Source organism: Sapajus apella, unplaced genomic scaffold (assembly GCF_009761245.1).
Source record: "Sapajus apella isolate SASKATOON/1434 unplaced genomic scaffold, GSC_monkey_1.0 scaffold29, whole genome shotgun sequence".
Lineage (NCBI taxonomy): Eukaryota > Metazoa > Chordata > Mammalia > Primates > Cebidae > Sapajus > Sapajus apella.
The window spans coordinates 24,469,424-24,612,609 of NW_022436969.1; the positions used below are offsets into that span (position 1 = coordinate 24,469,424).

At 39.7% G+C, this 143,186-nt stretch overlaps 2 protein-coding genes and 1 long non-coding RNA gene across 16 annotated transcripts; 2 read left to right on the top strand and 1 right to left on the bottom strand.

Moving 5' to 3' along the window:
- Positions 1 to 11,446: 11,446 nt before the first annotated feature.
- On the bottom strand, positions 11,447 to 63,345 carry FAM210A (family with sequence similarity 210 member A). 8 transcript variants are annotated; one of them, XM_032293533.1, is made up of 6 exons: positions 63,091 to 63,325; positions 56,657 to 56,788; positions 41,551 to 41,679; positions 21,875 to 22,372; positions 16,316 to 16,427; positions 11,447 to 11,878 (listed from the first exon to the last, which is right to left on the bottom strand). In XM_032293533.1, the coding sequence occupies exons 4-6, from the start codon at positions 22,345 to 22,347 to the stop codon at positions 11,645 to 11,647; spliced, it is 819 nt and encodes a 272-aa protein (XP_032149424.1). In that variant the 5' UTR covers positions 22,348 to 22,372; positions 41,551 to 41,679; positions 56,657 to 56,788; positions 63,091 to 63,325; the 3' UTR covers positions 11,447 to 11,644. The 8 variants fall into 8 exon arrangements, with proteins under 8 accessions (XP_032149424.1, XP_032149423.1, XP_032149425.1 ...); XM_032293532.1 differs by lacking the exon at positions 41,551 to 41,679 and adding an exon at positions 57,639 to 57,712; XM_032293534.1 differs by lacking the exon at positions 41,551 to 41,679 and having other exon boundaries at positions 56,657 to 56,740.
- A 51-nt stretch (positions 63,346 to 63,396) lies between these two features.
- RNMT (RNA guanine-7 methyltransferase) lies at positions 63,397 to 106,959 on the top strand. 7 transcript variants are annotated; one of them, XM_032293527.1, is made up of 12 exons: positions 63,397 to 63,493; positions 74,012 to 74,141; positions 74,579 to 75,037; positions 77,904 to 78,039; positions 80,818 to 80,943; positions 83,985 to 84,097; positions 85,350 to 85,531; positions 86,288 to 86,452; positions 89,824 to 89,941; positions 94,559 to 94,660; positions 95,672 to 95,705; positions 102,375 to 106,959. In XM_032293527.1, exons 3-12 carry the CDS (start codon positions 74,621 to 74,623, stop codon positions 102,410 to 102,412), a joined length of 1,431 nt encoding a protein of 476 aa, XP_032149418.1. In that variant the 5' UTR covers positions 63,397 to 63,493; positions 74,012 to 74,141; positions 74,579 to 74,620; the 3' UTR covers positions 102,413 to 106,959. The 7 variants fall into 7 exon arrangements, with proteins under 7 accessions (XP_032149418.1, XP_032149413.1, XP_032149419.1 ...); XM_032293522.1 differs by lacking the exon at positions 102,375 to 106,959 and adding an exon at positions 96,987 to 98,452; XM_032293523.1 differs by lacking the exon at positions 102,375 to 106,959 and adding an exon at positions 96,987 to 98,452 and having other exon boundaries at positions 63,414 to 63,493; positions 73,992 to 74,141.
- On the top strand, positions 86,459 to 89,377 carry LOC116561599. Its single transcript, XR_004273505.1, has 2 exons — positions 86,459 to 88,893; positions 89,207 to 89,377. It is a non-coding gene; the product is annotated as an uncharacterized LOC116561599 (long non-coding RNA).
- Positions 106,960 to 143,186: the final 36,227 nt, after the last annotated feature.

Genomic DNA, 143,186 nt, shown 5'->3' on the forward strand with positions numbered 1-143,186 from the left:
CCCCACACAACCTACCAAACTACTAAAGTGGATTTAGCATGGTGGCAGCATATACAATTTGTTTTTTGCATTTGTATGTACTTGTGATGAACAAATGGAAACTGAAATTTTGAAAACACCATTCAAAACGATATGGGCCCCAAATTCTAATGGTACACCCATTTTAGATTCTGAATTAAATTCTTGATTATTTTTAAAGGGGGATTCGAAGAGAGCTATAAGAAGGAAGAGAGCAATAAGAAACTTTCTTTCCTGGAAAATGGCAAGTAGTCACTAATAAACCACACCATACTCTGGAATCAATTCTGTCATCTCTTAATTTAGCAGACAATTATAGAAATATTAAAGATAACCCCCAAACTTGCTAACACTAGTGCAAACTTAGTTCTTGGAGACAGCTCTGCACAGAAGGAATGAGGGGAATCCAGGCGTGGGATCCCGTTTTGCAGACCATAAGCAGCAAATCCAGTAAACCTTGGGGCTTTTTCGTCACAACGGAGACACAGGACTCCTCTCTGCCCCACTGTCCCTGTGAGGCTGTACCAGCTGTCACTTTGGAAGCTGTCTCAGAGCCAAGGATGTGAGAGCTGTTAGCCGAGGAAACAGGCAAATGAGAACGGAGAGAAGACAACAAAAGGTGCACGCTGAGCTGGTTCCCTCTACTGGCGAAGGGGCTCAGCCACACGGAGAAACCACGCAGGCTGCGCCTCTGGACAGGAGGCTGGGACACCACCTATCTGCGGAAAACAGTCCCCACGGTTGAGGAGTGCTCTTACGGGATCGTCTTCCCAGACACCCTGGCTGCAGACTGAGCAAGCTCAGATGGCTTCTGCGAAAGACCTGAGACAGAAAAACAAAGGCTTGGAAGTGCTTGGAAGCTACTGGTGCACAAAGGAACCGCCCTCTCTGGCTGGAGTTGAAGTGTGGGAGCCAAGAAGCACCGTGCTCAGATATGTCTGGGACAGCGCGGACCAAGCGACAGAGAGAACGGGCGAGGGTGGAGGGGATGACGGCAGGGAGAGAGGGCAAGTGCACATGTCCAGTGCCCACGCCATTGCTGTCTGAACCCCTCCTTCACAATCCCCCCGGGCATGGGGGAGAGGAATACACCTGGCCGCCCTCTCTCCTATGCCCGGTGTGGGGGGCGGGGGGAACACCACCATGCCCTGGGCCTCGTTAATGCTCAAAGGTGGCGAATTTGGGGAGTTCTCCGTTGTACTTCAGTGCCACCTGACTGTTCCCAAACCCCTCCAATTTCTGAAGTTAAGCAATCCTGGCTTTCTTTCACCCACTTATTTTAGATACTCGTTTTGAAAACAGAACTGTCGACATCTGGGTAGAATCCACCTGGCCTCTCTCTCCCCCATCCCCCGGGGGGACAGTCAGACAGGCATGCTCGAAAGAATCCCTTGGAACCTTCCAGAGGCCCACCCAGCCTGGGCCATGGCATAACAGCCCCTATTCTGCTCTCTGTGATGACGCATGCACGGCATGAGTCTGTTGCTGAGAACATTCGAATTAGATTCCTTCACTACACTGCCCTGTTTTGTTTGAATGGATTCTAATGCAAAGACACATTTTAAAATAGCTTCCAAAAAGTTAAACCTTTGCATCTGTGAAATTTTGTCTTACTGTCATGTTTCTGTCAAGAATCTGGCTTTTGCCTTAATAATGCAAACCTCATTCACCTTACTTTACATTTTCATGTTAAAAATATCAGAAGTGCAAAAGATCAGTTTTTGAACATAGAGTGGTAACTAAAAATACATTTTCAAAAGGACTTAACTTGTAAGCACATACATTTTTGTGTCTTAAAAAAACTGCAGCTGTATACAGCGACTCTTACGTAACTTCCTCGGTTTACAAAAGCATTTTCATTTACAGAGTTGTATTTGTCTCTACTGTTACCAGTCACCTGTAAGCACAAAATGTTCTAGCAACCTACACTAGCACCTAGAGCAAGCCTGTAGACCAACGGGCAGCTCCACACAGGCCCGGGTGCCAGTGCTTCCAGCAGTAGGTGAGGTGCTGTCTTTGGCGTGGGATTCCCAGGTGATCTGGCTCCTTGAATATTTCCTGCTTACAGTTAAAGGACAGCACAGGCTTTGAAGCTCAATAGACCTGGGTGGTCTGAATATTAGCCTCACCTCAAGTTAATTGATGTCCCTGACAGGCTTTCAAATCTCGTCTATAGAACGGCAACAGGCAATCTCACCTACTACTTGCCGGACAGTTGTGAAGATCCAAGAATTCACACGCCATAGAGCCTGAGATTTGGGGCTCCAATTGTGAACAATGGCTGTTAGCGCTCAAACTTTGATGTTCTAATTAAAACATTTTTTGCCCGAATACAACAGATTTGTAAATGCCCTTTGCCTTTGAAATGCCCTCCACATTAAATGACAGGAGCTTAAAGTCCCAGTGAAATAATCCGAGCACTCTCGGAGGCCGAGGCGGGTGGATCACCTGAGGTCATGAGTTCAAGGCCAGCCTGGCTATGATGGTGAAACCTCATGTCTACAAAAATACAAAAATTAGCTAGGCATGATGGCAGGTGCTTGTAATACCAACTACTCGGGAGGCTGAGGCAGGAGAATCACTTGAACTCGGGAGGTGGAGGTTGCAGTGAACTGAGATCATGCAATTGACCTCCAGCCTGGATGACAGAGGTGGCTCTGTCCCAAAAAGAAAGAAAAAAAATCCCAGTGAAATAAACAGGTGCTGATTTTATGCCCTGGAATGAGTACCACAGGGGGTTAGACCACCCCGTGATAAGGTAAAGATCAAGTCACTGGGCCAGAACTTCCTTTCCATGAGTTCAAGACGAGCCTGGCCAACATAGTGAAACCCTGTCTCTACTAAAAATACAAAAATTAGCCAGGCATGGTGGAGGGTGCCTGTAATCCCAGCTACTCAAGAGGCTGAAGCAGGAGAATCGCTTGAACCTGGAAGGCAGAGATTGCAATGAGCTGAGATCATGCCACTGCACTCCAGCCTGGGCAACAAGAGTGAAATGCCGTCTCAAAAAATAAATAAATACACATAAAAATAAATAAATAAATTACATCTGTTTCTTCTACTCCATTACTTTAGCTATACAGTTGTTTTAATGAAGCGCACTGCAGTGGGGGCAGGGTTTATTACAGCCTTTGTAACAAAATGTGAAACCCAGAAGGACTTAGGGACAACATATGGTTCAAAATCTTTTGGCTTCTTGCCTTGCTTTCCCCACACCCTCTCCTTCCCTTCCCACTTTCCTCTGGCCTTCCTTGTCTGAAGGATTCGGGGAGAGCCCACATGGATCTGGGCACTGTAACTCACCATTCTCTCCATTCGCCTAGCTCAGTCCTGAAGCAGCCCTGGATGCACCCAGGCCCTTAGGCAGCCTCTCCTGCTGATGGGCCTTCTCATTCTGCATTCCCTCTGCTGACACTGGCCCACCCACCTCCTTTGGGAATATATGCAAGCACTTAGCCTTGTGTGTTACTGACAATTCCACTCTAAACCCCAGAACACATTCTTCCTGTCTGTCACTCTGACACTTCTTTCACCATCTGCTGGTCTCCCTCTGCGAGGGTTCCAGCCAAGGATAGCTGGAGATGGGAGTAGCAGGGCGCCTCCACCTGCTGGGTCCTCAGCAGCCTGATGGAGGGGCAAGGCACTTGCTGTTTAACCACCATGAGTACCAAAGGCAAATGCCACACAGCAATTCTAAGTCCATCAGGTGCATGAGACACCGAACTCAGCACACAGACACTACGAGGGAACAGCCCGGCTGTGCAGCAGGCACTGCAGTGCAGAGCTGCCCACACAGTGTATGAAGGGCCAGGGGTTTTGTTTGCTTTGCATTTTATTGTGGTAAAAATACTTATAAGAGCTACCATTTTAGTACAATTTTTTTTTTTTTTTTTTTTTTTGAGACGGAGTTTTACTCATGTTATCCAGGCTGGAGTGCAATGGCGCGATCTCGGCTCACCGCAACCTCCGCCTCCTGGGTTCAGGCAATTCTCCTGCCTCAGCCTCCTGAGTAGCTGGGATTACAGGCACGCACCACCATGCCCAGCTAATTTTTTGTATTTTTAGTAGAGACGGGGTTTCACCATGTTGACCAGGATGGTCTTGATCTCTTGACCTCATGATCCACCCGCCTCGGCCTCTCAAAGTGCTGGGATTACAGGCTTGAGCCACCGTGCCCGGCCATTTTAGCACATTTCAACGTGTATAATACAGTAGAGGTTCTAAGGTTGGTAATTTTCATGGAATTCAGAGGCCAACCTCTATATTTTGGTGAAAACTAAAGTTATTAATCTGAACTACTCAGCACTAAAATTTTCCACAAATGCCAGCTTCTGATCACTTCAGATCTTTCAGTGATTGGCAGCAATTAAATGGAAAATTCCAATCTGAGCCGGCCTCAAGTATGCCACAAGTACAGGGTCAGATGCTATGACCACTGTCAGATCCTCCTCACAGCAGAAAAGCAGGAAATGGCAAACTCATTTTGTACCAAGGGGGCAATGGGGAATTTCCTGAGGTCAAATTCTCCTGGGATGTGTGAAATACTTAAGGTTAGATGTAAAGAAACTAGATTTAATAACTGTTTCTATTACTTGCCCTCTAGTATGGATTTGGATGTTTCAAAATAGTGGCCAGGCACAGTGGCTCACACATGCAATCTTTGGGATGCCAAGGTGGGGGGATTGCTTGAGGCCAGGAGTTAAAGACCACCCTGGGCAACATAGTGAGATCCTCGTCTCTACAAAAAGCAAGCGAACAAAAAACAAAACCGAAATAAGCTGAGCTTGCTGGTGTGCACCTGTAATCCTAGTTACTGGGGAGGCCAGGGTGGGAGGATTGTTTGACCCCAGGAATTTTGAGTTATGCGGTGAGTTATGATCCTGCCACTGTGCTCTAGCCTAGGCAACAGCCAGACCTTGCCGCTAAAAAAAAAGGAAGTAGCTACCTAACAGCTTTGCCAACACCAAGCTCACCCAAACAGTGACAGACATCACTGAACTTGCTCACATAAGTTTCCCATCTCACGATCCATCCCAGGTGAAGGGGAAAATGAAGCTGGAGCATGAGAAATTTTAATGAATACGTTTCCTTTCTACAGTCAGAAACTGAGTTCACAGAATAGCGACTATCTTCCCATCCCATCACTTTAAAGACAAAAAGATGAAAACAGTTCTAAAAGAAGATGAAAGCACCAGCAGAGAAGGAAGGTAAGGAATATTTATAATAAATTGGCTTGAGTGGGCTGGGCGTGGTTGCTCACTCCTGTAATCCCAGCACTTTCGGAGGCCGAGGCTGGCGGATCACGAGGTCAAGATCACCATCCTGGCCAACATGGTGAAACCCCATCTTTACTAAAAATATAAAAATTAGCTGGGCATGGTGGCACATGCCTGTAGTCTTAGCTACTCGGCAGCCTGAGGCAGGAGAATCGCTTGAACCTGGGAGGCAGAGGTTGCAGTAAGACGAGATCATGCCACTGCACTTCAGCCTGGTGACAGAGTGAGACTCCATCTCAAAAAAGAAAAAAAAAATATTGGCTTGAGCTTCTGTTTCCAAAAATACAAGGGATTTCAGAAGTCCCAAAGCCTGGGCTTTTATCTACATAACTGGCACCAAAGGAAAGCACTAAACTGGAAGTTGAGGCCCCAATTTTAAATCCAGTTCTCTTGTGCTTCTTTCTTCAACTAAAAGTATTGGTTCTAATGTGACCCATGAAATGTCAAATTCATTGGTTCTATAAGCCTAGGGTTTGATTTAGGATGCAAAAAACTATTAATCTAAAGTGTGTTTGAAATACAATTAATGAATATTTCTCAACAAAAGTTGCATTAGGCTTTGTGGATATGTTTGTTCAATAATATTCTCAACTTTTTGTTGGAATGTGAGACTTTTATTTCGGGACCAAAGGAAGTGAGAAATGCAAACTGTGACCCACCGTATCATGCATCTTCTTGAATAATGAGAGCATAAGAAGTGCATGTTGATGCAGCACTATGGCAACAAAGCCCTGTAATTCCAGCTCCAGGCTGCAGCTGAGATCAGCCAGGCTGGTATGTGAGGACTTTTGGCACCCTTATCATAAGAAAGAGAACCAGAGTCACCACTATTCTCAGAGAAGTAAAGCAACTGCACTAATTAAGTCACCATATTGAGTATCCAAAGAAAATATTGACTCAAAAGGAATAAAATACACATTAGTCAAACTCTGCTTCAGCCATTATAAAGTCACCAATCTTGTATATAGAGGAGCACAGACGGTAAGGCCGAAATACACATGTATGCGAAAATGCCATGTGTTCATTAAAAAAATAACACAGGTTTTTGTGTTAAACATCTAATTGGTGTAAGAGAAGATACAGAATTGCCAGTATTTCTTATTACATGCTTAGAATAGCCTTTATGGAACTATCAGAGGATAAGGCTGACTTTTGCCATGTTATTTGATAAAAAAATGAGGGGAAGTTCATTTTATCAAAATAAAAAGGATGAAGTTTAGGTTTTAATGTTGTTGCCCTAAGTATTAAAAATGTTCTAGTACCAATCAAATGCAGCTCTGAGTTCACTGTCCTCCTCTTTCTGGAGACAGTGTGCCTATCCTCCCCTAGGGACCACAACAGGGAGGCCCACACAGAAACGTCAAGCAGAATGTGTACCTGGCATGCTCAGGGCACATTTGTCTTTTTCTTTCTCACTTCAAAGTTTTTCTAACATTTAAATTATTTAAAATATAAAACAGAAGCAGCTGGACAGAGGGAAGGAGAGAGAAAGAAAAGAAGAGAGGTTATGTTCAATCCTCACTTTCAAGGAGAGTGACAATCGGCTTTGGCAGCAGGCAGGACATGTCTAACTGTACTCAACTATTCCTATGGAGCATGTTGTCCCAGAGAAAACACACTGAAACGTGCTTCTCCGTAAGCACCCTTCCTCTGTAGAGACATGATACTCTTGAGAATGCCTCTGGCTGCCTGTGCATCTCTCCACTACGATGTCCAATCAAGTCAGCAGAGTAAACAACAGGCTTCACGTTATACTCTGCCCTGGTTTCTGAAATCAGGATGCTTTCTTTCTACTAAGAAAATAATTCTTATCATAATTGCCACGGGATAATTATGATCTATAATTATTGTTGGTGACTGTCAATGATGCATAAAGAAGAATACAGCTTGATTTTCAAAGCCTAACCCTGAAGAAGCAAGACAATTAAAAGCTTGTTTTGACTAAAGTGAACAAACTTGACACAAAAGTCACAAAGAAAAAATCTAGAGGGAAAATATTATCAATTGGCCTCACTCAGCATTTCTTAAACACAAGTTACAAGCTCCAAGGGCAGGAGAAAGATCTTTCAAGAACCAGGCCAGGCCAAAATCATGACTGCAGATGAATTCTGGGAAGGAGTGTGGTCCGTCTCCCAGACCATTCAAGCCCAGAAGGGAAGAATGAGGTCTTGACTCCTATTGTCCTCAGGGAACACAATGCAGTCCCTTCTGCAATCTCGTTTAATACTAACTTATTTCTACGTAACACACAAATGATCCAAAAGAGAACATTAACATCTGCAGAATGAGTAAATAAAATTCCCCACCTCTGGCTCTACAGATTTCTGGCTTAGGTGCTTGAATTCCAAGGCAGGCAGCGAAGAGGCTTCCACTTCCTGAGTGTGCAGGTGCCACTCAGGCATGTGGGCCAGTATGATCTGATGCACTGAGACCTTCATGCTCGTAAGGATAATGGAGTGGTGAGCTTTCAGTACCAAAAAATATAAGTGGCTCACAAAAAAGACATTTAAACAGGTGCAAACAACTTTGATAACATTTCATCTATTTTATTTTAGGCCTTATGGAGACTCAGTTTTGAAAATCTGAAAAAAATGAAGGCCCCCATTTCAAAAAATGAACTGTGGGCAACAGAAAAAAATGTGTCCACATTACCTAACAAGTTATATTTTCAGAAGGAATCCTTTAATTCAGAAATGCATATCTCACAAAAACATCTTCTCAACATAGTATCATTTTAGAAAAAGCAGGAAAGATGACTTTGTTGCCTTATTTGCTAAAAATCATCTTCTGCCCATTTCATCACCATTACTATCTTCTACAGTAGCCTGGTTCACGTCTGAATCGGTTAACAAATCCTGAATGACCCAAACCCAACACTAAGAACACAGAAAGCAGCTCAATATGTCGAATATACAATTTCCTTCTTTTCTTCAAACACTTTTTTTCTCAAACTATAAAGATCTTTAGAATTCCTGGAATTATTTTCTAAGATCACTGAAACAAGAGAGCCAGAATCTATCTCCATTTCATCCTGAGCATAAAGCACTTGTAAATAAGCGGAGGCAGTCTGTGACAAATAAACACAAGATTATTTGAAGGCATAATTTTATTTTCACTACTGGGAGGTAGGGAATCTCAATATAAGCATTCATTTTCTCCTTTCTTGAAATCTGTAAGCAGCATCCTGTTGTATGCACAAAAGGCTGTCTCAGTAAAATACTTTTTGATGTCGTTGGTTTTGCTCCTATTCCTGAATAAATTATGCTCTTACCTGATCCATCTGTCATTTCAAATATCAATTTGCTTAGCAAACCCTTTTTGTTCATTTTATACAGGCGAATCTCAGTCACAGCTCCCTCCTCACCCGGTCCACGCACCTCGCATAAATGCAGACATGAGTTTAGCCAGGTGTGGGGGTGTGCACTTGTAGTTCTAGCTACTCAGGAGGCTTAGGAGTATCATCTGAGTCAGGAGTTCAAGACTGCAAGTGAGCTATGATCGTGCCACCGCACTCTAGCCTGGGTGATGGAGTGAGACTCTGTCTCAAAAAAATAAATATAAATGTAAACATTCATGAAACATGGGGCTGCTTCTGCTTTACTCCCAGTTCACAGAGGTTACAGGTGAATTAATCCCAAGTATAAGATGTACTGTAAATGAAATGAGGTCTATTACATATAGCAAACTATATTTACTATATATATTCTCAATTATTTAACTTGACATATTGGTACTATATTGTTAGCCTGCTATTAATACTCTAAACTCAACAGATTACAGGGGTCCCCATTTAAACTATTTGAAGCTTGTTTAAGGACTAGGTTAGCAATATGCTAGCAACAGCATTTTTGTATCATTCCTGGTGCCAAGTAATACTACAGAACTTCCCATATCTTCAGAGAATTTTTTACTAGAGAATTTCAAATCACTGAAGCAGTACCTCATTGTCTATAATCAGATAAACACAACATGATTGTGAAACTGGATGGCAACAAAACTCAAATGGACTGAACAAAAGATATCTACGCAGAAAAAACAAATTTTAGTCTCAGGATTATTAGTAACTTCTAAGAACCTCCAATTTATCCCTATTAAGAAATATGCAACATGAAAAGTAAAAGGAAATTATTTTAGAAGAATTCCATGTAACACAAGATTTTAACATAGGCAGTCTCCAGTGGTTAAAAAAAGAAACAAGAAACGTGTTTAATATCTTAAAAAATAGCAATTGAATCTGCAAAAATGTGAATTATTTAATACTTAAAATATGTTAATCATGTCTAGATTTGAAAATGTGGCATCAATGTGAAGTAGTGCATTCAACCCTCTGTATCAAGAGACAACAGTGCTGCCTGCCTAAGACTGCAGAGAACAGAGACACAGCTGCTGCTCTCAGCACTCTCCCCGGCCCCCAGGAAGAAAGATTCCAATCACAGCATATTCATTTAAAAAGTATTCTAATAATAATTAGACTCATCAACTGCAAACTTTTTTTCCCCTTTAAACTATTCTCTAAATTTGGCCAAACTAAGTACTTGATACAAAAATCCTGGCAAAGAATAGGGGTCCCTGCAGAACTGTGTGGCAAACTCTCTGACATTCTCTTGCCTTGGCAGGTAAGTCAAAACAAGGACAATCTAAAAAGAGGTCATTCCCTCCTCCAATTAGCAATTCAAGGGTTAGAACTGAAATAATCGCAGTTAGGGCATAGGAAACAGATACATACATACTCAAACATACCCCCCCACCCCACCACGGCAATGCTCATAGCTGACAATGGCTGAATTTCATCACAAGCAAATGATCTGACATTTTTGTCATTAAAAAAAAAAAAAAATCAAGTAGAAGGCTGGGCACAGTGGCTCGTGCCTGGAATCTCAGCCCTTTGGGAGGCCAAGGTGGGTGGATGGATCATTTGAGGTCAGGAGTTCGAGACTTGCCTTCCCCCTACCCCCTCCAAAAAATCAAGTAGAATGCTCAAGTGAGGGTATTTCCCTTCAATGTAAGACAAAAATCAGCAGCCACAATTTAAAAATTTACTCCATAATGAAATCAGCATTAATTCTGAAACTAAGACACTGGGGAAACTACACTGGTTTGCTGCAGCAAGGACCGTGCCTACCCCAAGGAGTCAGCCAACTCCATGACAACCTGACTCCATTTTTAGTCTCCCAAACCTTTTTTTGTTTGAGAACCATGAGCTTGAGTTGCTGCTGAAAAATACTTGATTTTAACAATAAATTTAAGGTGTAAAGATTTTTTACTTTTCCTCTGAAAGATTAGTTGAAAAGGACACAAATGATTCACAATGAAGGTTTATGTTTGAGGTGATCACCACCAATACACATGGTTGAAAAGTACCATCATCATATATATATTTGCTTTAAAAAAAATTACGACAAGCTTCAGGTAAAAATAATTTTTAAAGGATCCATTTTTCATTTACATACAACCAATACATCTTATTTACACATAAATGACTAAATCTTTATTCTATTTTCTTCATATAAGGTATTTTAACTGGTAAGTAACTGTCCTATTCTGTTTTTATTTTTTAATTTTATTTATTTATTTATTTTTTTGAGACAGAGTTTCGCTCTTGACACCCAGGCTGGAGTGCAATGGCGCGATCTCGGCTCACCGCAACCTCCGCCTCCTGGGTTCAGGCAATTCTCCTGCCTCAGCCTCCTGAGTAGCTGGGATTACAGGCACGCGCCACCATGCCCAGCTAATTTTTTATAGTTTTAGTAGAGACGAGGTTTCACCATGTTGACCAGGATGGTCTCGATCTCTTGACCTCGTGATCCACCCGCCTCGGCCTCCCAAAGTCTATTCTGTTTTTTATAGAAAGACTAAATACCCTCTTATTCACAGGCAGTTTTGATGATGGTAGTTTGTCTCCAAATTACATATTGAATACAGTTAAAACCTTAATGAATAACATAAAAATTAAGATCCAGTATTAACAGCCTGTTTTATGGGTCACATTGGTTATTCAAGGAGTCAATTGCCTAGTATGCATAAATTACAGCTGCAACAAAACTGAAATCAAGTGTGCTTCTGAAGACCTTGAAAAAGAAGTCTGACTTCTATGACATTATCTACTGCTTAATACTGTTATTGATGGGAAATTCTTATATTGGGTTCATTTCTTTCCTTATAAAAACACTGATTTTTCTAGTGATATTTAACTTTAAAAAGGTATTTTACTTCTTTAACCCTCAGAGAACTAGTATATTTCTGTAACTAACCAAAAAAAGAAAAAAAAAAAAAAATCAGACATGTATCTTTGCCCATAGTTTCCAAAGGGTTAAAGTGCAGGAATTTTTCTATACTGTTATATAAGGCACTTATTCCACTTTTTTCTTAAAGGAAACTTTTTCTTTGGTTTCTTGTAACTTTTCAGTGAGTCTATCTTTTGTTTCTTCCATTTTCTCTGTGATAAGCTCCTTTGTCTCTTCCATCCTGTCCTGCAGATACTCCTTGACAGGTGGCGGTGTGGACATGTAGCCATGACTGCGCAGATACTTCACAGTGAAGGATGTTCCTCCCAAAGTCACGGTATACCGGGCAGGTGTTGCAATCTTAAGCAAAAAGCAAACAGAGGCAAATCAAAACCTGTTTATTACTGCCATCTTAAGCAAAGACAAGTTAAAATTAAAATTATTTGTAATAACCAATCAGCTAATCACAAAGCTAATGTAGTAACATCCTATATGGTTTTCCCTAACAAGAGACACTTCTGTAAACTCATTTTATGAACGTTTGTCCCCTACACAATCCTGACCCAGATAACAGAATCATAGCACTGATGTCCCTAATCAAAGGCTAGTAAACCTGTGGGGCAGATCAACCTGGAAATCAGAAAGAGGGCTCAGTATCATTAACAATAACAAAGAAGCACATGTTTCTATTCCTTAAAACCCCTGCCATCCTGCCAATGCTTTCTATCTGGAGCTGAACTAGAACTGAACATCTTCAAATGGGGAGAGGCAGAGCGTGAATCCACTCTCTGCTGGATTTAGGTTAGCTTCACTTCAAAATCCCGTCCTTTGACTTTTCCAGACTTATGCTACCTTCTCATCACAATCTACCCTGAGTCTCAGATCCTAGTTAGTCATTTACATGAGGCCAAAAGTGGTAAAATGGCACACCTGCCGCAGACATGCACAGGTTTAACGTTAATCAGAGCTTTGAGGACCAATACGAAATAGCAGATGACTAGTCAAAGAGAACCATGAAAGCAAAAAGACTGCATCACATTCTGAGTCAAAAATCAGGCAGGACACAGTGGCTCATGCCTGTAATCCCAGCACTTCGGGAGGCTGAGGTGGGTGGATCACCTGAGTTTAGGAATTCAAGACCAGCCTGGCCATGGTGAAATCCAGTCTCTACTAAAAATACAAAAATTAGCCAGCTGTGGTGATGGGCACCTGTAATCCCAGTTACTGTACTTGAGAGGCTGAAGCAGAAGAATCCCTTGAACCTGGGAGGCAAAGGCTGCAGTGAGCTGGATCGCGCCACTTGCTCCAGCCTGGGTGACGAGTGAAACTACACCTCAAAAAAAAAAAAAAAAAAAAATCATAGGCATTGGCAGGTACAATAGCTCACACCTATAATCCCAGCGCTTTGGGAGGCTGAGGCAGGAGGATTACTTGAGCTGAGACGTTCCAGACTAGTCTGGGCAATATAATGAGACCCTGCCATCTCTAATAAAAGAAAAGAAAAATTAGCTGGGAGTTGTGGCATGTGTCTGTAGTCCCAGCTACTTGGGGGCTGATGCAGGAAGACTGCTCAAGTCTGGGAGTTCAAGACTGCAGGGAGCCGTGATTGCACCATTGTACTCCAGCCTGGGAAACAGGGCAAGACCCATTCTCAAACAAAACCAAACCAAACCCATAGGTATGCTGTATAACAAAACTCTGAAAGAGCTGTCTGCTTTATCTCTAATTTCTCTCCTAAACTCACATTAAGCAAGCTTTTACTCCTACCTCTTCACCAAAACTGCTTTCAAAGTCACAGTGACCTCTACAAAACTAAATCCAGCTGTCAATTTGGAATCAGCTCCTGGACCAGTGGAACTGCCCGAGACAGCTTTCACTTGGCTCCAGGTCCTCAATTTGCTGGAGAGTTCCTTCTAGTTCATGGCAGCTTCTCATTTTTGCCAATTCCTCCCCATTCACCCACCTCTGAACATGGTGTGACAACAATGAATCCCCGGACCTCTTATTTTCTCCACCTATCTCACTCTCTTAGTTGTCTTTAGTGCCATCCACACATTGATGATTCTTAACTTTAATCTCCAGGCTGAACCTTTTCCCTGAATTCCAGTATCTACAACTACCTCCACTTGCGTGTCTAATAGGATCTCAAAACTTAATGCAGACATGAGTCACTTAATAGGGATACGTTCTGAGAAATGGGTCATTAGGTGATTTTGTTGTGTGAAACATCACAGAGCGTACTTGGACAAACCTAGATGGTGTAGTCTTCTGCACACTCAGGCTATAAGGTATAGCCTATTGCTCCTAGGCTACAAACCTGTACAGTACGCTACTGTGCCGGATACTGCAGGCAATTATAAGACTAGGGCATTTGTATACCTAACCTATCTAAAATATGGAAAAGGTATTGTAAAAATACGATATTTGTAAAACATGGGACCTATGGGACCATCACTGTCTATGCAGTCCATAGTCAGCCGAAATGTCAATGGGTGGCATGTTCAAAACTGACCCTCGATCTTCAACTGTCCTACTTCAAACCTGCTCCTCTCAAAGTCTTCCTCATCTCAGAAAATGGCAATTCAATTCCTCCAGTTGCTCAGGCCAAAAAATTACAAGAAAGCTTCAACTCCTCTTCCTTTTCCATAATTTACATCCAAATCATCAGAAAACCGCAGCAGCCATGACTTTAAAACATATCCAGAATCCAGCTACTTCCTGCTACCACTTGGGTTCTGGCCATTACTGCCTCTCACCTCAAATACTGTAAGTACCTCACACAAGGTCCCTTGGCTTTTCCCCTGGTCCTGCCATGGTCTGTTAATATAGCAGCCAAAGTAATTTTGATGGAACAGAGGCAGGATGCTTAAAATTGTCCAATGGCTTTCCATGTCCTCAGAGTGAAAGCTGAAGTCCTTGTAAGGGCCTATAAGACTGCCCTGATATGATGACAGGCCATTCTCTACCCTGTTCACCAACTCTAGCCACACCGGTTTCCCCACATCCCTGAAATTCTCCTGGAATCCTGAAGCCTCAGGACCTTGCCGTTGGAGTTTTCTGTTTGGAATGCTCCTCCCCCTTGAAGGAGCAACTCTCTCACCTTCTCAGCAAGGTATGCCATCTCCCATTGAAAAACAAATAAATACCACAAACACACCCCCGTCCCTGGCTTCCTTTCTTAGCACTTACCATCATCTACATACACATACTTTGTGTGCACACACGTTTTTAACTTTGTCTTGTCTCCCCACCCCACCACCATTCTCTATCAGCTACACAAGGCAGGTATTTTTCACTGTCTTCTTTGATTAGCTTATTCCCAGTACCTAGAATGGTACTTGGGCGTATTTCAAAGAGATTATGAGGTAGTGAGTGCATACATCCTGCAGCCAACTGCCACCAGACCATTCAGGCCATACTTCATTTTGGGGCTTTGTCTTGATGAAGCAGTAAGTCTGTGTTTGTTGTTCTATTTGAGAAACTGTGGGTTACAGATAATATACAGGAGAATCCCCTTCGTATCTCCTACACTACAGAGGAGTAGAGGGGGGAAAACACCACTGGCACTCATCTCCCTACCACGAAGCCTACAGCTTCATTTCCAACCCCAACTCTACAAACATTGTATTCACCTACAGAACACAATACCAGGCGCAGTGAAAAAACAAGAAAGAAGACATGATTCTGAATTCCTGGGAGCTCCTAATCAAATAAAGAAAACAAACAACACCTAGCACAGACTGTGCTATCAACTGTTATGCTATGGGAGTGGGATAAAAGCAATTAAATTAGGGGAGGTATACATTATCATGGTAGTTTGACTTATTTGAGTTAAAATTATACCTACCATAACTAGAAACTTGATAATTAATTTAATATACTTTAATGTAGAAAAACTCAACATTAACTGTTAGCCCTCTCATCAAAATTATAATAAAAGAGGAAATCTACCAAAATTTCAGAGGATGCTAATAAGGATGACAGAATAAAACAATGCTACTTTTGAGTAATGCAATAAAACTGTAATTCTTAGATATTCTTATAAAACAGAAGTAAAATAAAATAACATATAGTTTCTAAGCATTTTCAACTTTCTTAGGTAAAAGTTTCGTAGACCCTCATAAATATTGGTCAATTCAGAGAATGATATTAATATGGCTAAATTCCACAATTTACAGTGAAATCTTCCCTTCTAAAATAAAAACACACAGGCATAGAAGCTATCAAGATGATGTCTGAATCCAGAGAATATAAAGATTTCAACTTCTAAAATAAAACATATGTTGGGTTAAGATCTAACAAAAAACAGTTTATTATGTAAGACATAAGAAAATTTGGATTAAACCTATTTTACTTGCTAAGAAAAGATGAACTATTATAAACAGTAAAATAAATGCTAAATTTTGCTGACAAGTCAGGTGGCATGCAGATCACTGAATAAGGAAAAACAAATATAATTATGTCTTAAAATAATCCTATCGCCATTTATCAATAGGAGCAATGTCAAACAGATGACCCCTACCATGGAAAAACACAAAAGCCTACCAATTATCTGATCACAGCAAGTTATGAATGATCTACCAGTTTTTAAGACATTTCTTCCTAAAACCTAAAAAGTAAAACATTTTACTTCCACTTTAAAATTCTGTTATTTTACATTAGTCACCAGACACATCAGAGATGAAATACAATGTTTTAAGTTACAAAACAAGATTGGGAGCTAACATGGAGTCTCATAGGGAAGTGAGCAGGTCACTGGTGAGGTCTGAGGAGCAATGGGTTTATAAAAGTACCCACCTTAAACATGGCATATGCTGTCAGTGCATTTCCACTCTGGGAGTTTTTCAGGATGTTTACCACACTGTCAGGTAACCCAATGAATTCTAGAAAAGGAACGAGATTCACTCCTCTACGAAGAAAAAAAAAAGGTTATTTTCATATACATAAACTTAAAGCTATTTTCCAAACTTATCTGAAAATACCAAAACCACACTATAATTTTATTAATTACATTTTGCTTAAATGCTGATTGTGCATTATCAAGCCCTTTAGCTTCACCCTAAGAGAACATCTTACTTGATGTACAATATGCAACATGCACACACATATCACATCATGTGGTATCTTACTGCCTACTTCTATTTGCTTCTGCACGTGGGCAACCCAGTTAGTATGTTTAGAAAAATAGAAACATTTATTAGAGTAAAATTGACAGCTTTAAGTAAACTATGAGAAAGGATGAGAATCATTTGCCTGGTCTTAGTTTCCTCAACCTTAGATTGCTCCAACTCACATTTTAAGGCCTAAGATTTTTACCTTTAAAATTACATGTAATTTTGTGTAAAATTGCATTATAAACGTAAGAGGTATTTTAACATCACTTTTTATTATGAAAATGTGTTATTATGCAAAAAAATATATGACACTATGGGTTTGATGAAAGCTTCAATTACTCTTAAAGGATGCTTCCATTCTATTAACAGACAAGGCAGGTGAAGAAGCAATTACTATACATTATGACAAATTTCTGGAGGGAGGAGAGGCAGAGAAGTCTCCAACCTGAGCCACGACTTATTTCCAGTTTCCTGATTATCAACGTTCCCCATCCCTAGCTTCTTTATTTCCGGTTTCCTGATTATCAACGTTCCCCATCCCTGGCTTCTTTATTTCCAGTTTCCCGATTATCAACATTTCCCATCCCTGGCTTCTTTATTTTCAGTTTCCCGATTATCAACATTCCACATCCCTGGCTTCTTTATTTCCAGTTTTCGGATTATTGACATTCCTGAGTCACAACCTCTTTATTTCCAGTTTCCTATTATTAACATTTTGCCACAATGGCTGTTGCTCTCATGGACATTGTAACTCTTTACCCCTAAATCAGAAGGAGGACATTCACCTACATAAATGCAACATTTATAACATACATCTAGATTACAGTTTCCTAGATTGTCCCAGTGTTTCCCTTATGGCTATTTTTCCTGCCTCTCTAGTCTCCTTTTCTCTAGAAGTGCTTCTCAGCACTCTATGGTGGAGGAGGGCAGGTAGTCTTTCTTGACATTGAGATTTGTGAAGCATCCAGACCCGCTGCTTGGTAGAACATCTCTCAGCTTGAGTTTGTCTGATTGTTTCCTCAAGATGAGATTCAGGTTAAGTATTTTCCCACAGGAAAGTGACAGAGTGGATACTGTCCATCTAGCACATCACAACAGGGGGCACATAAGGCCAGTCTGTCCTATCCTTGGTATTACAGAGTTTGCCTCTTGGTGAAGGCAAGGATCCATAAGAGACCTTCACTGTAAAAGCAGCTTTTCTTATGTCATTAAGAAAGAGCATTGCCTGGATCCATTCTGTAAACTCTTTATTTTTAATATTAACTAGGGAAAAGATGTCCCAGTCTGTGACTTCACCATTATACTACACAGTCAGGGAGCAACCTTAACAGATATGGCTGATCATCCTCAATAAAGGACTATTAAAATTACTTATCATCAGAAGTCAGAGGAAACCAGAACAACTTAAGGAAACTTTAAAGAGATAAATTAAAAAATAAACTATGAGTCCAATCTCATTTCTATCTTCATTCTTTCTTCTATCTCCAGTTTCAATTATTTTTCAAATCTCTTTCTAGATAGCAACTAAATCTCATTAAAAAAAGGTTTAACAGCATAGCCATTACTCAATGAATTTAATCAAGCCACTAAAATAACTATGCATGGTAACATCCTGCCATAACATGCTAATTATGTCTTCTAGTACCAATCCAATTACGAAATTATTCCATTATTTCCTAATTCCAATTAAGCCCAGTATATTAAATCTATATATTTAGCAGCAATCATGAAGGAAAAAAAAAACATTTGGCCAAATATGAAAGTGAGTTATTAAAACCACCATCACCACCATTTATCACAAAGATCAGATAACAATGCTTTGGGAGGTGAAATGGGTATACCGCTTAAGCCCTGGAGTTCCAGACTAGCCTGGGCAACACAGCAAGACCTTGTCTCTATAAAAAATTAAAAATAAAAGGTCATACAACAATGGACTGAGACATCAAGCACAAGCTGTGTCATCGCTGGCATGCATCTTTTGTCAGATGAAGCAAGCATCTAGTTCCACTTATTTCTAAACTGTTGAATTGATGACTTTTCTTAAAAATAACTTCCATTTCCTCTGGAATTACTGAATGTGAAGTACTAATGAGGGTCTGATTCAAACAAACATCCACTGTTTGTCACGTTCTACTTTGAAGTGCCCACGGTCAGCCAAGAATCTGTGCTTCAAAAATTGCCAGCTTTACAACTGTTTCCACAGATGAAGAAACACACAAAGGAAAAGCATATTCACCGTCTGGATAAAGTACAGTAGAAATCAATCAGGGGTTTGCCTCAGAGTGAGTTTGTAATTTTAGGAACTTGAGGTCTCAAACACAAGGCATCTAAATGCATGGACCACACCATCATTGGTGAGTCACATTTGATCAAACAAAGCACTTCTAGACCGAAGACATCAGATCTCTGCAAGGCTTTGCCAGATAGGAACAGCAACGAAGCTTGGTTTAAAATAAAATCTATTAGCACGCACAATTTAGAACTCCCTGAAATAAAGTATTTCAAAAGCCCAAGAACTTCATCACTGTGTTAACTAAATATAGAATGACATTTTGCTCTAGGGTGTCTAGAAAGGTAGTAATGCGAGCTGTCAGAGTAACTAAGACAAACACTGGTCAGTAATGCAGCATGATGTCAAATGCTCATCTTTCCAGCTACAAACTATTTTTCTCCCTTTCTTTTAATAGTAAGTAGGCAACAAACAAATAACACAGAACTTTTTCCACCTAAAACAAACAACACTAAAATACAGACTCTTGTCAGGTGAATTGAAAATCTGTATTTAGTATAATCAACTTCCAGTTTTACAATACAATCATCCTACAGTGAAAATATTCTAATTCCTTTTTCCTTCATTCATGAGTTCGGCTTTCTTAAGCATTACTTGTGATTAAGACCTTCGTTTAGGAACAAATCAACTTTCAATTTTTGAAGGATCTAATGAAAACTTTAAGAAGGACTGTTCTGGAAAGCAACCCATCCTGCCCATTATAAATTCGCTATGTGATGCTATCACAGAATTGACCCAGTGGTTGTGGAGGGCAGTAGTGGTGCTCTGGCAACCAGATTCCCATGCCAACAGCCCCAAAGCAAGGTGTAATGAGGAAGGGTATAATTTTAAAGTTGATAGCTAGCTGTACCACGATGTTTACATATAAGCATTCTGAAAAAAAAAAAAAAAAAAAGAAGGGGGAAGATAAAACTAAGAAAGTTGCATTTCACAGGGGCTGACACAATATCACCCACAATTGCTTTAGCTACCACACAGCATTATTATGGGTCTACTTTTTTAGTTGCAGAACTTTTACCAAAGAGAATAAGAAAAAGTAAAAGGAACAAAAGTATTCTTCTTAATAGCCTAAATGAGAATCTCATATTCAATTAATTAAAAGCTTGAATTTCTCCCTTTAAGGCCAGCCAGGAGGCTGAATGCCTTGCCTTATGGGCAACCTGACAAGGGCAAAGGAAACAAGTATTTTTCATGTCATCTTTCACAGACTGAATCATAAGAATCCTCCATGGCTCAAAAAAGAAAATTTAATATGTGGAAATCTATTCATTACAAAGCAGAACTGAATGCCTACAATAACTTTTGATCAAAATGGTAACTTTATGTTCTGTTAAAAAACTAACAGCAGTTTTAAAGATTTCTATAAATATTAAATATGTCCAAAAATGTCATTAATAAACAAAGAAACAATTCCATAAAATATATACATAAGACTCTTCTGCAAGGAAAGATACAATTCTTAAAGAAAATGATATGCAATGAAGAAGGATATAATTGAATAACAGGAATGTAAATGTCAAGATATAAAGTGAAACAGAACAGCATCAATTACACAAGGTGAAAAAAAAATTCTTTTAGAAATTTTGTCTAGAAATCTACGTGATCCTGTTTCCCCAAAATAAGTAGTTTCTATCCCACCTTCTTGGAAGAGGTATAACTTAGTCTGCAACAGGGTGCTTCTAAGGAGTGAGCTTTATGTACAACACTAACCGTATTTTGTTAATGTCTCAATGTCAGGCTGTTAAATATAATCAAGCACTGAAAATCGCCCAACTCTGGAAACTATAAAATAATTCTCAATCCATCAGGCGAGTACTGAACTGTCTAAGTCCTTCATGCACACCGGGACACTGAGGAATGGGCACTTGGCCGACTAGTGGCAGAAATGGGAAATCAGCAGTCCTGCGCCTAAAGCAGTATGAAGCAAATAACTTACCTTAAGGGAAAGGCACAGTATTAACAAGGGAGATGCATTTAAATTTGTATGTTTCACTTCTGATAAGAACAAAAGACCTTCCTCTGACACTTACTGGACTTGCATAATATCAATGCAAACAGATTAGTAGCCAAGCTTTAGCACAATATTCTGAATCTCCCACCAAAACCATACAAATGCAAAATAGGTATCTTTTCACATTTATGAACATTCTAAGAAATATATAATTGTGGAGTCATGCTGCCGCCATTTCTGAAATTTGATCATTTTATGTCTGTGGTCTCCTGAATGCCAGGATGAAATCTGCATACAGGAGTGTGTGCTTTGAGATAACACACACCTAACTGCGTTTTTAGTCCAGGCACCACCTCTTACCCGCTGAGTTATTTTGGGAAAAGCTGAACTATTTTTACTTCTCCTTGTCTAATCTGTTTTCTCATTCATAAAATGGGTGTAATTGTGTAACTTGCTTTATATGGTTGCTGGGAAGATTAGACAACAGTTAAAAATTTCTCCAGATGCGTGCTCCAAACAGTAAGCAAATGTTAGCTATTATTATTAAAATGTGAAAAAAGCAATGAAAAGTAGTTATCCTCCATTGATGAAAAACATTAAAGCATTTAAAAATCTTTAAATCTAAGGCTATCTGGGCTGGGCACAGGGACTCATGCCTGTAATCCCAGCACTTTGGGAGGCAGAGGCAGGCTGATCACCTGAGGTCGGGAGTTCAAGACCAGCTTGACCAACATGGAGAAACCCCCTCTCTACTAAAAATACAAAAAATTAGCCAGGTATGGTGATGCATGCCTATAATCCCAGCAGCTCGGGAGGCTGAGGCAGGAGGATTGCTTGAACCTGGGAGGCGGTGGTTTTGGTGAGCCGAGATCATGCCATAGCACTCCAGCCTGGGCAACAAGAGCAAAACTCTGTCTAAAAAGAAAAAAAAAAAAAAACTAAAGCTATCATTAGTACAATTTAAAAGATAGGGAAAGGCATTCAACTAAGCAAAAACTTACTTCAAGGCTGCATAATAAAATGTTCCAAACCAAACACCAGAAGTTATTAGATGCACCGGAATCAAAACTTTTCCATACTGTCTAAATGTTTTCTTGAATCGTTGATAAAGACTAATAGATTTGTCTTGTAAAGGATCAGGCTCTTCCTTTTTTTCCGGAGTTCCATGCGCTGTGCCACGGGATGAAAAATCCCTCCTGGATGAAACACACTGCTTCCCTTGGTTATGGTGAAGGACTCGTGGTTGGGGTGGATGAGCATCCAATGGCCTCCTTTCCTTTGCAACACACTGGGCAGCAGATAAATGCAACCATTGTTTTTGAGGACCTTGCACCAAAACCACTTTGGATTCAGCATTGCACAAAAGTAAAGGTCTCTTTACATTTTGACAGAGTCCAAAAAGACCAGCTTTATGTAGTTCCAAGCATGTCCTGCGTGCCAGTTGAGATACAATCCGTGGCACATTCCATTGCATTTTGAAGAGTGTTGATAGGTTTCAGCTTCTACAAAGACAAATTTTTAAAAAAATTAGATAATACTTAGGTTTCCATTTTAAATCAATTCATTTGAAAATCAATCATTTTTAGGAAGTAAAAAGACAGACATTGCTACATAATCCACAGAAATTGATATTAGGGTATACAGTTTAAGCACAGTGTAATTTTAAAATCTCATAAAGGCCAGGCACGGTGGTTCACAACTGTAATCCCAGCCTTTTGGGAGGCCAAGGCGGTTGAATCATCTGAGGTCAGGAGTTCAAGACCAGCCTGGCTAACATGGCGAAACCCCATCTCCACTAAAAATACGAAAATTAGCCAGGCATGGTGGTGGGTGAGGTTGAGGCAGAAGAACTACTTGAACCCGGGAAGCAGAGGTTGCAGTGATCTGATATCGTGCCACTGTCCTCCAACCTGGGTAACAAAGCAAGACTTCATCTCAGAAAAATTAATGAAATAAATATGTCAGGTGCAGTGGCTCACACCTGTAGTCCCAGTACTTTGGGAGTCTGAGGCAGGCAGATCACTCGAGGTCAGGAGTTCGAGATCAGCCTGGCCAACATAGCAAAACCCTGTCTCTACTACAAATACAAAAATTGGCCAGGCACAGTGGCATGTGCCTGTACTCCCAGCTACTCAGGAGGCTGAGGCATGAGAATCGCTTGAACCCAGTAGGTGGAGGTTGCAGTGAGCTGAGATTGTGCCACTGCACTCCAGCCTGGGTGACAGAGTGAGATGCCATCAAGGGTGACAGAGAGAGATGCCATCAAGGAAAGGAAAGGAAAGGGGAACGGGGAACGAACAGGCGACAGAATGACGGAGCGACATGCCAGCAAGGGGAGGGAGAGGGGAAGAAAGGGGAGGAGAAAGGGAAAAGGAAGGAAAGGAAAAGATTGTTTCCTGTTATCTGTGTTAGAAAAAGGAAAAAATTAAAAAAAAGGACAGAAAAGAGAAAATAAAATCTCATGAAACACACCATCTAAATTTGATATGGTAAACTAGTCCAGCATGGGGAATGTTTTGAGGCCTCTTATTCTATAAAGAAGTAGTGTAGTATAGTGGGTGAAAAAATAAGATCTGGGATCTGATGCTTTGGGGACATAATTCCACATAATTCCCTTTCAGACTCCAAGCCCAGGTCCACTAGTAAAATGAAGATTACTTCACAGGATTGTTACCAGAAATTACACAAAATTTCTGATGTAAAGATGCTTCTGTAAACTAATGAGCATCGTGTTGGTTATGAAAATGTTAAGATCTGATGAATAGTTGATATTACTATTTATACTATAATGCCTTTGGACTAAGTTATCAAGTTATAAATCACTTATGTTATTGAATGGTGAGAAGAGAGAGTCTGGTACTTATCTTCTTTTTCCCTCCATATTAATAGTGGAGAGAAAAAAAAAAGTATACAGTGATGTCTCACTATCTGATCTGGCATCAGCATAGAACAAAGATTTACAAGACAGCCAGGCACAGTGGCTTGGGCTTGTGGCTTCAGCTACTCGGGACGCTCACATGGGAGGACACTTGAGGCTACAGTGCACCTGTGAACAGCTACTCCATTCCAGCCTGACCATACAGCAAAACTGTAAGTCTTTTTTTTTTTTTTTTAAAGAAAAAAAAGAACTATAGAGACTTTTCCAGATAATTACTTAGCCTCTCTAGACAAATGTTTTCCCAGTGGTAAATGTGATTATAGTAGCCATTCCCATATAGTCGATCAGTCCCCTTTTTTCAACATCGGGTGGTGCCACATGCCTCCCCACTCCCAGTGTCAGCTCTACCTTACTACTTCTAACATGTTGAGAATAGACAATCTTATTTAATTGTACACTAAATAAGGGTCAGTGAGATCTGAATTAGCGCCCCAATAAATTAGCACTCCAATAAATACAGATACTCCATCTTACATGAATATTCTTTATCTGGTACGCAAAGTTGACTGGTGAAACAAAAACTGCCATCATATAAAAACATTCATTAGTGAATTATTCACCTATAAAAATTAATCCCCTGACTCATCACCCTTCCTAATCAATAATTAACATCACTCCTAACAGACTCTCACAGATAATCCAACAACACGGTACAAATGAGTTGCTAAGTGAAACTGCAAATCTTGCAAAAAATAAATAGGCTCCCAAGATGTCTTTTAAAAAGTGATATTGGGGCCGTGTGTGGTGGCTCACACCTGTATCCCAGCACTTTGGGAGGCTAAGGTAGGCAAATCACGAGACAAGAGATTGAGACGAGGTGGCCAACATGGTGAAACCCCGTCTTTACTAAAAATACAAAAATTAGCCAGGCGTGGTGGCACATAATTATAATTCCAGCTACTTGGGAGGCTAAGGCAGGAAAATCTCTTGAACCTCAGAGGAAGAGGTTGCAGTGAGCTGAGATCGCACCACTGTTCTTCAGCCTGGGCGAAGGAGTAAGACTCGTCTCAAAAAAAAAAAAAAAAAAAGTGATATTGGAGATTAATTTCAGACAAAGCAGACTGCAGACTGCAAACATTCTTTTTTTTTTTTTTTTTTTGAGACGGAGTTTCACTCTTGTTACCCAGGCTGGAGTGCAATGGCCGCGATCTCGGCTCACCGCAACCTCCGCCTCCTGGGTTCAGGCAATTCTCCTGCCTCAGCCTCCTGAGTAGCTGGGATTACAGGCACGCGCCACCATGCCCAGCTAATTTTTTGTATTTTTAGTAGAGACGGGGTTTCACCGTGTTGACCAGGATGGTCTCGATCTCTTGACCTCGTGATCCACCCGCCTTGGCCTCCCAAAGTGCTGGGATTACAGGCTTGAGCCACCGCGCCCAGCCTGCAAACATTCTTTCATTGTTAAAGAGGGGCATTTTATAACAATGATAATGAAGACATAACAATCTTAAAAATGTATATACCTAACAAGAGAAGATCAAAATAAATGAGGTGAAAATTGACAGAACAGAAAGGAGAAAAGAAGTTCACTTAGAGACGTCAATACTCCAGTCAGCCACCTTGATAAGTCCAGCAGGCAGAATGTCAGTAAGGATATAGTTAAACTAAACAACAATGTTAACCAATTTGATCGAATTGACATTTACAGAATATTCCATTCAACATCAGCAGAATACACATTCCACTCAAGTTCACATGGAACATTCAACAAGCAGACCCCATGGTGGGCCATTAAATATACTATAACAAATTGCAAAAAATGAAAATTATGCAAGGTTATGTTCTCAAATTACTATAGAAGTAAACTAGAAATCATTAACATAAAGAGAGCTGGTAACTTCCACCCGCCCTCCAATTATGTGGAAATTAAACAGCACACTTCTCAAAAAAAAAAAAAAAAATCTTCAAATGTCTAAAAATAAATTTAAAAATATTTTGAAGTAATTGAAAAAAATACAGCTTAACAAAATCTGTGCAATGCGGCAAAGCAGTGCTTTGAGGACTAAACTTTGTCCTTTTTCCTTTTACCCAAATTCCCATCTAAGGTATCTGGGGAGTCACACCCTATAAACCATGAAATTTCATCAGAGGGGTTTTATTTAACCCTATATAAATGGCTACTTTCCAACTTGTCTCTGGCATAACATCACATTACAGATAAAGAAGGAAATCAAAATATTTTACCCCAAAATATGTTTGTCATATTTTGAAATGATCCGGCAAAGCCATTTTCTTGGTGGAGAAAAACTGAATTTTTAAAGACTCTATTAACATAACCAGATCCCTGCCTCCAGTTCCTCACAATCCTGAAGTGATTAACTGAGTCTAGCACCTTTTAAAAGGTCCAAATAGGAAACATTTGCAATCTAACATCTCTAAGGGCGGCCATCTTTGAGACTTGATCTATGTATTAAGAACCTTGGTATCCACAACCCTTTATCTTAATCCAGATGCTCTTTTCCATTGATTTCAGGTCTTTATATAGTAACTCTTCCAACCAATTGCCAACCAGAAAATCTTTTAATCCAGTTATGACCCATAAACCCCCACTTTGAATTGTCCTGGCTTTTCAGACCAAACCAATGTATACCCTTCATAATACCGACTGATGTCTTATGTCTCCCCAAAACGTTTAAAGCCAAGCTGTAACCCAACCACCTTAGGCATATGTTCTCAGAACTTCTTGAGACTGCCTTGCACCTTGGTCACTCATATCTGGTTCAAAATAAACCTCTTTAAACATTTCAGAGTTTTAATCTTTCATCAAAAGCTCACAGGAAGAATGCACATTATTAGAAAAGAAGATCTAAACTCAATAAGCTACCTCCTCAAGAAAATAGAGGAACGAAGCAAGCAGAAAGAAACAATAAAGATCAGAGCAGAACGCAAACAAGAGAAAAGGGAAACAAAAAATATCAACAAAACCAAAACCTAGCTCTTTTGGGGAAAAAAATCAGTAAAACTGATATATCTCTAGCCAGGATAACTGAGAGAGAAAACAAATGACCAATATTAGAAATAACTACTGATCCCACAGACGATAAAAAAAAAAAAGGAATATCATGAATAATTTTAACTCTAAGCTTGTGAGCAAAGAAATGATCTTATCTGAGGAATATGAGTTTTTATAATTATCAGGACCAAAGAGACATTAAAATGAGACTGAAATCACACCTTACTTACCTCTCCTCACCAGCCCACTTCCTCTCAACTGTGCATTCACCTCTTGAAACTGTTATTGCCATAAATAGCTATGAATTAACCTGATAATGCTATAATTCACAATCTATAGCTTAACAATGTATAGCCAATAACTAATCAATGCTACTTCTGTAAAACAGTGAGAATTCCTGGCAAACAACTCTATTAGTTCATTTCTCTTCCCCAATATTTTGTCTTTAAAAATCCACTTGTAACTGCTGCTAGTAAGTATGTATATTCAGGGCAACTTAAATCTATGCTCCTGGGTTGCAATCCTCAGGCTTTGCCCAAATAAACTCTACTTACAATCATTTTGCTTCAGTTTGTTTCAAGGTGACATACACAAATTTGATGACTTAGATGAAATGGACCACGTCCTTAAAAATACACAAACGGCCAAAACCCACACAAGGAGAAATAAAAGACTTCAATAACCCTGTATTTATTATTCAATAGAGAAATGGAATCAATAATTAATAACCTTTCAAAAAAAAAAAAAAAAAGAAACGAAATGAGGCTCAGATGATCTCACTAGTGAATTCTACCAAACATTTAAGGAAAAAATACAATTCAGAACACAAAGGCAGAGAAGACTTACTCATTCCATGAGGCCAAAAGTACCCTAATACCAAAACCAGCTACATATAATCCAAGAAAGGAAAACTACAGAATACCTCTTATAAACATAGAAAAGTAAAAATCCTCAATAAAATATTAGCAAGTCAAATCCAACAATGTCGAAAATCATACACCCTGACCAAGTGGGATTTAATCCAGATATGCAAAGATAGTTCAACATTTAAGAATCAACTGATATATAAAAATGAAATTGTCATCTCCCAACTGACTGAATGGACCTCCTCTTGGCCAATGGGACCCTGGGGAAACCTTGGAAGCTCAGCTTCAGGTCATACGCCTGTTACAGGGGGGCAGGAGGGGGCTCTCTCTCACCCACTAGGAATGTCAGGTGATGGTTCAGCAATGATCACATTGCCTTTCTAAAAGTGATAAATTGGCAACAGGTGCCAGAGAGAGGCCAGTTCCTGATGGTCCACACCTGTTGCACTAAAGTGTTAAATGAATGCAGGCACCAGGAAAGCAAAAAGGGCTTCCAATAAAATCTCAGGTATCGGACAAGTGAGCCCAGGCATACACATTAAGAGACAAAATGGCCGAGTATGACCTTCCAGGGACACTCCAGAGGAAAAGTGAAGAAAGCCTCAGATAGACATGCATACCACTTCCTAAACACACTGCATGTGCTTACTTCCCAAGTGTAAGGAGGGCACCGTACATGCAGGCAGCCCACCCTAAGGGAAGAATCATGGGAAAAGTGTGCAAGACACTGAAATGGGCCAGACTATAAAGTCCTAGGATCATGGTCAAACACCGCACTTGCCCTTCATGTGCCCACTTGGGTCTCTCCTAAGCAGACTTTCTTTCCTGTTCTAAAGCCTTTTTGAATAAATTTCCACTTCTTTTCTAAAATTTGCCTTGGTCTCTTTTTCTTCCTTATGCCCCTCAGTCAAATTCTTTCTTCTGAGGAGGTAAGAAATGAGACTGCTGCAGACCCCAACGAATTCACCACTGCTATCTTTTGGATACCTTTCACCAGTAACACGCCCTTCAATACAACCTCCCTCGCTTGCATCACACCCCTCTCACTAACTTCCAATAGGCTTTCTTCCCTAGGAGATAAATAGAAACCAGCCCTTTAAAAGACTCCACACTGATAATGCTGATTACTAGCTTATCCTCCCAGTTACAGAACAAAGACGAGAGTAATTATTCCCATACAATGATATGGTCAGGAGGCAGAGAAATTCTAGGCAGATAGAAGCAGCCTCCAAGAAATATGGGATTATGTGAAAAGACCTAATGTATGCTTGATCAGTGTACCTGAAAATGATGAGGAGAATGAATCCAAGCTGGAAAACTCGCTCAAGGATATTATCCAGGAGAGCTTCCCAAGCCTAGCAAGGCAGTCCAAATTTCGAATTCAAGAAATACAGAGAACTCCACAAAGATATTCCTCAAGAACAGTAACCCCAAGGCACATAATCGTCAGATTCACCAGGGTTGAAATGGAAGGGAAAAATGCTAAGGGCAGCCAGAGAGAAAGGCCAGGTCACCCACAGAGGGAAGCCAATCAGACTCACAGCAGATCTCTCGGCAGAAACCCTACATGCCAGAAGAGAGTGGGGGCCAATATTCAACATCCTCAAAGAAAAGAACTTTCAACCCAGAATCTTATATCCAGCCAAACTACGATTCATAAGTGAAGGAGAAATAAAATCCTTTGCGGACAAGCAATTATTGAGAGATTTTTGTCACCACCAGACCTGCCCTACAAGAGCTCCTGAAAGAAACACTAAGCACAGAAAGTAACAAGTTCCAGTCACTGCAAAAGCAAACCAGTTGGCAAAGACCAAAAATGCAATGAAGAAAATGAGTCAACCAATGGGAAAGAAAACCAGCCAGTAACAAAATGCCAGGATCAAATTCACACATAACAATATTAACATTGAATGTAAAAGGCCTAAAACGCCCCAATCAAAAGACACAGACTGGCAAACTGGATAAAAAGTCAGAACCCATCAGTGTGCTGTATTCAGGAAACCCATCTCACATACAAAGACACACACAGACTCAAAATAAAGGGATGGAAGACGATTTACCAAGCAAATGGAGAACAAAAAAAGTGGGGTTGCAATCCCAGTCTCTGATAAAATGGACTTCAAACCAACAAAGATCAAAAGAGACAAAGAAGGACGCTACATAATGGTAAAAGGATCAATCCAACAAGAAGAGCTAACTATCCTAAATAGATACGCCCCCAACACAGGAGCACCCAGATACATAAAGCAAGTTCTTAACGACCTGAAACAAGATTTACACTCCCACACAATAATAGTGGGAGACTTCAACACTCCACTGTCAATATTATATAGATCAACGAGACAGAAAATTAACAAGGATATCCAGGACTTGAATGCAGAGCTGGACCAAGCGGACCTAAGAGACATATACCAAACGCTCCACCCCAAATCCATAGAATATACATTTTTCTCTGCAACACATTGCACTTACTCTAAAATTGACCACATCATTGGAAGCAAATCACTCCTCAGAAAATGAAAAAGAACAGAAATCATAACAAACTATCAGACCACAGCGCAATCTGACTAGAACTCAGGATCAACAAACACACTCAAACCCATACAACCACTTGGAAACTGAACAACTTGTTCCTACGAGTGTCGACTGGGTAAACAATGAAATGAAGGCAGAAATAAAGATGTTCTTCAAAACCAACCAGAATGAAGACACAACTTACCAGATTCTCTGGGACACCTTTAAAGCAGTGTCCAGAGGGAAATTTATAGCAATAAATGCCCACCAGAGAAGAAAGGAAAGATCTAAAATCAACACCCTATTGTCAAAATTGAAAGAGCTAGAGGAGCAAGATCAAAAAAACTCAAAAGCTAGTAGAAGACAAGAAATAACTAAGATCAGAGCAGAACTGAAGGAGATAGAGACACAAAAAACCCTTCAAAAAAATCAATAAATCCAGGAGCTGGTTTTTTGAAAAGATCAACAAAATAGAAAGCTAGCCAGATTAATAAAAAAGAAAAGGGAGAAGAATCAAGTAGATGCAATAAAAAACAATAAAGGGGATATTACCACTGATTCCACAGAAATGCAAACTACCATCAGAGATTACTACAAACAGCTCTACTCACATAAACCAGTAAACCAGGAAGAAATGGATAAATTCCTAGACACTTGTACTCTACCAAGACTAAACCAGGAGAAAGTTGAAACCCTGAATAGACCAGTAACAAGGGCTGAAGTAGAGGCAGCAATCAATAGCCTACCAACCAAAAAACATACAGGTCCAGACGGGTTCACAGCCAAATTCTACCAGACATACAAAGAGGAGGGAATCCTCCCTAACTCATTTTACGAGACCAACATCATCCTGATACCAAAACCAGATAGAGACTCAACTAAAAAAGAAAACTTCAAGCCACTATCCATGATGAACATCGACACAAAAATCCTCAATAAAATACTGGCAAACAGACTGCAACAGCACATCAAGAAACTTATCCATCATGACCACATAGGCTTCATCCCGGGGATGCAAGGCTGGTTCAACAAACGCAAATCCATAAATGTAATCCATCACATAAACGGAACCAAAGACAAAAACCACGATTATCTCAACAGATGCATAGAAGGCCTTCGATAAAATTCAACAGCTCTTCATGCAAAAAACTCTCAATAAACTAGGTATTGACGGAATGTATCATAAAATGATAAAAGCTATATATGACAAACCTACAGCCAATATCATACTGAACAGGCAAAAGCTGGAAGAATTCCCTTTGAAATCAGGCACTAGAAAAGGGTGCCCTCTCTCACCACTGCTATTCAACATAGCATCAGAAGTTCTAGCCAGAGCAATCAGGCAAGAAAAAGAAATAAAGGGTATTCAATTAGGAAAGGAGGAAGTCAAACTGTCTCTATTTGCAGATGACATGATTGTATATCTAGAAGACCCCATCGTCTCAGCCCAAAATCTTCTCAAACTGATAACTTCAGCAAAGTCTCAGGATACAAAATCAATGTGCAGAGAGCACAAGCATTCCTATACACCAATAACAGACAAACCGCCAAATCAAGAGCAAATTCCCATTCACAATTGCTACAAAGAGAATAAAATACCTAGGAATACAACAAAGGATGTAAAGGACCTCTTCAAGGAGAACTACAAACCACTGCTCAATGAAATAAGAGAGGACACACACAGATGGAGAAGCAGTCCATGCTCATGGTTAGGAATCGTGAAAATGGCTATCCTGCCCAAAGTAATCTATAGATTAAACGCTATCCCCATCAAGCTACCAATGACCTTCTTCACAGAACTGGCAAAAACCACACAGAGACATAGACCAATGGAACAGAACAGAGACCCCAGAAGAAACACCACACATCTACAACCATCTGATCTTTGACAAACCCAGCAAAAACAAGCAATGGGGAAAGGATTCCATGTTTAATAAATGGTGTTGGGAAAACTGGCTAGCAATGCGCAGAAACCAGAAACTGGACCCCTACCTGTCACCTTACACTAAAATTAACTCCAGATGGATCCAAGATTTAAACACAAACCATAATACCATAAAAACACTAGAAGAAAACCTAGGCAAAACCATTCAGGACATAGGCATAGGCAAGGACTTCATGACTAAAATACCAAAAGCAATGGCAATAAAAGCCAAAATAGACAAATGGGATCTAATTAAACTCCAGAGCTTCTGTACAGCAAAGAAACCATCCTTAAGAGTGAATCGGCAACCAACAGAATGTGAAAAAATTTTTGCAATCTACCCATCTGACTAAGGGCTAATATCCAGAATCTACAGAGAACTAAAACAGATACACAAGAAAAAACCAAACCACCCCATTCAAAAATGGGCGAAGGATATGAGCAGACACTTTTCAAAAGAGGACATATATGAGGCCAACAAGCACATGAAAAAATGCTCATCATCACTGGTCATTAGAGAAATGCAAATCAAAACTACATTGAGATACCATCTCATGCCAGTTAGAATAGCGATCATTAAAAAATCTGGAGACAACAGATGATGGAGAGGATGTGGAGATATAGGAACACTTAAACAGTTGGTGGGAGTGTAAATTAGTTCAACCATTGTGGAAGACAGTGTGGCGATTTCTCAAGGATCTAGAAATAGAAATTCCATTTGACTCAGCAATCCCATTACTGGGTATATACTAGGTATATACCCAAAGAACTATAAATTGTTCTACTATAAAGACACATGCACACATATGTTCATTGCAGCCCTGTGTACAATAGCAAGGACCTGGAAGCAACCCAAATGCCCATCAATGATAGACTGGACAAAGAAAATGTGGTACATATACCCCATGGAATACTACACAGCCATAAAAAATGATGAGTTTGTGTCCTTTATAGGGACTTGGATGAATCTGGAAACCATCATTCTCAGCAAACTGACAGAAGAACAGAAAGCCACACACCGTATGTTCTCACTCATAGGTGGGTGTTGAACAACGAGAACACATGGACTCAGGGAGAGGAGCATCACACACTGGGGGCAGTTGGGGGGGTGTAAGGGAGAGAGAGCAGGGGGTGGGGAGGTAGGGGAGGTTGGGGAGGGATAACATGGGGAGAATTGCCAGATACAGTATGCACCTAAAGTAAAATAAATAAATTTTAAAAAAAGAAAAAGTAAAAAGGTTGTCCAAGTTTGTTGATAGTACTTTCTGGGTTCTTACTTTCCTACTTCCTAATGCACTGGCGGCTCCAATGTAATTTCTACTACATAATCCATCTCCTTCAGTCTATTCTGCTTTGGGTGACTTTCTAATTCCAGATTTGAACCACATAAACAAGCTGAATTAAGGATGCAGCCACTGCTAAATTCTTAATTTTCATAAAAGATTAAATTATGCCCCCTAGTGAATTCCCATGGAAGTTCATAATATTTCCTTAATTCCCAGAACAGTCTTAAAGGTCAAGTGTACCACTTAAAAAAAATCAATGATCTTTCCAAAATCACTAGATAAACCTATTCATTTACACATATTTATATCTTTGTATCTTTTCAGAGGATCCAAATTTAAGGCGAGCCATGGTTATTGTCTGTAATGGTGACATAAACTCAGAATCTACAGTTCCCTTCCATCCTTTCCTTTTCACTCTGGCAGGTTGCAATAAGAATGGAGACTTTGGCATCGGAAAGACCTGCGGGGTAACATTTTCTTAGCCTTCTCCTTATCAGTAAAATTGAATTATTCTTTTATCCTGTGTCATTTATGAGATAAATGAGATAGTTAACTGTCTAGCACTTACTATGCTATACCAATAATTATTTGTTCTAGCTCCCTTCTTCATCTTCTCATCCATGACCTTGTTAAACCAAGCTCATATTCTACTTTCATCTAAACTTTTGTAATTATTCAATTTGGGTGACCATGCAAAATCCTACTCTAAGGGTAAAAAAATTATTTTTCTCTCTCTAGTCTCACACTCAGTATAGGATACTTCTATGACTAGATGTGAAGGAGTTTTCCTCACACACAAGCAATTCTCCAGAGGACACCAACTGGGTGTCTTATAATTCCATTTAATTCTGACACTGTCTAACTTGAGTTATAGTCAGAATCCACAGGTCAAGGGCTCAGTCCCACAAGACGACTCCTGACTTCAGATGCAAATCACAAGCAGTAGGTTGTTACTCATACTTCTCAACATGCTACACATTCAGGTATCCACCTTGGGTTCAATTAATTTGATAAGCTTTCCATTGGAGAAACTACTCTGACAGAGTTAATAAGACTTACAAGCCAGGTTTTAAGCAGAATTATAGTTAGGCCCTGACCAAGATGCATGCACTGTTGCACTCTGGCCCACTTCCCTGTAGCTGCTGCGAGTCACATAGCATGCTGAACCACCCGTTCCTCGCTGTTCCTATAGACAGAATCTCTGACACTGGACCTTTTAACCTAAGAATTGCTTAAGGTGTTTTCCAGATCCTGAATTCCAGCAAAATGGCTGACACCAAACTGTCTGACAACCCCAACCAAGGAACCAACTCAGGACGGGAATGTAGGTTCTTCATTACCCTGTCAGACGACTGCATCTCTCAGTTCTCGATTAATAAGCAACCCCCATACTTTAGCCCATCACTTATTCAGATGGCTTAAAATCTCCATCCCCAAACCCCTCAGGGAGGCAGATTTTAGATTCTTAAAGCAAACTAAACATGGCCTGAGAAGGACTCCGTACTTCTGTATTTGAGTCCTTGAAGATGACCTGTAGCCTAGCTTAACAGGCAGACAAGATTGAACTTAGGAGTAGCTGAGTCTTAGTCCATCCCAGCAGCTGACAATGCTTAAACCACTCATAGACTACTAAGTGTTTGAATAAGGCAAATGCCAACCATAGGCAATCCAGCTGTTTCTATACCTCGTTCTGATTTCTGTACATCATATTCCTTTTTTTTGGTGCTGTGAGTCTGGGGCTGTCTGATTTGCAAATAATTCTTTGTTCAATTAAGCTCCTTTAAATTTAATTCAGCCTAAGTTTTTCTTTTAACAGATGGTGTCAATAGTGGGACCCAAAGTAGAGCTTCTAATGACCCCCAAGAGCGCTGAACGAACAAGCAAGGTACCTGCTAGACCCATTTGTGTCCTTTAATCTCTCAGAGCAACTGGGGATTATGGTAAGTTCTTGCTCAGATTTCAGAGCTCTCTGGATTCATGTTTTGAGGTTTCGAGTTTCTTTGAGCAAATTTCTGATCCAAACTGGGTCTGGAAGTGACAACAGAAATTGGACTGAGTTCAGGATTGGATTGGATCTGGTAATTAACTGGTTTGGATCCAGTTAGAGGTGTCTTACATCTGACTGGGTCAGAAAGAAAGTGGTAGTAAATAGTAATATTGCAGGGGGTGTAAAATTTGGCTTTTAAAAATTTGCAAGGATTTTTGTGTTCTACCCCTCTGTTTAATTTTTCTTGTGTGTTTAGGCAGGGGGAAAAAAAAATCATTGGCTAAGTTAATCAAAGGAAGCTGAGAGTAAAGCCAACATTTTAGGTAAAAATGGGATCCGGCCAGGCACAGTGGCTCACGCCTGTAATCCCAGCACTTTGGGAGGCCGAGACGGGCAGATCAGGAGGTCAAGAGATCGAGACCATCCTGGCCAACAGAGTGAAACCCTGTCTCTACTAAAAATACAAAAAAATTAGCTGGGCGTGGTGGCACACGCCTGTAGTCCCGGCTACTCAAGAGGCTGAGGCAGGAGAATGGCTTGAACGCAGGAGGCAGAGGTTGCAGTGAGCCAAAACTGTAACTAAGTTCCTTCCAGCTTATACATTAGGCAGAGAAATCAGCAAAGTTTTACAGAATGGCAAAATCTTACAGTGGAATGTTCTGAATAAACAATGAATTGAAGTGCATTTAAAAATGAGGGCTCCCAGAAATTAAATCCGTTAACTTTTTAGATTAGTTATTATCCTGATCGAAAGGAAACAGACTGCAGCACCAATTGGCTGACTTTGGATAAGTAATGGGGTACATTTTACCTGAGTAAAGGATGGGACTGGGTTGGAGGCTCTCCCTTCAGTAAAGCCTCTCTTGGTTAAAAATGGATTAAAGTTGATAGGGACCAACCGGGGGCAAATCTGAACCTTGCCAGTTCTGTATTTGGCACCCCCATGCAGCTGGTTGGGCAGCAACTTGCAAAATCAAGATACTTTTACCTGTGGTTCCACAAAACAAAAAACGATGATTTTCCTTTGTGTTGCAGCCTGGCTCCCAGGGCTGTGGTGCAGCCAGCCCTGTCATAGGGTCATTCTGGGACAAAAGAGTAAGAATTTCTTACCAGAGTTCCACCTCTCTCTCCCTGTGCAAACTGGCTGAATGAATGGTAAAAATCACTGTTTATCGCCTACGAAGTTTTGATTAATGGGGAAAAGGATTTATGAGGATAGTCTTAAGCTGCCGCCAATCTGGTATGCTTGCTTTATGTGTCTTCCTGTATCATTCTAATGCCGCCAATCTGGTATGCTTGCTTGATGTGTCTTCCTGTATCATTCTATCATAAAAACAGCTACCTTAGAGTAGAACACAAGCGTGAAACCCTATAAGCCCACTGCTCAAGACTGCCCAGCAAGCTGGTCAGTAACAAACTTTGCTGCAGGTCCCTGACACAAACAAAAAAACTGGATGAGGTCTCCATCTCGTTTTATGTTCTTGGGACCTTGATCTTGTGACCACATGGTTATACTTTCTCTTGGTCTCTGCCTTCCAGGGAACAGGAATTTTAAAGTGCACGTCATAGGTAGCTCTAAAAATCATCCTGAGTAGTTAAAAGCCTTTGCAAGCTCAAAACTAACTCCTCTAGACTCCTTTGGGAAAGGGCAATAGGGCAAAGGGCAGTGCTATAGCTCAGTTGCTAAGGTTTTGTCCTGAAGTGGCAACCTGGGTCCAATTCCCAGCTTAAGGAATGAGTCCTTTCTTGTGTGATATCTGCGTAACCGTTACCATTTGTTCATTCTCTCCCTCTCCGGGAACCGTCAAATTTTCATTTCTCAGAGTACCTGTGAGGTTGTTTTTGAGAAAGTTTAAAAGCCAGCAGTATCAGCCATTTGGCCTGGCCAAAGTTGGGTAACAGGAAACTTAAAAGGACCTTTAAAAAAAAGGGTGCTATGGTTAAAAGTCAGCTTAATTAAAAGTGGATATTCAAGCTCTAACAGCCTGGGACCCCTTGGGAAACACAGGAGACGCCAGAGAACCCATTTTGAGAAAAACCTGTTTTCCTCATGAAACCCCAGGAATTGGAAGTGGATAGATTCCTTTCAAAATCTAAAGCTCTGCTCTGTTTTGCATTGCATTATCTAACATTTTTTACTTTTGGGGGTATCAGCAATTACTTCACATTATGAAAGAGCTTTGGGATGTAGTAATTAGGTAGGAAATATACTTTTGTCTAGTGGCAGCTATGGGAAAATACTCAGCTCTGCATGTTTGGATCAGAGAAGCATGCTTTTGGCCACCTAGAAAGTATGGAGATGTCCCCAATCCCACTGAGAGATGAGACTCCCATAGGGGGTGGGCTAATTACAAAATGGGCTGATTGGTTTTGGGTTGCTGTACAATTAAATGCATGGTAAAAGCACTGCACTGTCTTCTCCAATACTACCTCCCTCTCTTTTGGGGGACTCATAAAAATGGGACCCTTAATTTTGGGGATCTGTTTTTGCCTTCCAGCTGTGCCTGCTTATTAGGACCTAGAAACTGCATGTTGCCCTAGCCAGTTTTTCCAAGGATTCCACCCTAAAGCCAGAAATACAATTAAGAAACTTAGAAACTAGTAAATAAAAAAATCTTACAACTAATTTTCTACCATCTGTCTGTGTAGTTATATATGTGTGTGTACAGTGTCTACATTAAAAAGCTCTAATTAATTGGCTTAAAGAAAAACAAGTGCTTAAATCAAATATTTTGAAAAAAATAAAAACGCTAGTATTTTTTAATTCACATAACTTTAGTGATCTTTGGGAAATAAAAACAACTTGGAAGATTATTGGTAAAATAAAAACATTTGGTCTAAATTATGCAGGTCAAATATTAGGTTTGCTAAATGCTTTAAGGTCATAAACTGCTTCTTTGACTTTTAAAATAGAGATTTTCCTAACAAAGCAAAAAAAAAAAAGAGAGAGGGAGAGAGATTTTATATAAGAAACAATCCTGTATGGTAAATTCTTCTCCCAAAGTAAAAGAACTGGTTGTTTAAAAAGAGGGCTGTTTAGGACAAGTCAAAGTCGAAGCATACACAGATGGTCTAAGTTGTGAAAGGAAATTTATGCACCAAAAGTAAAAGCTGCGAAGAGTTACCATTATAACTTGTAATTAAAAGTACTTAAAAAAAAACAGTTTTACATGCAAGGTGTGTGAGTAAAGTGAAACGTGTTGTTGATAAAAGATCATAAGAAGGCATGGGAGTGTACATTTGTGCCTGGTTTGGAGGGTTAAGGGGTTTTTAAAGTAGATAACATAACACCAAAGGTTTAAGTTGTGGAAGGTTTGTAAAAACTAATCTTGTAAAAGAAATTGTTTGTGAACAGATTGACTAAATGTAAAGGGGGTACTATTCAGTGTTTCCCATAAATTAAACATTGAAATAAAGCACTGATATATTCTTTCACAAAAATTGTAAAGGGTTATAAAAGGTTTATAAAAATCTCATTTCATGGTCAAACTGTTAAGCATAATATAAAGTGTTTTAAACCTTTAACATTTTTGATAGGTTTCCCAAAATCAAATTTCAGCTTCAAAATTGTCTTTTCTAAGTTCTAACTTTGGGATACTACAGAGGGCCAGTGAAGCGTCCAAGAGAGGTAAACACAGGATTATCTGACATGTTAAGTTACATGGGAAGAATTGCCAAAATAAAAAATATTATATTTAACTTTCTTCAAGTCACATTTTAGTGAATGATATTAACATATGCTCCAAAATTGTATGGGATTTCTAAAATTAATATGTCTGTGTATATGCTATCAATCATAACTACAATTATATTGTTATAGACCACAGAAATAACCAAATTTCCTTGTCAACTGTCTAACTATAGCTATTTAGAGTCGTTTTCACAGTTAATTTTTTTTTTTTTTTTTTTTTTTGAGACGGAGTTTCGCTCTTGTTACTCAGGCTGGAGTGCAATGGCGCGATCTCGGCTCACTGCAACCTCCGCCTCCCGGGTTCAGGCAATTCTCCTGCCTCAGCCTCCTGAGTAGCTGGGATTACAGGCACGCACCACCATGCCCAGCTAATTTTTTGTATTTTTAGTAGAGACGGGGTTTCACCATGTTGGCCAGGATGGTCTCGATCTCTTGACCTCGTGATCCACCCGCCTCGGCCTCCCAAAGTGCTAGGATTACAAGCGTGAGCCACCGCACCCGGCCTCACAGTTAATTTCTTAATGCTAGTGCAGTTTCTAAAAACTTCATGAGCATGAAAAATCCTAGAATATAGTATCTTTCAGGAGATTCATGAAAGGATGGAAAGGACCCTAAAAAGCACTCTTGAATACAGGTTTCTGTAATAACCTTAGAATCAAATCATTTAAACTGGGTAGGAATTCCTGGAAATTTAATAAAAAGACTTACTGGTTTATAAAACTGCTAACCCAAGTAGACAAAAATTAACTGAATACCAAGAAAATACTTTGCCAGATTTTCACATTAAATCAGCTGGTACTGAAATTGTCTAAATATACAATTTAAATGAACTCCATGGTCCAAATCACATTACATATGACAATTCATCAGTTATCAGTGCTATGCACCTAATTTGGAAAAACAACTGGTATTCAAGAGGACATAAGTCTAATGTTAATTAAGCATGGACACATGGAGAACAAGAAGGACAGCCACCTTGTCCTTCCTGAGTCCTTACAGCTTTTGTTACTAAAAGTTATGCATTCCACGACTCATCATGGAAAAGATAAAATAATTCAAATTAAATATATTGGTGTGATAACTTATAAACTGCTAAAACATTTTTTTTTTTCTTTTCCTTTTTCTTTTTAAGACAAAGTCTCACTCTGTCGCTCAAGCTGGAGTACAGTGGCACGATCTCGGCTCACTGCAACCTCTGCCTTCCAGGTTCAAGCGATTCTCCTGCCTCAGCCTCCTCAGTGGCTGGGACTACAGATGTGTGCCACCATGCCCAGCTAATTTTTATATTTTTAATAGAGATGGGGTTTCACCATGTTGGCCAGGATGGTCTCGAACTCCTGACCTCAGGCGATCCTCCTGCCTTAGCTTCTTGAAGTGCTGGGATTACAGGTGTGAGCCACTGTGCCCAGCCTACTAAAATAGTTTTATATCCAATGTTTAGTTTATCAAACATTCCTGAGAAGACAATCAAAGCTTCAGGTATATTTGGATACCTAATGGGTCATTTAAACATTGGTAAAGGGATTTCATTCAATCGTCATTTTCAATGCATGTTTTCTGGTTGTATAAAAGCTTTCCCATACAAAAGGACTGATGTTATAACACTAAGTTATTATGCCACAGTGTATTTTTATGGTTCACTGAGAAAAATCAACCCTTTCACAATCTAGAACCTGAAGACTGGATTTTCTGAGAATATCAGAGAAAGATTGTCCTTCTCATCCATACTGCAACAAAACTTTGGGACCTTGTACTTTGGCTTTGTAATCTCACAACAGAGATTACTTTGGCTTCGTAATCTCCCTCCACAATCTTGGAACTGTATACCCACTGGAATCCTCAAGGTAAAGGCTAACCAGGAAAATTTCTCCCCCACAAAAAATGGCATCCTTGATATGAACAGTTTTTCCCAAGATCACAGATCAAGAGTTCTACTATCATGAGACTGTTATTTTTAAATACTTTCCCCTTGTTTATGCCTCTATGAACAGAAAAGAAAAGGGGGGAGGTCTGTTGTGTGCACTTATGGGGTATACTTTTATTTGTATTTTGCAGTCAGCCTTATACACAGATAACCTATGCCTTCACATATAAAACATGAAGGCCCAATGTAGGTAAGAAACTTTAATGGTACATGCATTGCCTCATAATCAGTCAGAAACAGCACACTGATTCACTCTTCCTAACCATATCATGGGTTAAAGAGAACATTGTCAGGAAGTCTTCACTCTTCTAGAAGGACATCATTTGTTAGCTCCTTTTTTCCATGGTTTGGAATAAAAACGGCAATGATTAAAAATGTATCCCTCAAAAAAAAAATTAAAACAAACAAAAATGTATCCCTCATGATATTCTTTATGGCAGTTTCTACTGTAATGTAGATTATAAAAATTCAGTTGTAGGGGATTAGTGAAAAAAAACCACTTAGTTAAGTGAATAGACTCTTCATTTAGCTCATTCTCTGATCTATTTAATTTTAGGTGGTTTGTTTCACTGGGAACCTGGGTAAGAAGCTTACTCCAAACTCTTGGTATTTATCCTCCTGATAATCATGGTTACAGTCTCCCTGGTATGCTGCTGTATTCTCTTAAAGGTTTTAAATGTTTGCATTCAGCCATTACTAAAACGTCAAACGGTCTCTCTTCAACTGGAATGACAAGAGCGGAAAGGAATGTGCAGCCATGAGTATACCATAACCTATATATGATGTGCTGAAACTGGAAACCCAAAATAATAACAGAGTGGCACTAAGCCCCTAAGTTTTGGTCACACTCTCACCTAAGTGAGAACCAGAACAGAAGGGTGAATTTTTTAAATTATGAGAGGCCATTGTTTTGGACTGACCTCAGGCACTAGGCCCCAATGGACCAAACAAAAATGTAGCTCATGTTAAACGTAAAATAATCAAACATGCGTAGCTCATGTTAAACGTAAAATAATCAAACTAAGATTTTAAGAAAACACATAGATCCTAGACCAGAACAGACCAGGTTTTGTTTTTCTCCTATGAACAGGACACTCCAGCATAAGGAGGTACCCTTTACTCAGTCCTTGTTCCTGCCTTTGCAAAACTCACTGTCCTACTGTTTTCCAGTGGCTTTCAAAACCAAATAAGTATATTTCTGATGGTAATAGTGACATCAAAGACTAAAGTTTTGGTCAATCTCTGAAAATTAAAAAAAATGACCAAAAGTAGGGAACTGTTAAAGCAAACTAAACACGGCCTGAGACAGACTCTGTATTTCTATATTTGAGTTGTTGTGGATGAACTATAACCTGGTTTAATAGGCAGACCACACTGAAAACCTAATTGAGGAGTATGTGCCTGTAACAACAGCTAAGTCTTGGCCAATCCCAGTGGCCACACATACTTCAACCACTCACAGACTGCTAAGTGCTCAAATTGTGTTCAAATAAGGCAAACGCCAATCTGTAACCAATCCAGCTGTTTCTACACCTCACTTCCGACTTCTGTACGTCAATTCCTTTTTTTTTTTTTTTGGTCTATAAATCTTCCTCCACCACATGGCTGCCCAGGAGTCTCTCTGAATCTGCTGTGATTCTGAGGGCTGCCCAATTTGCAAATGGTTCACTGATCATTAAACTCCTTTAAATTTAATTCAGCTGAAGTTTTTAACAAGGTTTCATTTTCTCATTGGGCTGCCCTACAATTACTGAAGTCTTTCTCTGCTGCAATTCCCATTGTGTCTGCATATTGGTTGTTGCACCTGGTGGTCCTGTAACACTGGGTCTGATTAATTTGCTAAGGCGGCTCACAGAACTCAGGGAAACACTTGTGTTTACTGATTATAAAAAAAATACTGTAGAGGACACAGATGAACAGTCAGATGGAAGAGATGCAGAGGATAAGGTAGTGGGTGGGTGTCTGGAGCTTCCATGCCCTTTCTGGGTGTGCCACCCTTTCTGGGTGTGCCACCCTTTCAGTACCTCCATGTGCTTAGCAACACAGAAGCTCATCCAGTCTGTTGTTCAAGAGTTTTTGTAGAGATTAATCGCCAGTCCCAACCTTTACTGGAGGATGGGTCTCAAAGTTCTAGCACTCTAATCCTGTCTGTATTTCTAGTGAGCAGCCCCATCCTGAAGCTACAGAGGCCCTACCCTGTTAGCTCATTAGCATAACCTAACATGTTAAGGGACTCATTATTAATAGAAGGTACTCCTTTCACTCAGGAAATTCCCAAGGTTTTTAAGAGCTCCAAGACAAGTATGGGGGAAAAAGACAAAAGACCAAATATATTTCACATTATACTATACCTAGTTTCTTCACCAATTCAATTCACTGGTCAAGCCCTTGACCTTGAAATAATCTGATACTGCTCCATAACTGAAATTCTGAAAACTACGCTGTCTCATTCTCAGCTTCTAGCCTCCACTGTCTTCTTTTCTCTACAGCCTAGTTCTAGTGTCTTGCTCCACCCTGTCCTATCCTTTTCCTAGTTCAAATCTAACTTTCACACTGAAGTCTTTAAACCAGCCTAAATTCTATAGCACATTACTTGAATTACTACTTTCCTCTTCAGCAAAATACAACATTTAGCCAGTCCTGTTATCTGTTTTGTCCACAAACATATCTCAATAACTAAGTGCTGCTAACAAAAACAACACAACTGAGTAAAATAATGCCAGCATATACTGATAGTACATCATATCTCAGACAAGCTGTGTGCTCGACAGTCCATGACAATTTCTAATCAGATTCCTCTCCGAGACTATTCCATACCTTTCTGAATCTCTTCAAGCCTCATATGTAAGCTGACCATATATATGGAATCTAAGTCAGATCATGACTCTCCTCTTTTTAAAACTTTCCCATTTTTCGTGGAGTAAGAGCCAAAGTCCTTAAACTGTCAGACCAGGTCCTACTTAACCTCTATACCTCTCCAGAAACCCCTGACAACAATGGCATCTCTGTGATCCTGCTGCCTCTGCTCCAGCCACACTGGGCTTGCAGCTCTGCCCACAGGCTCAAAGGTGTCTGTTTTAAGACTTTTTGCACCAGCTCTTCCCTCTCCTTGAACAAGGCATTCTCCAGATAGCAACATGGCCAACTCCTTTGCCTCCTGTAAGTTTTTTTTTTTTTTTTTTTTCAAATGCCACATGCTCTGTAAAGCCTACCTGGATCATTCTATTTAAAACTACAGCACCACTCCTTTCTGGCCTCAATATCCCAATCTTCCTTACCTTGCTCGATTAGTCTCATTTTTCCCACACCACTTATCTTCTAATCTCTTATATAATTTACTATGTTTACTACTTACGGTCCCCCAAGAGTAGAGTTTTTTTCACTGTTTTTTTTTCTTCACCGTATCCCAGGTGCCTAAAACTAGGGCTTATTGGCACATAGAAGGGGCTCAATAAATGTTTCTTGAGGGAATAATTAGATGAAACTATTCCCTCCTTCCTTTGAGTCATTGACCCCATTTTCCTTGTATTATTCTACTGCCATTCTCTTTCCTGTACCCTCAACTGCTCACTCCATCAAAAGTACCTTTGCAAAGATTATGACAGTGAGAGAAATCTAGCATGGCTGATTCCATCTTCCTGTTAGCCTCACTGGCTGGCTGTCTTCGCTTGTTCCTGGGTATAGAGTAAGTTAACCATGGGAGGAATTTATAGTTTAATTTTGACACCAAGATAACAGTCCCTCCCTAAAACTGATGCTCTCCTTGTTTGGGGACTGAAATTACCTTTGTAAAACTAATGAAAGGCCACAAGATTAGGATTATGGGAAGGGCCTAAATTCTGATTAAATGTATGTATAGTTTCTTCTTTCTTTTCTTTTTGAGAAAAGGTCTCATTCTGTTGCCCAGACTGCAGTACAATGGTGCAATCTCAGCTCACTGCAACTTCCACCTCCCAGGCTCAAGCAACTCTACTGCCTCAGCCTCCTGAGTAGCTGGGAGGTGTGCACCACTGTGCCCAGCTAATTTTTGTATTTTTTTTGTAGAGACAAGGTTTCACCATGTTGCCCAGGCTGGTCTTGAACTCCTGAGCTCAGGTGATCTGCTCACCTTGGCCTCCCAGAGGGCTGCGATTACAGATGTGAGCCACTGCACCTGGCCTATATATGTAGGCATAGTTTCTGTAATCCCTTACTGTTCAGGAGTCATGGGGCCAGAGGTCACAAGATTTGTAACTTCCCTGATGGCTCCTATAGATAACATCATTATTGTAAAACCTAAGATTGGTCTTCTGAATTTTTTTTGTGTGTGCATGGGGGGCGGGGGAGGGAATGGAGTCTTGTTCTGTCGCCCAGGCTAAAGTGCAGTGGTGCGATCTTAGTTCACTGCAACCTCCACCTCCCAGGTTCAAGCGATTCTCCTGCCTTGGCTTCCCAAGTAGCTGAGATTACAGGTGCCTACCATTGTGTCTGATTAATTTTTGTATTTTTAGTAGAGACAGGGTTTCACCATCTTGGCCAGGCTGGTCTCGAACTCCTGACCTCGTGATCCACCCACCTCAGCCTCCCAAAGTGTTGGGATTACAGGCATGAGCCACTGCGCCTGGCCTGAAATATTTTTTATACTGACCCCACCTGGACTTGTGACCCATGACTCAGCCAGTCCTACTGCCCCCATCCAGAGACAGGCTGGGCACACACACACCATTTTCCACACCCCTATGATTTGATCCTCAAAGCAGTCAGCAGCACTCATCCCCTAGTTCTCTGCTCACCAAGCTATCTTTGAAAAACACTAACCTCTGAGCCTTCAGGGAGACTGATTTGAGTAATGAAGTAACTGTCTCCTGAGTGGGCAGCATCACATTAATAAAACTTTGTGTACTCCAACAGCACAGTCTCAGGGAACTGGTTTTGTCTGTGCAGCTGGCAGGAAGAACCTACTGGGCAATTACACCACTGGCTTCTTTCTTTCATTGTTGTACAGATATGCCATCAAGAAAGTAGGTCTTTATGTGATATCTGCCCAATTTCTCTTCTTCCTGCTATCAGCAAAATTTCTTAAAACAATAGCCTTGGCCTGGCATGGTGGCTCACACCTATAATCCCAGCACTTTGGGAGGCTGAGGCAGGCAGATCACCTGAGGTCAGGAGTCTGAGACCAGCCTGCCAACATGGCGAAATCCCATCTCTACTAAAAATACAAAAATCAGCTGGGCACGGTGATGGGTGCCAGTAATCCCAGTTTCTTGGGATGCTGAGGCAGGAGAATCCCTTGAATCCAGGAGGCAGAGGTTGCAGTGAGCAGGGATAGCACCACTGCACTCCAGGCTGGACGACAGAGAGAGACTCCATTTCAAAAAAAATCAAAAACAAAAACAAAAACAAAAACAAAACCCCCAAACCAGCCTCCTCTTTTTCCCTACCTCCCATACCAAAATGCTCCTATTACAACCAGCAATGAGCTTCTCTTCATACCTTCTAGGCCCTTCATTCTGTTACACATAATTACCCTCACTACTTGCATCCTACCTGTTCAAACTCTTTCAGACTTTCCTTTTATAACTCCAGCTTCTTTCTTCTGGTGTTCTTACCATGGAAGTTCCTTCTGGTCTTGATAATAGGCTCCCTTTTCTCTTAAATCTGAATGCAGGCTCTATACATTTTTATCTGGACAATGGCCTTTATGTCCATTAGGTGATGAACTCCCAATTTATGATTACTGTCTAGATCCTTTTCTGGCTCTCACCATCCACCTGAAAACTAGAATAGGACTTAGCCACCTGGATTGCTCAACATCTTTTGTATCTGGGACACAAAAGATCCCACATGATACTCAATGATTGCCTCTTCCTCCTACTCCCCAAATATGTGCTTCCTTTGGAGCCCAACTAGTTCAAGACAAAACGCTATACGAAAGTCAGCCAAGGATCTTCCTATTTCCTTGAATGCAGCAATTTATCAAATTTCATAAAATCAGCACTTTGGAGAGTACTGTGCAAACTAGAGAGGCTGTGTAAGAATGAAGAGAAATGGTCAAGAAGATGAAAATGACAAAAGTTCACAGATACACAAATTCAAGAGATCTTAGGTTCCTAAAACTGTAATTAAAAAAATAATGATAAAAAAAAAAAGACCCGAGACTGCAAAAACCAATAGGTTTAATATGTTTAAGGCAAAATAAAATTCCTTACATGAACTTGTTTAAATTATAAAAAAATATATCCTATTAGAACACAAGGAAAAACAGCCTGTCTTCCTAGACCTAACTATCATGCTGGTCTTAAACTTTTCGGTTTTATTAAGAACCAGAAAACCACAGAGGAATTAACTGCAGAATTTAAAGAGAAAGCATGTGATCTAAGAATTGTAAGAAAATTCAATTTGACAGACATGTTAAAGACATCTTCAAATATTTAAATGCCCCCAAATCCTGCACACATGCTATGATCTGAGTATTTGTGTCCCTCCACATAGGAAGTCCTAACCTCCAAGTTATGGCATTCTAAGGTGGGGCTTTTGGGGAGGTGATCAGGTCATGAGGGCAGAGCGCTCCTGAATGAGAACAACGACCTTATAAAAGAGACTCAAGAGAGCTCATGGACCCTCCAACATGTGAGGTTACAGTGAAAAGAGGTCTGTCTGTGAGCCAGGAAGTGGGCCTGCACCAAACACCTTATCTGTCAGTACCCTGCTTTAGACTTGCCTGTCTCCAGAACCATGAGAAAGAAATTGCCATTGTTTATGAACCACCCGTTTATAGTATTTTGTTATAGCAGCCTGAACGGACTAAGACACCACATATCCTTCCTGAGAAAATTATTTCCATTGATAGAAGGACTCAAAAACAAAGAAGTTCAAAACACAAAAGCTGTGGTACACAAAGGATCATAGCAGTGTGCTAACCTGAGAAAGGACAGACAGTGCTTGTGGACTTGGAACAGGCAGGTCACCTTCTGGGACAGCTCATTTGCCACCCTGGCTTTCTTCCCACCCAGCTCTATCTTTCGTCGTTACAAACCCCAGAGATGTTAACAGCTAAGATGCTCAGCTCCTGAAGGGATGACTTGGTGACATTCTCATCTCTACTTACATGTTCGAACTATACATCTATGAGAAAGCCTCTTTCCTTACAGCACAACTTTTTTTAACCAACAAAAAATTTAACTTTTTTGATGTTAAAACCATTAACTTTTCCTTAAAGCATAAATTAACTTTTGCTGTTCTTGCCTAAGTCTAGAATGTATGTTTGTATGTTAATGATAAATTAATTCAACATAACAATGTAACATAAAATATCCATACCTGAGATAAGATTTGATGTTCTGCCACTATCATCCTTTACGACCTTTTGTCCAAGTTAGCATGATGTATTTCTCCATCTTCCTTACTGCTGATTTAAAACCTCTCAACCTTCAAAGTACTTCTTAACTAGATAAAATCCACACCAATACTTAAATCACCCTATGTGTACATCTATGGATATAATCCTGAATAAATTTAAACATGTGAATTAACACAAATATATTTGCAGTTTCTGAAGGTAACACCTGGTGAGTGAGCACAGACTATCGATGTGTGAGGACAGAGGAGGCAGTTCTACCTCTTCCCTATCATCACAGTGAAAGGGCAACGATTCCTCTACAGTCATTTCATCTCCAACTGCCAGAGCCCCTCACTGCTTCGGTGGTTAGTAGCAGGAGGTACTTCACTATAAAACACACAAACACACACTATAAAACACACATGCACACATACACACATGCACATTTAGAGACGGGATCTTGCTCTGTCACTTAGGCTGGAGTGCAGTGGCACGATCGTAGCTCACCGTAACCACCAACTCCTGACTCAAGCAATCCTCCCTTCTTTACTTCTCGGGTAGCATACCACAGCACGTGGTCTGAAATGTTTACAAAGCATCTCCCAATTGTTCAACATTACTCCAGGAAATTTAACTCTTAGTTTTCTCAACTGAATTATAACTCCACTAGAGGTACAAACCAGGGGATTTCCTTCTATATCTTCAGAGTACCTAAAACCTATCAACGTAAAACAGTTATAAAAGAATTTAACAGTGGAACTTTTTACTGATCCCCCTACCAAAGGGTGGACATTACACAGAACTGTAACCCTTTTGGCACCTAGAACAAATGAGAATAATATATGTTTTCACTGCCCTTAAGTAGTTTACAATCTAGTTATAAATGGGTAATTAAATATTCCAAAATAGGAGACATGCCAAACATGAGTTATAAGTTTATAAACATATTGTGTATTGGGGGAAAAAAAGAAAAGGCTAACTGAACTACAGTGGTCAGTTGAAGGCTGCAGGATACCTTTGAAAGAAAAACTTAAGAGCACTGGAGAAGATAGAAAGTCATTCTAGGTTAAAGGGGAAATGCTACTTGAAAAGGCACAGAGTGTCAATATGTAAAGATGGGCCTTTTCAGGGTAATGAGAAATGAGGCTGGAATTGTAGGATTTTTTAATTCCTAAGGAGTAACTGAAGTTCTGAGCAGGAAAGTGATATGATAAAAGCAGGAGTAAGGAAAAGTTAATATACAGCAAGAAGGATAAAATGAACTTAGTTGCTTCTGAAACTATATTTTACTTTATAGAGAAATCTGCTCAAAACAATTAACTAACTGTTCAGTCTTCATTGACCTTGGAATTTGAACACAGGAGTCAGCTGAGAACTAAACTGCATCAACTTAATTTAGATCCTGGATTACTGCTTTCTGTATTACATGTAATTTTGCATTCTTTACCATTAGCTTATGCATACAACATTAAAGAGTCACCAAAAATATGAGTCTGAACATCTCGGGGGATATAACACCCCATAATTGATTTAGTCATTCTATTACTCTTAGAAATTTAGATTGTCCCCAGTTTTAATGCACTATAAAGAGTATCCTCATACACAACATTTTTGTCCGTATTTTAAGTTCTTCAAGAACTTAATTCTTAATTCTCAGTAGTATTACTAGGTTACTGGAGACATAATATATTGGTTATTAGAGATATGTGTATATATATGTATACATGTATATTGGAGATATAACATACCGGTTTTTGGTTATACACCCATACATGTATATATACGTGCATATTATATATATAGACATTATATATATACACACACACACCTCCAGTAACCAATATGTTATATCCTGTTTATATATGTATACATATACATGTATACATACATATACACACACATCTCTAATAACCAATATATTCTATCTCCAATAACCTAGTAATACTCCTCCTAGGAATTTCTTGTACATGTATATATGTATACATGTATATACACACACACATATCTCCAATAACCTAGTAACATATATATGAATTCTCATACATATACATTTTTTAATATTTATTTTTATTTTTTGAGACAGGGTCTTGCTATTTTGCCCAAGCTGGAGTACAGTGGCTATTCACAGGTGTGATCCCCCTACTGATCAGATGAAAGTTTTGACCTGCTCACTTTCTGGATTGGGCTAGTTCACCTCTCTTTAGGCACTCTAGTGGTCCTCTGCTCCACGGAGGTCATCATATTGATACCAAACTTCGTGCAGACACCTGATCAGCAGTGCATACTATAGCCCAGAACTCCTGGGCTCAAGCGATCCTCCCGCTTCCATACTAAACAGGGGTACATAACTATTTTTAAGGTACTTAATACAACAATTCTTTAGCCCTAATTCTGGTTGGATAGATACAGCCTCAGAATAGTGGAGACAGGTTATATCAAGCATATCTGCGGTTGCACTAATACAGTTGTCTATATTCCATGAAAAGTTTTGCATACTCTACTACAATGACAAACTGGGCAGTCACTTTCATTGTACGGTGAGAATCATTATCATGGGTATGTTACCTCCACATAAAGTTCACATTACAACATTTTCCATATTCTGGACTTCAAGGTGTCATCAAAGTTGAAAAAAGAATATTTTATAAAACAGCTCTGATATTTTTAAGTCCTCAGTAGTATCAAACATTATATTCAATCACCTCAATATAAATGAATTCCTATTTCCCATTTTGGCTAAATTTCAGATCCTATAATCCCCAACATAAGATGAAAACCTAGTAAAGTAGGTGCTATCCTTGTTTCTACTGTGGCTCAATGCTTACACAAAAACTACTTGAAACAATTTAGCACAGTTCTGTTCAAGAGATCTTTCTGAAACGATGAAAATGATCTATATCTGTGCTGTTCAATAAGGTAGCCACTACACACAGCTGACTACACAATACCCAAAATGTAACTAGTGTGACTTAAGTACTAATTTTTAGTTCCAATTTTAGTATATGTGCTGATGAAGCGAGCACGAGTACTAATTTTTCAACTTTATTTTAATTACTTTAAGTTACAATAGTAACAAGTGGCTGATGGCTACTGTATTGGACATGGCTTCACAGTATACAGAAAGACTTTCACTATAAGATTTTCTATAGCTACAAAAAAGAACTACAATAGATAAAACAGTTAACTAAATTACTGGTTAGACAAGGTAGGAGAAAGTGTTGGCTGCCTACTAAGCATCCACTCCCCTGTTCCCTCATCAGAGGTCCTGTTTTGCTCAGGTAGCTGTCTACCCACCCCTCAGCTTCAATGATGGATCCTGATAAAAAGATAGGGCTCACAGCATTGTGTGGCTGGCTGACTGTTGGTCCAGGGGTGGGCATGTGACTCAGGGGAGTCTAAGAATTTTGAGGAGAACTTCAATTTCATGGTTTGGGGACCTAATTCTCTCTCCTAAACTGGGGGTGAGAAAGGAACACAACATAAGGATTCTGGGGGTTCTAGCAGCCACTCTGTAACCTTGAATGAAGTGACATGATCTGGCTCTGTGTCCCCACTCAAATCTCATTGCAAATGGTAATCCCCACATGTTGAGCAAGGGACCTGGTGAGAGCAACTGGATCGGGGGGCGGTTTCCCTCTTGCTGATCTTGTGACAGGGAGTTCTCAACAAGATCTGATGGTTTTAAAAATGGCAGTTTCCCCTGTTCCCTCCCCCAGCCTCCTGCTGCCTTGTGAAGAAGGTGCCTGCTTCCCCTTTGCCTTCCACCATGATCGTAAGTTTCCTGAGGCCTCTGTAGCCATGCCAAACTGTGACTCATTAAATACCTTTTGTTTATAAATTACCCTGTCTCAGGTAGTATTTTTATAGCAGTGTGAGAATGAACTAACACAGGGAGCCAGCCTGTGTTAGACAAAGCTGATTTAAAAGTCTAATTGACTCACAGTTCAGCATGGCTAGAAGAGGACTCAGGAAACTTCAATCATGGCAGAAGGCAAAGGGAAAGCAAGGCACCTTCTTTACAAGGTAGCAGGGAATGCTGAGTGAAAGGGGAAAGAGTTTCTTATAAAACATCAGAGCTCATGAGAACTCACTACCACGAGATCAGCACAGGAGAAACTGCCCCCATAATTCAATTACCTCCACCTGGTCTCTCCCTTGACACATGGGGATTATAATTCAAGATGAGATTTGGATGGGGACACAAAGCCTAACCATATCACCTAATTACCCTCCAAAGGCTCCACATCCTAATACCATCACACTGGGGATTAGGGCTTCAAGACAGGAATTTTGGGAGGCACAAACATTCAGTCCACAAAATAAGTCTATCATTCATAATTACTCTCTGCATATACCTCCAAATCTGGGCTGCTCTGTCTTTATCACATTAGTTTGGCTGAACCTTAACTGTGTCAAATCCAATCTGACACCTGTGTGTAAGCTGGATAAGAAAATAAACCACGCTGACTGATCTCAACTTAAACTCATACCTACTAACTTCCCTACTCCATTTACTTCCAACTCTCTTATTGCACACCTTAACTCTTTTCAAAGGTCCAATGCCTTCTTCTTATAAGAACTAATATTTCTCAATCACATAAAATGTGTCTGTGTCAATGCACAACTGTAGTAAACTAAGCCAGACAATAATGAGGTCTTTCCAGCCCTTACTCCACTTTTATTCCCAACCCAACACCCAATTAGAATCCCACCGTATCAGTCCAAAGGGAAGAACACCACTCATGAGAACCAAAAGAAAAGGAACTAAAGGAAGGTTTATTCCCATGAAAGGCTTATGTATATTTCTAAGACTCTAGTCACTGGAAAACAAAACCATATATAGTCATGTGCCCCATAATGACATTTCCATCAATGACACACTGCATATATGGTGATAGTCCCATAACATTATAATATCATATTTTTTCTATACCTTTTCTATGTTTAGATACACAAGTACTTACCACTGTGCTACAACTGCTACACTATTCAGTACAATTACATGCCATATACGTTTGTAGCCTGGGACAACGGGCTATACCATATAGCCTAGGTGTGTAGGAGGCTCTACTATCTAGGTTTGTGTAAATACACTCTGTGATGTTCACACAATGACAACACTGCCTAATGATGCATTTCTCAGAATGCATCCCCATTGTTGAGCCACACATGACTATTACTGTCCTGGAGCCTGGCTTGTCAGATCAGCACTCTTCCTCCATTCCGGGTGCTCAAAAAAGCAGAAGGAGGTTTCAATGGAGATTTTCTTCTCCTGTTAAAGCTTGAAACCAAAAATCCCAAAGCAAATAAAAATTAAACTTGCATTTAGTTGAAATCTAGGCAATCAGAAAGTACCTTAATTTTGATAAGAGGGAGAAAAAAAAAGTAATGTCATAGATTTCTTTGCTAAATAAGCCCAATAATGTATAGGCATGCCACAATGTCAATACAGAAATAGTCTTTTGGGACACACCCCAAGGTGAACCCTAGTGAGCTACATCCTTGTAGAATCTTCTCCCCTTGAGTGTGGGTGGAACCTGTCACTTACTTCTAAGCACTAAACGGTAGAAAAGATAGAAAGGACTCCATCTTAGCAGATAGGAGAAAGAGTCTCCCTCCTGCTGGCCTCAAGGAAACAAAGTGCCATATGATGAACTGCCTACGGACAGCGCCGCATACACTGAACAGCCTCTGGTCCCTGAGGGAGGCCACCAGTCAACAGGAAGAAGATGGCACACTTACTCATGTAGGCCAAAAGATGAACTCTGCCTACAACCTGAATGAGTTTGCAAACAGATTCTTCCATAGTTGAGCCTCCAGATGAGAACATAGCCTGACTGACACTTTGAGATGCTAAGCAGCAAACCAGCTAAGATGTGCCATATTCCTGACCCAGAAAAACTGAGATAATAAACCTGTGTTAAGCTGCTAAATTTGGGGGTAATCTGTTACACAGCAATGGAAAACACAAGCCTACTCTCCTTTGGAAATTTTCCCAACCACTGCATGAGTCAGCATTATTTTCATCTTCTCAAAGTCTTTGTTACAGGGACTCCAAAAATGGCAGGCCATACAGACCCTGAGCACAACTGTATAAAAGGAGTAACCTTAGGTTTAGTCATAGTTGTCTGCATTAGAACCACAGAATATTAAGACTTGGAAGAAAACAGAGAGGCCCCTTAGTGCCATCCTTTATGTTTACAGATAAGGAATGCAAGGACATGTAATAGTTCATAACTTGTTCCTGGATTACTAGGGGGAAAAAAAGAGACGAGAGCGAGAGAGCGACAGAGCGCGAGCTGCTAGTCTAATGGATTTCCCACATCTCCACAAATTGCCCATGTGTATAAATTGTCTTTTCCCTGAAAATAAAGGATTGAGAGCCAAACTATAAATTTCATTTCTATCTCCTACATTGAAAATCAGGTTTAACACAAATTTATTGTTATTAACTAAAACATGCTCAGCAATAGGAATTTACTTGATAAAGAAAATAATGCCTATGTTTGTTAAACCAAAAAAGGACATATGAGATATTATACATATATTTTACACCAAGGAAATTGCAATAGCATCTGTTTCACCTTGGCTTTAGTGAAAAATACTCATAACCTTCTCTGTGGGGTTAAATAGTTTTGTCAGTGTTTATTGTATCAAATATATTTCAGAAAATGTGATTTGATCATCAGAGTACCAGAAGCCATGTTGTAATGAAGAGCACTTGTATTCTGGGTCCAATTTTAAAATATGTCTTTTTAAAATCTTGCATTTACAGTGATGAATATGGCAAGAAAAATAAAATAAAAACTTGCATTTAGAACTTGAAATAGGTCTGCTTTATTTTACATGGTGTGCCATACAAATAAAATTTTTCTTAACATTACAGATGACATTCGTTTGGCAAACACTACATTGCAAGCCCATCACTGTTTATCTAATTCTTCTAATTTTAACAAATGACTCAAATTACAATGCAGCCTAATTAGCAGCTCAAACTATAACAAGAATTTCAGTATTTCGAATAGCAAGGAAGAGTTACTATAATCCATGCTTAGGTTAAAAAATCAAGGACTCCAAATAAAATACTATGTTTAATTCAATTTATCAAGTCCAATAAGTTACAAAGGCAATGTAGAAGAAGTAGGTGAAAATGGGGAAGCCCTAATTTTTAAGTCTGCCTTGAAAATAATTTTTGGTTAACAATGAGACTTTCCAACAGGACTCATCTTGCCACTGGCATCACAAAATCTGAACCACCCACCTCCCCTTTCTCTGGGAGGACCCCTTCCTTCCTAATGTCTGATGCTTCTTCCCACACCTCCATTCTTTGCCCACTGCTGCACATGCTTAAAGCCCAGCTACCCTTTCACCCACAGAAGTCGTAGACCACTGCTACCATAGTTAATTCTCAGAAGTAATAAACTCAGAACTTGAAAGCACATAATGCCTACAAGACTGTTCACCATTTCAAACTTCTGCTCTGGTTCACATGAATTCAAAAAAATCACTCTATTTTTTCTGCTGTACCAAGACAAAAAAATTCTACAATCACACTTAAAGACATGGACTAATTACTTCTCATGACACTGTAATAGCAGTTTCAGTTGTATTAAGAGAAGCTAAAAATGAGCAGGTTCTGTGCTAAGCACTGTATCATCTCATTTATTCTACAAAATCACTCCGTGAGAAAATTAAAACACAAAGTTTGGTCACTTACTCAAGGATGACACAGTTAGCAAATATAATACTTGTATAACCAGGATTTGAACACATGCCATCAGCTTGTGCTCTTAACTGCTGAAATACTCTAGTCATTTTTTTAGTCAGCTGCATGACTTGGTGGCCCATGGTTAAGCATACAGTTTCTACTAAGCCCAGTAGCAAGCCCAAAAGCTCTCAATCCTTTTTCTTAATACAAGAGCGGTTACCTGCTAAGGATGGAAAGGCTTTGCTCCAAAATCCTAAGGATCTACACTGTAATTTTCTCCTATATGGCCTGCCAAAGGTTTCATACAGCATATTTCAATCTGCCTCTAACATTTCAAGCACCATAACCTCTGCTGGGTCATATGGCCTGAGTGGCAGCGCAGTTTGCACAACACCCTGGACCTGTTGCAGAGTTGCTTTTTGTTCTGGGATCCATTCAAAGCCAGCAGCATTTCAAGTCACTCAGTAAACAACCTGAAATAGCACACCCAAATGAGTAATTTGTCACTTCCAAAATCCAAAGAGGACCACTAGATCTTGCTTCTCTCTTTTTGTTGTAGGTGGTAACACGCCCTACACCACACTAGTGGACTCCTAGACATTTCACTGAGGTAGAAGGCCCTGAATATTTGTTGGAATTATTTCCCACTCTCTGACACCCAAATGTCTTACCAGTAAGTCTAGAGTAGTTGTTCCTTCTTGCCCACCAGGTCCAATCAGCATAATGTCATCAATGTGATGGGCCAGTATGATGTCCTGTGGAAGGGAAGGGCGATCAGGGTCTGTATTTGTTTGCTGCAGCTGCTGTAATAGAGAACCACAAACTGAAGAGCTTACACAACAGAAATGTACTGTCTCCAGCTCTGGGATTAAAAGTCCAAGATCAAGGTGTCAGCAAGGCTGGTTCCTTCAAGGGCAGTGAGGAAGAATTTCATGCCTCCCGGCTTGCTCCTGATGGTTTGCTGGAAATGTGTGACATTTCTTGGTGTTCCTTTACTTCAATGTCACATGGCATTCTCCCTGTGTGAATATCTGTGTTCAAATTTCTCCTTTTTTAAGAACACCAGTCGTGCTGGATTAGGGGCCCAGCCTACTCCAGTATGACCTCATCTTATCTAATTACATTTGTAACTACCCTATTCCCAAATAAGGTCATATCCTGAGGTACTGAGAGCTAGGATTCCAATATGTGAGTTTCTAGAAGACATAATTCAACTCATAACAAGATCCCTGTGATCTAAATTACAACACAGAGTTGGAGAGTTGATATCCCCAAGGTAGGACAGCGAAGGTGTATTTCTGGCTTTGTTAGTTGAAAGAAAACTGCCTGACCAGGCGCGGTGGCTCATGCCTGTAATCCCTGCACTGTGAGAGGCTGAGGCTGGCAGATCATGAGGCTAAGGGTTTAAGACCAGCCTGACCAACATGGTGAAACACCATCTCTACTAAAAATACAAAAATTAGCTGGGTGTAGTGGTGTACGCCTGTAATCCCAGCTACTCAGGAGGCTGAGGCAGGAGAATTGCTTGAACCCGAGAGGCGGAGGTTGCAGTGAGATCGCGCCACTGCACTCCAGCCTAGGTGACAGAGTGACACTCTGTCTCAAAAAAAGAAAAGAAAAGTGCTTTTGGTGATCTTACTAATAAATACTTACTAAGGAAAACATTTAGCCGATCAATAACTGCATGCCAGCTACTGGGGATAGGTTCTCAAGCAATGAAATGACATCTGGAACAACAGCTACAATTAATCACCACTCAGTTAAGTTTATGATAATCCACTGTCATGTTCCAAGATCAATCTGTTTTCTGCACAGGCCAAATGGGAGAGCTGAATGGGAATATGTCAAGAATCACCACCCCTGCATCCTTAAGTGCACTAATCTCTGCAATTCCTCCGGAAATGCGGTATTGATTTTGGCTTACTATTATTCCAGGAAGAGGCAGCTCTAGTGGCTTCTACTTGGCCTTTCCTACCACAATAGCCCTCACTCCACAGGTCAGGGAACCAGGGTGGGGATTCTGCCAGTTGTTGAGTATGTCTATACCAGTTATTCATCCTGGAACTGGGGAAGTAACCACAAGATGAATATGGGGACCCACTCTGAGGAGGACCTGGGTTAAACTTCCATTGACCACCTAACCTTAACAAGCCCCTACTCTGAATGGTGGGCCAAAATGACACTTTGAGTGTCCTGGAATTAGTGTCAGTTCAGAGTTAAGTGTTCAGTCATCCATGAGAAGTCTGATTATTTCTTTTTCTCCAATGCACACTTACCCTGATAAACCATAGGTCCTTCTGGGAAAAGTTGGGGAAAAAAACTAACAGTACAAATTCTTGGCAGCACAATGCGGTCTTTCCTCAAAAGGATCCAGCCTCCCCTCATTCAAGGGGTTCTAGGACTGTAAAATTACTCAAATCTGGGAATTGATTGAGGGACCATAACTCTTTCTTTTGGTAATTCAAGTAAGGCTTCCATTCACTTGACCTAGAACTCTTGCTTATACAGATCAATTCAGGATTCAGTAGACTGCCCACGGAATTCTCTTCTACAGACACCATGACTACCTACCCAATGCCATGGGACTCTCGAGTCAGACTGTTCAGACTGTTGCTTTGACTCCACTGTACCCTATGATGGCAACATGCCCACTTAGTCTTTGGTGATCACATGGTCCCTGCCACTCGGGATCCAACCATCCCTGCTGCAGTTAAGGACCCCAGTCAGTGGCAGCAGCTCACACTGCAATCTCTGATCTGCAGAGAAGAGCAGCCCCAGAGCTCTTCATGGACACCTGAGGAGAACCAGCAATGTCTTGCAAGGTAGCTACCTCAAGGGAGGCCATTACAGCTTCACCAGGCAAAGCAAGGTTAACTTCCTCAAAGGTGAAAGAATTGCTTCTACTAGCAAAAAACAGTGAGTAAAATTTAGGAGTTCAACATCCCCAGCTTCATCAGGATGTTCCCATATGGCCCTATTCCAAATCTGAGGATCCCATTCTTTCCCAATCAATGCCCTAATTTTAACAGCAGACCAAGGTGAGAGGGAATTCAGTTTGCACTGTAATTCAGCCACCTACAGGATGGGACTCTGGGTTTGGTTTTCACCAATCTCAGCTATGCAACTACAGGAGATAATGGGTTTTAGGGCAGACACAGAAACTTTCGGGTCACTTTTTTGGAGCTTCAATTGGGAATTTGAAGCCTTAAGCCCACCCTTCTTTTCTTCTTTCTTTTTTTTTTTTTTTTTTTTTTTTGAGGTTTCATTCTGTCATCCAGGTTGGAGTGAGCGCAGTGGTGAGATCTCAGCTCACTACAACCTCCACCTCCTGGGTTCAAGTGATTCTCCTGCCTCAGTCTCCCCAGTAGCTGGGATCATCCTTTTCTTTTCTCACTTCATCCAGCACAATTAAGAGCAACCAGCCAAAATTATACTGATTAAGTTGATTTAAATGTTCTAAGGTACCAAATATCTGATTGTTCTGAATCTTGTTGTTGTCTATAAGCATGAGTGGGAGTATCCAATAGTGATCTTTTGCATATCTCTATTACCATATCACACCATGGACTATCAGAGTCCTCTTTTCTACTGGGAATACTCATTATTGCCTTTAAATCTGATCGGGTTAGAAAATCAATTCCAGAAACACTATAATCAATTCAGAAAACTCATCCTTAAGATTCTGCTAACTAGAACCACTCTCAGCACCCAAATTTTTGAATCAGTCAGGGCTCTCCAGAGCCTGATAGGCTCTCCAGAACTGATAGGAAAAAAAACATAGATGTAGATAAAAACATAAATATCTACATCTACATATAGACAGATATTGAGATATTGGTATTTTAAGGAACTGGCTCACACAATTGTGGAAGCTAGAAACTTCAAAATGTGTAGGGTAGATCTACAGACAGTAAACTCAGGCAGGAATTGATGCTGTAGCCTTGAGGAAAATACTGTCTTCTTCAGGACACCTCAGTTTTGGCTCTTTCAGCCTTCAATTGATTGAATGAGGCCCACCCACATTATTTAGGGTAGTATTCTTTAGTTCAGGTCAACTGATTATAGATATTAACCACATCTTCAGAATATCATCACAGCATCACGCAGATTAGTATTTGATTAAATAACTAGGTAAACTGACATAAAATTAATCATCACACACAGCACACTTCTGGACTTCTCAACAAAATCTTATTTTCAACTGAAAGAACAACCTTTAAACAAGAATATTTTATTTGCTCCAGAAAGACAATGAAATTTCAGTAGGAATACTCTCCTGAGTGGAACAGATAAGTCCTTCCTCCAAAACTATTTAGAGAAACAAAGTTTCCATGAACCACCTCTCTTGCCTGCCTTCACATTACATTATCTTAGGAAGCTATAACATTGTATCTACACTTTCAAAACAATCTTTATGTTTCAAAAGTATTATCTTCAACTCTACAACAGAAATCACACTTTAAAATTATACCTCTAGGCCAGGCGCAGTGGCTCAAGCCTGTAATTCCAGCACTTTAGGAGGCCGGGGCAGGTGGATCAAGAGGTCAAGAGATCGAGACCATCCTGGTCAACATGGTGAAACTCCGTCTCTACTAAAAATACAAAAAATTAGCTGGGCATGGTGGCACGTGCCTGTAATCCCAGCTACTCAGGAGGCTGAGGCAGGAGAATTGCCTGAACCCAGGAGGCGGAGGGTGCGGTGAGCCGAGATCGCGCCATTGCACTCCAGCCTGGGTAACAAGATCGAAACTCCGTCGCGAGGACATGCAGGATATAATTCATATATATATATATATACATACACACACCTCTAAGAGATGTGCTCTCACTTCTTACAAATGGGTTGAAATAAATCCTGCATGTCCTTTCCTGTGTTGGTGGAGCTCACATTCCAGCAAGATAACATCCTTATCTAACTATTTTATCTCTGGACATAGTAACCCAGGCATTAAGAAGTATCAAAACACTTTCTGAAAATCTAGGATTTGCTAGACAATTTCCAGTTCTGAGTATGACCTTCTAGCCGGCACTGTTTCATTATTAGCAGAGTTTGGCCAATCAGCCAGACCACCTGAATCCAAATCCTGATTCCACTACTAAAAATCTGCATCATCTTGGCCAAGTTACTTAACCCTCATCTGTAAAACAAAACACTCATAAGAAGTAAGCCCTGAGTGGTGGCTCATGCCTGTGATCCCAGCACTTTGGGAGGTGGGCAGATCACGAGGTCAGGGGTTAGAGACCAGCTTGACCAACCTGGTGAAACTGGTCTCTACTAAAAATACAAAAATTAGTCAGGTGTGGTGGTGTGCACCTGTAATCCCAGTCACTCAGGAGGCTGAGGAAGGAGACTTGCTTCAACCCCAGGGCTGACACACGCTCAGGAGGTGGAGGTTGAAGTGAGCTGAGACCACAACATTGCACTCCAGCCTGGGTGACAGAGCGACACTCCATCTCAAAAAAAAAAAAAAAAAAAAGAAAGAAAGAAAGAATAATTAAACGAGTACAAATGAATGAAGTATTAAGCTTGACACACAAACAGAACACACAGAAGGTACTAAAGTATTAGCTATGATTATGTTAATGTCTAGAAAACCAGGGATTACTCAGGTAATAATGGGGGGAAAATAATACCAATGGTAACTTTTAAATTATTTTTATCTGGCTCATTTACTTCTTACATTAACTGCTTTCAAGAAACCTTCCTCTATTCTCAACAGAATTTACATGACTCCTAGTTAAGTTCTATAAAAACTGAAAAATATAATATCTATATATCACATGCACAATCACATGGAGTTTTCATAAACACATAGTTAAGAGGCTTTTAATTTAATGGCAACGTGTTTTTAAAAGTCAAAATTACACTCATTTTCTGTAAAACTACAACAGTAATTATCTCAAGAAAGGTAACCATCAGAACCAGGGAACGTAATTGCCTGGTTCTAATGCTTGAATATGCGTATAATGGATTCGATCTCTAATACCTACTCCTTTGCAGTTGTCAATATTCATGAAATGAGATTAACTCTCAACCTAGCTCATTTCATATAATAACAAATGCAAGCAGTCATCTGAAATTGATGGCTCATCCTTATTTGTGAAAACTGGGCCTCATTCTTGGTTCAAAGTTTGTAATGGCTCAACAACCTCACATGGGCTAATGCCCACAATTTACAAGTGACCAGATTGGAAAGTACATACTGGAAATGCTGCCTTCCCCCAAGCCAGATCTATTCATTAATATACCTGTGTCTACTGACAAGAAGGCAGCCTGGTAAAGCATATTTTCAAAGCTGTTTTAAAGGGATCAATTTTAATAAGGAGTAATTAAAGACGGATTGTAAATCGGATAACAGTTTTACACCCCTAAGGTAGGGACGTGTTGAGACACAACGTTAATAAGTACACGCATCAGTAATCTATCCACAGGTAGTTTTGGCCCTAATTTCAGGTTGAAAGTCCTCAACTATGAAGCTTTCAAGTTTCGGTACAGTAGGCACTTTCACTCCCCAGTAGAAATCTGGTGTGATGGCCAAAAAAAGTGTGTTGTCGCCCCCAAACCGCACCATGCCAAAGTTCAGCCCAGGCAGAGTTAATGCACCGTTATGTATTTTTCAAAAACAGGTATAGGTTGCCCCTTTTCTCAGAATCTAACAGACAGGAATGGTCTCTTGTGGCTTCCCAAATACGGCGGTAAGGACCGATGTACCAGTCCCTAGCAAGTAGGAAATGACTAATTTTTAAAACCACTCCGACCGCGGGCACTTCAGGCCCCTCTTCAACTGGCTTCAGAGGAAAGGAAGAGAAGACGGTTAAGGGTTACAGCGGAGGAGGCTGAAAAACAGTTCCCAAAGCAAGATTAGCCAGACACAAGCTCGACCCGGAAGGGCAGGAGTGACCTCTCTAGGCCGCCGGGGGCGGTGGGGTCGGCATTGAGGACCACCCTAGTCTGGCAGGCGGACACCGCCACAGCTCGAAGAGCCGCGGGCGCGGAGCAATTGCCAGGTTAGCGCCGCGAGTCAGCTCTCCGACACACGCCCAGGGTTGAAGGTGCCCTCTAGACCCCTCCCGGTGTCCCACAGAGGTCTAGGGCCCATGCTACCTCTTAGGACGCTGAGGCCGCCACCACCGCTCCTTCCCGCCGCGCAAGCTGGAGGACAGCTCCTTGGATGCCACGGTGGTGTCACTCAGCAGAGCAACCCGGCCGAGCGTGGGTTTGGGCGCCGGAACCCGCGGGGCTCAGGCGGACTCTCGCCCCCTACGGCCCCCGGCCCCGCCACCGCGCCCACTAGCAACGTGCTCGCGACCGCCCGCGCCCGCTCAGCACAGCTTCTGCATGCCGCGCGCGGCACGTCGGGACTCGTAGTTCTGGCGCGGAGGACGTGCGCCGCGGCACTCTAGCCAGAGAGGCGCCACGTGACGGTCGCACTCCCGGAAGTGACGTAACAAGACACGCGTGGCGCGACCCGCAGTTTCCGCAAACAGAATTGCGTTTGGCTGTGCTGGTGAGTGTGGCTGGAACGCCGGCCTTTCATTTCTTTGTGTTTACCCCTCGGCCGCCGTGGAGGAGGAGGAAGCGGCACTCCCACTCCTGACATGGGGTCAGTTCGCATTAGACCTGTGCTTTAGTACCTGCCGCGTGGGTCTATTTCCTTGTGTCCTCAGTCCCAAGCAAAATGGGAACTCTTAGGGGTGGTCGGGCGCTGTTGATCCTCCAGACCGAGCGAGCCTGGGGTGGGAGAAGAAGTCCGAAGAGCTGCTCTAGCTCGTGCCCTAGGCCTGTGCTGGGGAAGGGTGGGGGGTCCACAGGTTTCTCTTGAGCTGCGCCTCGGAAACATGAACTAGAGGTTGAGTAAGAGGCCGCGCGAATGACGGAGGGGATGAACTTGGCTGGAGAAGTGCGTTCTCGCTTCTGCGCGCTTCTCGGGCCGGGCAGTAGAGGGTCAAGCGGGCGGGTCGGGGCTTAGGACTTATCCTGCTTGAGCTTTATCCTGGCGGCCTGCTCTGTCGTACCCTGAGGAACTGAAATGACGCAGGGACATAGCTTACTTCGGAGGTGTGACTGTGGCAAGTCGAAATGTCCATGTGGTTATTTATCGCATATCCATCCCGATGTCAGTCGACCACCTCTCGAAGGTTTCTCCTCGAGGATTCTGAGGGATAGCTCTCTTCCCTTTGGAGTATTTTAATTATTTCACTTTGAGTTTGGTTTGGGTTTCCCCCCCCCCCCCATTTGTTAAATTGATATATAGCAGTTGCAGATATTTGGGGGGTAGAGATGATACTTTGATACATGCATACAATGTGTAACGACCAAATCAGGGCAATTAGGGTATTTGTCATCTCAAACATTTATTTTTTCTTTATGTTGGAAACATTCCAATTTTTCTTGTAGGTATTATGAACTACACAATAAATTACTGTTAACTACGGCTTCCCGACTGTACTGTCAGGCACTAGATGTTATTCCTTCTGGGGTTTTTGTACCCATTAACCTATTTCTCTTCTTCATCCTCCTCTTCTGCCACACTTCCCAGTCTGTGGTAATCACCAGTCCACTCTTTACCTCCATCAGGTCCGTATTTTTAGCTGGTATTGTCTTCATGTACCTGACTTATTTCACTTAACGTAATGACTTCCAGTTCCATCCATGTTGCTCCAAATGACAGGATTTCATTCTTTCTAATGACTGATTAATATTCCATTGTGTATATATGCTACATTTTCTTTATTCATTTGTTGATGGACACTTAGTTTGATTCTATGTCTTGACTACTGTGAATAAACTTGAGACTGCAGATATTTCTTAGGTTTACTGATTGCCCTTCTTTTGGATCTGTACCCAAATTTGCGAAACTATTCATCTCGCAGGGGATTAACAACCAGAATATAGAAGAAACTCATCTAAATACCGGTAATTCTATTTGTAGTTTTTTGAAGAACCTCCATTCTTTTTCCAGTATGTAAATTAATGGTTGTGGTAATTTACATTACTACTAACACTGTACAAGTGTTCCCCCTTTTGTGCATCCTCACCAGCATCCTTTTTTTTTTTCTTTTGTTTTTTTGAGACAGAGTCTCTCTCTGTTGCCCAGGCTGGAGTGCAGTGGCTCGATCTGGGCTCACTACAACCTCCACCTCCCAGGTTCAAGCTATTCTCATGCCTCAGTCCCCTAAGTTGCTGGGATTACAAGCACAGACCGCAACGCACAGCTAATTTTTGTATTTTTAGTAGAGATGGGGTTTCACCAGGTTGGCCAGGCTGGTCTAACTCCTGACCTCAAGTGATCTGCCCATCTCAGCCTCCCGAATTGCTGGTATTGTAGGCGTGAGACATCGTGCCTGCCTCAGCATCCATTTTTATAAAATCTTTCTGATAAAAGTCATTTTAACTGAAATTAGATGGTATCGTATTGTGGTTTCGACTTGCATTTCCCTGATATTAGTGCTGTGAGCATTTTATACATGTATATATATATATATATACACCTGTTGGCTTTTTTTTTTTTTTAATTGCATTTTAGGTTTTGGGGCACATGTGAAGAACATGCAAGATTGTTGCATAGGAACACACGTGGCAGTGTGATTTGCTGCCTTCCTCCCTATCACCTATATCTGACATTTCTCCCCATACCATCCCCCCCCCAACTCCCCAACCCCCGCTGTCCCTCCCCTATTTCCCTCCAACAGACCCCAGTGTGTAGTGCTCCCCTCCCTGCGTCCATGTGTTCTTATTGTTCAACGCCCGCCTATGTGTGGGAACATGCGGTGTTTGATTTTCTGCTCCTGTGTCAGTTTGCTGAGAATGATGGCTTCCAGGTTCATCCATGTCCCTATGAAGGACAGGAACTGATCGTTTTTGATGGCTGCATAATATTCCATGGTGTATATGTGCCACATTTTCCCTGTCCAGTCTATCATCGATGGGTATTTGGATTGGTTACAGGTCTTTGCTTTTGTAAACTGTGCTGCAATGGACATTCCTCTGCATGTGCTCTTATAATAGAACGATTTATAATCCTTTGGATATATACCCAGTAATGGGATTGCTGGGTCAAACAGAATTTCTATTTCTGGGTCCTTAAGGAATTGCCACACTGTCTTCCACAATGGGTGAACTAATTTACACTCCCACCAGCAGTGTAAAAGCGTTCCTATTTCTCCACATCCTCTCCAGCATCTGTTGTCTCCTGATTTTTTAATGATCGCCATTCTAACTGGCATGAGATGGTATCTCAATGTAGTTTTGATTAACATTTCTCTAATGACCAGTGATGATGAGCATTTTTTCATTTGTTTGTTGGCCTCATGTATGTCTTTTGTAAAGTGTCTGTTCATATCCTTCCCCCACTTTTGAATGGACTTATTTTTTTCTTGTAAATCTGTTTTAGTTCTTTGTAAATTCTGGATATCAGCCCTTTGTCAGATGGGTAAACTGCAAAAATTTTTTCCCATTCTGTTGTTTGCCGATTCACTCTAATGACTGTTTCTTTTGCTGTGCAGAAGCTGTGGAGTTTGATTAGGTCCCATTTGTCTATTTTGGCTTTTGTTGTCAATGCTTTTGGTGTTTTGGTCATGAAGTCCTTGCCTACACCTACGTCCTGAATGGTTTTGCCTAGATTTTCTTCTAGGGTTTTTATGGTGTTATGTCTTATGTTTAAGTCTTTAATCCATCTGGAGTTAATTTTAGTGTAAGGTGTCAGGAAGGTCCAGTTTCTGCTTTCTGCACATGGCTAGCCAGTTTTCCTAACACCATTTATTAAACAGGGAATCCTTTCCCCATTGCTTGTTTTTGTCAGGTTTGTCAAAGATCAGATGGTTGTAGATATGTTGTGTTGCCTCCGAGACCTCTGTTCTGTTCCATTGGTCTATATCTCTGTTTTGGTACCAGTACCATGCTGTTTTGATTACTGTAGCCTTGTAGTATAGTTTGAAGTCTGGTAGTGTGATGCCTCCCGCTTTGTTCTTTTTGCTTAGAATTGATTTGGCTATGAGGGCTCTCTTTTGGTTCCATATGAAGTTTAAGGTGTTTTTTTCCAGTTCTGTGAAGAAGGTCATTGGTAGCTTGATGGGGATAGCGTTAAATCTGTAAATTACTTTGGGCAGTATGGCCATTTTCACGATAGTGATTCTTCCTAACCATGAACATGGAATGTTTGTGTTCTTTCTCATTTCGTTGAGCAGTGGTTTGTAGTTCTCCTTGAAGAGGCCCTTTACGTTCCTTGTTAGCTGTATTCCTAGGTATTTTATTCTCTTTGTAGCAATTGTGAATGGCAGTTCATTCTTGATTTGGCTCTCTTTAAGTCTGTTATTGGTATATAGGAATGCTTGTGATTTTTGCACATTGATTTTGTATCCTGAGGCTTTGCTTAAGTTGTTTATCAGTTTCAGGAGACTTTGGGCTGAGATGATGGGGTCTTCTGGATCTACAATCATGTCGTCTGCAAACAGAGACAGTTTGACTTCCTCCTTTCCTATTTGAATACCCTTTATTTCTTTTTCTTGCCTGATTGCTCTGGCTAGAACTTCCAGTACTATATTGAATAGCAGTGGTGAGAGAGGGCATCCTTGTCTAGTGCCAGATTTCAAAGGGAATGCTTCCAGTTTTTGCCCATTCAGTATGATATTGGCTGTTGGTTTGTCATAAATAGCTTTTATTATTTTGTGATACGTTCTGTCAATCCCTAGTTTATTGAGGGTTTTTAGCATAAAGGGCTGTTGAATTTTGTCAAAGGCCTTCTCTGCATCAATTGAGATAATCATGTGATCTTTGTCTTTGATTCTGTTTATGTGGTGAATTCCATTTTTGGATTTGCGTATGTTGAACTAGCCTTGCATCCCTGGGATGAATCCTACTTGATCATGGTGGATAAGCCTTTTGATGTGCTGTTGCAATCGGCTTGCCAGTATTTTATTGAAGATTTTTGCATCTATGTTCATCATGGATATTGGCCTGAAGTTTTCTTTTCTTGTTGAGGCTCTGCCAGGTTTTGGTATCAGGATAATGTTGTCTCATAAAATGATTTGGGAAGGATTCCCTCTTTTTGGATTATTTGGAATACTTTCAGAAGGAATGGTACCAGCTCCTGTTTGTATGTCTGGTAGAATTTGGCTGTGAACCCGTCTGGACCTGGGCTTTTTTTCGGTGGTAGGCTCTTAATTGCTGCCTCAACTTCAGACCTTGATATGGGTCTATTCAGGGTTTCGACTTCTTCCTGGTTTAGGCTTGGGTGGAGGCAAGTGTCCAGGAATTTATCCATTTCTTCCAGGTTTACTAGTTTATGTGCATAGAGTTGTTTGTAATAATCTCTGATGATGGTTTGAATTTCTGTGGAATCTGTGGTGATATCCCCTTTATCGTTTTTTATTGCATCAATTTGGTTATTCTCTCTTTTCTTTTTTATTAATCTGGCTAGTGGTCTGTCTATTTTGTTGATCTTTTCGAAAAAACAGCTTCTGGATTTATTGATTTTTTTGAAGAGTTTTTTGTGTCTCTATCTCCTTCAGTTCTGCTCTGATCTTAGTTATTTCTTGTTTTCTTTTAGGTTTTGAATTTTTTTGATCTTGCTCCTCTAGCTCTTTCAATTTTAGGGCGTCAATTTTAGATCTCTCCTTGCTTCTCATGTGGGCATTTATTGCTATATATTTTCCTCTAGAGACTGCTTTAAATGTGTCCCAGAGATTCTAGTATGTTGTGTCTTCATTCTCGTTGGTTTCGAAGAACATCGTTATTTCTGCCTTCATTTAATTGTTTATCCAGTCAACATTCAAGAGCCATTTGTTCAGTTTCCATGAAGCTGTGCGGTTCTGAGTTAGTTTCTGAATTCTGAGTTCCAACTTGATTGCACTGTGGTCTGAGAGACTGTTTGTTATGATTTCTGTTCTTTTGCATTTGCTGAGGAGTGATTTACTTCCAATTATGTGGTCAGTTTTGGAGTAGGTGCGATGTGGTGCTGAGAAGAATGTATGTTCTGTGGATTTGGGGTGGAGAGTTCTGTAAATATCTATTAGGTTTGCTTGGTCCAGGTCTGAGTTCAAGTCCTGGATATCCTTGTTAATTTTCTGTCTGGTTGATCTGTCTAATGTTGACAATGGGGTGTTAAAGTATCCCACTATTATTGTGTGGGAGTCTAAGTCTCTTCGTAAGTCATTAACAACTTGCCTTATGTATCTGGGTCCTCCTGTATTGGGTGCATATATATTTAGGATCGTTAGGTCTTCTTGTTGCATTGATCCTTTTACCATTATGTAGTGTCCTTCTTTTTCTCTTTTGATCTTTGTTGCTTTACAGTCTATTTTATCAGAGACGAGAATTGCAACTCCTGCTTTTTTTTTTTTTTTTTTTTTGCTCTCCATTTGTTTGGTAAATCTTCCTCCATCCCTTTACTTTGAGCCTTTGTGTATCCTTGCATGTAAGATGGGTTTCCTGGATACAGCACACTGATGGGTTTTGTCTTTTTGTCCAATTTGCCAGTCTGTGTCTTTTGATTGGGGCATTTAGTCCATTTAAATTTAGGGTTGATATTATTATGTGTGAATTTGATACTGCCATTTTGATGCTAGCTGGCTGTTTTGCCCATTAGTTGATATAGATTCTTCTTTGTGTTGATGCTCTTTACCATTTGGTTTATTTTTGGAGTGGCTGATACTGGTTGTTCCTTTCTATGTGTAGAGCCTCTTTAAGGAGCTCCTGTAAAGCAAGCCTGGTGGTAATGAAATCTCTGAGTACTTGCTTGTTTGCAAAGGATTTTATTTTTCCTTCACTTATGAAGCTTAGTTTGGCTGGATATGTAATTCTGGGTTGAAAGTTCTTTTCTTTAAGGATGTTGAATATTGGCCCCCACTCTCTTCTGGCTTGTAGGGTTTCTGCTGAGGGATCTACTATGAACCTGATGGGCTTCCCTTTGTATGTAACCCGACCTTTGTCTCTGGCTGCCCTTAGTATTTTCTCCTTCATTTCAACCCTGGTGAATCTGACGATTATGTGCCTTGGGATTGCTCTTCTTGACTAATATCTTTGTGGTGTTCTCTGTATTTCCTGGACTTGAATATTGGCCTGCCTTACTAGGTTGGGGTTGTTTTCCTGGATAATATCCTGAAGAGTATTTTCCAGCTTGGATTCATTCTCTTTGTCACATCAGGTACACCTATCAACCGTAGATTAGGTCTTTTCACAGAGTCCCACATTTCTTGGAGACTTTGTTCTTTCCTTTTTACCCCTTTTTCTCTAATCTTGCCTTCTCGTTTTATTTCTTTGAGTTGGTCTTCAACCTCTGATATCCTTTCTTCTGCTTGGTCAATTCGGGTGTTGAAACTTGTGCATGCTTCGCGAAGCTCTTGTATTGTTTTTTTCAGCTCCATCAATTCACTTATATTCCTCTCTAATTTGTCCATTCTCGTTAGCATTTCATCAAATATTTTTTCAGGGTTCTTAGTTTCTTTGCATTGGGTTAGAACATGTTCTTTTAGCTCACAGAAGTTCCTAATTACCCACCTTCTGAAGTCTGATTCCGTCATTTCATCACATGCATTCTCCATCCAGCCTTGTTCCCTTGCTGGTGAGGAGTTGTGAACCCTTGCAGGAGGAGAGGTGTTGTGGTTTTGGGTGTTTTCATCCTTTTCACGCTGGTTTCTTCCCAACTTTGTGGATTTATCCACCTGTCGTCTTTGTCGTTGCTGACTTTCAGATTGGGTCGCTGAGTGGATGTCTAATTTATTGATAATGAAGTTATTTCTGTTTTTTAGTTTTCCTTCTAACAATCTGGCCCCTCTGTTGTAGGACTGCTGAGGTCCACTCCAGGCCCTGCTTGTCTGTGGATCACCTGCAGCAGCTGCAGAACAGTAATGGTTGTTACCAGTTTCTTTTTCTGCTATCTTTGCCCCAGAAGGATACCCACTAAGTGTCAGTCTGATCTCTCCTTTATGAGGTGACTCTTTGGATATACGGGGGTCAGGCAGCTGCTTCAGGAGACAATCTGTCCTTTACATGATCTCAAGTCCTGAGTTGTGAGCTCCATTTTTCATTCAGGGCTGCTGAGCAGGTATGTTTAGGTCTGCTACCACAGAACTCATAAACACCTTTTTTTTTCCCCAGGTGCTCTGTCCCAGGGAATTAGGGCTTTATTTATGAGTTTCCGTTGTGCTGCTGCCTTTTTTTTTTTTTTTTTCAGGGCTGCCCTGCACAGCAAGGAGGCAGCCTAGTCACTGTCTGCCTGCAGAGGCTTTGCTGCACTGCTGTGGGCTCAGGCCAGCTGTCGTGTGAACTTCCCTGCAGTCCTATTTATATGGGTGTAGTTAGAACTGTCCCAGCATTGGTGGCCCGCCTCTGTAATGGCAGACTGTCGCTGTAATGGCGGGTTGCCTTGACAACGGCGGGTTGCCTTAGCAATGGCGGACTACCTCTGAATTGGTGGAGTGCCTTGGCAATGGCAGACACCCCTCCCCCACAGAGCTGGACCATCCTGGATTCAGCTGTGCTTTCTGTGAAACTCTCAATCCAAAGAGTTTCTGATTGCTGTTCTTTTGTGGGGGTGGGACCAGCTGAGCCTGATCACCTGGCTCCCTGCCTCAGAACCTTTTGTTTTTTAGTTGAAGGACTCTATCCCAGGTGTTCCAGTTGCCTGTTGAAGGCGCTGGGGTCTATGTGATTTCCCCTGTGGTGACTCACTGCGCTGGCTTAAACAGCCACGCTGAGATTCATGGGGCTTTTTTGTTTGTTTGTTTTTGCCTGGGAATCTCCTGGCCTGGCTCCCTGTTTCAGACCCTTTTTTAGTCTGATGAATGGGCGACTGTGCCTTTCTGGGCTCCAGTCGCCAGCTAAAAGGGCACCCGGACCATTGTATTTTGTGTGGAGAACTGCTGTGCCAGGGCACCGCAACGCAGCTGCGCGGGCCAAAACAACCGTGGGGACCGAAACGGCCGCGCCGGTCAAAACAGTCACGCTGACGACTCGTGGGGCTCTTCTGCCTGGGAATCTTCTGGTCTGTGGGCAATAAAAATCCGTCTGGAAATGCAGTGTCCACTCACCTTCTGCGCTTTCACTGGGAGCTGCAATCCTGAGCTGTTCCTAAACAGCCATCTTGGATCTCCCCACCTTTCTTTTTTTTTTTTTTGAGATGGAGTCTCAGTCTGTTTACCAGGCTGGAGTGCAATGGTGTGATCTCCACTCACTGCAACCTCTACCTCCTGGTTTCAAGCGATTCTCCTTCCTCAGCCTCCTAAGTATCTGAGATTACAGGCATTTGCCACCATGCCTGGCTAACTTTTGTATTCTTAGATTTCCCAGCACCATTTTTTGAAGAGACTGTCTTTTCCCCATGTACGTTCTTGGCACTTTGATGAAAACGAATTGGCTGTAAACATGATGCTTGGTTTTAAACATTCGTACTCATTTTTGTGGTCATCTGGAATGCTATGTCATTGATTTCTTCTGATCTAATTATGTTTTTATGATGTCACATCAGTGGTATCATAAAAGTAGATGATATAAGTAAAATTCATGCTTAAATCTCAATGCTAATTTTAGTTAATAATGATAACTAAAGATAAATCACATTGCTTTAATTGAATTTAAAACCAATTTGCATTAGGAAATCAATGGCAGAGGAAGAGAAATAGGAATTTGATAAGGCGGTAGCTGGTTTTTCTAGATAATGTTTTTAAGTAATTATTCTGAAAATTACTTTTCTGATCTGTTTTTGTTGTTGTTCTCTGATTCAGTTCTATTTGGTACCTCCTGGTATTTTGTTACCTTAAATGGTGGGTAGTGAAAGCTCGTAACCCTTGAAACCCTTACCCATTCATAGTGACTTGTTACCCATTCCTTTAAGCAACTTGCTTTCTTATTCTTTTTCTTTATTCAAAAGGCTTTTTTTTTTTTAAGCACAAATACTTCATGACAAAGCTTTGTTTTTATTTTTGTTGTTGTTTTTAAGTGGGTTCTCACTTTGTTGCCTAGGCTGGAGTGCAGTGGCACAATCATGGCTCACCGCATTCTGGACTTCCTGGGCTTAGGTGATCCTCCTCCGTCTGCCTCCTGAGTAACTGGGACTAAGGCATGTTCTACCATGCCCAGCTATTTTTTGTAGAGACAGGGTTTTGCCATGTTGCCCAGACTGGTCTTGAACTCCAGAGCTCAAGCAGTCTGCCCACCTTGGCCCCCCAAGGTGATGGGATTACAAGTGTGAGCCAGTGTGCCAAGAAAAGGCTTAACTTTTTTTTTTTTTTTTTTAAAAGACAGAGTCTCACACTGTCGCCCAATCTGTGCTTACTGCAACCTCCGCCTCCCAGATTCAAGTGATTTTCCTGCCTCAGTCTCCTGAGTAGCTGGGATTACAGGTGCCCGCCATCATGCCTGGCTAATTTTTTGTATTTTTAGTAGAGATGGGGTTTCACTGTGTTGGCCAGGCTGGTCTTGAACTCCTGACCTTGTGATCCGCCCACCTCGGCCTCCCAAAGTGTTGGGATTACAGGTGTGAGCCACCTCACCTGGCCAAAAGTTTAACATTTTAATAGTAGTATATACGCTAACATCTTGAAAATATAATTTACATTGAGCTTCTCTGTAGTAGGTCAGTAAATTTGTTGAATGACTTAATAAATGAACCACCATGATTCTTGCCCAATAGATAGGTCAGTTATTTCTCTTTCCCGTCTTATGTAGGTCCAAAAATATATGTATTTGAAAGAGACTTAATGGTCATCAAACTGCTTGCTGAGTCCTGAAACTTTTCTAAAGCCATTTCTTCTCTCTACTTTCAACCTAATTAGGACATCCATTATGAAATATGATTTCAGAAGTTCTTGCTGTAGAGTCCCCAACTTTTTCTGTTCTTGATGCTTTTAGTGTCCATAGGCCAAAATAAATATAGCAGTTCCATTTATTAAGTAGTTTACCCCCAAAGAATTTAAAAGTATTTATATTCTAACAACTTTGTGCCTGTTAAAAAATTAATGCACATAAATTGGGGGAGAACATAATGTTTGTGTTTTATTCTTGATTAGTCACAATTCCTTGCCAACAGGATGTGTGAACCTATTGGGTACTGTACAACTTCAAGCCTTGAAATCAGATTAGGCACCACCAACCTCATTTCCTGTTTCACCTTGAATTTCTGTGATACCAAAATCTGAGCTTCACAAAGTCACTGAAAGGTATGTAGTACAATCTATGTACAATCTATGTCATTGGAACTGTGCTGTACTTAAACCTGGTAGTTTCTGTGATTATCTTCCACATGTTAGGTCCTTTGGTGCCTGATTGTTACGGTACCAACTATGCAGTTTGGGAACCAGGGTTATAGGGCGAGAATCAGAACAGAAAGGGAACTAGTGCATGTGTAGCTCCACTTCATTTGTCAGCTTTAATGCCAACAGTGACTTTTATGAATAAGATTGTAAAACTTTGGAGGGATTATAATTAGTACTACCATATTCAGAAATTCATACATAATATCAATTAACATTTCTTAATATTCTCTCTACAATGAGATTTTTTAAAAACTCCTAGTTAGTTAAATTCTAATTAAAATTGTTTTAAAGTTTTAGCATTAATGTTTACAAGTAGTATAATTTTTTTTTTGCCATTCCAGTTTTGGTTCATGAAGTTTCACCATCATTTCAAGTAATCATAAATGGCAAATTCTACAAAAGCAGAGGAATATGAAAAGATGTCTCTTGAACAGGCAAAAGCATCAGCAAATTCTGAAACAGAGTCTTCGTTCAGTATTGATGAAAACACAACAGCTTCTGGGACTGGGCTTTCTGAAAAGACTCCTGTCTCTGGGCAAGTAGACACAGCAAGAAAGAGAAAAGTGTTTGAAGATGATTTTGTAAAGGAAAGTTCTAGTTGTGGGGAAGACACTCCATCCAAGAGGAGAAAACTTGATTCCGAAACTGTCCCAGAGAAAAAAGACTGTGGTTACGATGAAGACAATTCAGAGAAAAGAAAGAGAGAAACTGAGGATGTTCCAAAAGATGAATCTTCTACTGGAGATGGCACTCAAAATAAGAGGAAAATAGCACTCGAGGATGTTCCTGAAAAGCAGAATGTATGTTTAGTGTATTTTCTTTTATTCATAATAGAAGATGTGAGTTTGAAATGTGGAACACCTGTGGAATCATACTGGTTTTGACATAATAGCTTAAGAATTGTTTTTTTTTTTTTTTTTTTTTTTTGAGACAGAGTCTTGCTCTGTCACCCAGGCTGGAGTGCAGTGGCACAATCTCAGCTCACTGCAGCCTCTGCCTCCTGAGTTCAAGCAGTTCGCCTGTCTCAGCCTCCCGAGTAGCTGGGACTACAGGTGTGTGCCACCATACCCAGCTAATTTCTTTGTATTTTTAGTAGAGACAGGGTTTCACCATGTTGGCCAAGATATCTCAATCTCCTGACCTCGTGATGCCCTGCCTCAGCCTCCCAAAGTGCTGGGATTACAGGCATGAGCCACTGTGCCTGGCCAAGAATGTTCTATTTTTAATAGATATGGTCTTAAGACGGAGTAGGCTTTTAACTCTTATGATTTTTGTTAAGGTGCAACATCACCTGCTAATGAGATAGATTTTTTGGTTTTTGTTTTTATTCTCTGATGAGATCATCTTTATTTTATTTTAGAATCTTACTTAGCTAGAAATGGTTGTTTTTTTGTTTTTTTGTTTTTTTTTTGAGATGGAGTCTTGCACTGTCGCCTAGGCTGGAGTGCAGTGGTGTGATCAAAGCTCATGGCAGCCTCAACCTCCTGAGCATAAACAGTCCTCCCCTCCTATAACTAGAAACTTGAAAGCTGGTTTGCTCTTTGTTGGTATTTTTCAAAAGACTAGAGTATGACATCCAAATGATTTACCTGTTTTCCTTTTTTATTAGATGTTCATCTACAGTTTTTTTGTCAGAAGTTATCAATTAAAGGGATAACTTTTAAAATCATACCTAGCTTTACATCCCTTTAATGTAATTCCTTAAACTGTTTTCAACTTTTTATTAATGTATTTAACATACAGTTTTAGTTAAGTAAATGCAAGTGCCTAATATTTAGCAAGGATATTATAGAGCAAATTGCTTTCTTCTGGAAGTAGCATATTAGAAAGGAATTTGAGGCAGAATCTGGAGTTAGAGGAAAAGAGTACTTTAATGAGTGAATAAAATTGTACCATTGACCCTTATGAGGAAAGTGACTAGTAAGTGAGGCTTTTGTCATTAATGGAGTATGAATTCTTATAACAGAGAGGAGCTTGTATTTTTTGAGACAGTATCACCGTGTCACCCAGGCTGGAGTGCAATGGTGTGATCTTGGCTCACTGCACACTCTGTCTTCGTGTTCAAGCAATTCTCCTGCCTCAGCCTCCCAAGTAGCTGGGACTATAGGCGCCCACTACCACGCCTGGCTAATTTTTGTATTTTTAGTAGAAACGGGGTTTCACCATATTGGCCAGGCTGGTCCTGAACTCCTGACCTTGTGATCCGCCCATCTTGGCCTCCCAAAATGCTGGGATTACAGGTGTGAGCCACTGTGCCTGGCCAGGAGCTTATATTTTAAACATAGTTTTCAAATTTTTACTAGTCCCAGAACCCCTTTTTCTAGTGAAAATCTTACGCTTAAACCTGTTATGTAAAATGAGTGAAGGATTTGCTTAAAGGCCTTTCAGCATATCAGTGAGATTCAGCACTTTGGCTGAAAAGGAAAGGAGGAGGATCTGAAGCCCTTTACCTATCATGCCAGTTTTACAGGATTCCTAGGGCTTTAGGAAGCACAAAATTGAAAACTGTTGGGTTACATATAACATAAATAATGGCATTATCATAATAGAAATCGCTAACACTGAAACACTGAATTCTAATCTCTCTCTCTTTTTTTTTTTTTTTTTCCATTTTTTTGAGACAGAGTCTCACTCTGTCACCCACGCTGGAGTGCAGTGGCCTAATCTCAGCTCACCACGACCTCCACCTCCAGGTTTCAAGCGATTCTCCTACCTCAGCCTCCCAAGTAGCTGGAATTACAGGTGTGCCCCACCATGCCCAGCTCATTTTTATATTTTTAGTAGAGATGGAGTTTCACCTTGTTGGCCAGGCTGGTCTTGAACTCCTAACCTCAGTGATCCTCCTGCCTGGGCCTCCCAAAGTGCTAAGATTACAAGTGTGAGCCAGTGTGCCCAGCCCTAATCTCTTTATATACCTTATCTTATTTAATTGTCGCAACAGCTGTATAATGATGTAATTATAGTTTATTCCTATTTTATTCCCTTGTAGAAACCCTGAACACTATCATTTATTGAACTGAATAAATTAGAACTCTGGAAGAGTACTGGGTTTATTAAAACATTGACACCAAAATTATACAGATGAAAGATCAAAATGAAAATTTTAAACCTAGAGATGTTTTTCAAAATAGGGGGATATGGTTTGGGTGTGTCTCCACCCATATCTCATCTTGAATTGTAGCTCTCATAATTCCCACGTGTGTGGGAGGGACCTGGTGTGAGATAATTGAATCAAGTGTGCTCTTCCCCCATACTGTTCTCCTGTTAGTGAATAAGTCTCATGAGACCTGATGGTTTTATGAGGGGTTTCCCCTTTCACTTGGCTCTCATTCTCTCTTGCCTGCCACCATGTAAGACCTGCCTTTCACCTTCCACCATGATTATGAGGCCTCCCCAGCCACATGGAACTGTGAGTCCATGAAACCTCTTTTTCTTTATAAATTACCTAGTCTCGGGTATGTCTTTATGAGCTGCATTAAAATGGACTGATATTTAGGGACACAGAAAACAAATCTTATGTCTAATGATAATGAGTGAGACTTCTGTGGTTAATTGCCATTACTTAGTGAAGTTTACTAATTCTAGTAGTAGTTCATCCATTCACAGGTCAGATCTTCTGAGGCTTATTTCTACCATGTCCTGATCCTTGATTTTTTCTATTTTCAGAATCTAGAAGAAGGACACAGCTCAGCCGTGGCTGCCCATTACAATGAACTTCAGGAAGTTGGTTTGGAAAAGCGTAGTCAAAGTCGTATTTTTTACTTAAGAAACTTTAATAATTGGATGAAAAGTGTTCTGATTGGTATGATTGTTGTTTGCTGTTTAGCTTGCAATTTTTCATTTTAGCTTATGTTTCCTTTTTTTCTCCCCACTGGTTTAACCAACACCAAGCTACCGAGTCCTTAATTACTGTTCATTTAATTATCAAACCTTGATAGACTCACTCTATCAAGCTAGAGCCAAGACTAGGTCTTGAAGATAAATTCTTTTAATATTTATTTTTGGTTGACTGTGTAAGAGTTTACTGGGTGTTTAATTGATTATGTTAATCAGGCTTTCAGAAAGCAATATGCTTTTTTTAGGCACCTTAATTAAGATTACCTAGTACTATTAAGTAATGATTTTATTTCACCTTGTTAGTTTTGGAGCAGCTGCATATTGTTGGTTAAACATTCAGGTTTCATTAAGTCAAGAAATAGGTAGTATCTTGATTTTTTTTTTTTTTTTTTTAACCTCTGGGCCTTCAGTTGCTTGATAAAGATCATGTATATTACCTTGAGGATAGATAGATATTCAGCTTTATTGAGCCAACATTTTATCTATGGAAACTCACCTTTGAAATTAAAATGAAAGTGAGCAGAAAAAAAATATGATTCAGAATACAGTTCTTTTCAGTACCATAAGAGAGGGTGAAAAAAAGGAATATAATTATTGTTCTGTATATGAACTTTAATAAGTGGTGTGTTTTAAAATTTTTCATAATAAAGATTTTTTTTTCAAGCCAGTCAGAGAAGTGAGGTTGCTTTCTTAATTATGCTAGGAAGAATCAAGTGGTTTTTCCTACTAGTTTTGATGAAAATTTACTAATTTTCAAAGATAAATTACCCATTCTGAGAAGTATTGGGAATAGGAACTAACTAGGCTTATTTTGAGCATATTCACTTGTTTTTAACATTCATATGTTAAAATATGATTTATTTGACTTTGCCGTGTATCAGCTTAGGCTAAATGAGTGTTCAATTTTTTTTTTTTTTTTTTTAGATTAATGTAATGGCATTTTCAGCCTTTACTCACAAGGTTCTCACTTGACCCCCCATCCTAATTTCTTTTCAGCCTTTCTCTTCCTTCATTATCCTCAGTGATGCTGATAACTTATTGGATTTGTTTATGAATTATTATTCATGTTTTTTATTTTATTTTATTTTATTTTTTTTGAGACAGAGTTTCACTCTTGTTACCCAGGCTGGAGTGCAATGGCGCGATCTCGGCTCACTGCAACCTCCGCCTCCTGGGTTCAGGTAATTCTCCTGCCTCAGCCTCCTGAGTAGCTGGGATTACAGGCACGTGCCACCATGCCCAGCTAATTTTTTGTATTTTTAGTAGAGACGGAGTTTCACCATGTTGACCAGGATGGTCTCGATCTCTTGACCTCGTGATCCACCCGCCTCGGCCCCCCAAAGTGCTGGGATTATAGGCTTGAGCCACCGCACCCGGCTCATGTTTTTTATTGAATAACTTTTTTGAGTTCATATTTTCCACATTGTTACGTGTATTATTTTTATAATCAAAAAAGAAGTATTTTTTTTAAAGGACTGAAGTCAGACTTGGCAAAATTTTCTCTCAGAATATACAGGGTATTCCTTCTTCAGCTGTTCTAGCAGCTCTCTTGATGTATGCTTTGCTGTCTGCACCTGTCATTAATGTCCTATTGCAGTCAGTGTGATCTGTGCCATGTGTTCTCTCTGGATTTTTCCTTTCTTAAGACTCATTCTTTGTCATTCATTTTCTCTTTCTTCTTGGTGCCTGTAGCTTGGTAAGTAGACAGTTGTCTATAGTTCTTGAATGTGATCAAGGCTTTTTTGAAAGAGTTTCTTGATGATTTCCTTTCTCGTTAGTCTTACTGTATAGAAACAGATTTTATAATTGCTGTTTTTTTTACTCTTTCAGTATTTTTATGCTATTAAGATTCATGGCAGAAAGTCGAATATTGTGGAACACTTGTGCTTCTGTTGACATTAAGGTCCTGCAGACAGTGAAAGTACTTGTACAGGTTATTTTAGCAATCAAAAGAGTACACACCTGAGCTAGAAAGTGTTAAACTCAGTGACAAAGACAAGGAAAATGGATCTAGGATTCAATATTATATTAAATTTTAGAATTGTTGAATACTCAACTTGCCTGAGAATATTAATATGCCTTTAATTGCTGTTTGAACAATTTACCTATTGATGTTTGGGGGCCTACTGCTTTTATCTGTTGGCTGTTAATGTCATTTAGTAGACTGGGGTCTACCAAATTCTGATATTGCTAAAACTAAAAGACATAGTGCTTTTTTTTTTTTTTTTTTTAACTAGTTCTTATATTTCTCTTGGTAGTAAGCCTGACGCCTTTGATAATAATCAAGCTCTTTTATCATTCCATAACAACTTTTATTTACTTATTTGTATACTAAGATAAACACCCAGCTATGGAAAGAGACAGCTACCAAAATATTATGAATAGTTTTTCTCATTGTTACTTAGCTTTTTCTCTCATTTTGAACAAGTATTGTGTTGTCTTGTATTAATTCGAATTTTAAATATCTGCTATTTAAAATTCATTTTTGAAAGTAACATTCAAAATCCAGCCTTAATTTCCCAAAACATCAGACACATACTTTTTAATGATAGAAGATCAGATTAATCAACTCTTAGTCATATTTTTAGATTCTTATCAAAAGTTACAAATTAACTACATGAATGGGTGTGTGATAATTTATGATAACATTGGGCAAAAGATAGTAGGTTATTAGAGGTAACAGTTTATACTTTAGTAAAATTGAAGAAGAGGTAGTTTATTGTGACTGATTTCTCTCTTTTAGGAGAATTTTTGGAAAAGGTACGACAGAAGAAAAAACATGATATCACTGTTTTGGACCTGGGATGTGGTAAAGGTGGAGATTTGCTCAAATGGAAAAAAGGAAGAATTAACAAGCTAGTTTGTACTGGTAAGATGAATAATAGTATGGGATAGTATAATTTGTAGTCAGGCAAATGGAGAATAATGAGGATCGAATCTAATTGCAAGGCATCTGGGACTATGCATGAGATGGGGTTTTCAAAAAAATTAGGGCCAAACGCTGTGGCTCACGCCTGTCATCCAATATTTTAGAAGGCTGAGGTAGATGGGTCACTTGAAGTCAGGAGTTTGAGAACAGCCTGGCCAACATTGTGAAACCCTGTCTCTACTAAAAATACAAAAAATAGCTGGACTATTGTGGTGGTACACACCTGTAATCCCAGCTACTCAGGAGGCTAAGGCATGAGAATCGCTTGAACCCGGGAGGCAGAGGTTGTAGTAAGCCGAAATCGAGTCATTGCACTCCAGCCTGGGTGACAGAGCAAGACTCCATCTCAAAAAAAAAAAAAAAATTTAGTTGCAAGACTTTCCTCATTGTTTTATGATATGATTAATAAGCTTGGGATAACTTTACCTTCCTAAAAGGAATGGAGCTATCAAAGGTGATTGGAGTCAATATCTAAAGGGCAGAAAAGGTTTCCACTGGCTAAAATAGAACAATTTGAACATGGAAAAAAAAGTAGCAGTTGGACACATCAAATCAAGTAAAAACATTGTTCACCCTTGGAGGTTGCTAAGAAACTTACTATTCTGAAACTTATAAATTAAGGGAGGGAATCAAACATTTGTAATCAGATGGTTGGAAAAGGCAATTCCTTTTTTTTTTTTAATCAAATAAATAGAGGAGGAATGATAGAATTAGAAAATCATTTTTTTCAATCTCAATGAAATGATAGATCTAGGGTAGGCAGTAATTTACTGCTGAAGCCATTAGGGGAAAAGTCGATAGGAATGTAATGAATGAATCAATCAATTACCTTAGCCCAGTGATCAGTCTTAACACTGAAGTGGGACAAGCAGACATCAGTGTTTTTCTGATGTGGTGAGTTAAAAGAGATACATAGCCCTACTACTGAAGTACTGCCTAAATTAGCAGCTCTCAAATTTTTTGGTTTATAAGCCCTGTACACTTAAAAATTACTGAGGATCCCAGAAAGCTTTTTTGTATGTAATTATGGTAAGTAGCTACTGATATTTACTATATTAGAAATTAAAGCTGAGAATTTTGAAAATATTTTTTAGTTCACTCAGATAAAATTTAGTAAGAGGCTGGCTTTTACATTTTTGCAAATCCCTTTAGAGTCTGGAATTTCAGGAGACAACTGGATTCTCATACCTGTTTCTTCATCCAATGTGTTGTGATTTTATTTTGGTTGATAAGTAGCTGTAAAATAAAGGAGTATCTAAATAGCCTTTTTTGATAATTGTAGATATTCCTATTTGTTACTACATCAAAACTCAATAGTGGTAGTTTCTTAAATACTAGTTACTATATGGAATCTGAAACCTTACTGATGAACTTTTTATACTGTATAACATTAAAATCCATTGATCTGTACTTCCTGCATGATTTTATAGTATTTGGAAAATATTGTTTACTAAGGTTATGCAGATCTTGTAATTGTTGAGAATCAAAAAATCACTGCCAGTCAGAAAACTCTTGGGAAGAAGTTCATCACACAGTGATCAGTACAAGTGTTTCAGGATTGTAGTTCTTGAAAGTCAGTTTTATTTTTGGCAACAAATACACTGTGCATTATTTCCCTTTAAATCAGCAGTCCCCAACCTTTTTGGCATCAGGGCTGGTTTCATGGAAGACAGTTTTTCCACAGAAGGAGGGGATGGAATTCCACTTCAGATTATCAGGTGTTAGATTCTCATAAGGAGTGTGCTACCGAGCTTTCTTGCCACTCACCTGCTGTGCAGCAGGTTCCTCACAGGCCGTGGATCGGTAGTGGTTTGTGGCTTGAGGATTGGGGAACTTTGCTTTAAGTGACAGGCTCACTTTGTTCATTTTCAAGAAAATGTGTGCCAGATAATCAAGTCTGCATAAGCATAGTTTGTCAGTCATTCAAGACAAAGTGATTTTCTCAGAAAAAATGTGGCCAGTACAGCTCAAAACTCAGAACAGGCATGTCAGTGCTATTCTTGAAGGTGACCATCAGACTTTGTTATGTTGCAGAAATGTTTTGTTATTTCCAATTTCATCACACATCATTTTTTAAAGTGTGTATTCAAGAGCCCAGGTTTAATAAAATTAATTTTCACTGCTTTATCAAGGGCATTCTTAAATAAAACTGGCTTTCCCCTCCTGCCTATTGTATAGTGGTGAAGAATATATGAAGTACTGCCAGTACTATTTAGTGCTGCTACTTTGTATTTGTGATAAGATCCCAGTGTTTTACCTAACGTTGCCTTTGCATCATCAGTGTGAACCTTAAAACAGGGACAGGCAGGCTGAGCACAGTGGCTCATGCCTATAATCCCAGCACTTTGGGAGGCCAAGAAGGGTGGATCACTTGAGGCCAGGAGTTTGAGACCAGGCCAGCCAACTGGTGAAACCCTGTCCTTTACCAAAAATACAAAAAATTAGCCGGGCATGGTGGCATACCCCTGTAATCCCAGCTACTCCGGAGGCTAAGGTATGAGAATCACTTGAACCCCAGAGGTGAAGGTTGCAGTGAGCCAAGATCACACCACTGCATTCCAGCCTGGACGATAAGCAAGACTCCGTCTCAGAAACGGTGGGGGCATTGGGGGAGGGAGGGGAGAAAAGGGCAAATAACATTTTTTTTATAAAAATATACACTTGGTATTTCCAAAACTGGGCTTATTAGTAATGTTAGGTTTTGTAATTCAGATTGGAATATAACTTTCTGCTTTTTATTTTGCGTAAGTGTTTAAAAATCTTGATAGAACTTTTCTAGCAGCAGTACCTGTTGAGAAGCTTTTAGTTCCTTTTGAAAACTGATAGGGCATTTGCATCGGAACAAAGCCCTTTTATTTTAAAGGAAATAAAACCTTTTTACTGGTACTAAGGCTGACTTTCATGCTAGAGTTTATCAGTTGAGATCAAGGTCTAGATTTCTGGCATTCTGTCTTGATACTAATACCCTTTCATCCTTTCAGATATTGCTGATGTTTCTATCAAACAGTGTCAGCAGCGGTATGAGGACATGAAAAATCGTCGTGACAGTGAATATATTTTCAGTGCAGAATTTATAACTGCTGACTGCTCAAAGGTACAGTTTCTCTGGTCGATTTATTTTTTACATTTTTAGTTTGGATAAATAATTTGTTTTAAAAGTCAACTCATTTTTTACTTTTTAACAAAAATTTTTATTCTGTTTTTTTGAGACAGGGTCTCGCTCTGTCACCCAGGCTGGAGTGCAATGGCGTGATCTCAGCTCACTGCAACCTTTGCCTCTCAGGCTCAAGCAATTATTCTGCCTCCCAGCCTCCTGAGTAGCTGGGACTGCAGGCACATGTCACCACTCCCAGCTAATTTTTGTGTGTTTTTTTTGTAGGGACAGGGTTTTGCCATGTTGCCCAGGCTGTCCTCAAACTCCTGAGCTCAAGTGATCTGCCCGCTTCCCATAGTGCTGGGATTACAGGCATGAGTCATGGTTCCCGGCCACCCATTTTTTAAAATGTGTTTTGAAACTTTAAAAACCTTGGGACATGCATTTTCACTTTCGACTGGAAATTCTGTTATGATGAATTCCCTTAAATGACTCACTGAACACTTATAATGTTTTGCTTTTAATAATTTTCATTGAAATTAGTTGTTGCTTTTCTGTTTGGATGTCATTTATTTTCCAATATTTTGAAATATAACTGAACTTATACTTTGTTTTGTTCACCTTGTAATTTATTAGTTCCCCAACATATCAGAGCCTATTTGTTTTTTCTAGCTTCCACCTGTTTCTGAATTTCTTATCAAGAACTGCAGAGGCACTTGATAAGAGGGGTGAAAGTCTCACCGTGAACTTTTTGTTCTTCATTGATTTATTGGCTCATTGAACTGTTAAAGATACCTTTAATCATACACATTTTGTTTGAAATTTGAAAGTGAAAAAGATAAATGGAAGTATACTGCCAGAAAGTTGTAATATCTTTAAAACATTTTTACATTTTTTAAAAAACGCCAAAGGTCAGATGTTGTTTTTTAATCCAAGTTATTGTTGAATGTCATTTTATTTTAGCTATCAAGTGATGAAAAGATCAACTTGAAATGTCATAATTTGATATATTTTTTAAACATGATTTCAGAATCCCTCGGTTTTTAAATACTGGGAAAATGGGAATAAAATTATTCTATTAAACTAGAATACATGCATGATTTTCATGTGTCCTTTATTGTACAAGGGAAAGGATAGGTTGAAGATTGTGAGGAAAGGGAAAAACCTTATATTCTAGAAATTAATTTACTAAAAAGTGTTTAATCTGTTTTGTAGTTACCTCAAAATCTTAACTCATTTTAATTGGTTTCAGGAACTTCTGATTGACAAATTTCGTGACCCACAAATGTGTTTTGACATCTGCAGTTGTCAGTTTGTCTGTCATTACTCATTTGAGTCCTATGAGCAGGCTGACATGATGCTGAGAAATGCGTGTGAGAGACTTAGCCCTGGGGGCTATTTTATTGGTACTACTCCCAATAGCTTTGAATTGATGTAAGTGTTTTTAAATATATTGTGGTTTGTGAAATATTCAGTATTAAGTAGCAAATGTTTATCAGAGATAGATTCTATAAAAATATGCTATTTTAATCTTATAAGTGTTGAACACTTTCATAAGATATTTGGGTAGACATTTAGAATTTAAGTTCAAAAGGCAAATTTACAGATGAACTTTTAAAAGTCCATCTTTATGTGTAAGCTAGAGACTTAAGTTATAGTGATAGACAAACTGCAGGTCAGACACATACTTAACAGCTGTCATGGGACAGAATGATACCTACTTCCAGCTTAATTTTATTGGTGTGACTATTAGTGATCTTTTAGTATATTGCTTCTTAAAAGTAGCTCAGATCAAGAGAGTACAGTGGCTCACACCTGTAATCACAACATTTTGGGAGGCCAAGGCAGGAGGATTGCTTGAGGCCAGGAGTTTGAGACCAGCCTGGACAACATAGTGAGACCTTGTCTCTACAAAAAATTTACCAATTAGCCAGGCATGGTGGCATGCCCCTGTAGTCCTTACTCGGGAGACTGAGCCCAGGAGTTGGGGGCTGTAGTGAGTTATGATCACACCAGCACACTCCAGCCTGAGTGACAGAGTAAGATCCTGTCACTTAAAAAAAAATCCCAGATCTAACTAAAAAGCTAATCAAGTGTGCATCATATAGTTTTTCACATGCATAGTCTGATCAAAATAAGTCTAATCACAATTTTAATTTTTTAATTTTGTTTGGGGGACAACCTTGATAGAAGACGCCTTGAAGCTTCAGAAACAGAATCATTTGGAAATGAAATATATACTGTGAAATTTCAGAAGAAAGGAGATTATCCTTTATTTGGCTGCAAATATGACTTCAACTTGGAAGGTGTTGTGGATGTCCCAGAATTCTTGGTCTATTTTCCATTACTAAATGAGTAAGAAGTCATTAATCTGTTCGCTCTTTTCTTTTGTCTTAAGGGAAAGAAAAAGGGGGAAAAGCAATATTTCTTTTACTTTTATTTTAAATGGGGGCCTAAGAAAAAGTACAATCTTGTTTTTTTTGTTTTTTGTTTGTTTTTTAAAAAAAGACTAGCCTCAAATCTAGGGGATTGGTGCCATAGGTCTTATATAGCCTAACTTAATTAGTTTTCCTTCATTCCTGGGATTTTTTAATCCTATGGGTGAAAAAGGGGATCAGTTGCTTCAGCTTGTGGCGCAAAATTCCTGACACTGCAAATAGCAAAAGTTTTTTTTTTAGTGACTGCTGGAAACTTTGATGATAAACAGTGAGGCTTCATAAATCAAAGATCTTCCTGTTGACAGAGATGAATATTAAAAGTTGTTTGCATTTTACTATAGCTTTGAAATTGCCTGTGTCTCACAGGCAATGTTGATGATAAAATCCTGATTCAGGAACATATTCTCCCATGTGCCTGAATTCCTAGGAGTCCTGACAAACTGTAGACACAGGAAAATCGGGGGGTAACTGGGCCTTATCAGGTAAGGCTTTAAGGCATTGTAATACAACTTGGTTTCCGGAGTTTCCCTGTTGGGAGACTATAAATGTCAGCTTAAATGTAGGCCATGTCATGCTTTATTGAACTTGATTTTCTACTTTTTAAAACAAAAATCTTTTGTTTTAAATATTAACTGAGTAAAAGAAGAAGGTTATTGTCTGCTTATTTTTGCTTGGTGATTATTTGATTTGTAACTCAGTCTGTAAAATTAGGGGTACAGTATTTTCAGGAGTTTTATAATAGCATTTTTAGCATTTTATTATTAGCATTGTGACTGAACATGAGGAAAGTACTGTGCATAATTTTATAAGTATAAACCATTTACAAAATTTAAAAATACCAATTTCATTTTAGTTTTTAATTTTTAAAACTAATAAACTTTGGGGAAATGTTATTGCTCTTCAACTTTATTTTAAAAAGAACTTAATTGTGGAATGTTGTTGAGTATGTTTAATATGTTAGCTTGAGATTTTAGTTAACTGACTTCGTGATTTTAGTATAATCCAAAAGGTAAAGAATAAAACAAAAGATTTGTTTTAAGTGCTAAGCAAGAACTAGCAGTCTTGTTTTTGTTTTAACTGAAATTGCCTAATGATGGTAAACCTGAGTCATCACTTTAATATCTGATTTTTTAAAAAGACTATTTATTGAAACAGTATTGGAGGAAATAGAATATGAAAATGTGTAGGGGTTTTTGAGATGCCTTTTTGCCATTTCATTAAGAAACTGAACAGAAATAAGTTTTTTATGTGGCAAAACCTATTCAAATTGGGTCTCAATTCTTTGAATCATGTTATTTTTTAGATGTAAAACTTGGTTTCATTTCTAAAGGCTTATTTTAGAGATTTACAAAAGAAAATGAACTGCCTGGAATAAAAGACTTATTTTTCTCATGTTGCATTTCCAAGGAGGGTTAATTGAAGTAACAGAATCCTGCCTTATTTATATCTCTTACATAGAAACCTCAGCAGCCCTCCAGTGTTTACCCTTACCCTATCTCCTCAAATGCCAATCTGTATACAAGCCCTCCCACCTAACTTTCCTCCCTCCCTTCCACTCTTGTTTTATCTGCTGCCTGAAGTCATCTCCAAATACCCTCTTGCTGTCTACAGATATATAATTATAAACTTGGCAGATGCAGTGAGGGAAAAAAAATATCTGAGAGTCTAACAGAGAGACCTAATATAATTGAAGATTTAAGGAAGACACTTGTAAAGTGATGTTTGAGTCAGGATCTAAAGGATGGAATAGTAGGTGGGCAGCTGAAGACTGGAGGGAAGAATGCTCCTGACAAGAGGACAGTGTGTGTGAGGGCCTTGCAGTGGGAACGCCAGGCTAGTCCAGGATGCCGAAAGAAGGCCCATCATGACTGATCATGGGGGATGTCCCAAAATGAGGGAGCATTCCGTTACAGATGAATATCTTAGGGACCATGTTCTGTGTCCTTAGTGCACTGGAGCCCAGTGGAGGGTGTTAAGGAAGGTAGTGACATGACTCCGGTCCGTATTTCTGAAAGCTTAATCTGGCTGCGACTGGAAAATTCATTGAGGGAGAGTTAAGAATGGAAGCAGGGGCCAAGCAAAATGAGTTTTTGGACTGGTACCACTGAGTGGTGATCGTGACTGAAGCAGCAGGATTGTGCCAAATGCAGGAGGTAAGAAGTGAACCTATTTGAAATTGATGTTTTATAGGTAAAGTAGAGAGGACTTAGTGATGTGTATTGAGCACAGTGGGTAGAAGAGGGGAAGATGGCATGGGTCATTAGATGGATTTACTGAAATGGCAGATACTGGCAGAAAAAGAGTAGTGATATTCAGCCTTAGATGTGGGAAGTTAGAAAGTGCCAGTGACTCATGCAGGTGAAGATTTTTTTTTTTTTTTTTTTTTTTGAGACGGAGTTTCGCTCTTGTTACCCAGGCTGGAGTGCAATGGCGCGATCTCGGCTCACTGCAACCTCCGCCTCCTGGGTTCAGGCAATTCTCCTGCCTCAGCCTCCTGAGTAGCTGGGATTACAGGCACGTGCCACCATGCCCAGCTAATTTTTTGTATTTTTAGTAGAGACGGAGTTTCACCATGTTGACCAGGATGGTCTCGATCTCTTGACCTCGTGATCCACCCGCCTCGGCCTCCCAAAGTGCTGGGATTACAGGCTTGAGCCACTGCGCCCGGCAGGTGCAGATTTTTAATAAGCAGTACAATCAGTGAGTGACTAGAGAGAGCTGAACTACAGATAGCTCAAAGGTGGAAGAGAGTAGGGCTCTGGGCCGAACTCTTCAGAATCTTGAAGTTTAAAAGTTGGGTTAAAAAAAAAAAAGGAAACCTGCAAGTAAAAAGGAAAAAAAACTGCAAAGAAGCAGTCCATGATGGGGAAAAATTAATAGTTTTTCTTGCCAGAGAAGGCAAGAGATGAAAGTGAACCTTTAAGAAAGAAGTCAGCAGCTATTTTCAGTGCTGCTGTGAGAGATCAAGTAGAGTAAAATGGAATCAGTAGAAAAGAGTTTCTGCAGCTCTTCTTCCCTATCTCATCGCTCTGGAGACTCTTTCATTTGCTTCCTGACCTATGTGTTATACTAAAAGAGCTATCTGAAACCCTCTGAGATTTAGAATGCATATGTCTTTTAGGTATGATATGTTATTTTTGATTCATTTTTTATTACTCTGTTGTGAATTTATGAAGGAAATGGTAGCTTTTTTAGTTAAGTCCAGAAGATGTCACTGTTGTACAAAAGTCAGTTGAGGAATTACAAACATTTTGGAAGCTTTTTCATTAAGTATTCTTTTTTGGACAGAATGGCAAAGAAATACAATATGAAACTAGTCTACAAAAAAACGTTTCGGGAATTTTACGAAGAAAAGATTAAGAACAATGAAAATAAAATGCTGTTAAAACGAATGCAGGCCTTGGAGGTGAGTTTTTAGAAAAGATGTAAAAATTCCAGTCATGGTGAACTTGTTCGGCTGTTCTTGAGATCCTTACTAGGCCATCTGGACATGAAGTAATTATGTGTATTACACCCTTCAGCACCTAGGACAGAGCTTGAAGCAGAAACTGCATGATGAGTGTTCAGTAAATACTTGATGAAGGAATGCTGTTACCAAATTTTGTTTTCTAGATAGTACTGCTTTAAAATAGGATTTCTCAACCTCAGAACGGTTGACATTTTGTTCTGGATAATTTCTTGCTGTGAAATGCTGTGCATTATAGGAGATGCAGTAGCATTCCTGGCTTATACCCACTAGATGCCTTCTAGTAACACCCTTGTCCTCAGTTATGGTAACCAAAAAACTGTCTCCAGACATTGCCAAATGTTCTCTGGTGGGCAAAATTGCCCCAAGTTGAGAACCAGTTCTTTACAACAGTGTCTTTTGGTTACGAGAGTAATTTAGAACCTTCCTAGCCAGTGTCCACCCAAGCTCGTACCATGCATAATTTCATTGTACGGTAATTCTTTAGCAGGGTTCCAGTCTTTTAGACTGTATTCTTGCTGAGACTCTCCTGTCCTAATGCAGCAGTGAAGGTATCTATATAAACTTCACACAGCCATTGATTGTTTTTCCTTTTTCTCCTTATCAGACAATATCTGGTTGGACAGACCTAAAATATTCAGTGAACATTTTTTTTATTGATCAGTAGAATCATATTCATCAACTGGATATTAAACTTCTTTAGAGCATTTATTCAGTTTAAGTACTTTAAGCGCTTAACCTTATAATTACTTCCATGAAGTAGGCAGAATGGTAACTTTTCACTTTTTTTTCCTATTTTTTTTTTTTTTAAATGACAGGGTCTTGCTCTGTTGCCAGGCTGGAGTGCAGTGATGCAATCAGAGCCCTCTGAGGCCTTCACCTTCTGGACTCCAGTGATTCTCCCACCTCAGCCTCCTGAGTACCTATGACTACATGCGTGTGTCACCACACCTTGCTCATTTTTAAACTTTTTGTACTGGTGGGGTTTCGCCATGTTGTCCAGGCTAGTCTCAAACTACTGGCCTCATCAAGCAATCCTCCGGCCTTGGCCTCCCATAGTACTGGGATTACAGGTATGAGCCACTGCACCTGGCCACTTTTCACATTTAAGTGGGCAGCCTGAGGCTCAGAGGATAAATGACTTGCTCAAGGCAATATAGCTACTGACCTTTAGAGTTTCTTCAGTTTTTGTAGATGGTATTCAAACAAAAGTCTCCTGTTGAAGTTGTACCTGCACCCAGCCACTCCCACATGTCGAGTAGGAAGACTTTCTGTAAATTCTAAATTGTCTTTTGAAATACATAATCAATAAAATGTTATATTCGTTATTAGTTATATTTTCTACACTTTAGATCTAAGAATGTTTTTATTGGCTTTATCTTAGGAAGGGAGGCTTGTTTTGTTTGTCTTGAGAAAGAGGAGAAAACTAGCAAAACCATGTGTGGATAACTTCCCCCACAACCCCACAAACACATGCATTACCTTTAGCATATTGCCTTTATTTGATGGTGTTTTGCATGACAATGATCAATTATTTAGCCTTTCTCTTAGCATACAGGTAATGAATTCACTTGTGTAATTTATGTCAAAATGTACTTAGGTAGTAGGGTATGGGATAACAAGAATTTCATGGCATGTTATTCCAGTGAATAATGTAGTCCTTGGTGGAAATTTTAGTATTACAGAAGCATGCCAAATGCAGTGAGTATATAAAGGGCCTTTTGGGAAGAAAGAAGACTGGAAGAGACTGAAAGAGGACAGGCAGAGAAACCTGAGAGCACAAGGGATGTTGGACGAACTAGTACTAATGGCTTTCACATTTTTTCAACAATCTTTCTTCTCTCCCAGTACTGCCCTTGAGGATATGACCTGTTAGCATGGCTGTCTGGGGACAGAAGCAGTAATAACATGCAGTTTGAAAATTTATTTGGTTTTCCTATTTCTTGACCAAGTCACTCTGGTGGGCCAGTAAAGGACTTGGAGCAGGAAAGGACATGACCAAATAAGAGTTAGGAAGGGCACTGGTTGGGTGGCATAATGGAAGATGTTTTGGAGGGATGTTGAAACCAGACCAAAGGTGGAAAGAGCAGTCAGATGCCACTGCTTTCGACCAGGTCATAGGTTTAAATGGATCTGTTTCTGGATATTTGCCATAAAAAGTCTTTTCCTGAAGCATTCAGCTTTCATCTGGGTTCAGCACTAGAACCAATAAAACTTTTCTGCTTTCCTGGAGTGTTGGAACAGAGAGAAGAAAGAATGAAAATTTATGTAGGCCATGGAACTTTAGGTCCTGATGCCTGTGTTCTTTTTTTTTACCAGCAAACATATGCTAGGGACAGTTCTGGAATAGTAACTCCTTTTAGAGAAGACACTAAGATATATATGTTTTAAGATGTTTGGGGCCAGGCATGGTGGCTTACGCCTGTAACCTCAGCACTTTGGGAGGCCGAGGCGAGCAGATCACCTGAGGTCAAGAGTTTGAGACCAGCGGGCCAACATGGTGAAACCCCATCTCTACTAAAAATACAAAATTAGCTGGGATTACAGGAGGCTGAGGCAGGAAAATCGCCTGAATCCAGGAAGTGGAGGTTGCAGTGATTGGAAATTGTGCCACTGCACTCCAGCCTGAGTGACAAAACTGAAACTCCATCTCAAAAAATGAGTTTTAAAAAACAATGATGTTTTGTAGCTTTATAATCATGTTTTGGTTGGTTTTTTGAAATGATCAGTAGAGGAGAGAAATGGTATCCAGTAATAAGCAGATAATCACATGGAGGATAAGTTGAAGAATAAGTTTACAACAAAATAGTTTGGCAGGCATTCAAAAATGAAGTTCTGAAGCTTTGTGATATGGTAAAACTACAGCATGTGGAATTAAAGTTAAAAAAAATCTGATTGATAGTCTGTGTTCTTTATCACATCCCTGTATTGCGATGTGATACAAAGTAAGGTGGCTTGTGCTAATGATATGGCAGTCCCAAATAGCTGAACACTTTTAAAACAGTACATAAATAGGTTAATTTCTAATGCCTGAACTTGCTGCCGGATGTTTATAAAGAAAAGAGACAAAGATATTGTAAAGCAGATATTCATAGATCGTTTTCTTAAAAATTTATTAGGGAGTTGTAAGTTTAAAGTGTTTCCTTTTTAGCTGGTTTGTTGTAGTAAGACAAAGAATTATAAATGAATTATATTATTAAAAAACATAAACTTCGTGGAGTAGATGGTTCTATTAACTATTTTATGTAATTTATTGTATTTTTATTTACATGTATGTGGTTTGTCTTTTGAGGAGGTAGTGGGGGAGACAGAGTCTCTCTCTGTCACCCAAGCTGGAGTGCACTGGCACCATCTTGGCTCGTTGCATGTCCTCCCCACTGAGTCCCCCCAACTTCTCCCGACCCTGGCTCAAGTGATCATTTCACTTCAGCCTTCTGAGTAGCTGGGACTAAAGGTGCGCACCACCATGCCTGGCTACTTTTTGTATTTTTTTTGTAGATACAAGATGTTGACATGTTGCACAGGTTAGTCTCGAACCCCTGAGCTCAAGTGATCTGCCTGCCTCGGCCTCCCAAAGTGCCGGGATTACAGGCGTGAGCCATTGAGCCAGGCCTGATTTACATGTATTAAAAGGCATAATGCAAATACTATAAAGGGATATCACTTAAAATGGATTGAAAATAGCACTTGAAGTAATTTGAATAAACATTTGGCCAGCATACCATTAAAAACAGCATGTTTTTCTGACCCTTCTCCAGAGTCTTATGTAAATATGGGAAATGTCTATATTTTGGAGGCTGGATTATTAAACAGGGTTCTATGTTGACTTGACTTTTTAATTTGTATTATTTGTAATTGCCCTTTATGCTTTTCATGGCTATTAAATCACTGTTATTTTAATATTTAGCTCTTTTTATGACATCTTTAAGCTCTGTATTTGTGACATACAAAGCCTTTGGCTAGCAGTAGAGAAGGTGCAAGTGTTTGCTGCTAAATGGTTCTTGGTGGTGACTAAATTATGTAGCTTATTCCAGCTATGAATATCCTAAGATTGTGATAAAAGTTGACCATAAGACTGTATGTGGTGGCTTACACCTATGATCTTAGCACTTTGGGAGGCTGAAGTGTGAGGATTCTTTGAGCCCAGGAGTTTAAGACCAGCCTGGGCAACATACTGAGACCTTGTCTCTACAAAAAAAGTTTTAAAAATTAGCCAGCATGGTGGCTTTTGCCTATAGTCACAGCTACCCAAGAGCCTGAGGTGGGAGGATCACTTGAGCTAGGGAGACCAGGGTTGCAGTGAGCAGAGATCCTGCCACTGCAGTACAGCCTGGGAGACAGAGCAAGATTGTCGCAAAAAAGTTGCTGGTTTAAGAGAGGATTCCTCCTTTATTTATTTATTTTTAATATTTGAAAAGTATGTGTAGTTTACATTCCTGAAATAGTACTTATGGACTATCCTCCTAATTATGGTATTTCAGTGATTTAGTGTGCTTATTTCTGAATTGCAAATTTCAATGTATTATTGTAACTAGGACTTTTCCTCGGTTTCCACAGCCATATCCTGCAAATGAGAATTCTAAACTTGTCTCTGAGAAGGTGGATGACTATGAACATGCAGCAAAGTACATGAAGAACAGTCAAGTAAGGTTACCTTTGGTGAGTTTTCATTTCTGAAAGTATTTTATAGTGAATGAAAAACATGCATTATGTGAAGACGTCGGAAATTATTTCACTTGTTTACAATACTTGGGCTCACTGACTTACAAATCAATTCTTTCCCCTAAGTTATGTTGACTTCTTACAACCACAGAATATGGACTAACACTTATTTCAGTGGACTAAGAATGGAGTACTATATCTGAGGCAGTGAGGATAGAGAAAAAATTACAGGCTTGGCGTGCAAGTTGCCTGCTAATGTAGGCACCAATGAATCACAGCGTTTCATACGTAGAATTCAGGGGTCCAGGAATTTAAATGGGAAAATATTACATCTCTTCACTTCTGTGTAAAAGTTTACATTTCAGAAATGATGAATACAACAGTACAACAGTGGTATTAGCTGCTGCTATGACTTTGTCATCAGTAGAAATTACAGATATTTTCATAGGACATTTTTGCTAATATCTTAGAATATTGTTTTCATTTATCACATCTGGAAAATTATGTCACTAGAACTGCCAGTAGATCTTGTTATTATAGTTAATGGTGTGTGCAAAGCAACACATTTTTAATATTTTGATAGCTACATAAATATAATTTATTTCCTTTGTGTGGTATGTATTTTGTTATTCCTTTGAAAAAAACACTAAAATTGTATTTTTTTCCACCAGTGCTCTTTGATGTTTTCATTTTCCAAATTAAGAATATAAGATAGATGCATTTTCCAGTTACACGCACACACTGTGCCCTCTTCACACACATTCACGCTTTGGTTGAGAATTCGCAGGTTAGAGAATATGGCAGGAGGATTAAAGTATGAGAAGATGGCTTTCAAAGTTAATCTCACTGATTTTTATGCTCAGATCACAATATGATTAACAGTGAATTGAATGTGTATTTACAGTGAAGTTAGAGTCTTTTGGCCATCTCTACCCATTATGTAGAAATAAGCATATGTTTATTTCCATATTTATTCTAAAATTTTCTTTTTCTCTTTTGTAATTTTAGGGAACCTTAAGTAAATCAGAATGGGAAGCTACAAGTGAGTATATCATCAGCATAGGTTAACCGATAATTTCAAAGGTCCTGTTTCAAAGTGGTCATTAAAACCTGAAAAAAGGCTGGGCGCAGCAGCTCACACCCATAATCTCAGTATTTTGGGATGCCGAGACAGACAGATTCCTTGAGCCCAGAAGTTCAGACTAGCCTGAGTAACATGGCAAATGCTCATCTCTACCAAAAATATGAAACAATTAGCCAGGCCTGGTGGCACGTGCCTGTAGTCCAGCTACTCAGGAGGCTGAGGCGGGATGATTGCTTGAGCCTGGGAAGTCAAGGCTGCAGTGAGCTGTAATCACACTACTGCACTCCAATCTGCAACACAGTGAGACCCTGTCTCAAAAAAAAAATCTGGCACATTTAAGGTTTTCTGGCACATTTAAGGTTGTGTTTGTGTTTACACACACATACCTGTATTTCTACATATGTCTAATCCTCCTTGCTTGCACAGCTGTATAGTGCCAAGAGAAGATATATTGTACACAGGGTCTTGCTCAGGATAAACTTTAGTGAGCATATGTAAACATTGTCATTGTCTATTTGTTACTAAGGAGCCATCTGTATTTGAAGTGTTTACTTCAGATTTCTAGTGAAATTTTTGGGTTATAGAATACTTGCATGTCTTTTTTTATTCTGGCCACTCTGATGTGACCGTGAAGGCATAATACTAGAACATTCAATGAAGCATCCATGAGCAGGATGTGTTAGAGGTGTGCACGATAGGGGACAAGTGTGGTGCAGAAATATTCTGAAGTGAAATTTCTGTGTTCAGAAGAGAGGCCAGCAGCACAGCAAATCTGGGAAGGCCTGTGGTTCTTCAGCAGTGGGTGTTGAGGAAGTCAGGTCACAGAGTCTCGCTGTTACCGTAGGAATCCCCATATATGGTGGTTGTTGATCTTGAGGCACAAGTGGTCATTAAGGACAATCTATTTGATAAACATTACTGATTTACATGAAGTTCTGTGAAAGGTAAAGAAAAATAAAGATGTTAAATTCTACCTTCTAGAAGTGTACACTCTAATGGAACAGGCACAAATAAACATACTACTAGGTGAACTTTTAATTGCTAATGTTACTGTAGTGGGAAACAAAGGTGAAGAAGAGCTTAATGAAAACTAATGAAATCTGGGAGGTAGTAATAATATTAGTGTTGAACACGTGCAGGCATGTGTAAATCATTTCATCCTTATAGTAACTCACATGTTGTAACTCATGTAATCCTCACAACGACTTTATGAGTAGAGTATTATATCTCCTTTCACAGATGAGAAAACTAACAACTTAGCTAAGGTCACAGAGCTAACCTGTGGTTAGCTTACCTAAGTGATCTGTCATCTTAACCATGGTTTCATGAAAGCCTGGCAAAAGGAAAATTTAGTAAGACTTCCTGAGTTGGATAGAGAAGAAAAGGAAAGGAGTCAAGCAAGACCAGTATTTTGAGGCTATTTGTCTCTGAACATTGGTACCATTACTAGAAATGGAACCGGAGGGTGTTTTACACATGTGATCATCCTTGACACACTGGTAAGCATGTGCCTGAACTATTGATTTTATTACTTTTTGCCTGCAGTGGAGACTGACTTAGATACCTGTCTTAGATACCTGCTAGTCCTAAAGTAGGGTGTAAATTTTGATCAAGAATCATCATGATGATGGTACTGGCTGTGGCTTAGAACTGTATTTTAATATTATTAAGGGTGGACTTTAGTCATAATGTACGAATGAAAAATTAGATGGCCCCACACAGTTGGAAGAGATGGGTTGGACATGTAAAAAGAGCAATGGCCAAATTGCAGCTAGGGTATAGGACCCCAGGATTGTTTGGCTCTTTGGTGAATTGCACTGTTCTATGCTAGAGGACTTTGTGGGTTAGAGCATATCTTGCATGGCATCATTGAGTCTAAAAGGCCCAAGATACACTTCAGACTTCTACTGGTCTGATCATTAAGCTATCACCAGAGTCACCTCACCTCTAGAAGACAGCTTTAAATGAGAAAGGAGATAATTGCTGTTGATTTGTTTCTGGAAGAGGAAGTGGTTCACGATTTGATTTTTTAAAATCCCAATTGAAATGCCTGCATAGAAGGCATTTTATACAATAAGTGGGACTTTTCAGGAGTTTCCAGTTAGAAAGAAAGTTACTAATTATGTATTGAAAATCAGACTCTAGCACGACTAAACGAAGACAGGACAGGACTGAAGGGTTGTTTGCAATTGGTATGGGCATGTTGCGGGTGGCTTTTGGCAGGGCTGGACTGCACAAAGGTCACATAGAGTAGGGGACAGCATGAGTTATACTGACCAGCTGTGAGTGCTGACGTGCTGTGCATGCTGATGTGCTGCAAGTGCTGGGGACTGTTTTTTCTCCTTACCTTCTGGCAAGAGCAGCAGGGTTGATGAACACCCTTTCTGTTTTCTGTTCTATCACTGTGCTGCTAGCCACACTTCAACTAAAAGAAATTGGAAACTGGCAAATAAGGAGCAGAGAATAGCCTGACCAAAGTAGCATGTTGGAAAGACTGCTGCGGTATTCCTGTACCAATTGGGTTGAAAGAGCAAGAAGCTGGAGTCTTAGGAGGCTATCAAGGAGTTAGCTGTGTTCATCTACCCTCCCTTCAAACGTCATCTCAAGGAGTGAGAACTCCCGCTTAGATGGACTTGATCTTGACTCACTGTTGAGTATCCTGAAACATGCCCCAAATATCCTTGTGATGTTTTTGGGATTTGTCACCTTTTCAGGTATTTTCTTGCCTTAAAATCTATTGGCATTTTATTAGAAGGTATACAGGCATACCTTGGGGATGTATCTCCAGTGAGCAGGAGGCCTCACTCCTTGAGATGACTTTTGATGGGAGGGTAGATGAACACATCTAACTGCCTGATAGCCTTACAAGACTCCAGCTTCTTGCTCTTCCAACCCAACTTGTACAGGTGTACCATAGCAGTCTTTCCAAAATACTACTTTGGTCATGCTACTCTCTGCTCCTTATTTACCAGTTTCCAGTCAGTATCTTTTAGTTGAAATGAAATTTGGCTAGCAGCACAGTGATAGGACAGAAAACAGGCAGAGGCCTGTTTATCATAGAAAGTCAAAGCATGCTGAGCCATGCAGTCATCACCATTATAAAGCAAGTCACTGATATTGTTTGGTCTCCCAGTGCATATAAAAGTTAGGTTTACACTATACTGTAGTCTGTTAAGTGTGCAGTAGTGTTGTAGCTGAAAACGGTGTTGATACCTTAATTTAAAGCTACTTCATTGGTAAAAAATGCTAATGATCATCTGAACCTTCAGTGAATCTGAATCTTCTTTGCTGGTGAAGGGTTTTTCCTCAATGGTAGAAATACTCTCCATGGGTGGTGGCTGTTGAAGGTTGGTGTGGCTGTGGCAGTTAAGACAATGAAGTTTGCCTCATTGATTGACCATTCTTTCACAAAAGATTTCTCTGTAGCATGCAATGCTGTTTGATAGCGTTTTACCCACTATAGAACTTATTTCTAAATTGGAGTCGCTCTTCTGAAACTCTACTGCTGCTTTATCAACTAAGTTTATGTAATATTAATATTCTAAATCCTTTGTTGTCATTTCAACAATATTCCCCGTGTCTTTACCAGAAGTAGATTCCATCTCAAGCTCATCCATGAGAAACAAATCCTCATTTGTCCAAGTTTGCTCATGAGATTGCAGCAATTCAGTCACATCTACAGGTTCCACTTCAATTTGAATTCTCCTGCTGTTGCCATCCCATCTGCAGCTACTTTCTCCACTGATGTGTTGAACCCCTTTTGAAGTCATGCATGAGGGTTTGAATCTAGATCTTCTAAACTCCTGTTCATGTTGATATTTTGAGCTCATCCCATGAAGCATGAGCATTCTTTTTTTTTTTTTTTTTTTTGCTGTCAATAAAAAATTTACTTGTTTTAAAAAAATCCAAATGCTGTCATTGTCCAGAAAAATTTAACAAGTTTATTTATAATTATTATAAAGTTGAACTGCTGAAACTTGTTCACTGATACATTTTAACTTGCATTAATGCTTTATGTCTCCATATTTATGTTAAAAATTCACACACAAATGAAAATGGAAAAACTGTCAATACCTGATTTCTGTCCCCTGTTTTTCCACTCACAATCATATATACTTAGGTACCTTTTGACCCCATGGAAAAAAAATTATCTAGCATTCAGAACTACCAATAATAGGAAGAAGAGAATTTTTTTTTTTCTGAGAATGAAATATTTCCCATCATAGTGGATTCTTAAGCACATTCTCCACATATGCGGTGTGCTAGCTGGATGTCTTGGCATAATTGTTACACGTTTGGCATGGATAGCACAAAGGTTTATGTCTTCAAAAACGCCAACCAGATAGGCCTCACTTGTCTCCTGCAAAGCACTGATAGCTGTGCTCTGGAAGTGCAGATCTGTTTTAAAGTCCTGAGCAATTTTTTGCACCAGATGCTGGAAGGGAAGTTTGCAAATCAGAGGTTCAGTGGACTTCTGATAACATCTAATTTCACGGATTGCCATAGTACCAGGCTGTAACGATGAGGTTTCTTCACCCCTCCAGTAGAGGGTGCACTCTTGTGAGTGGCTTTTGTAGCCAGTTGCTTCCTGGGTGCTTTACCACCAGTAGATTTGTGGGCAGTCTGCTTTGTACGAGCCATGGTATAGAGACCTCCTTACTTACCCCCCTTCTTCAGCTGGAGCTCAGTGAGTGAGAGGTGGTGCTGGCATTGGAGAGTGACCAGCATGAGCATTCTTAATGGTATCTAGAATGGAGAATCCTTTCCATCAGGTTTTTAATTTACTTCAGACCCATCAGAGAAATCACTATCTATGGCAGCCTTACAAAATGTATTTCTTAAATAATAAGACTTAAAAATAAAAATCACTCCCTGATCCATGGGCTGCAGAATGGATGTTGTATTAGCAGGCATGAAAATAACGTTAATCTCCTTGTACATCTTTGAGCCATTGATCACCACCTGCAGAGGTCTGTCCAGCAGACCCTGACTCATGATTGTCAACGCTTTCAGAGGGCAGTTGCAGCTAACCGACATGATTCCCTGTCCTTGCTTATATTTATTCAGTCCAGTTTTAATAACAGAGGTTCTAAGTCAACATGCTTGTGGATAATTAACATGATTAAAAGAGTGGTTTTACGAATGATAAAAGGTCTTGGTTCCTGGGCCCAGAGTAAATACTGTTAATAGGTAATTGCCCTTCAACCTGCTCCTGAGAGGGCCATCCAGCACAAAGTTTACGTGAGTAAACAAATTAGAGTAGAGACAAAGGGATGTGGGGTAAACAGACTTTAACTGGGGAAAGTTTTATTGTCCCTAATCTTTTACTCTATGACTTAAAGTTCTAACATAATCTATAACTTTCCCTAATATTTCCCTAATATTTTGCAAGCCACCCTAAGTGAATCCCAACACGTCTTCATCTGTCCTCCTGGGTGAACAGGCACATTGCCAATGAGCAGTGATATTTTGAAAAGAACTTTATTTTTCTGAGCAATAGGTCTCAACAGTAGGGTTAAAATACTCAGTAAACCATGATGTGAACAGATACACTGTCATCCAGGCTTTCTTCCATTTATAGAACATGAGCAGAGCAGATTTTGTATAATTCTTAAGGGCCTTCGGATTTTTGGAAGGATAAATGAGCATTGGCTTCATCTTAAAGTCACCAGCAGATAATCACCCTGTCTTTTGAAGCTTTGAAACCAGGTACTGAATTTTCTGTAACAATGAAAGTCCTAGGTGGCATCTTCTAATAGAAAGCTGTCTCATCTGCATTGAAGATCTTTAGTATAGCCACCTTCCTTGAGGATCTTAGCAGGATCTTCTGCATAACTTGCTGCAGCTTCTACATCAGCACTAGCTGCATCATCTTGCACTTTACATTATGAAGGTGGCTGCCTTCCTTAAACCTCATGAACCAACTTCTAGCTTCAGACTTTTCTTGTGCAGTTTCCTCACCTCTCTCATCCTTCATAGAATTGAAGAGAGTTAGGGCCTCTGAATTAGGCTTTGGATAAAGGGAATGTTGTAGCTGGTTCATCACTGCAGACCACTCAAACTTTTTCTGAAAATCAGTAGGAAGGCTGTTTGCTTTCTTATTCCAGTGTGTTCCTTGGAGTAGCACTTTTAAGAACTTTTATTATCTTAAGAGCTTTTAGTTCACTTTCTTTGCAAGGCCCTACAACACAGTAATTGGATAATTAGGTGAATTGTTAACATGTCATTTTATGTATGTACCTTTAATTCTAGTTTTCTAAAGTATCTTTAATATTTTTAATTCTAGTTTTCTTTGTTACAATTTTATTATACTTTTAATCTAGTTATACTTTTATTTTTCTTACCTTAAACTGATTTTTTAGAGCTGTTGAACTGGTTTTCCCATGGGCTGCAATGTCATAGAGTATTATTGTAGGCAGATAATTGTTTTTGAGTAAACATATACATCCCACATCTGCCTAAAAATGATTCAAGTAATAGAGGAACTCTTAGAATTAACAGGGATTTTCCTCTTCAGAAGCTGCTTGAGAGCCTAAGAATTTTCACCAAATTATGAACACGACAGAGATTGTTTTGTTTACTGTAATCATATGAGAAACTAAACTCTTTTATTTATTTCCTCTTTAGGTATTTACTTGGTGTTTGCCTTTGAGAAGCAGCAATGAGCATGTATGTAGTAGTCCCAGAGGGGCTATGTTCTGTCCTGCACAAATTTGAACAACCCATCTCAATATATTTGACATTTCTCTGTTTGTTGATTTTAATTCTAAATGTGCAGGATGCTTCCAGAATATCCAGTGTAGAAATTCAACATTTGCTGTCTGTGACAGATGAACTTTTGCATGTATATATAAGAATGAGTTGGGACCTCTGTCATTAATAATCTATTTTTAAGTAACATTCTAAGAATTCCATTTGCATCTACAATCTTAGCTCATAAAAATTATAATATGACTTGTTAAAGCAACTAAACTCTTTCCACAGTGCTCAGATTTGTCCCGTGTGTGTTTACAGTATTAAATTTATTGCGGTTGTGGAATTGGTCAGAGAGCATTTTCATAGTGTGCTCGTTTCTATTGTTTTATTATATAGCATTTTTCAAGATTTAATGGATTGCATTCTGTACAGTTGAATGTAAGTGTTCAATATGTATTGCTAAAGTTACAAGTTTAAAACTCAATTTCAGATGTTCATAAAAGTTAGCAAAAATTTTAGCAATTTGTTGCATTTTGAAATAATCATTAACATACTGCAATTCAGGAGCTGGTTAGACATTTTAAGTGGCAGCATAGAATTTTGGAATTTTGGGGCTTTCTTTTGAGAATTTGCTACCATAGCAATTAATGTTTCCAGTTACCAAGATTGTGATTTAGACACATTTACCTTTCTTCATTGAACCATGGTGCCATAGTTATTTCTCTCAAGATTTAGTGGAAATCCCTCTCATGTAAACATGTTGCACATTTTTTCCAAATTTATGCATGGAACTGCTATAGGAATAGTCTCACCAACTGATGCTGTGTACCCACTTCAGCACAGAAATAAGCAAAACCTGTTCCTCGGTTACAACCTCAGCACTTTGCACCATAGGAACCATTGTTAAAAGTTGTCACTTGTGTAATTGACTGCTTTTCCAAAACTGGTCCCTATGTGAACTGTTGTCCTTACTTTACACCACCGTTTGGAAAACTTGCCAGTTTTTAGATGTAGATGTAGTGAAAAACTTCAAGAATGAAGCAGAGTAATTGAGCATTCTTTTTTAAATTATTAAGCCATGGTATACCAAAACATTACTTTCTGTAGTAATTCACAGTACTTGTTTTAAAAACAGAGTGTCTTCATTCATTTACATCTATTAACTGTTCATGGTGTTAGAGTTGCAAACTTTTTAGCAAGAAAGCATGGGTTTCCTCATTTCAGTTCCTTCTGCAGTCTGTCAATCTCCAAACTGTTACCAGTTTACAAAAATAAGTCTTTTTGCCTTAAGTCATTTGGGAAATACATAATACTGCATCTGACTGGTGGCTGCCATTAGCTAGGAAAGGTTTGTAAATGATGTCAGGGAGGTGGGGAAAAGGAATCTTCCTGTTAGATATTCAGGTTCATTTTTATTCTAGGGCAGTGCCCGGAAGTATATTGATAGTTTGGTAGGTACAGGAAAAGCATCATCATTATTTCCTCGTTTACATTTACTGGTCTTAATTAGTAGGTAATAATAATACATGTACTTTTAGCCTCTTTCAGCCAGTTCCACTCCCTGGGTGATTTGGAGAAGAGAAGAATCCTCCAAAGGATAGAGTAGCCAGCAGTAATACAAAGCAGAGAGACCAGAAAGATAGAGTTCCTAAAGCCTCAGTGAACAGAAAGGAGCAGAGAGTGAGATCAGATCTGAGAAGGTACTCTGGGTACTGAGTTCACTGTTGTTGGCATGGCGGAGGCTCCCTGTAGCCACCCCTGCAGGCACTATGTTCAGGTGTCCACCTTTCTCCTTGAGCTTTGCCTGTCTGTTGCCTTATCAGTTCTTCTTTCGCTACCACCCTCCACCCCACCCCCATCCCTGTGTCTCCTTGCTGCAATTAATTTTTCTGGACATTGACTTAATTATTAGAAGAAGGACTAAAGGTTCCCCTGCCTATCGTCTCCGATCACCAAGGTGGAAAGGACTCTTCCTTGACATACCCTGCAGTCTAAGTGTTTGGTTTTCTATGCAGGACTTACGGTAACAATTATGGGGATTTGGGGAGTATGGCTTTTCACCGTTGGGCCAGGAAGAGCACCTGTTGCAGCAGGCTTGGTGAAGTGGGGCACTCCCAGACCTGCCATGCAGTTTATCCTCTGATAATGGAATTAGAAATGAAGGTCTAACCAGCTATTGGTGGGAATGACGGAATTGGAGATTGCAGTGATTGATCTGGGAACATGGCTGGATTGTGATGTAACCAAGAATGCTGATGTTGAATTCTTCGGGCCTAGAATATACTTGAGAAAGCACTAATGGCTTATGTTGAGGGAGAGGAGCTGGCTATTTTTAACCACATCTGAGGGAGCCGTGTTCTAACCTGCGGAAAGTATTGCAAGCATGCTAGAGTGACACCTTTGCAGAGTCACTGCACCATCGAGCTTGGCCCTCCTGTTCCTTCAGTACCCAACCAGGCGCTCTGGGTCCAGGGTGACTCTCCAAAGAAATTGACCTTCAGCCAGAGAAAACATTGGGTGGAGACTCTTGCTTATGTTAATGCATTCTTGTAATGACTTAAAGGAAGATTGCCAGTACAGTGAGTTTTGCAGCCTGCTCCCCCACCCACACCTGGAAATTGAGGGAGCATGACCACTGTCTGACTTCACATGTTAATAGAGGATAAGTACAGAGTTGGGACTATATTGATTAGCATAGAAAAGCAGACAAACCATGCTCAGCCATGAGATGGCCAGGTTTCCAGTTCTGTTAACTCTCGGGAATTTCTTCTTCAGCCTTTTAGCTTAGTGCCATTATGTAATTTTGATTTGTATTCAAGTATTCTTCAAGTATCACTGTGGTGAAGGTTTAGCTACTTGTATAGGTCTGACTGCAGGACAAAAATGCCAGTGTGAATATTCTAGCTACCAGACATCGTTTTTGTTGAAAAACCGACTTTCTGTTGTCTACCTCAGGCCTTGTGCATTTGGGTTATCTCTAGCTAGTCACCACACAGGGTTTCTACGTCTGCAAAATAGAGGCCAAATCCAGGGACCGGGCCCCAATAACAGAAGTTGTACCAAAATGCCTGTGGTACTTGATGGCCTGTTGGTCAAATATGAAGTATAAGTGTGTGATGTTAGAACCTCCCTAGTTGCTGCTATGTCAAACGCTACCCACTTAAGTGTTTTCATTCCCTACCCTCTGAGCAGCATTCCTAATTCTTTGAAGGCAACTGGTGCAAAGCCTGCTACACTTATGTAATGATATTTAGTACATACATATGGGACTGGAGCCCAGGGCACTGTCAGTAGTTCTCCCTCTTGTGCTTCCCAGTTTGTCCTCTGCCCCCATGTAGGCCTAAAGCCACCCCACTGCTTAATGCCTGCCCCTAACCACAATACTGAGGAAGTGCAGGACATCCAAGGGTACTCTGCACAGCTTGGCTGTGGAGACTTTTGAGCAAGCCCTAAAGTCTCCTACTCCCTAGACTTCTCCTGGGTTGTGCTTTCTTGGGGACAGCATACTTTGGACAAAGCTGAGCTGACAGCTAATGTTTATTAGCCTCCTACCTAAGTCGGTCACTTTGCTAAATGCTTCACCTGCGGTAATTTATTTTGATTGTTATAACATCTCTGTGAGCACCATTATCCCCATTTTAATGATGAGGAAACTGAGTCATAGGGGGTACAGACTTGCCCAAAAGAGAGCCAGGATTTTCATACCCACTCCCCAAGTTGGACCTGCCCTCCAAGTGCTTGTTATATACCTCCAAGGGTGTCAGCCCAGATGACTCCTCACCCATCCACCACCTGCAGTTTGAAATGTTAACTATTAGAGCCCCATCCTTTTTGTTACTTAGATGTTCCCTGGGAGGAGTGTTTATTTCTGAGTAAGGGGCTTTGTTGAGAGAGAGGGGTAGAGAGAGCAGGAGAGCACTGGAGTGCACTAGCAGGAAGCAAAGATAAGACCTGAATTTCAGTTTGGTAGACCTCTTTTAGCAGCCTGACCTGTAGCAATTCTAGTTTAGTCTGCATGATAGGGAGAAGGGTTCTCTTCCCGCCCTCACCATTTGCAAGTGGCAGGAGCTGAGAATGCGAGTGTAGGAGTGTGGCCAAGGTGAGAGGTTGCGAGAGAAGGAGACAGTTTTTTTCAGTTTCAGTCGAGTATCCAGACAGAGGCAAATAATTTTGTTTAACTTTTTATTAAAGTATAACTATAGAAACACATCAGTGATTTTTCACAAATGGAACATGTGCATATAATCAGCACCCCAGAAGTCCCCCATCAGATTCCCTTCCAGTTAGCTACCTCTCCAAGGGAAACCACTATCCTGAATTCTAAGAGCATAGATTAGTTCTGTCTGGTTTGGGTGATACATGAATAGAATTAAGCATTACGCATCCTTTGTATCTGGTTTCTTTCCCCCAGTATTATGTCTGTGGGATTATTGTTGCATGTATTTGTACATGGTTTTTCATTCTCATGGTTGTATAATATTTCATTGTGTGAATAAACCACATACTATTTATCTGACGGCTGTTTGGTTCATTTACTATTTGGAAACGAGTACTTATCCAGATATTCTAGTATATGAATTTTGGTGCACATAGGTACATACTTCTGCTTAGGAATGTGCTACAATTTAAATGTTTGTCCTTCCAAATCTCATGTTGAAATTGGATCCCCAGTGTTGGAGGTGGGATCTAATGGGAGGTGTTTGGGTCATGGGGGTGGGTCCCTGATGGATAGATGAATGCCCTACAGTGGTAGGAGAGGTGACTTCTTGCTCAGTTCCCAAGGACAAGTTAATTGTTCCCAGTTAACAACAATGACAGCTGGTTGTTTAAAAGAGTCTGGCACTTCCTGCTCCCCTAATCTGCTGGCCTCTGGGAGTCCCTGCCTGGCCATGCCCACTTGCAGTGCAGCCACAGATGCCCAAACAGGGTGCTCCCCAGTGCCTGCCAACATAGCTCCTTTACAGGCAGACCATACTGGTGTGCACCCACCCACCCACAGCCTACTCCCACTACAACCTCCCTGCACCACTTTGCTGGCACCCATGGACAGTCCTCACCATCCTGCTCCCACCCATACCCCACCTCTGCTGACACACACACAACCTACTGTGCTGCCACTTATACCACAGTTAAACCCTGAAGGGCATCAAAGAAGATAAAAGGCTGGGCGTGGTAGCTCATACCTGTAATCCCAGCACTTTGGGAGGTCAGGGCGGCGAATCATGAGGTCAGGGGTTCAAGACCAGCCTGAACCACATGGTGAAACTCATCTCTACTAAAAATACAAAAATTAGCCAGGTGTGGTGGCAGGCACCTTTAATCCCAGCTACTCAGGAGCCTGAGGCAGGAGAATCAGAATCACTTGAACCCAGGAGGTGAAGGTTGCAGTGAGCTGAGATTGTGCCACCGCACTCCAGCCTGGGTGACAGAGCAAGACTCTGTCTCAAAAAAAAAAAAAAAAAAGATAAAAGCAAAAAACCCTATCAAAAGGACAGCAGCTTCAAAAGATGAAAGGAACATCAGCATACCCAGGTGAGAAAGAACCAGCACAAGGACTCTGGCAACTTAAAAAGCCAGAATGCATTCCTACCTCCAAACTACCACATTAGTAACCTAGTGCTTAGCCAGGCTGAAATGACTGAAGTGACAGATACAGAATTCAGAATCTAGATAGGAACAAAAATCATTGGGATTCAAGAGAAAGTCAAAACCTAATCCAAGGAGTGGAAGGAATCCAATAAAACAATATGAGAGCTGAAAGACCATTTTAAGAAAGAACCAGATGAATCTGCTACAGCCGAAAAACTCACTGCAAGAATTTCATAATATGATCAGATTTATTAATAGCAGAATAAAGTTCAGGAAAGGATCTCAGAGCTTGAAGACCAGTTATTTGAAACTCAGACAGAAATAGGAACAAAGGATTAAAAAGAATGAATAAAATCTCTGAGAAACCTGGGACTATATAAAAAGACCTATGACTCAAACTATGTTTCATTGGCATCCCTGAAAGAGACAGACAGTAAGCAAGTAAGTTGGAAAGCATATTTGAGGATATCATCTACAAAAAGCTCACCACTGGTGAGGTCAACATTCAAATTCAGAAAATGCAGAGAATCCCTGCAATGTGCTATACAAGACAACCATCTCCAATACACGTAGTCATCAGATTCTCCAATGTCAACTTAAAAAAATATTTAAAGGCAACCAGAGAGAAGGGGCAGATCACCTACAAAAGAAACTCCATCATACTAACAATGGACCTTTCAGCAGAAACCCTGCAAGCCAGAAGAGATTGGGGTCTTATACTTAGCATTCTCAAAGAAAAGAAATTCCAACCAAAAATTTCATATCCAGCCAAACTAAGCTTTATAATTGAAGAAGATTCTTTTCAGACAAACGTTAGGAAAATTTATTGCAACGAGACCTGCCTCACAAGGAGTCCTTAAAGGAGTACTAAATATGGAAATGAAAGATTAAGAGTCACCACATAAACCCACTTAAATACATAGTCCATTGACACTATAAAGCAACTATACGAGTCTGCATAACAACCAGCTACCAGCATGATGACATGACAAAATCTGCGCATATTATTATGGACCTTAAACAAAAATGGGCTAAACGCACCACTTAAGAGGCACAGAGTGGCAAGTTGGATAAAGAAGCAAGACCCAACTATACGCTGTCTTCAAGAGACCCACCTCATATGCAGTGACACACCTAGACTCAAAGTAAAGAGGTGGAGAAAAATGTATGAAGCAAATTAAAAAATAACAAGGGTTGCTATTCTAATTTCAGACAAAACAGACTTTAAACCAACAGACAAAGAGACAAGGGCATTAAGGGTTCACATCAACAAGAAGAGTTAACTGTCCTAAATATATATGCACCCAACACTGGAACAACCAGATTCATAAAACAAGTTCTTAGAGACCGACCTTCAAAGAGACTTAGATAACAACATAATAAAAGTGAGAAATTTCAATACCCCACTTACAGTATTAAACAGATCTTTGAGGCAGAAAACTAACAAAGATATTCAGGACCTGAACTCAACACTTGCACAAACAGACCTAGTAGACAACTATAGAACACTCCACACAAAAACAGAATATACATTCTCCTCATTTGAACATGGCACATACTCTGAAATTGACTATACATTGCCCATAAAACAATTCTCAGAAAAAAAATGTATGAAAGCAAAAGCATATCAACCACACTCTGAGGCCACAGTGCAATATAAATGGAAATAAATATTAAGAAAATCACCCAAAACTATACAATTACTTGGAAATTAACCTGCTCCTGAATGACTTTTGGGGTAACTATGAAATCAAGGCAGAAATCAAGAAATTCTTTGAAACAAATGAAAAAGCAAAGATGTGACGTAGCAGAATCTGGGACATAGTGAACACAGTGTTAACAGGAAACCTTACAGTGCTAAACGCCCATATTAAAAAGTTAGGAAGATCTCAACAGCCTCACATTTATCTAGAGGACCTAAAGAAACAAGGCCAAACAGACCCCAAAGCTAGCAAAAGACAATAAATCACCAAAGTCAGAGCTGAACTGAATGAAATTGAGATGTGAAAAACCAAACAAGAGATCAATGAAACCAGATGTTGCTTCCCTGAAAGAATAAGATTGATAGATTGCTAGCTAGACTAATGAGAAGATCCAAATAAACACATAGGTGACAAAGAGGACATTACCACTGACCCCACAGAAATAAAAAAAATTTGCAGAGACTATTACAAACACCTCTGTACAAAAACTAAAAAACCTACAAGAAATGGGTAAATTCCTGGAAACACACAACTCTTCAAAATTGAACCAGAAAGAAATTGAAACCCTGAACAGATAACAAGTTACAAAATGGATTCAGTAATAAAAAGCCTGCCAACCAGAAAAAGTCCAGGACCAAGTGGATTTATATCTGAATTCAACCATACAGTTAAAGAAGGACTGGTACCATTACTACTGAAGCTATTCAAGAACATTTGAGGAGAAAGGACTCCTCCCTAATTCATTCTATGAGGCTAGCATCATTCCAGTACCAAAACTTGGCAGAGACACAAGAACAACAAAAATTTTAGGCCAATATCCTTGATGAATATAGATGCAAAAATCCTGAAAAAAATACTAGCAAACCAAATCCAGCAGCACATCAAAAAGCTAATCCACCAAAAAAATGTAGGCTTTATCCATGGGATGCAAAGTTGGTTCAACAAACACAAATCAATAAATGTGATTCATCACATAAACAGAAATAAAAAATGTATAATCATCTCAATAGATGCAGAAAAGGCTTTCCATAAAATTCATCATCCCTTCATGTTAAAAATCTTCAACAAACTATGCACTGAAGGAACATACCTCAAAATAATGGAGCCATCTATGACCAACCCACAGCCAACATCACACTGAACAGGTAAAAGCTGGAGGCATTCCCCTCGTGAACCAGAACAAGACAAGGATTTCCACTCTCACCACCCTTATTCAACATAGTACTGGAAGTCCAAGCCAGAGAAATAAGCAAAGAGAGACCCATAAAAAGCAACCAAATATAAAAGGAAGTCAAACTATCTCTACATTCAGATAATGTCATTTTATACCTACAAAAGCCCATAGTCTCTGCCCAAAAATTGTTTGATCTGATAAGCAACTTCAGCAAAGTTTTAGATTACAAAGTCAATGTACAAAAATTAGTAGCATTTCTATGCACCAACAGCATCCACACTGTGAGCTAAATCAGGAACATAACCCCATTCACAGTAGCTACAAAAAGTTAAAATACCTAGGAAATACAGCTAGCTAACCAGGAAGATGAAAGCTCTCTACAATGAGAATTACAAACCACTGCTGAAATAAATCAGAGACAACACAAATGGAAAAACATTCCATGCTCGTGGATAGGAAAAATCAATATTGTTAAAATGGCCATACTGTCCAATGCAATTTACAGGTTTAGTGCTATTCCTATTAAATGATCAAGGACATTTTTTACAGAATTAGAAAAAAAGTATTCTAAAATTCATATGGAACCAAAAAAGCCTGAACAGCCAAGGCAATCATAAGCAAAGAGAACAAAGCTAGAAGCATCACATTACCCAACTTTATACTACAAGGCTACAGTAAACAAAACACTATGGTCCTGGTACAAAAACAGACACAGACCAATAGAACAGAATAGAGGACCCAGGGTCTCACTCTGTCCCAGAAGCAAAGCTGCACATCAACTACCCAATCTTCAACAAATTTAACAAAACAATTTGGAAAGGACTCCCTGTTCAATAAATAGTGCCGGGATGATTGACTAGCCATATGCAGAAGATTGAAACTGAAACTGGACCCCTTCTTCACACCATATGCAAAAAAATGAACAAAATCTCTGAGAAATATTGGATTATATTAAAAGTGCAAAAATCCATTGAAGATGGATTAAAGACTTCAATGTGAAACCCGAACATACAAAAACTCTAGAAGAAAACCTGGGAATTACCATTTTGGACATAGGCTCTGGCAAAGATTTCATGATGGAGATGCCAAAAGCAATTATAACAAAAAAACTGACAAATGGTAACTAAATGAAAAACTTTCTGCACAGTGAATGAAACTATCAACAGAGTGAACAGACAACCTAGAGAATAGGAGAAAATATTTGCAGAATATGCATCCAACAAGTCTATCATCCAGAGCCTATAAGAAACTTACACAAATTAATAAGCAAAAGCCAAAAAAACCCGTTTAAAAATGGGCAAAAGACATGAACAGACACTTCTCAAAAGAAGATATACAAGAAACCAGCAAACATGAAAAAATGCTCATCATTACTAGTTATTAGAGAATAAGAGCTCACTTATCATCAAAGGGATGACCCAAACCAGTAATGAGGAATCAGCCTCCATAATCCAAACATCTCCCACCAGGCTGCATGTCCAGCACTGGGGATTACAACTCAACATGAGATTAGGGCAGGAACAGATTTCCCAACTATGTCATTCTGCACCCGATCCCTCCCAAATATGATGTCATTCTCACATTGTAAAATACAATTATCCCTTCCCAATAGTCCCCCAAAGTCTTAACTATTGCAGCATTAACTGAAAAGTCCAAAGTCCAACATCTCATCTGAGACAAAGCAAGTTCCTTGTAAAATAAAAAAAACAAGCTATTTGCTTCCAAGGTACAATGGGGTATAACATTGGATAAACATTCCTCTTCTAAAATGGAAAATCTGGCCAAAAGAAATGGGGCTACAGGCCCCACAGAAGTCTGAAACCCAGCAGGGCAGTCATTAAATCACAAAGCTACAAAATAATCTCTTTGGACTCCATATCCTACATCCAGGGCACACTGGTGCAAGGGGTGGGCTCCTGTATTAGTCAATTTCTTACACTGCTATACATACACTACCTAAGGGTAATTTATAAACAAAAGCGGTTTAATTGACTCACAGTTCTGCATGGCTGGAGAGACCTCAGGAAACTTACAATCATGGCCGAAGGTGAAGGGAAAGCAAGGTATAACTTTCTAATATATACCATGGCAGGAGAGACAGCATGAAGGGGGAACTGCTAAACACTTTTAAGCCATCAGGTCTTGTGAGAACTCACTGTCATGAGAACAGCATGGGGAAAACTGCCCCAATGATCCAATCACATCCCACCAGGTTCCTCCGTCAGCTGTGGGGATTACAATTTGAAATGAGGGTTGGATGGGGATACAGAGCCAAACCATATCAGATACACAGGCCTTGTATAGTTCTGTCCCTGTGGCTTTGCAGGGTGCAACCCCCACAGCTATTCTCACAGGTAGGAGTTGAGTGTCTGTGGCTTTTCTAGGCACAGAGTGCAAATTGCTGGTGGATCTATGATTCTTGGGTCTGGAGGGTGGTGGTCTCCCTCTGACAGCTCCATTAGGCAGTGCCCAGTGGATACTCAGTGTGGGGACTCTAATCTTACATTTTATCTTGGCACTGCCCTCGCAGATGTTCTTTGTGAGAGTTCTGCCCTTGCAGCAGGCTTCTGCCTGAACACCTAGGCTTTTTGATACATCCTCCAAAAATCTAGGTGGAGGCTGCCAAACCTCATTCACTGTTGCATTCTGTGAACTCACAGGCTTAACACCACATGAAAGCCATAAAAGCTTATGGGCTGCATTCTCCAAAGTGGCAGCCTGAACTGTACCTGGGCCCCTTTGATCCCCTGCTGGAGCTGTGTCACCTGGATGTACGTAGCAGTGTCCTGATAATTCACAGTACAGCAGAACCTTGGCCCTAGCCCATGAAACCATTCAGTCCTCCTTGGCCTCAGGGTCTGTGATGGGGGGGACTGCTGCCAAGTTCTCTGAAATGCCGTTTAGGCCTTTTCCTCATTTTCTTGGCTATTAGCACTTCACTTCCTTTTAGCAATGCAAATTTCTCTAGCAAGTGGTTGCTTCACAATCTGCTTGAATTCCTCTCTCAAAAAAAAATTTTTTTTTCCCCAAACTTCTATGCTCTGCTTCCTATTTAAATGGAATTTCCAACTCTAAGTCATTTCTTTCCTCCCACATCTGTGCATAGGTAGTTAGAAATAGCCAGGCAACATCTTGAATGCTTAATTTCTTAGATATTTCTTCCACCAGATACCCTAAATCATGACTTTGAAGTTTAAACTTCCACAGATCCTTAATGCATGTATGCTATGCACACAGGTTCTTTGTTAAGGCCTAACGTGTATAGCCTTTTCTCTAGTTCCAAATAAATTTCCCATTTCCATACGAGACCTTGTCAGCCTGGACTTCACCATTCATATCACTATCAGCGTTTTGGTCACATGGTAAATCTTTCTACTTTTCTTTTCTTCTCTTTTCTTTTCTTTTTTAAGAGATAAGGTCTTGCTCTGTCACCTAGGCTGGAGCACAGTGGCACAATCATAGATCACTGCAGCCTTGAACTTAGTCCAAGCAATCCTCCTGTTTCAGCCTCCCAAGTACTAGGACTACAGGCACATCTCATCACACCTAGCTAATTCTAAAAATTTTTTATATAGGCAGAGGTCTTGCTATGTTGTCCAAGCAGGTTGCAAACTTCTGGCCTCAAGCTATGCTCCCACCTCAGCAGCTGAAAGCACTCGGATTACAGCCGTCACTGTGCCAGGCCTTTTCTGTTATGTGATCATAATAGTGATAGCTAATATTTTAAAGCAGTTACCATTACTTACATTATCTTTTAAATCTTTCCAGCATTAATACAACATAAATGCCATATTATTATTTTCTTAATGATGTTGATGAAAAAACCAAAGTTGAATGGAGCTAAATTGCCCAAACTCAATGAATGACTGTTGATGCTGTTTCCAACCAGACCTGTGAGAATACAAACTCAAATTTCTTAACCTCACTATATTGTGTGTATTGACTGTGTATTTATGATCATCTGAACTCCAAGAAACCTTTAGAAATTATACAGTCTTGCACCTTTACTAGGGAGCATTTGAAAGTGAAACACTTAAAGCATCAGGTGGGTGAAAATGGATTAAAAAAGCACCAGATATTGAGACCTCTTGGTGAACTACTCATGATTTATCAAAGAGGCATTGCCAAGAAAAAATATTTTTATTTACAGTGAGCCTTCATTTTGGGATTTTACTGTACAGGGCAGGTAATTCATTTTACACTGTATTGGCTGAATGCTTTTAGAACTTTTCCAGATTTTACTTTTTTAGAAAACTTCAACAGAAATACTTTGAACAACACAGGTTTGAATGGTGAGAATTGACTTTTATGCAGATTTTTTTCAACCAAACATGTATTGAAAATATATTATTCATGAGATGTGAAAGCCACATATACAAAGAGCTGACTTTTCATGTACACAGGTTCCACAGAGCTAACTCTGGGACTTGAGTATGCATGGATTTTGGTATACTTGAGGAGCTCTAGAGCCAATCCCCCATATATACTAAGGGATGACTGTATATAGTTTTTCAAATTTCTGATAAGATTTGTAAAAAATATTTCATTATTTTATATGATAGACTATAATTTAAATTATATATGTTTAATTTAGATCAACATATTAGAGTCTCATAAATGTTGTTTATAATGTCTTTCATGTATAGATGGATAAGTTTTTCTATTTTTTGTCATTTACTAAGTCAAATGACTTTATTTTAAATTATGAAAATATTAATATAATTTGTTAAATATCATTTGAAATGATATGATGTTTGGTTTGGGTACCAAATATATATTAATATATTTAAATTTTAACTTTTAAAATATATTTTACAGGCTATGCCATTAACTTAAAATATATTTTAAAAGTTAATGGCAAAACTTGTAGAATTAATGGTAATTTCAATCTGTCCACATAATGTTCTAAAAAACACACAGGTGGTAGGTGGTGGTGGCTTATGCCTGTAATCCCAGCACTTTGGTAGGCCAAGGCAGGCAGATCACGAGGTCAGGAGTTCCAGACGAGCCTAGCCAAGATGGTGAAACCCCATCTCTACAAAAATACAAAGATTAGCCGTGTGCAGTGGCAGACACCTGTAATTCCATCTACTTGGGATGCTGAGGCGGGAGAATCACTTGAATCCGGGAGTCGGAGGTTGCAGTGAGCTGAGATCATGCCACTGCACTCCAGCCTGGGCAACAGAGTGAGACTCCGTCTCAAAAACAAACAACCCACAGGCTAACAAGAAAAGTTAATAAAAATTACCCATAGTGCATGCATATACAATATTTTTTCTACCACAATACAAATTTATAAAAAAAGAAAATTTGGGAAGTTCACAAATATTTGAAAATTAATACACTTTTGTTTTCATGGGCCAAGAAAGAAATCACAAAATATATTAAGTGGAATAGAAAAAACACATCAAGACATATGGGATGCAACGAAAGCAGTACTTAGAGGGAAATTTATAGCTACAAATACATATTAGAAAATAAAGATGTCACATCAATAAACTAAACTTTCATTCAGTAACTGGGAAAAGAAACTACAAACAAGAAGAAAGAAGCAAATAATAGAGATTAGCATGAAAAATCAATGAAATAGAAAACAGAGAAGCAGTAGAGAAAGCTGGTGAAATTAAAAATTACTTTTTTTAAAAGTTCAACAAAACTGACAAATCTTTAGCTAGCCTGACCAAGAAAAAAAAAAAAAGACACATTAACAAAATGAGAAATGAGAGGACTTCCCTATCAAATTTATAAAAAATAAAGGTACTATAGTGGAATAACATGAACATTTTTATGTCAACAAATTGGACAACTTAGACAGAATGGACTAATTTCTACAAAGACAAAAATACCCACAAAATACTAAAAATAACTCAAGAACAATGCAAAAATCTGACTGGTAAAAAAATTAAATTAGTACCTTAAAATGTCACACAAAAAAAGCCTAGGCCTAGATGGTTTCACTGGTGATTTCTCTGACACATTTAGAGAAATAATACTAACCCTTTATAAACTCTTCCAGAATATAAAGGAGAAGGGAACAATTCCCATCTCATTCTATGAGGACAGTATTTGCATACCAGAAGCAGAAAAGGGCATTATTTTTTAAAAACTTATGAGCAAACATTTCTTACAGACATAGATGCACAGATCCTCAACAAATCACTAACAAGCAGAATGCAGCAGCATATACAAAGAATTGTACACCATGATCAAGTGGGATTTATTCCATAGTGCAAAGGTGACTTAACATCTGAAAGGTAATATATTTCACTGCACTAATAGAAAGAAGGACAAAAACCACATAATCATCTCAATAGATAAAGGATTTTTACAAAATCCAACATCCCTTCATGATGACAGTCTATAAAACTGGAATAGATGGGAACCTCTTCAATCTGATAAAAGCATCTACAAAAACCTACAGCTAACCTCATAATTAAAGATGAAAGAAAATAAGGAATAAGGCAACGATGTTCAATCTCATCACTCCTATTTAACATTGTACTGCAGGTTTTAGCCAGTGTAATCAAACAAGAAAATAAAATATGTATAGATAATCCTTAGAAATTCACAAAATTACATGATACAAAATCAATGTGCAAAAGTAGTTGTATTTCTATGTCTTAGCAATGAACAAGTTAAAAATGAAACTGAGAAAAAATTTAATTGACAATAACACAGGAATAAATGTAACAAAGTGTAAGGCTTATACACTAAAACTACAAAAAGTATTGCTGAGGGAATTAAATACAAAAGGTTCCTTCAGTACCTTTACAATGTACTAAATAAGTGGAGAGATATTTCATATTCATGGATTGGAACACTCAATATTGTTAAGATATCAGTTCTCCTCAAATTAATCTATGAATTCAACATAATCCCCATAGAAACTCCAGCAAACTTTTTTTTTTTTTTTTGCAGAAATTGACAACCTGATCTTAAAATTTATATATTAATGCAAAGGACTCAGCATAATCAAAACAACTCATAAAAGGAAAAAAGCAGAATAACTTATACTTCTTGATTTTTAAAAAATTACTATAATTCCACAATAAGACAATGAGCGTGGTATTAGAATAAAGATAGACATACAAATCAATAGAATGAAATATAGAATGTAAAAATTAGGTCCATTGATTCTCAGGAAAGGTGTCAACACATACAGGGAAAGAATAATCTTTTTGACAAATAATGATGAAACAGCTTCAAACCTTACCTCACACCATATGCAAAAATTATTTCAAAATGGATTTAAAACCTAGTTTAGGAACTGAAACCATCAGATCTTTAGAAGAAAACGTAGAGAAAAATCTTCATGACTGGGTTAATCAAAGATATTTTGGATACGGCGCTAAAAGAATACATTAAAAAAAGATTGACAAATTGGTGTCAAAATTTAAAACTTTGTGCATCAGAAAATATCATTAAGAAAATAAGTAGACAATCTACATAATGGTAAAAAATACGTGCAAATAATATTTATAACAAAAATCTTCTATTGAGAATATACAAAGAACTTTTACAATGCAACAATAGGGCAATCTTGTTTACAAGTAGCCAAAATATTTGAATAGACATTTCACAAAAGGTATGAATGACTAAAAGGCACGGGAAAGAATAGCCAACATCTTTAGTTATTCAGAGATTCAAATTAAAACACAACACAATATCACTTTTCACCCATTAGAATGGCATAATCAAGATGAACAGACAATAATGAGTATTGGGGAAGACATAGAGAAAAGGGGGCTCTCATACACTGCTGGTGAGAATGCAAAATGGTATAGCCACTTTGGAAGGCATTTTGACATTTTCTTAAAATGTTAAACATAAATTTACCATATGAACCAGCAGTTTCATTCTTGGATATCTATCTACTTAAAGAAAATGAGAACATACGTCCACACAAAAACTTGTTCAGGAATTACAACAGCTAACAGTATTATTCATAATAGCTAAATGCACAGGTCCATCAAATGGTGAATGGATAAACAAAATATGATATAGCCTTACAATGGAATATTATTCAATAATAAAAAGGAACTAACTTGTTATCCATGCTATAGCATGGGTGAACCTCAAAAACCTCAAAACATGCTAAAAGAAAAAAAATCAGATTTAAAATCTTACATATTGTATGATTCTGTAAACAGGAAATGTCCAGAAAAGACAAGTCTACAGAGCAGATATCAACAAACGTTTGGTATTTAGGTTCTGTTGGCCATAAAACACAGCTCTGTTACAACTATCCAACTCTGCATTTTTCAGGAGAAAGCAGCCACAACATATACATAAATGAATGGGCAACACTTTGTTCCCATGAAACTACAGTTGACTCTTGAACAAGTTTGATTGTGTGGGTCCATTTATATATGAATTTTCTTTTACTTCTGCTACTCCTGAGACAGCAAGATAACCCCCCCACTTCCTCCTCTTCCTCAGCCTACTCAATGTGAAGGTGACAAGGATAAAGACCTTCATGATAGTCTTCTTCCACTTCTTTATGATAGTTCATACTATTATGTATAGTAAATATATTTTCTCTTCTTCATGATTTTATTTATAGTGTTTTCTCTAGCTTACTGTACTTAAAAATGTAATATATAATACATATAACATATAAAGTATATGTTAATCAACTATAAGTAAGGCTTCCAGTCAACAGTAGGTTATTAGTAGTTATGTTTTCGGAGAGTCAAGTTATATGTGGATTTTTGACTATGCAAGGGGTTTATGTCGCTAACCCCTGTGTTGTTCAAGGGTCAATTGTATTTACAAAAGCAGGCCTCAGGCTGGATTTGGCCCATGACAGTCGTTTGCAGACCCCTGCTATACAGGGAAAAGTACATTAATGGTTGTCTGGAGCTGAGTGGGGGTGGGGAGGGTGACTACTAAGTAACTGAAAAAAGTGAAGAGGAATATTTTGCAGATAACAGGAGTCTGCAAACTACAATCTTATTTATTATTTTTTTTTGAGCTGCAATCTCCCTTTGTCACCCAGTCTGGAGTGCAGTGGCACGATCTTGGCTTACTGCCAAGAATTCAAGCTATTCTCCTGCCTCAGCCTTCCTGAGTAGCTGGGACTACAAGCACATGCCATCATGCCCAGCTAATTTTTTTTTTGTATTTTTAGTAGAGACGAGGCTTTACCATGTTGGCCAGGCTGTTCTCGAGCTCTTGGCCTCAGGTGATCCGCTCTCCTTGGCCTCCCAAAGTGCTGACATTACAGGTGGGAGCCACTGCACCCAGCCTGGAAACTACTATTAAAGAAGAGAAAGAGGAAAAAAGTTAAAGAAGAATATGCAACAGAGAGGATTCTGAGAAGATGATGGAATAGGAAGCACCAGGAGTCTGTCTTTCCATCTAGACAACAACTGTATTGGCAGAATCTGTCTGATGTAACCATTTGGGAAATCTGGATTATATTGGAACTTCCAGAGGTTTCCTTGGGTTGTATATTGTGGTTATTTTCATTGATTTCAGCTCTTAACAAGGTAGCAACTCCCTATCCCTCACTCCCAGCCTCGTGGCAGAGAGTTATGTGTGTGTTCCTGGAGCAGCTTGCACACAGCTAGCCAGAGACCAGGAGGACAAAAAGGACCCTGCTTTCCAAATTTTGAGGATCTTTGGTCTGATTTCTGATTGCTGCTTTTGATCACACAGGTGTGGAAAAACAGGTGGTCAGCCACTGTTGTGGCTCTATAGCTAAATGACTTCCATGAGATTTAAAGGGCCAGAACCCCTCTCCTCTTTGTTTTCTTCCCGTCTTTTTCGGAGCCAGATATTACTGTCTAGGACATTAAAAAACAACTGCATGTATGGGGAAAATTAGGAAGTAATCTCACATATCCAGGGAAAGGCACAGGCTCAGAAAGACCTAAGAGATTGTTAAGTTTACACCTCAAGCTAATCCTTGGAACAGAGACAGCCTACAATAATAAAAATAAATAAATAAATAAATAAAAACAATAACAAAAAACCCCAGCAAACCCAGGGGAAGAAGGAAAATCTGATTTTCAGAATTAACACATTACTAGATTCAAATGTCAAGTTTTCAATAAAAAAGTCACAAAGCATGCAGAGAAACAGGAAAATAGGCCTATTCAAAGGAAAATTATAAATCAACAGAAGTTGTCCCTGAAAGAAACCACTGGCAGATCTATCAGACAAAGATTTAAACAACTGTCTTAACACTCAAAAACTTAAAAAAAGTGGAAAACTGTGGAAAAGTGAGAAAAGTGATGTATAGGCAAAATGGAAATATCAATAAAAAGAAAACTAAAAGAGAAAAAAATAAATTCTGAAGCTGGAAGGTACAATAACTGAAAAATTCACTAGAGGATTCAAAGGCAGATTTGAGCTGGCAGAAGAAAGAATCAATGGGTTTGAAGATAAGACAAAGGAAATTATCAAGTCTGAGGAGTAGAAAGAAAAAAGATTGAAGAAAACTGTACAGAGCCTAAAGAGACTCGTCGGACACCATCCGACAGTAGTCAGACACCATTAGGTAGGCCTACTAACTATTTTGGGAGTCCCAGAGGAGAAAAGAGAAATTTTAAAAAGCAGAGAAAATATTTCAAGAAATGGTACTAAAAACTCAAATTTACTGAAAGACACAAATGCAAACATCCAAGAAACTCAACAAACTTAAAGTAAGATGAACTCAAAGAGACCCACACTGAAGTGCAGTATAATAAAACTTTCTAAAGACAGACAGAGAATCATGAAAGCGGTAAGAGAAGCTACTCATCATATACAAGGGGTCTTCAATAAGATAATCAGAAGATTTCTCATCAGGAACTGTGCATGCTAAGAGTTAGTGGGTCAATCAAAAGAAAGGGATGTCAACCACAAATCTTATATCTGGCCAAACTTTTCCGCAGAAGTGAGGAAGAAATTAAGACAGGGAATTTGTTACCACCAGGTATGCCCTGCAAGGAGGTCCTCCAGGTTGAAATGAAAGGGTAATAGGCAGTAGCCTGGAGCTGTATGAAGAAATAAAGACCTCAATATGGGTAAATACGTGAGTAATTAGAAAAGCTAACATTACTGCAACAACACACTGTAACTCCACATTTTATTTCTACACAGTTTAAGAGACTAAAGAGATTAAAAAGAATTATTAGAGCCAGATGCGGTGGCTCACGCCTGTGATCCTAGCACCTTGGGATGCTGAGGAGGGTGGATCACCTGAGGTCAGGAGTTTGAGATCAGCCTGGCCAACATGGTGAAAGCTTGTCTCTACTAAAAATACAAAAAATTAGCTGGGCATGATGGCATGAGCCTGTAATCCCAGCTACTCCAGAGGCTGAAGCAGGAGTATCACTTGAACCCAGGAGGTGGAGGTTGAAGTGGGTCAAGATCTCGCCATTGCACTCCAGCCTGGGCAACAAGAGCAAACCTTTGTTTCAAAAAAAAAAAAAAAAATAGCCTGTTTTGTGGCACATAATGTGTAAAGATGAAAGTTTGTGACATCAACAATTGGAAAGGGCAGGGACAGAGCTGTGAAACGCTGAGGGGGCACATACACAGAGGTCCCAAGCATCTGCTGTGTGTCATTCCCTGAAACATCCCTGACATCGTGACAGTCAGCAACTCCATTCCAGACGCCCATAAGAAAATTCTCTGGATATAGCCCTTCTGACTCCAGTTAAAAGTTTTCTTCCACCACCCTCTTGGAATCCACTGGATGTTTATTTGCAGAACTCAACCCTGAACTCTTTACTTTGTTTCTTTTTTTTTTTCCTCCTCTCTGCCTAACCAGTGTGCTAAACTTTGGTATAACTTTTTATGTGGATATTTATCTTTTCCTTCCTAGGCCTTTCTTTTCAGATCCTGATCCCCAGGACCCTAAAACCACCAACCTTTACCACTACCTCTCAACAGATGATTTCTCTGCTTTACAGGAGGAACACAGTAAGAGTTCTCAAGAGACTATTTCTTAGACCCTGTTTGGAGGCTTTCACCACTCACGAGTTATTCTGCAATGAATGGTATTCATTTTGAACCAAAGATTGTACAATATGCGACTTTATTTGAGCCCTGTGCCCCCGGAAGCAGCCATGGTTAAAATAAGCCCCTCATCCTTTTGTGTACTCAGAAACAGCTAATTGCAAAGGACCCCCTGCCTGCGTGTATTTTGAGACAAGGCCCCCGCTGCATACTTCCTCTTGACAACTTTGTTTCCTTGACTCTGTGAAACCCTATGCTTTCTCCTTTGAGACCTTCCTCTTGCTAAATTAAATAAGCGGGAGCCCATTATTTTGAGGTTGGATTCCTACTTTAAGTTCTTACATAAGGAACTGCAACCTAAATACATAAACAAACTGAAAACCTAATTTAGGAGCATAGCAAACAGCAAGGTCTCAGCCAATCACAGCACTGAGCTTCAGCCAATCACAGGCTGTCACCTCATCAAACCACTTCCAAATAAAGCTTAGCTACAGCCAATCAAGCTGTTTATGTGCTTCGTTTCCATTTCTTTCTGTCAATACCGTCTCCCCATGGAGATCTCTGACTCTCTTCTGGTTCTGAGTGCTGCCCAGTCATAAATTGTTCTTTCCTCAAACAAACTCTGCTAAATTTAATTTGCTGATTTTTAAAAAAATACTCTTGAACATCTTTCCTTTGGCAATAAGCTGAAAAAAAAAGTCTCCTTAGTTGCCTAGTGCATTTTTTTCTCTCCCGGTGGCAAGTTGAACACAGATGGCTAACCATCAGCCTGGTCTCTGGAATTCCACTGAGGTGTTTTTCCAAAGGAAAAGAAAAATAAGCAAATTTATATCAACACCAGAAGCTAGGAATAATTTATTTTCCTGCAACATATATTAGAAAGGAGAGTAGCTTAATTAGGCAATTATGTATATGTGTGTGTTTGTATACATATATATGTTTGTATACATATATATCTCACCACACTTGCCCCCCCCATATATATATATATATATGAAGAAGAAAAGAAGATTACGATTTAAAACAAGAATAGGTGACTATCGGGGGAGTTGATTGTTTCTTATTGGGTAGTTGGATTTTTATTTAGGAAACACCATAGTGGCTGCATATGGTGAAAGGTGAATTCCTACCTGGTGGGTTAGGGCAAAATGAAAAACATATTAACAGAAGAGAATTTAGTTTCCAGGTGCCAGTGAGCGGAGCTAAGCGATTAAGAGAAAACAGGGGAGATGAGAGATAAGAGAGAGGTACACAGTTTTGTTTTGCTTTGTTTTTTTTTTCTTTTTTGGGGGGGATGGAGTCTCACTCTGTTGCCCAGGCTGGAGTGCAATAGCACTATCTTGGCTTACTGCAACCTCTGCCTCCCGGGTTCAAGTGATTCTCCTGTGTCAGCCTCCTGAGTTGCTTGGATTACAGGCTCCTGACACCATGTCCGGCCAATTTTTGTATTTTTATTAGAGATGGGTTTTACCATACTTGCCAGGCTGCTCTTAAACTCCTGACCTCAGGTGATCCACCTGCCTTGGCCTCTTCTCAGTAACAAGGCAGGGGACAGAGGGCCAAGATGTAGGACTATCCAGTGAGAAATCCCCAGGGTGAGAATAGCCACTGCTCTTTTAAGAATAGACAGGTAGACCAGGCACAGTGGCTCACACCTGTAATCCCAACACTTTGAGAGGCCAAGGAGGGTAGATCACGAGGTCAGGAGTTCAAGACCAACCTGGCCAACCTGGTGAAACCCCATCTTTATTAAAAATATTTTAAAAATTAGCTTGGTGTGGTGGCAGATACTTGTAATCCCAGCTACTCAGGATGCTGAGGTAGGAGAAACGCTTGAACCGGGGCGGCAGAGATTGCGGTAAGCCGAGATCGTGCCACTGCACTCCAGCCTGGGTGACAGTGTGAAACTCCATCTAAGAAAAAACAGCAAAAACAAAATGAATAGACAAGTAAGGTCCCAGCATGGTGGCTGATGCCTATAATCCTAGCACTTTGGGAGGTCGAGTTCTGTGGATTTCTTGAGCTCAGGAGCTTGAGACCAGCCTGGGTAAGGTGGTGAAACCCTGTCTTTACAAAAAATACAAAAAATTAGCCAGGCATGGTGGTACTCACCTGTAGTCCCAACTACTCAGGAGGCTGAGGTGGGAGGATCACTTGAACCTGGGAGATTGAAGCTTCAGTGAGCTGAGACGGTACCACTGCACTCCAGCTTGGGTGATAGAGTGAGACCCTGTCAAAAAAGAAAAAAAAAAAAAAAAAAAAAACAACGATGTAATCCTGTTGGGTTGCTTTCAACTTTTGGTTTACTACTTTTGTACTAATGGTGCTTGGAGAAACATTCGGTGAAAGAAGCGGTGCTCCATGGTAACATCCAAGTGAAGACAGCAGCAGCGAGGTACCATGCAAATGGGATTTAGGGTAAGAGGAAGTAGGGGAAGAGGTGACTGTGGGAACTGAACAGACATCAGAGATAGCTGCACTTTAACTGACAGTAGAGGTCTGACCCTCAGCCTCTCAGTAGCCAGCCCTGGAATGCAGTCATCCCCCAAGAATAGTCAGGACTTGGTCAGTGACTGCAGCTTCCTTACTTTTTGTCTCACTTCCAGCTCAGGACTGACTAGGGAAAATCTAATATGCCCCCAACCAATCCCGTAAGATGTTTCGCTTCTAGCATGCTGGCCCCCAGCTTCCCGTACCCGCATGCTCCAAACAGCAAACCAGGATTATATTATCATTGTCGCTGGTGTTGCGGTTTTCACTATGAGACACTCCCATTCCCTTGCCTGCTTTAAGCATCCACCAGACAGGAGTGATGGTGTCTGAATCCCTTGCTGTAGCAACCTTGAAATAATGGATTTTGTTTGTTTGGGGACATTTATTTCCATAGCCCCCAGGAACTCGTAAGAATTTTGGGGAAGTTTCCACAATTATTTGAGATGGCACTTGAACAGCTTTTATTTAAACATTAAAAGCAAGGTGTGCTTGTGGTTTCGGCTCAGTGTATAAATGGCTTGGCTCCTTCTGCATCCCCCTTGGCAGGACCCTTGTCCATCCAGTCAATCCAGCATCATCTTCAGATCCCTTACCCAGTCAGATTTGCCAAGTCCTGTTCACTATGTGAGGCAGCAAATTCACAGGTTCTGGGAATTAGAATGTGGAAATCTTTGGGGGTGGCATTAGTTATTCTGTTTACCACAGACACATAACCCAATTCTGGTTAATGAGATGTCAGGGGAATCTGTTCAGGAGTTTCTGGAAAAAGTGTGCTCCCTCCAGTAAGAAGTTTTCTGAAGGGAAACTCCTTTTCCTCTGTCTTTGGACATAGCCTGTAGAATAAGGTGATATGTTTCACAGCTTGTAACCACAGGGAGCAAGTTTATGGATGAAAACAAAAGACAAAAAGAGTCTGGATATTTGGAAACGTTATTGAGCTGTTTGATTAGCCATTCCTGGAGCCAGTCACCTCTGGACGTCTTGTTTTGTGAATATTCTAAAAAGGTACCTGGCATTTGTTTTAAGCAGGTGTAAAACACGCAGGCACAGACATGGTTGCCATAAAGGAAGAAGTTTATACTCACGGATCCCTTGACAGACAAGGCCATATGAGGAAGCAGAAGCACTAGAGGAGGTGAGGAGGCAGAGGGGGCCGGCAGGGCATGACCCAGACCTTTACGGGAATGTTGGTGGGGAGGAATGAGCAAGGAGAGTAGGGACACGGAGTAAAGTTGGATTGGGTAGTCTGTGTGCTCAGGGATACAGTGGTGGTCCCTTGTTGCCTGGTACCTGGCCCTGAAGTAATTTAGAGCAGGGGGATCTTGGCTTGGTGTGTGAGAGTTTGATAAGGGAAATTTTGGGAGTGTGAGCTCTGGGTTGGTCAGTTTGCATATGAAAGGTGTGCTTGCAGGGAGTCATTTGCTCTCTAACAATTAGCTATCCCTGGGAGGGGAAGGTTCTCCAGCATCAAGGCCCCAAACACCAGATTATCAAGAATGCAGAAAATAAAGTCAATACAATAAGATAATAACTCTCTCTTGTTTAAGCCATGTGTACTGGTTTTCCATTCCTTGTAGCTTGAAACATAATAACCAATAAACGAATATAGTTGTCACTCTGTACCCCTGGAGGGTTGGTTCTAGGACCCCTGCATGGGTACCAAAATCCATGGACACTCGAGTCCCTCATATAAAATGGCATAGTATTTGCACAGAACCCGTGCATATCCTCCCATGTACTTTTTACTTTTACTTTTACTTTTTCTTTCTTTTTTTTTTTTTTTTTTGAGAAGAAGTTTCACTTTGTCGCGCAGGCTGGAGTGCAGTGGTATGATCTTGGCTCAATGCAAACTCTGCCTCCCGGGTTCAAGCGACTATGCTGCTTCAGCCTTACCAGTAGCTGGAATTACAGGCGTCTGACACCACATCCAACTAATTTTTGTATTTTTAGTAGAGACAGTGTTTCACCATGTTGGTCAGGCTGGTCTTGAACTCCTGACCTCAGGTGATCCTCCTGCCTTGGCCTCCCAAAGTGCTGGGATTACAGGTGTGAGCCACTGCACGCAGCCCTCCCATGTACTTTAAATCATCTCTATATTACTTAAAATGTCTAATACAATGTAAAAGCAATGTAAATAGTTGTTACACTGTATTGTTTAGGGAATAATGACAGGAAAAAAAGTCAGTAAATGCATGTTCAGTAGAGATACAATTATGCATTGTTTCCTCATAAATATTTTTGATCTGTGGTTGGTTGAATCCATACATGTGGAAGAACGGCTGACTGTACAGCTGTTTCAGAGGCTAGTTTATAGCGTTAAACATGTAATAATTATACAAAAAGATAAAAATTATTGAATCGAGACTTCATTTTCAAAAGGCTGGCAAAAACAAAACCACTTTGACAAAGTGTGGCTAAGAAATAGATTTAAAAAAAATCAATGTCCCCACTGGGCATGGTGGCTCACACTTGTAATCCCAGCAATTAGGGAGGCCATGGATGGAGGATAGCCCAAGGCCAGCAGTTTGAGACCAGCCTGGTCAACATGGTGAGAACCTGTCTCTATTAAAAAAATTTAAAAATTAGCCAAATGTGTTGGTGCCAAGTTAAAACTAAATCAATCCTGTCTATCATCTACTCTATACAGAAATGGCCTAAATTTTAGAAATATGGATCCACTAAATTAGCAGTTGGAGGCTGCTGAATTTTTTCCCGTCATTAAATTCTTCTTTTGTGTTTCAACACAATTAATTAGATTTCTGTGTGCCACCCCTGACAGTTATTGAGGGTCCTTCATCACATGTGTGTTGGTGTTGAAGGTACGTGAATGTTTGTGTTGTCACTAGTTTAAAGCAGTTTGATTGCCATGCTTTCTTCATGTTTCTTGTATTTGAAGTTCGTTGAGCTTCTTGGATGTGAGAATTTATTGTCTTATCAAATATAGAAAATATTTGTCCATTATTTCTTTAAATATTTTTACAGTCTCCTCATTTGCTTCTCACTTTTGGGGACTCCAGTTGTACATACATCAGATGGATTGATATGGTCTTACATCTCATTGAAGTTCTGTTAATTTATTTTTAGTTTTTTCTAAACTAAAAATGTGTGTTCCATTTTGGATAGTTTCTGTAGTTATGTCTTCAAGTTCACTAATCTTTTCTTCTGGAATTCCTAATGTGACATTAATTTGTTCAGTATATTTCTCATTTCAGCCATTTTAGTTTTTATGTCTAGAAGTTACATTTTTATTTCACTCCTCCCTGCACACACACACCTTCCATGTCTCTACTTAACATGTTTACTTTTACCTCTAGCTTCTGAACATGTGGATTAAATTTATGACAACTGTGTCTTTGGCTACTAATTCTATCATCTGTGTCATTTCTGGACTGGTTTCTATTAATTTTTGGTACTTCTTTATGTATGTGATAATTCTTTAATTGAATGACAGACATTCTGTATTTTACTTTGTTGTGCTAGATATTTTTGTATTCCTGTGTATATTTTAAATTTTTTAGCTTTGTGTTTGAAGCTGGTTAATTACTTGGAAAATGCTTGCTCTTTCGGATCCTGCTTCTAAGGTTTTTGTGCTTGTTTGCTTTTTTGAGACAGAGTCTCACTCTATGTCATTCAGGTTGGAGTGCAGTGACATGATCTCAGCTTACTGCAACCTCTGCCTCCTGGGTTCAAGCTATTCTCCTGCCTCAGCCTCTCAAGTAACTGGGATTATAGGTACAACCACCATGCCTGGCTAATTTTTGTATTTTTTGTAGAAACTGAGTTTCACCATGTTGGCCAGGCTGGTCTTGAACTCCTGACCTCAAGTGATCCACCCACCTTGGCCTCCCAAAGTACTGGGATTACAGGCATGAGTCACCGTGCTCAGCTTCTAAGGTTCTTTCTCAGGTATTGAGTCACTTGCTCTTCTACATGTGAATATTTCAGACGCAGATTTCAGACGAGTCTCCTGGAGATTACCACGGTTCTCTCTCTGTGCAGCAGTCTCCTCTCTGGTGCTATGTCTGGAGTGTTCCAGCTACTCTGACTCCCAGCTCTGCCTGACTCTGGGCTAGCTGACTAGCCCAAGTAGCAGCCTGCCTTCCTGGGCTCCCAACTCTGCCCTTCAACTGAAGGAAGCTGTCTGTGTTCCCAGCTCTGTGCCACATCCTGGGAACTCTTTAGGCAATAAATGGAGGCAATCATAGGACTCACCCGGAGAGTGAACATTGTACCCAATAGGTAGTTTTTCAGTCCTTGCCCTGGCCCTCCCTCCCTACTTTTGGAATCCCCAGTCTCTGCTGTTCCTATCTTTATGTCACTGTGTACCCAAGGCTTAGCTTCCACTTATAAGTGAAAGCATGCAATATTTGGTTTTCTGTTTCTGCATTAGTTCTCTTAGGGTAATGGCTCCCAGCTACATCCATGTTGCTGCAAAGGACATGATTTCATTTTTATGGAATACCAGTAGTATTCCATGGTATATATATACCACGTTTTCTTTATCCAATCCACCATTGACAGGCACCTAGATTAATTCTTTTTTGTTGTTGTTGTACTTTAGGTTCTGGGATACATGTGCAGATCATGCAGGATTGTTGCATAGGTACATACATGGCAAGGTGGTTTGCTGCTTTCATCCTCCCATCACCTATATCTGGTATTTCTCCCATCATTATCCCTCCCCACCTCTCCATCCCCTGCTGTCCCTCCCCTAGCCTCCCGCAACTGACCACAGTGTGTGATGCTCCCCTGCCCCCGTGTCCATGTGTTTTAATTGTTTCAACACCCGCCTATGAGTGATAACATGTGGTGCTTGGTTTACTGTTCTTGTGTCAGTTTGCTGAGAATGATGGTTTCCAGATTCATCCATGTCTCTATGAAGGACACAAACTCATCATTTTAAATGGCTGCATGGTATTTCATGGTGTATATGTGCCACATTTGCTTTATCCAGTCTGTCATTGATGGACATGTGGATTGGTTCCAGGTCATTGCTATTGTAAACAGTACTGCAATTAACATACATGTGCATGTGTCTTTATAATAGAACGATTTATAATTCTTTGGGTAAATACCCCCAGTAATGGGATTGCTGGGTCAAATGGAATTTCTATTTCTAGGTCCTTGAGGAATTGTCACACTGTCTTCCACAATGGTTACACTAATTTGCACTCCCACCAACAGTGTAAAAGTGTTCCTATGTCTCCACATCCTCTCCAGCATCTGTTGTCTCCAGATTTTTTAATGATCACAATTTTAACTGGCATGAAGTGATATCTCAATGTGGTTTTGATTTGCATTTCTCTAATAATCAGTGATGATGAGCATTTTTTCATATGTTTGTTGGCCTCATATATGCCTTCTTTTGAAAAGTGTCTGTTCATATCCTTTGCCCACTTTTGGATGGGTTTTTTTTTGTTGTTGTTGTAAATCTGTTTTAGTTCTTTGTAGATTCTGGATATTAGCCCTTTGTCAGATGGGTAGATTGCAAAAATTTTTTCCCATTCTGTTGGTTGCGGATTCACTCTAACGACTGTTTCTTTTGCTGTGCAGAAGCTGTGGAGTTTGATTAGGTCCCATTTGTCTATTTTGGCTTTTATTGCCAATGCTTTTGGTGTTTTAGCCATGAAGTCCTTGCCTATGCCTATGTCCTGAATGGTTTCGCCTAGGTTTTCTTTTAGGGTTTTTATGGTGTTATGTCTTATGTTTAAATCTTTAATCCATCTGGAGTTAATTTTAGTGCTAGGTGTCAGGAAGGGTTCCAGTTTCAGCTTTCTGCACATGGCTAGCCAGTTTTCCCAATTGCTTGTTTTTGTCAGGTTTGTCAAAGATCAGATGGTTGTAGATGTGTGGCATTGCTTCCAGGTCCTCTGTCCTGTTCCATTGGTCTATGTCTCTGTTTTGGTATCAGTACCATGCTGTTTTGATTACTGTAGCCTTGTGCTATAGTTTGAAATCAGGTAGTGTGATGCCACCAACTTTTTTTTTTTTTTTTTTTTTTAACTTAGGATTGTCTTGGCTATGCAGGCTCTCTTTTGGTTCCATATGAAATTTAAGATGGTTTTTTTCCAGTTCTGTGAAGAAGGTCATTGGTAGTTCGATGGGGATAGCATTGAGTCTGTAAATTACTTTGGGCAGTATGGCCATTTTCACGACATTGATTCTTCCTAACCATGAACATGGAATGTTTCTCCATGTTTGTGTCCTCTTTTATTTCATTGAGTGACGGTTTATAGTTCTCCTTGAAGAGGTCCTTTACATTCTTTGTTAGTTGTATTCGTAGGTATTTTATTCTCTTTGTAGCAATTGTGAATGGGAGTTTGCTCATGATTTGGCTCTCTTTAAGTCTGTTATTGGTGTATAGGAATGCTTGTTATTTCTGCACGTTGATTTTGTATCCTGAGACTTTGCTGAAGTTGCTTATCAGTTTCAGGAGATTTTGGGCTGAGATGATAAGGTCTTCTAGAATCATGTCATTTGCAAATAGAGATAATTTGACTTCCTCCTTTCCTAATTGAATACACTTTATTTTTTTTCTTGCCTGATTACTCTGGCTAGAACTTCCAATACTATATTGAATAGGAATGGTGAGAGAGGGCATCCTTGTCTAGTGCCAGATTTCAAAGGGAATGTTTCCAGTTTTGCCCACTCAGTATGATATTGGCTGTGGGTTTGTCATAGATAGGTTTTATTAATTTGTGATACGTATCCTCGATACCTAGTTTATTGAGCATTTTTAGCATAAAGGGCTGTTCAATTTTGTTGAAGGCCTTCTCTACATCTGTTGAGATAATCATGTGGTTTTTGTCTTTGATTCTTTTGTGTGATGGATTACACTTATAGACTCGCGTATGTTGAACCAGCCTTGCATCCCTGGGATGAAGCCTACTTGATCATCATGAGTAACCTTTTTGATTTGCTATTGCATTCTGTTTGCCAGTATTTTATTGAATATTTGTGCATCTATGTTCATCATGGATATTGGCCTGAAATTTTCTTTTTTAGTTGTGTCTCTGCCCAGCTTTGGTATTAGGATAATGTTGGTCTCATAAACTGAGGTGGGTAAGATTCCCTCTTTTTGTATTGTTTGGAATAGATTCAGAGGGAATGACACAAGCTACTTTTTGTACAGCTGGTAGAATTCAGCTGTAAACCCGTCTGGACCTGGGCTTTTTTTAGTTGGTAGACTATTAATAGCTGCCTCAACTTCAGCCTTTGTTATTGGTCTATTCAGGGATTCCACTTCTTCCTGGTTTAGTCTTGGGAGAATGCAAGTGTTCAGGAATTTATCCATTTCTTCCAGATTTACTGGTTTGCGTGCATAGAGGTGTTTTTAGTAATCTCTGATGGTAATTTGTATTTCTGTGGAATCAGTGGTGATGTCCCCTTTATTGTTTTTTATTCCATCTATTTGATTCTTGTCTTTTTTCTTTTTTTTTAGGCTGGCTGATGGTCTATCTATTATGTTGATCTTTTCAAAAAAACCAGCTCCTGGATTTGTTGATTTTTTGAAGGGTTTTTTGTGTCTCTATCCCCTTCAGTTCTGCTCTGATCTTAGTTATTTCTTGTCTTCTGCTAGCTTTTGAGTTTTTTTCATCTTGCTCCTCTAACTCTTTCAATTTTGATGATAGGGTGTTGATTTTAGGCCTTTGTTTGCTCCTCATCTGGGCATTTATTGCTATTAATTTCCCTCTAGACATTGCTTTAAATGTGTCCCAGAGATTCTGGTATGTTGTGTCTTTGTTCTCATTGGTTTTGAAGAACATCTTTATTTCTGCCTTCATTTCATTGTTTATCCAGTACATTCAGGAGCCAGTTGTCCATTTTCCATGAAGTTGTTCAGTTTTGAGTTAGTTTCTTAATCCTGAGTTCTAATTTGATTGCACTGTGGTCTGAGAGACTGTTTGTTATGATTTCCATTCTTTTGCATTTTCTGAGGCGTGACTTACTTCCAATTATGTGGTTGAGTTTAGAGTAAGTATGATGTGGTGCTGAGGAGAATGTATATTCTGTGGATTTTGGGTTAAGAGTTCTGTAAATATCTATTAAGTTCGCTTGGTCCAGATCTCCATTCAAGTCCTGGATTTCCTTGTTGATTTTCTGTCTGGTTGATCTGTCTGATATTGACAATGGAGTGTTAAAGTCTCCCACTATTATTGTGCAGGAGCCTAAGTCTCTTTGTAGGTTGTTAAGGACTTGCTTTATGTATCTGGGTGCTCCTGTACTGGGCGCATATATATTTAGAATAGTTAGCTCTTCTTGTTGTATTGATCCTTTTACCATTGTGTAATGTCCTTCTTTGTTTCTTTTGATTTTTGTTGGTTTAAAGTCCATTTTATCAGAGACTAGGATTGCCACGCCTGCTTTTTTTTGCTCTCCATTTGCTTGGTAAATCTTTTTTTATCCCTTTATTTTGAGTCTATATGTGTCTTTGCATGTGAGATGCGTCTCCTGAATACAGCAAACTGATGATTCTAGGCTTTTTATCCAATTTGCCAGTCTGTGTCTTTCGATTGGGGCATTTAGTCCATTTGCATTCAATATTAATATTGTTATGTGTGAATTTGATCCTGCCATTTTATTACTGGTTGTTTTTTAATTTGGTTGTTTTGCCATTTGGTTGACATAATTTCTTCATTGCATCATTGGTCTTTACCATTTGGTTCTTTTTTGCAGTGGCTGGTACTGGTTTTTCCTTTCTGTGTTCAGTGCTTCCTTCAGGAGCTTTTGACAGGCAGGTTTGGTAGTGACAAAATATTTCAGCAATTGCTTGTTCTTAAAGGATTTCATTTCTTCATCACTTATGAAGCTTAGTTAGGCTGGATATGAAAATCTGGGTTGAAAGTTCTTTCCTTTAAGGATGTTGAATATTGGCCCCCACTCTCTTCTGGCTTGTAGGGTTTCTTCTGAGAGATCTGCTGTGAGTCTGATGTGCTTCCCTTTGTGGGTGACCTGACCTTTCTCTCTTGCTGCCCTTAGTATTTTTTCCTTCATTTCAACCCTGGTGAACCTGACGATTACGTGCCTTGGGGTTGCTCTTCTAGAGGAGTATTGTTGTGGTGTTCTCTGTATTTCCTGTATTTGAAGGTTGGCCTGCCTTGCTAGGTTGGATTCATTCCCTCTGTTATCTTCCGGTACACTGATCAGATGCAGATTAGGTGTTTTCACATAATCCCATGTTTCTTGAAGGCTTTGTTCATATCTTTTCACTCTTTGTTATCTTTTCTTGCCTTCTCATTTTATTTCATTGAGTTGATCTTCAATCTCTGATATCCTTTCTTCTGCCTAATCTATTTGGCTATTGATCTATTTGGCTATTGAAACTTGCGTATGCTTCACCAAGTTCTTGTGCTATGTTTTTCAGCTCCATCAAGTCCTTTATGTTCTTTTCTAAGCTGGTTGTTCTAGTTAGCATTTCGTCTAACCTTTTTTCAAGGTTTTTAATTTCTTTGCATTGGGATAGAACATGTTCCTTTAACTCAGAGAAGTTTGTTGTTACCCATCTTCTGAAGCCTGCTTTTGTCAATTTGTCAAATTCATTCTCCATCCTGCTTTGTTCCCTTGCTGGTGAGGAGTTGTGATCTTGTGGTGGTGGAGAGATGTTCCAGTTTTTGATGGTTTTATTCTTCTTGCACTGGTTTCTTGCCGTCTCTTGGATTTATATAGTTTTGATCTCAATAGCTGCTTGGAGAGGTGGCCTTTCCTTTTTTTGCCTGCAGAGGCACTGCTGGGCTGCCACAGATTCCATGGAGCTGCTGTGTCTTTTATTCACTCAGGAAAATTAGGCTGGTGTCTGCAAATGGTGGCTTCCCTTCCACCCACCAAGCTCTATCGTTCCTGGTTACTCTCTAACTGATGTTCTGGGTGCGTAACTCTGGAGTGAGAGTTTTTTTTTTTTTTAGCCTGTTGGGCTTTATGCAAGGCTGGGGGCATGGGGGAGCCTGTCCTTCCATTTGGGCTGTTTCCCTGTGTTCAGATCCCCTTCTTACTGGGGGGTGGGGGTCTTGGTCCAGCTGGCTTTCTGGCTTTCGAGTCAGCCAGTGCTTCAGCCTAGATCTATGCTGATGGCCCTGGTACCAGCTGAAGTTGCTGTTCTGCCCTGTTCAGGCAGCTCACTGAGGCTTTCCAGCCTAGCGAAGATCTCCTGTGAGTTGTAGAGGGCTTGGGTGGAGCGCTGTATCTGAACCAAAGTCCCAGAGGAGGAGACCCCCCAGTCCTCTGGTTGGTTGCATGAACCTCCTGGGTGGGGCAGTGTCCCACCTTGCCTTAACTTGTCCTATTTTGTTTATACCCACTGTCCAACCAGACCCACCAAATGAGCCTGATACCTCGTTTGGAATTGTGGAGACCACTCGGCTTCTGCTTCTCTCACTGGGTGCTGCTTTCCAGAGCTGCCTCTTATTTGGCCATCTTGGGATCCCCCCCACCTAGGTTAATTCTATGTCTTTACTTGCTTTTTAGAATCTATTCCTTACCCATACTTTTTCAAAGCTGTTTAGTTTTTTCTAGCCTTTTGAAATACATGCTCAATTCAGTGATTTTAATCTATTCTGTATAAATATCACCTCCTTTAAGGCTATGAATCAGCCTCTGAAAACAACTATATAATCAGCTCTTCATATCCATGGGTTATGCATCTGTAGAGTCAACCAACTGTTGATCAAAAATATTTGGGGAAAAAATGATGGCTGCATCAGAGACTTTTTTTTCTTGTCATTGTACCCTAAACAATAGATTATAACAAATATTTATAAAATATTCACATTGTGTTAGGTATTATAAGGAATCTAGAGACGATTTATAGTACACAGGAGGATGTACGTAGGTTATATGCAAATACTGTACCATTTTACATCAGTGACTTGAATATCCATGGGAAGTCCTGGAACCAATTCCCATGAATACAGAGAGACAACTGTATTAGCATATTGCTTATTATGCATCAAGCTACAAGGAAGGAAAAACAACGTTTTCTTGAGCTTTGGGGAAAAGCATTCATTCTCATCATTAAGTATGGTGCAATCTTGGCTCACTGAAACTTCTGCCACCTGGATTCAAGTGATTCTCCTGCCTCAGCCTCCCTAGTAGCTGGGACTACAGGTGCATGCCACCACGCCTGGCTAAATTTTTGTATTTTTAGTAGAGTCGGGGTTTCACTGTGTAAGCCAGGATGGTCTTGATCTCCTGACCTCATCCACCCGCCTTGGCCTCCTAAAGTGCTGGAATTAATTCTTTTAATATGAATTCTTATTAAAGAATAAGGCATGAGCCACTGCACTCATATAATTCTTTTAATATGTTCCTGGACTTGATTTGCTGGTATCATGTTGAGGACTTTTTATGTCTTTATTCATAAGAAATATTGGTCTATAGTTATTCTTGCGACGTCTTTGACTATCAGGAATACTGGCCTCAGAATAATCTGGCAAGTGTTTTCTCCTTTCTTATTTTTTTTGAAGAGTTTGTGAAGAACTGATGTTTATTCATCTTAAGCCATTTGGTACAATTCATCAATGAAATGTTATAAGCTGAGGTGGGAAGTATTTTGATTACTATTTATGAATCTTCACTAATTACAGGTTATTCAGATTTCCTATTTGTTGGAAACAGATGCTCAGTGCCACAAAGAAAATTAGCACTGAGACAAAGGGTTTTTCAGCAATGCAATTTTTACTTCCTGGACTGCAGGAAGGGTACTCTCACTAGCCATCTTGCCACGAGAGTACAATGAACAAAGGAAAACACACAAATTTATCCCTTATGCATTTGGGGTTGTCCTTACTGCTGTGTCTGATCTCCATTGGCTGAGCCAGACCTCACAATTTAAACTAAAACTCTATTGGCTGACAACTTAAAACTTTTTTAAACAGGTAAAAGCAATGGAGAGCTGGGACATGACTGCGAGACTGTCCAGCACAGACATCTTGGTTAAAGTACAAGGACATAGAATATACTATGTGTCTGTAAGCATGGCATATCTAACAGCTACATTGGATAGGGCTTAATAAAATTATTCACACACTTATTCTTTTTTTTTTTTTTATTGCATTTTGGGTTTAGGGGTACATGTGAAAAACATGCAAGATTGTTGCATAGGTACACACATGGCAGTGTGATTTGCTGCCTTTCTCCCCATCACCTATATCTGGCATTTCTCCCCATGCTATCTCTCCCCAACTCCCCACCTCCCACTGTCCCTTCCCTGTTTCCCCCCGACAGACCCCAGTGTGTGGTGTTCCCCTCCCTGTGTCCATGTGTTCTCATTGTTCAACACCCACCTATGGGTGAGAACATGCGGTGTTTGATTTTCTGTTCTTGTGTCAGTTTGCTGAGAATGATGGTTTCCAGGTTCATCCATGTGCCTACAAAGGACACCACTCATCATTTTTGATGGCTGCATAATATTCCATGGTGTATATGTGCCACATTTTCCCTGTCCAGTCTATCATTGATAGGCATTTGATTGGTTCCAGGTCTTTGCTATTGTAAACTGTGCTGCAATGAACATTTGTATGCATGTGTTTTTAGAGTAGAATGATTTATAATCCTTTGGATATATACCCAGTAATGGGATTGCTGGGTCAAATGGAATTCTATTTCTAGGTCCTTGATGAATCGCCACACTGTCTTCCACAATGGTTGAACTAATTTACACTCCCACCAAAAGTGTAAAAGTGTTCCTATTTCTCCACATCCTCTCCAGCATCTGTTGTCTCTAGGTTTTTTAATGATCGCCATTCTAACTGGTGGGAGATGGTATCTCAATGTAGTTTTGATTTGCATTTCTCTAATGACCAGTGATGATGAGCATTTTTTCATATGTTTGTTGGCCTCATGTATGTCTTCTTTTGTAAGGTGTCTGTTCATATCCTTTGTCCATTTTTGAATGGGCTTGTCTGTTTTTTTTCTTGTAAATTTGTTTTAGTTCTTTGTAGATTCTGGATATTAGCCCTTTGTCAGATGCGTAGATTGCAAAATTTTTTTCCCATTCTGTTGGTTGCTGATTCACTCTAATGAGTGTTTCTTTTGCTGTGCAGAAGCTGTGGAGTTTGATTAGGTCCCATTTGTCTATTTTGGCTTTTGTTGTCAATGCTTTTGGTGTTTTGGTCATGAAGTCCTTGCCTATGCCTATGTCCTGAATGGTTTTGCGTAGATTTTCTTCTAGGGTTTTTATGGTGTTATGTCTTATGTTTAAATCTTTAATCCATCTGGAGTTAACTTTAGTGTAAGGTGTCAGGAAGGGGTCCAGTTTCAGCTTTCTGCACATGGCTAGCCAGTTTTCCCAACACCATTTATTAAACAGGGAATCCTTTTCCCATTGCTTGTTTTTGTCAGGTTTGTCAAAGATCAGATGGTTGTAGATGTGTGGTGTTGCCTCCAAGGCCTCTGTTCTGTTCCATTGGTCTATATCTCTATATCCCAGTACCATTCTATTTTGATTACTGTAGCCTTGTAGTATAGTTTGAAGTCCAGTAGTGTGATGCCTCCCGCTTTGTTCTTTTTGCTTATGATTGACATGGCTATGTGGGCTCTCTTTTGGTTCCATATGAAGTTTAAGGTGTTTTTTTTCCAGTTCTGTGATGAAGGTCATTGGTAGCTTGATGCAGAAAGCATTGAATCTGTAAATTACTTTGGGCAGTGTGGCCATTTTCAAAATATTGATTCTTCCTAATTATGAACATGGAATATTTCTCCATCTGTTTGTGTCCTCTCGTATTTCTTTGAACAGTGGTTTGTAGTTCTCCTTGAAGAGATAGTTTACGTTCCTTGTTAGTTGTATTCCTAGGTATTTTATTCTCTTTGTAGCAATTGTGAATGGCAGTTCATTCTTGATTTGGCTCTCTCTAAGTCTGTTATTGGTGTATAGGAACGGTTGTGATTTTCGCACATTGATTTTGTATCCTGAGACTTTGCTGAATTTGCTTATCTATTTCAGGAGATTTTGGGCTGAGATGATGGATCTTCTAGATATACAATCATGTCATCTGCAAATGGAGACAATTTGATTTCCTCCTTTCCTATTTGAATACGCTTTATTTCTTTTTCTTGCCTGATTGCTCTGGCTAGAACTTCCAGTATTATATTGAATAGGAGTGGTGAGAGAGGGCATCCTTGTCTAGTGCTGGATTTCAAAGGGAATGCTTCCAGTTTTTGCCCATTCAGTATGGTATTGGCTGTGGGTTTGTCATGAATAGTTTTTATTATTTTGAGATACGTTCTGTCAATACCTAGTTTATTGAGAGTTTTTAGCATAAAGGGCTGTTGAATTTTGTCAAAGGCCTTCTCTGCATCAATTGAGATAATCATGTGGTTTTTGTCTTTGGTTCTGTTTATGTGGTGAATTATGTTTATAGACATGCATATGTTGAACCAGCCTTGCATCCCTGGGATGAAGCCTACTTGATCATGGTGGATAAGCTTTTTGATATGCTGTTGCAATCGGCTTGCCAGTATTTTATTGAGGATTTTCGCATCTGTGTTCATCATGGATATTGGCCTGAAGTTTTCTTTTCTTGTTGAGTCTCTGCCGAGTTTTGGTAACACGATGATGTTGGTCTTATAAAATGATTTGGGAAGGATTCCCTCTTTTTGGATTGTTTGGAATAGTTTCAGAAGGAATGGTACCAGCTCCTCTTTGTATGTCTGATAGAATTTGGCTGTGAACCCATCTAGATCTTGGCTTTTATTTGGTGGTAGGCTCTTAATTGCTGCCTCAACTTCAGACGTTGTTATGGGTCTGTTCAGGGTTTCAGCTTCTTCCCGGTTTAGGCTTGGGAGGGTGCAAGTGTCCAGAAATTTATCCATTTCTTCCAGGTTTACTAGTTTATGTGCATAGAGTTGTTTGTAATAATCTCTGATGATGGTTTGAATTTCTGTGGAAAGACCCCACCACCGCCGCCGCTGCCCGCGCCACTGCTCCCATCCACTTTCCGCTGCCGGTGATGGCCGGGTAGGGCCCGACGCTCCAGCGCCATCCATTTTCAGGGCTAGTTGATTCAGCAGGTGAGTTGTTACACACTCCTTAGCCGATTCTGACTTCCATGGCCACCGTCGTGCTTACACCCTTATTCTTTAAGAAAGGAAACTTTAAAAAGGAACTTTTCTACTTCCCACACTATTTCTATTTCTTCTTGTGTCAATCTCAGTAATTTGCATCTTTGCAGGAATTTGTCTATTTCATCAAGGCTATCTAATATTTTGGTATGTGTTATTTGTAGTACTGCCTTATGCATCATTTTCATTTCTGCAAGGTTGGTAGTGATGTCCCTCTCTTTCATACTAATTTTAGTAACTTAAATCTTTTTTCTTTTCCGCTTGGTCAGTCTACCTAAAGATTTGCCAATTTCATTGATCTTTTTAAAGAACCAACTTTTGCTTTCATTGATCTTCTCTGTTGTTTGTCTAGTCTCAGTTCATTTCTTGTCCCTCTAGCCTTTATTATTACCTCATTATTTTCTTTCTGCTTATTTTTTGTTTTGTTTGCTATTTCTCTAATTCCTTAAGGTGTAAAGTCAGGTTATTGATTTGGGATCTTTCTTTTTTAGTATAGGCATTTATACTTATGACTTTCCTTATTCTAAGTACTGCTTTTACTGTATCACATGAATTTTCATATGCATTGTTTTTGTTTTTATTCATCTAAAAGTATTTTCTAACATCCGTTTGATTCATCCTTTTACCCACTGACTGAAAGGTGTATTGTTTAATTTTCATATATCTATAAATTTCCCAAGATTTCTTTTGTGGTCAATATCTAATTTTATTCTATTGTATTTGGGCCATATACTTTGCATGATTAAAATGCTCTTAAGTTTATTAAGGCTTGTTTTGTGGCATAACATACGATCTTTTGGAAAATGTTCCATGTGCACTTAAAAAGCTGTGTATTCTGCTATTATTGTGCGACATGTTCTGAATATGCGTATTAGGTCTAGGTCTAGACAGGCTTTTTGTTTGTTTGTTTGTTTGTTTGTTTGTTTGAGATGGAGTCTCACTCTGTGGCCCAGGCTGGAGTGCAGTGGCACAATTTTGGCTCACTGTAACCTCCACCTCCCGGGTTCAAGCAATTCTCCTGCCTCAGTTTCCTGAAGAGCTGGGATTACAGGTGTGTGCCATTAAGCCTGGCTAATTTTTGTTTTTGTTTTTTTTTTTTAGTAGAGACAGGGTTTCACCATGTTGGTCAGGCTTGTCTCGAGCTCCTGACTTTGTGATCCACCCACCTCAGCCTCCCAAAGTGCTGGAATTACAGGCTTAAGCCACCACACCCGCAGTTCTAGACAGTTTATAGTGTTCAAGTCTTCTACTTCCTTGTTAATCTTCTTCCTAGTTGATCTATCCATTATTGGAATTGGGTTATGGAAGCCTCCTACTAATTTCTTTTTTTTTTTTGAAGACAGGGTCTCACTCTGTCCCCCAGGCTGGAGTGCAGTGGTGTAATCATGGCCTCAACCTCCTGGGCTCAGATGATCCTCCCACCTCAGTCTCCCAAGTAGCTGGGACTACAGGTGCACACCATCGAGCTCAGCTAATTTTGTGTATTTTTTATAGAAATGGGATTACACCATGTTGCCCAGGCTGGTCTTGAACTCCTGGGCTCAAGTGATCCACCCACCTTGGCCCCTTAAAGTACTGGGATTACAGGCATGAGCCATTGCGTCTGGTTCCTACCTCCAGCTATTATTGTATTTTTGTTTTTTTGAGACAGAGTCTTGCTGTGTCGCCCAGGCTGGAGTGAAACGGTATGGTCTCGGTTAACTGCAACCTCAGCCTCCTGGGTTCAAGCTTCATCCCCCCGAGTAGCTGGGATTACAGGTGCCCACCACCACACCTGGCTAATTTTTGTATTTTTAGTAGAGATGGGGTTTCACTGTATTGGCCAGGCTGGTTTCAGACTCCTGACTTGTAATCTGCTTGCCTCGGCCTCCCAAAATGATGGGATTACAGGTATGAGCCACCATGCCCAGCCACTATTATTGTTGAATTGTGTATTTCTCCCTTTATTTCTGTCAGTTTTGTGTCATGTAATTTGGGGGCTCTGCTGTTAGTGTATTAAGCGTTTAAAATTAAGTGTTTCTGTCGTTCCAGTAGATTAGCACTTTTATTATTGTAAAATGTCTTCTTTGTCTCTAGTAACAATATTTGTCTTAAAGTTTGTTTTGTCTGACACAAGTATAGCCACTGCAATTCTCTTTTTTTCATATAACAGCTTTATTGAAATATAATTCATGTCATACAGTTCAACCATTTAAAGTGTAAAATTCAATGGATTTTAGTTTAATCTGTGCATACAGACTTGTGAACTCTTCACAAGGCTCAATTTTAGAACATTTCTATAACTCCAAAAAGCAAACCAGCTCACTGCTGCCTCGACCTCCAGGGCTGAAGTAATTCTCCTGCTTTAGCCTCCTAAAGTGCCAGGATTACAAGCATGAGCCACCACGCCTGGCCAAGCACAAAGCTTGCGCTAGGTTGGTTTCTGACAGCGTTCCAAGTAGCTCTCAAACTGCTGCCACCATACCATGACTGTGAGGGGATGGATGTTTAAAGTTAAAAAACGAATGTGAGATTCCATCACATCACAGACCATCAAATGCATTGGAGTGTCATAAGTGTAACTGAATGAATCACCAAGAAGAGAACACACCCATAATAATCACCCCCATCAAGAAATAGAACCCTTTAGCTTCCAGAAGCCTCCCCCATGCACTCCCACAACCACTATTGTCTTTCTGCCAAAAGTTACTCTACTCTGACTTCTAATGCCATAACTTAGTTTTCCCTGGTTAGGAACTTCGGATAAGTAGAACCATACGGTGTGTATTCTTTTGAGTTTGG

Excerpts from the sequence above, each read along its gene's own strand:
- FAM210A (XM_032293536.1), bottom strand. The coding sequence starts at position 22,347 with ATGCAATGGAATGTGCCACGGATTGTATCTCAACTGGCACGCAGGACA. Across the intron at positions 16,428-21,874 it reads TTTTATTATGCAGCCTTGAA|AGGAGTGAATCTCGTTCCTT; the intron begins GTAAGTTTTTGC and ends TTTTCTTCGTAG. Across the intron at positions 11,879-16,315 it reads CAGCATATGCCATGTTTAAG|ATTGCAACACCTGCCCGGTA; the intron begins GTGGGTACTTTT and ends TTTTTGCTTAAG.
- RNMT (XM_032293522.1), top strand. The coding sequence starts at position 74,621 with ATGGCAAATTCTACAAAAGCAGAGGAATATGAAAAGATGTCTCTTGAA. Across the intron at positions 78,040-80,817 it reads GATGAAAAGTGTTCTGATTG|GAGAATTTTTGGAAAAGGTA; the intron begins GTATGATTGTTG and ends TCTCTCTTTTAG. Across the intron at positions 80,944-83,984 it reads TAACAAGCTAGTTTGTACTG|ATATTGCTGATGTTTCTATC; the intron begins GTAAGATGAATA and ends TCATCCTTTCAG.